At 40.8% G+C, this 124,992-nt stretch overlaps 3 protein-coding genes and 1 pseudogene across 5 annotated transcripts; 2 read left to right on the plus strand and 2 right to left on the minus strand.

Moving 5' to 3' along the window:
- The first annotated feature begins 29,701 nt into the window (after positions 1 to 29,701).
- Positions 29,702 to 30,500, plus strand: LOC120853146 (annotated as a pseudogene).
- Positions 30,501 to 52,294: 21,794 nt separating this feature from the next.
- EPB42 (erythrocyte membrane protein band 4.2) lies at positions 52,295 to 70,526 on the plus strand. Its single transcript, XM_040227610.1, has 13 exons — positions 52,295 to 52,304; positions 53,934 to 54,122; positions 55,056 to 55,286; positions 58,060 to 58,178; positions 59,101 to 59,205; positions 60,604 to 60,781; positions 61,355 to 61,493; positions 61,786 to 61,889; positions 62,436 to 62,678; positions 64,214 to 64,510; positions 67,267 to 67,421; positions 68,496 to 68,629; positions 70,364 to 70,526. Exons 1-13 carry the CDS (start codon positions 52,295 to 52,297, stop codon positions 70,524 to 70,526), a joined length of 2,067 nt encoding a protein of 688 aa, XP_040083544.1.
- Positions 70,527 to 72,061: 1,535 nt separating this feature from the next.
- CCNDBP1 (cyclin D1 binding protein 1) lies at positions 72,062 to 82,394 on the minus strand. Its single transcript, XM_040226812.1, has 11 exons — positions 82,163 to 82,394; positions 81,932 to 81,991; positions 81,570 to 81,649; positions 79,726 to 79,807; positions 78,651 to 78,747; positions 78,408 to 78,478; positions 77,751 to 77,827; positions 77,123 to 77,403; positions 75,772 to 75,832; positions 73,625 to 73,671; positions 72,062 to 73,368 (listed from the first exon to the last, which is right to left on the minus strand). The coding sequence occupies exons 1-11, from the start codon at positions 82,269 to 82,271 to the stop codon at positions 73,254 to 73,256; spliced, it is 1,080 nt and encodes a 359-aa protein (XP_040082746.1). The 5' UTR covers positions 82,272 to 82,394; the 3' UTR covers positions 72,062 to 73,253.
- A 93-nt stretch (positions 82,395 to 82,487) lies between these two features.
- On the minus strand, positions 82,488 to 120,007 carry TMEM62 (transmembrane protein 62). Of its 3 annotated transcripts, none has more exons than XM_040226809.1 (14): positions 119,696 to 120,007; positions 119,037 to 119,148; positions 117,608 to 117,745; positions 115,227 to 115,272; positions 111,105 to 111,246; positions 108,596 to 108,720; positions 108,331 to 108,453; positions 103,071 to 103,226; positions 99,264 to 99,423; positions 95,089 to 95,202; positions 92,601 to 92,685; positions 87,793 to 87,897; positions 86,244 to 86,362; positions 82,488 to 83,323 (listed from the first exon to the last, which is right to left on the minus strand). In XM_040226809.1, exons 1-14 carry the CDS (start codon positions 119,873 to 119,875, stop codon positions 82,997 to 82,999), a joined length of 1,932 nt encoding a protein of 643 aa, XP_040082743.1. In that variant the 5' UTR covers positions 119,876 to 120,007; the 3' UTR covers positions 82,488 to 82,996. The 3 variants fall into 3 exon arrangements, with proteins under 3 accessions (XP_040082743.1, XP_040082744.1, XP_040082745.1); XM_040226810.1 differs by having other exon boundaries at positions 103,071 to 103,121; positions 119,696 to 119,917; XM_040226811.1 differs by lacking the exon at positions 119,037 to 119,148 and having other exon boundaries at positions 119,696 to 119,998.
- Between the last annotated feature and the right edge of the window lie 4,985 nt (positions 120,008 to 124,992).

The raw sequence follows: 124,992 nt of genomic DNA on the forward strand, positions 1-124,992 counted from the left end.
AAGGGTGCCTTGCGCCTTTGCACTTCCTTCCCACTTGTACATTACAACTATTAGATTCATATAATGAATACATAAGGAGTACCTGATATGTGCTATACAGTTAGTCCTTTCTCACCAGGCAAATAAAATTTCAGGAATTTTCAGTTTATTTTCTTTTCAATCTTTGTCCAGTGGTTTTCAACTTTTTTAGTTTGATTACCATTTTTTTCAAAACTTATATTACTTAATATATGTTGTTGCTTAGTCACTAAGTCATGTCTGACTCTTTTGTAACCTCATGATCTATAGCCTGCCAGGCTCCTCTGTCCATGGGATTTTCCAGGCAATAATACTGGAGCGGATTGCCGTTTCTTCTCCAGAGGATCTTCCCGACCTAGGAATCGAGCCACCGGCTCCTGCATTGGCAGACGGGTCCTTTACCACCAAGTCACCAGGGACACCTACTTAATATATAACACAGATAAAAACTGAAAAGCCGGTTTAGTAGCAGGCTTAGTGGAGGGCAGCCATCCAAAACCCCAACACTCAGCCTCCAAAGCAGACACTCAAGTACCTTTGAGAATCCTGGAGCCTCATAGAGCAGCTTTAAATCCAGGAACATAGCCAATCACATATTTTGGGGGTTATAAAACGTGACTCAGAGGCACTGTATGACTCGCCCATCATCTGCCAACCAGAGGCACACCCAAAACTATCCGTGTCTCCTGATATGCTGGTTCCAGGTTCTTTCCAGGGAACTTCTTTCCACTTCTTGCTTTTAGTAATATAGACAATTTGTCAGAAATATTTCTTCTAAGGCTTGATGAATTCTTAAGATAGGTTTGATTACATTCTAGAAGTAAAAAAGATAAAGCCTTCCAAATTGCTTATCTCTGATATTAGACCTTAAAAGTAGATTTTTTAAAGCCTTATCTCTTCCATAAAGCAGATGGATGAGAAGATATTTCAACAGCCTCTCACAAAGTCAGAGCACTAACTATAGCTCAGAGGAAAGAAAAGATTTATTCACCTTTGAATCACTGTAAGAAATTCCTGCTTCTAATACCTCTCCTAGCAAGTAGCAATCCTGTATATCTCCAGGAAAATAAAAATGAAATGGTAAACACTGTTGCAAGCCCAAGGCTGCCAGCCATCTCAGCTTATTTCTCTTCCATTGTTTTGCCCTTTTGTACCATTGCCCCAGATGCTTCCTCACTTCTTCTTTCAATATTTAGAGTGAAGTTATGATGTCACAACCTTTGCCTCCATTTTCCCGGGTGATGTGTCCCACTGCTAATAATACATACCCATTATTAAGAATACAGTGGCTGCTACAGCACAGTGGTCAGAACAGGAAAAATGCCTCCTCCTACATCACAGCTCATTATTGATCACTGCTCTGAATATATCTAAACCACTCTTAAAAACTAATTTGGGCTGGCTTCATTTCTAGTTCTTAATCACAATAAAACATTTTTTCTCATTTCACCAATTAGTATATATTCATAGCCAGGAGTCTAACACTTAAAAAAAACAGTTAATTTCGATCCTTTATTTAAAATAAGATTAACTGTTCCCATGTTATGATGGTAAAACATTAAACCCAAGCTCCCAAGGTACATTGCTTTTATATTACAGGTATTGATATGTGACCCTTACCATTACAGACCGATTAAAAGTGAAATTTTATGGTATCCCAGCTTGCAGTCTGCTTTTAAAGATTAAAAAAAAATGAAGAGTGAAGAATAATGAATTATAAAGGCAGCTGAAACTATCAAAAAGTGCTTAATTTAAAAAGGCACTTCCCATAGTTGTGGTTCAGATGTTGATGCTCATAGCTAAATTAGTTTATGACTCAACTGCATTAAATCCCCTAATTATTCATTTATTACCATGTATACTGTTTAAAGAGGTGAAATACCCTAAGGACAATTGCTTTATTTTTGTTTTTAATATACACTAATTCCTTGAAACTGATGATCAAGTATACTGATAGATTTCTTCAGTAAAGAGCTTAGTTTTATGTTAGATAGCCAATATATTTTGGAAATTTTTCCAAGAATATTCAGAAGTCATGTACCTGTAACACCCTATGATTTATTATCCTCATTGCACAATTATCTGATGTAAGGAATAGTGTGTTGGTTTATATTTATATAAAATAAGTAAAAACATCATTTTATTACAAAAGTGTCTGCTATATTAATGACTTTGCTTTTTAACCACATATTTGATTTTTGATTATTTTGCTTCTCCAACTGGTTTAACCTCATATATGTACAAATTAGGTCTCTAAATGTTTTTGATATAGAAAAAGAAGATATGCAATGTCTCACATGAACAATATTAAAATAGACCCAACCTGTGTTATTATGCAAAGTAGCCTTACAATAAAATAAAAAGAGCACAGAGTCATCCAAATTTTTGAAAATACTGTAAGCCTTTTTCACACAAGGATATGTCCTGAGACCTTGATGAATCCCAAATTTGTGAATATACTAAAGCATATTATTCCCTCCATAAAATTCAATGAGGTACAACTGAAAAATGTAGGTGATTACTTCAGCCTCTTAATGATTCCATAAATAAAAGGCTGGACTCATTTGTAAAACTATTAAAATGAGTTCTGCCTCTAAAATAAACTTACCCTTACATTACATCATGTCATTACTGTAATAATGTGACAAAATTAACTGAGTCTCTATAGTCGTACAGCTTAAATTGGGCTTTGCCCAGGCATGCATAGCCAAGTGCTTGTGTGGGAGCTGAAATTCACCTGCCAGGCTGAGAATCAGAGATACAGCTGCATCAGGCCTGCATCAGCTTAGTGGAAAGGGTTGCTTTTTCAAGTTCTTGCAAAGGCTCTATAAATTTCATTGATGACTCTTCTTCTCCTAACTTTGGACAAGCCAAAGGTGAGTAATAAATCACACAGTTAAGAGACTAGAGTGTTTTTTCTAGTCTACCTGTTAGCACTACTACTTAAAAGGAAACACCAAGTATCTGGGATCCTAGCCTGAGGGAAGATGTCTGGCTTACTCCTGTACAAGGATTCAGAACACCTGAGGCAGAGAGATGCATAGATTGTTCATCCTTCATGCCCCAAGCGAGGATGGGTAAATGAGTCACTCTATATGGTACGAGGTAACACAACTCACTGCCCTGCGCTGAAGAGGATGGCAGAACTAGAACAGTGCCTAGTATATTCTCAGAGATGGAATTTCCCAAAAAGATAATGCTCAGTTTAGGCCATTTTATATTTGATCTATTTGGGATATCACCAGGAGTGAAGCAGTAGGGAGATAGGAGGTCTCAGGTCCCCGAGGGAACTTTGGGAGAGGTATCCAAATTATGAAACTAAAAGAGTTTTCCCCAGGATAGGAAAAGAAGAAAGATTCAGTATTCACGTGCCCAAAACACAAGGTTCTTCTGCAAGCTTTACCCATGGTACTAGAAAAAAAGATAAAGGCTTGGAAGGCAGAGAACCAGGAGTCCTTTGGCAAGGTTTGGTCATGGAAAGAGCCAGAAGAGCTAGAGAATAACAAGTGTAGAAAACCTGAAATGCAATGAAGCTGGGGACAGACAAACCCTGTGCACTCCTGGCCTAAACCATTTTGACAGCAGGAAAGGACAAAATGAGAAGCTTCTCGCTTCCCCTCCTATTTCTGCTCATGGGAGAGGGTGACTGTTATCACTTTGGTTGTTAAATCACTATTCCAGGGAAAATGATGTCACTCATATTAGAAGGCTAGAGAGAAATCTGAGGCAGATTATTTGAGGACTGATTCCTAGGTTCTGGGTCCCTTCCTTGATGAAAGAGGAATGGAAGAAGAGGGAGGCCAAGTAACTGTGCCCTCATACAAATAGGAGAAATGTCTGTAAGCTCTCAGAAATGCAGAGGCCCAAAGAAGCACTGAATAAATGCCAAAAGTTTCCAATGAAAGGAATATAATTAAAGCTAAGAAAAGCTGTATTTCACTGATGCTTTCTAAGCATAAATGAAGTTTCTAAGTAAATGTTTTTGTATTAAAATGCAGGCACCAAATCTTTTTCCCTGAGTCTCTGAGATTGCACTGAAAACCAATTGGTTTACATGTGTCCACAGGCTCTAAAACTTGCTTCAATAGGAATAAATGTTTCCCTTACTGAAATCAAAAACAAGTTTTTTGAAATTTCTGCTTGGAATAGAGATATGTAGTATATATGGGGCCTGACCAGATGGACTGATTAGGTATTTGGTCTAGGTATAGGGCACAGTGGAGATTTCTACATTCAATTATTTCCAGGATAGTCCACTTTCCCAGATATACTGAACTACAATGGTCTTGAGCATATTAAACTAAATTGTTGGTAAAAACGTGATTGTTTTAAATTACTAACATTTCTATTTCAGGGATAGAGTGTTTTGACTTAGGCCTGAATTACACACAAGAGAAAGAGATAAGAAAGGGTTTGACAGTAGTCTGCCCAGAACTAGGATTAGCAAAATGTTCTTCCATAAACTAAGACACCTCCACAGTCCTACTTTAATAAAGAGTGATTTGTTAATCCCTCAGTATCCCTCAGTATCAGTGAGGGATTGGCTTACAGGCCCCACCTTGTGGACACCAGAATCTCTGGACACTCAAGTATCTTATATAAAATGATGTAGTACTTGCATATAACCTTCCTACAACCTCCTGTACACTTTATATCATTTCTAGATTACTTATAATACCTAATACAATGTAAATGCTATGTAAATAGTTGTAAATGTAATGTAAATGCTATATAAATAGCTGTCTGCAAACTGGGAGGGGGATTGCAAATTCAAGTTTGGCTTTTTGAAACTTTCTGAAATTCTTTTTCTTTCCTGAATGTTTTTGATCTGTGGTTGGCTCAATCAAAGAGTCAACCAGGTTGGCAGAACTCAGAGATATAGAAGATCAACTGTACAACTGCATACAAAAATTGTTTTCTACTTGGAACTCTTTAGTATGAAAAATTTTTAATATAAATTAAGGGTAAAATATGTAATAAAAATAAAAAAGCAAAACTTTTTACTGCTGAGAATTTTTTACCCTGTGCTCCAAACTTAAAATGGAATAAAACAATAAACACTATAAATACTGTTTGCTTGACTCTTTCATCCTCTAAATATTATTTTCTTTTTTCCACTGAGTCACTATGCAATTATCACAGAATATAATGATGAAGATATGACAGTTTTAGTTAAAATTACATGCATATATGTATACTTTATATTCTGTACCATATGTTTTATAAAGAAAATAAAATAAGTAATGGAGTACAAATAGAAAAAAAGCTGGAAAAGACATTAAAGCAAAACTTGAAGGCCAGTGTTTATCTTATTTTATCTCTCGTTATTATCTTTTACTCAGTGTGCAGGGACTCTGTGAAACTAGGTGGTGAAAGACAGTTCTCCATGGTCTCCTGCTTTTCTTGTGAGCAGCGACACTGACAGCTTTTGCTCTGGACTACCTTTTAAATGATGCTTATTTAGCACACACGCTGTCCAATAAAATAGAGGTCTCCGTTTAGGACAAAGTCTGGGCATGTTTGCTTATAGCTCCTTACAAAAGATTGGGGTTTCTAAACTCACACTCCTCAGCTCTGATACAAACCACTGTCTATGCAACATCCATCTACACCCTCCTCCATGTAACCTCTGTGTGATCTGGGAGGTAAGGGGAACTGAGGCAAATATGAAGTTCATGATGACAGTTGTGCTGTAACAATGTCCTTCATATCTGACTCAGGAAACCTGTGCCTTTTGCTAGCTTTGCTAAAACTGTGCAGGCTAACCTGTGAGTTTGCAAACAAGGTAAAACCTTAAAGCCTTCACATTTCTTGGACACACTGTACTGTGGAGGTTCTCTTGTGCTCTCGTCTGGAAGGAAGTTGGCATTTTTTTTGTTATTATCATAATTTCAGAAAGCTTAAATGATGATGACAAAATGCCCTTGGAACCATTTCCAGGATGCTGGAGCCAAAAGTGAAAAAAAGAAAAGGAAATGGATATTTCAAACCTTAAAAGAGCAACACAGTAATTTAAACTTATGAGTTGAAGACCCAAGTAGTAAAATACTATATATTAAAATTAGCTGACAAAGGAAAAGGCAGTAGTTCATAAGAGGAAAGAAATAAATAATAAGCTCTTAAACTTAGTAAGAGCTGAGATAAATTGGACTCATTTATCTTCAGTTATATATGTGATCTCTTCTCTTTGAACCTCACCCTTTGTCTCACTGGGCACTAGTTTCTCTCTTTGTGATCTGACATTCTTTCTAGGCTCACAGCCTCACCTCATCTCAGGACTTGGATTGTCAGCAAGAGATTTTAAGATGCCACAGGGTCAACAGACTTTCTTTGCCTATTTAGTTTATATGTATGTCATTTGTTTTGATATGACCTTGATTTCTGAACCAGCAAAGAAAACAACAGGATGTGATGGCTAAAAAGAGATACACAGAGAGAGACAGAGAAAGACAGAATTCATCAAGTCTACAACTCTCATTGTAAAGATAAGGAAAGCAAGAGCTAGAGAAATTATATTATCCAAGCTCATGCTGCTGTATTTGAAACTCATTATGACAATCCCGGAATTTATATCATAGGGCTCTCTGAAATCAGGGAAAGAAAGACATCACTTTGATGTCTTTATTTAACAACATCACTGAAATATTTTTGCAAATTTTTTTCTTCTAATATAGTCTTTAGAATGAAGTTGCTTACATTTGAGCTATGGAAATTCTATTTAAGATCTTTGAGATTTCCAATGTTTTTGAAAGAGTTTTTGTTTATGAAATTATTTCTTTTAATGATGAACACTGCAAAATGGTAAATTTCAAATATCAATAGTGCTTAAACTGTGCTAATTTTTAAAGGTTGAGAAAATTGAGAAACTGTGAGGAATTTTTAAAGGTTGCCACTGAGTTAAGAAGGTACAGTCCTATAAAACAATGCTAGATTATTGTTTGAATCAGCCCCACAATTACTCTCACATCCCAATTTCACTGAACCTTGACAGTTTTAGGTGTTTTCTAATTCTCTTCTGGTCTACAATTTCCAGTACATCGCAGCATCTACTAATGATCTTCCAGGTCAATTTATTATCCCATTCACCATTCTACTTCCAAGATCACAAAATAAACCTATCACACATGCAGCAGTTTGCAGGACCGATACCTTGCACCAACGACCATTAACACGACCAGGTCAAATGTCTTCCCTAGCCTCTTCCTTCCATTCTTTTCCTGCCAGACTTTTGTTTGATGCTTCTGACTACATCTACTAACCATCCAACCTTAGCTCAAAATAAAACCTATTTTACTTTTATTCTGCAGTAATACCTCCACTTTAACTTGCCCAATCAGTCCTCCTGGCTCAAGACCTAGCGCTATGAACTAAGACATCAAGATACCAACAGTAATTTAATTCTTAGTCCTCTTAAGATCATTTTGGAGACTTAACTCACTTGAAAACAAGTAGGCTTCCTCTTACAATATCTTAACTTTCTTAGGCCTTTAGATTCCTCCTTCAAATATTTGTTCTGTTCTTACCAGTTATAACATTATTTTCCTCACAGAGAAGATAGAAGCAAAATTAGATTTGTTAATTCTTTCTCTTTTTCATCCATTGGCTTTTCAATCAATCCTTGGGAAAGACATGTCACTTCTTTGGCTTTATTATTCCTTAAGTTTTTAAAAAGCTTTTTTAGCTTCACAAATATTTTTACAAGACTCAACTTATTTGAAGATACAGTCCTTCAAATTCTATTCTTGAAGGTCTGAGACAGTTTCACATTTATCCTCAGTCATCTGATCTTCTATCTTTTGTTTATGTATCTGAGCTCATTAGAGAACCCTCAGTGTATCAGTTCTGATGATCTCTTTGGGTCCTTCTTCCTCATTTGTAATCATGTGGTAAAAATTGCCTTCTTAATAATATTTTAAACCTTTATTTCATTTATTTTTCAGGGATTCATGCCATGAAATTATGCCAACTATTTTCCTGTCAAATTTATAAAGTCTGACTTCCTAAAATCTAGGCTGTTTATCATGCCCCAATCTTCCTCTCACTGGTTATCATTAACTCTGCAGTCATGTAGTCACAGACAATTGGCTTAGAGAGAGAAAGATCTAGATTATAATCTCATGTTTTATTCACATCATAACTTGACCATGGAGATTGGTTCTAGAACTTGTCTGAGCCACAATTTTGTCATCTGTAAAGCTAATATTCAAATCCTGAAAGATGATGCTGTGAAAGTGCTGCACTCAACATGCCAGCAAGTTTGGAAAACTCAGCAGTGGCCACAGGACTGGAAAAGGTCAGTTTGTCTAATTTATACTCTCTCCAGAATCTCACCATGCCTCTCTGTATTTTGAAATGGAATATAAGATCCTCTCTGACTACTATATACCCATCTTTTATGAGGCTTCCAAGAGAAGAAGTTTCATATTTTAAAAAAAATCAAACATCAGAATAGTAGGTAGGAAGGGCAAAATCACGTTTAGAATCAAACCCCATACCCACCAGAGATGCTCAGAGGGCTCAAACTTTGTGCTCACCAGGACCAGGGATCCCACAGAGACTGAGCCAGAACTGTGTTTGAGTGTCTCCTATGGAGGCAGGGGCAGGGGTTCTGGGTGCAATAGACCTGGGTATGGCATAAGCCCTCTTGGAGGAGGTCGCCATTAACCCCACCATAGAGCCGCCAGAACTTACACAGGACTGGGGAATCAGACACTTGGAGGACACAAACAAAACTTTGTGTCACCAAGATGCCAGAGAAAGGAGCAGTGACCCCACAAAAGACTGATCCAGACTTGCCCATGAGTGTCTGGAGTCTTTGGTGGAGCCATGAGTCGGCAGTGGCCTGCTGCTGGCTTGGGGGCTCTGAGCGTGGCAGTGCGGGCATGAGACCTTTTGAAGGAGGTTGCCATTATCTTGCCTGGATGATAGTTTGGTCTCAGGTCAAACAACAGGCAGGGAACACAGCCCCGCCCATAAACATAAAATTGGATTAAAGATTTACTGAGCATGTTCCCCACCCATCAGAATAAGACCTAGTTACCCACTCATTCAGTCTCTCCCATCTGGCAGTTTCCATAAGCCTCTCATCCTTCTCCATCACAAGGCAGACAGAATGAAAACCACAATCACAGAAAACTAACCAATCTGATCACATGGACCACAGCCTTGTCTCACTCAGTGAAACTATGAGCCATGCCATGTAGGGCCACCCAAGACAGACAGATCATGGTGGAGAGGTCTGACAAAACATGGTCCACTGGAGAAGGGAATGGCAAACCACTTCAGTATTCTTGCCTTGAAAACCCCATGAACAGTATAAAAAGGCAAAAAAATAGGACACTAAAAGATGAATTATCAGATTGGTAGGTGCCCAGTATGCTACTGGAGATCAGTGGAGAAATAACTCCAGAAAGAATGAAATGACAGAGTCAAAGCAAAACAACACCCGGTTGTAGATGTGACTGGTGATAGAAGGAAAGTCCAATGCTATAGAGAACAATATTGCATAGGAACCTGGAATGTTAGGTCCATGAATCAAGGCAAATTGGAAGCAGTCAAACAGGAGATGGCAAAAGTGAACATCAACATTTTAGGAATCAGTGAACTAAAATGGACTGGAATGGGTGAATTTAACTCAGACAACCATTATATCTACTACTGTGGACAAGAATCCCTTAGAAGAAATGGAGTAGCCATCTTAGTCAACAAGAGTCCAAAATACAGTACTTGGATGCATCTCAAAAACGACAGAATGATCTCTGTTCATTACCATTCAATATCACACTAATCCAAGGCTATGCCCTGACCAGTAATGCTGAAGAAGCTGAATGATTCTATGAAGACCTACAAGACCTTCTAGAATGGACATCACCAGATGGTCAATACCAAAATCAAATTGATTATATTCTCTGCAGCCAAAGATGGAGAAGCTGTATACAGTCAGCAAAAAAAGAGACTGGGAGCTGACTGTGGCTCAGATTATAAACTACTTATTGGCAAATTCAGACTTAAATTGAAGAAAGTAGGGAAAACCATTAGACCATTCAGGTATGACTTACATCAAATCCCTTATGATTATACAGATTATAAGTGACAAATAGATTCAAGGGATTAGATCTGAGAGAGTGCCTGAAGAACTATGGATTAAAGTTCATGACACTGTACAGGAAGCCAGTGATTAAGACATCACCAAGGGGAAAAAAAATGCAAAAGGCAAAATGGTTGTCTGAGGAGGCCTTACAAATAGCTGAGAAAAGAAAAGACATGAAAAGCAAAGAAGAAAAGGAAAGATATACCCATTTGAATGCAGAATTCCAAAGAATAGCAAGGAGAGATAAGAAAGCCTTCCTCAGCAATCAATGCAAAGAAATAGAGGAAAACAATAGAAGGGGAAAGACTAGAGATCTCTTCAAGAAAATCAGAGATAAGAAGGGAACATTTCATGCAAAGATGGGCACATAAAGGACAGAAATGGTATGGACCTAACAGAAGCAGAAGATATTAAGAAGAGGTGGCAAGAATACACAGAAGAACTATACAAAAAAGATCTTCATGACCAAGATAATCACGATGGTATACTCACTCATCTATAGCCAGACATCCTGGAATGTGAAGTCAAGTGGGCCTTAGGAAGCATCATTATGAACAAAGCTAGAGGAGGTGATGGAATTCCAGTTGAGCTATTTCAAATCCTAAAAGATGATGCTGTGAAAGTGCTGCACTCAATATGCCAGCAAATTTGGAAAACTCAGCAGTGGCCACAGGACTGGAAAAGGTCAGTTTTCATTCCAATCCCAAAGAAAGGCAATGCCAAAGAATGCTCAAACTACTGCACAATTGCACTCATCTCACACTCTAGCAAAGTAATGCTCAGAATTCTCCAAGCCAAGTTTCAACAGTATGTGAACCGTGAACTTCCAGATGCTCAAGCTGGATTTAAAAAAGTAAGAGGAACCAGAGATCAAATTGCCAAATCTGTTGAATCATCAAAAAAGCAAAAGAGTTCCAGAAAAACATCTACTACTGCTTTATTGACCATGCCAAAGCCTTTGACTATGTGGATCACAATAAATTGTGGAAAATTCTTAAAGAGATGGGAATACCAGACCACCTGACCTGCCTCTTGAGAAATCTGCATGCAGGTAAGGAAGCAACAGTTAGAACTGGACATGGAACAACACACTGGTTCCAAATCAGGAAAGGAGTACGTCAAGGCTTTATATTGTCACCCTGCTTATTTATTTAACTTCTATGCAGGGTACATCATGAGAAATGCTAGACTGAATGAAGCACAAGCTAGAATCAAGATTGCTGGGAGAAATATTAATAACCTCAGATATGCAGATGACACCACCCTTATGGCAGAAAGTGAAGAACTAAAGAGCCTCTTGATGAAAGTGAAAGAGGAGAGTGAAAAAGTTGCCTTAAAAGTCAACAGTCAGAAAACTAAGATTATGGCATCCAGTCTTATCACTTCATGGCAAATAGATGGGGAAACAGTGGAAACAGTGACAGACTTTATTTTGGGGTGGGGGGGCTCCAAAATCACTGCAGATGGTGATTGCAGCCATGAAATTAAAAGACACATGCTCCTTGGAAGAAAAGTTATGACCAACATTCACTGGAAGGACTGATGCTGAAGCTGAAACTCCAATACTTTGGCCACCTGATGCAAAGAACTGACTTATTTGAAAAGACCCTGATACTGGGAAAGAGTGAAGGCAGGAAGAGAAGGGGACAATGGAGGATGAGATGGTTGGATGGCATCACTGACTCCATGGACATGACTTTGAGTAAGCTCTGGGAGTTGGTGTTGGACAGGGAAGTCTGACGTGCTACAGTCCATGGGGTCACAGTGAGTCAGACACAACAGAGCAACTGAACTGAACAGAACTGAAACATTCAGACAGCATATTAAAAAACAGAGATATTATTTGCCAACAAAGGTCCATCTAGTCAAAGCTATGATTTTTCCAGTAATCATGTACAGATGTGAGAGTTGGAATATAAAGAAAGCTGAGCGCCAAAGAATTGATGTTTTTGAACTGTGGTGTTGGAGAAGAGTCTTGAGAGTCCCTTGGACTGCAAGGAGATCCAACCAGTCCATCCTAAAGGAAATCAGTCCTGAACATTCACTGGAAGGACTGATGCTGAAGCTGAAACTCCAATACTTTGGCCACCTGATGCAAAGAACTGACTTATTTGAAAAGACCCTGATACTGGGAAAGAGTGAAGGCAGGAAGAGAAGGGGACAATGGAGGATGAGATGGTTGGATGGCATCACTGACTCCATGGACATGACTTTGAGTAAGCTCTGGGAGTTGGTGTTGGACAGGGAAGTCTGACGTGCTACAGTCCATGGGGTCACAGTGAGTCAGACACAACAGAGCAACTGAACTGAACAGAACTGAAACATTCAGACAGCATATTAAAAAACAGAGATATTATTTGCCAACAAAGGTCCATCTAGTCAAAGCTATGATTTTTCCAGTAATCATGTACAGATGTGAGAGTTGGAATATAAAGAAAGCTGAGCGCCAAAGAATTGATGTTTTTGAACTGTGGTGTTGGAGAAGAGTCTTGAGAGTCCCTTGGACTGCAAGGAGATCCAACCAGTCCATCCTAAAGGAAATCAGTCCTGAACATTCACTGGAAGGACTGATGCTGAAGCTGAAACTCCAATACTTTGGCCACCTGATGCAAAGAACTGACTTATTTGAAAAGACCCTGATACTGAGAAAGAGTGAAGGCAGGAAGAGAAGGGGACAACGGAGGATGAGATGGTTGGATGGCATCACTGACTCCATGGACATGACTTTGAGTAAGCTCTGGGAGTTGGTGTTGGACAGGGAAGCCTGACGTGCTACAGTCCATGGGGTCACAGTGAGTCAGACACAACAGAGCAACTGAACTGAACGGAACTGAAACATTCAGATGTGAAGATGGGGTACATTTTTATCCCTTTGTATGCATCTTCTTAAGAAGATGAAATAGCAGTGTGTTGGTTGGTCTTGTGGATCTCTCTCTTGCTTCAACAGTGTTTGGACAGAACAGACCCAAGAACGGCCCTTTGCTCCAGCCTTGGACCACCCTCCAACATTTTTTCTAGTTGCAACGTTCAGAATCAGCCACTCACATATCCTGGGTCAGGGGAACCAGCCAACATCAATTTTTGAATTTAATTCCTTATAACCAATCAACCATGAACTCCCAGATTAATCAGAATTATTCCACCAAATGGAGGCTGCTGTCAACATACATCTGCAGACTTCCTACACCTACATCTCTCCGGGCTTCTATTTCCACCTCAACGATGGGGCTCTGCAGTGAAGCGAAGTGAAAGTCACTCAGTCGTGTCTGACTCTTTGCGACCCCCCATGGACTCCGCTGTCCATGGAAGAACACTGGAGTAGGTAGCTGTTCCCTTCTCCAGGGGACTTCCCAACCCAGGGCGTGGGTCATTTTTCCAGCAAACTGGCCAAAGAAGAAGTGAAGTCGCTCAGTTGTGTCTGACTCTTTGTGACCCCATGGACACCAGGCTCCTCCGTCCATGGGATTTTTCTAGGCAAGAGTACTGGAGTGGGTTGCCTTTTCCTTCTCCAGGGAACTTCCCAACCCAGGGATCGAACCCAGGTCTCCAGACGCTTTACTGTCTGAGCCACCAGGGAAGTCTGGCCAAGGAGAGGCCCAAAAGCAAGTAGTGTCTCTTAAAATGCAAAACCAGTGTGGAAGCCACACCTTCTTCTAGGATTTGCAGAAGCTGTTTCAAGAATAGTGGATTAAAACTCATGTGGGAAAGCCACCCATCTCATGGAGAAGAACCTGCCCCAGGCCCTTTTAGATCTGGTGCCCTAGGTGCACAGACTCCCAGCTCTGACTTCCTGGAGAGTGGCTTCCTGGAGCAGCAGGTAAAATTCATCAGGAAGATATGTGACCACCTGACCAACCTCTGCAGGCTAGGCTGGGTGCATATCTTCTCAAAAGTCTCACTCTCAAGCACAACTAGGAGCTTCTGAAGTCCAGTGGCCTTTGAGGAGCCCCCCTGGTGTCAAGGATTCTGCCTGGAGCCTCTCTTTGCAGGCACTAGGGGGCTTCTCTTTTAACCACCCTGGAGCACTCTCCCAAGCCTTGGACCAAAAGGAAACAATATAGCTTTCTGCTGGAAAAAAAAAGAAAGAGATGGAATACCTGATATGTTTGAACATATTTAGAGGGAATAAATTTATAAGCACAAAGAAAACAAAGCAAAACAAGACAATTATTTACCTCAAGGAATACAAAAGTTTGTGAAATCATGTCTACTGCATGGCTCATCTTTCAATAGCATGTACAAAGTCATAACAATACCAAATTTTGAACTAATCATAATTACTATAGAGCTCTATGGAGATGATGAGGGAAAAGAGGTGCATGAAAGTATATGCACACACTAGTGAGTGTGTGTGCTAAGGGTAGGGTATATTTTAAAAAGCTAAATCCTTCATTTAAATAGCTATCATCTTTCACAAGAGGGTGTAAATAGATGATGCCTAAAACTGAAAAATGAAGTAATAATGTAAGCTTATTCGGATAAAATGATCAAAATAAAATGGTTAAATTATTTTTTGCCTATGAATGTGGTTGGGGAATAAGAAGATAGGGGAGTGTGCTCTTTTTTGATGCAAACCTTGATTCACTATTTGACTCTTTTTTTTTAATACTAGAGGGCTTTTCTTCAATTAATGTACTTGTTTTAATTGGAGAATAATTACTTTACAATATTGTGATGGTTTTTACCATACAACAACATGAATCAGCCACAGGTATACGTGTGTCCCCTCATCCTGAACCCACCTCCTTCCCCACCTTATGCCTCTGGGTTGTCCCAAAGCACTGGCATTGCGTTCCCTGCTTCATGCATCAAACTTGCCCTGGTCATCTATGACCATATGTCAATGCTACATCTGACTTTTAAACTGTGTGATTAAAGACAAAAAAGAAACTAATAGAAAGGGAAAAGAAAGGAAGGATGAAGGAAAATAGAGCAAGGGAGAAAGAAAGAGGCAGTTGCTCTCAAGGTGTCCATGATTTAATGGAGGACATGAAATAGTAATTGAAATTGAGTAGTATTAGAGAGTTGTACAAGATGTCTGGGGAGAATGTAAGTAGAGCTAATAATTCTTCTTGTGCAGAAAGAGGTGGTGAGAAGCTGCACATTTTAGATCTGCTTTGGTTAGAACCTTAAACGTTTTAATTAATCAGAGTAGGAGGGGAAAAGATATTCTAAACTAGCCAGGGAAAAATAGCATTAGCAAAGGCATTGAAACATGAAAGTATTTTCAAATCTCAGAAACTCTGTGTCATTACTATGACTAGGCTGTGCTGTAAACCAAATTAAAGTCTGTTTCTCTTCTTGACTATAAGTTCAAAGTACACAAGAATTATATCTACAAAAAATATTTATTTCATAAATTAATAAATATCATGCTTACTTAAATCTACCAGAATTTTGTTAAGGCTTTAGAGAACAAAAAATAAACACAACAACAATTTCAGGGGAACAAAAATAGCTTTCCAATGCCATGAATGCAAATTTAATGGACAAGTCATTCTGAAATAATGTCAATATAAGAACACAAGAAACTACACAAATAAACATAAGGTATAATTGGAAGTGAGCTCTGAAATAGCACACTAAAGGTTCTATGCCATCTAAGAAATGCAGCGGAGTTTTACCACACTTTAGGTGACCTACCCTTAATGCTCTCTGATTCTTGTTTTTGTTTTTTTAATATCAGCACCATGCTGAGAACAGACCCTGAGGAGGTTGATAAAAATACAAAATTTATTCAATAAGTAGTTTCCTCTTCTACTTTCTTCTGAGTAAAAAGAAGTGTCATCAACACAAAGCCGTCAGCAGGCCAGATAATCCGTTTTTTGTTTTTTTTTAATTAAACAGACTGCACATTGCTTCATTTGAATTGGACACTCTCTAATCTTTCTAAAGTTTTTCTATCCACAGAACAGCTTATCTATTAAAAGAAATTCATGAATGATAGATACCTCATTTTTTACTTTTTTACCAAAATTAGACATACTGACTTGCCAATATATTTATTTTCTTAACCCATATTCAATCAAGAAAAACAATGAATAATGTTTTAACTAACTATGGGTATTTAAGTGCTTTTTTATTTGAGCAGCAAGAACAAAGTTACAAAGTTATCGGTAGATAGCAAAAAATTCCTTTCTTTTGTAATGCTCATAGAGGAATTAATTACCCTTGTTCATTCATTTGTTTGTTCAACAAAGGTATATATTAATGTCAGGCACTCTACTTAACAACCAAAAAAAAGATGAAATAACTTCCCTGTCTTCAAGGAGTTCAAAGTCCAAGGAGAAAGAAAATGAACACAGCTTGACAGGTACCAGGGCAGATTTCAGTCATGTCAGGTGGGAAAAAATAAAGGCTGTCTTAACAAAGGAGGAGATAAGGGCAATTTAGACTGAGGAAGATGCATGAATCTTTGAAAACTAAACGGCAATAGAAACTAAAAGATGAAAGAAAAGGCTGGAAAACTAGATAAGATATATGTAGAAAACAAAAACCTTGTATGTCATGCTGGAATTTGGATTTTACCCTAAACTTGAAGGATCATAAGAAAACTTGTGACATCAAATTGCTCATTTAGAAAAAAAATATCTTTGCAGTGATATGGAAGATAAAATTGAAGGGAGAAAAACTTTCCGCACAGTCTAAAAACAGTAGCTCCTAAAACAGTAGAGAGTTTAATATTATCATTAAAGACAAAAAGGGGACTATTGCACATAAGTTCACTATCTACAGAGGTTCAAAATAATCTTCCTTGGAATACAAATAATTTGCCATATAAACTTAATAACCTCAGATCTCTAAAGATTGAAAACTTAGTCTGAAAATTATCAACAATTAAAATCTAACAGATTTTAATGTGACTAAGAAAACCCTAAAGTTCCCTTTCAGTTAGGTCAGTTCAGTTGCTCAGTCGTGTCCGACTCTTTGCAACCCCATGAATCACAGCACGCCAGGCCTCCCTGTTCATCACCAACTCCCGGAGTTCACTCAGACTCATGTCCATTGAGTCCGTGATGCCATCCAGCCATCTCATCCTCTGTTGTTCCCTTCTCTTCCTGCCCCCAGTCCCTCCCAGCATCAGAGTCTTGTCCAATGAGTTAACTCTTCGCATGAGGTGGCCAAAGTACTGGAGTTTCACCTTTAGCATCATTCCTTCCAAAGAAATCCCAGGACTGATCTCCTTCAGAATGGACTGGTTGGATCTCCTTGCAGTCCAAGGGACTCTCAAGAGTCTTCTCCAACACCACAGCTCAAAAGCATCAATTCTTTGGCCCTCAGCCTTCTTCACAGTCCAACTCTCATATCATACATGACTACTGGAGAAACCATAGCCTTGACTAGACAGATCTTAGTCGGCAAAGTAATATCTCTGTTTTTGAATATGCTATCTAGGTTGGTCATAACTTTTCTTCCAAGGAGTAAGCATCTTTTAATTTCATGGCTGCAGTCGCCATCTGCAGTGATTTTGGAGCCCCCAAAAATAAAGTCTGACACTGTTTTCACTATTTCCCCATCTATTTCCCATGAAGGGATGGGACCGGATGCCATGATCTTAGTTTTCTGAATGTTGAGCTTTAAGCCAACCCTTTCACTCTCCTCTTTCACTTTCATCAAGAGGCTTTTTAGTTCCTCTTCACTTTCTGCCATAAGGGTGCTGTCATCTGCATATCTGAGGTTATTGATATTTCTCCCAGCAATATTGATTCTAGCTTGTGTTTCTTCCAGTCCAGCGTTTCTCATGATGTACTCTGCATAGAAGTTAAATAAGCAGGGTGACAATATACAGCCTTGACGTACTCCTTTTCCTATTTGGAACCAGTCTGTTGTTCCATGTCCAGTTCAAACTGTTGCTTCCTGACCTGCATACAGATTTCTCAAGAGGCAGGTCAGGTGGTCTGGTATTCTCATCTCTCTGAGAATTTTCCACAGTTTATTGTGATCCACACAGTCAAAGGCAGCTTGATTCAAAACTTAGATTCCTTCCTGAACTTAGGCCCCTGGCCAAGTTAAATACTCTTAAGAGTACTGTAAGATACTTGAATTTTTTTTTTCTCTGCCCCTTTGAGCTATCTTCTCCCAGCCTTTTGCCAGTTTTATAACCCAGGAATGTCTTTCTCAATGATCTGAGAACCACTTGAAATACATCATTGAGAAAGATAGTACATCTATCTCCTAGACTCTAAGGGAGTGTAGCCTAATTTCAAAAAGTGCCAATTAGTAAACAAAAATGGCCTAATCATAGTGATCAACTTGTACTCAATTGTCCCCCAGGACTTTTCCACTAGTTCACCTTCAAAGCATAAAAAACTCTCCTGTTTTTTCTTTCAATGAAAATGACTCAGTATCTCTCCCGGATTGTTCTGCCGAGAACATTATTCATTTCTTTGTTTTGTTGTTCAGTCACTAAGTCATGTTTAACTCTGCAATCCCATGCACTATAGCAGGCCAACCTCCATCCTCCACTATCTCCTGTGCATACATGCTTTGCATGCTAAGTCCCTTCCATCATGTCTGACCCTTTGAAACCCCTCCAGGCTCCTCTGTCCATGGAATTTACCTGGCAACAATATTCGAGTGGGTTGCCATTTCCTTCTCCAGGGGATCTTCCTGACCCAGGGATTGAACCCGCATCTCCTACGTTGGCAGGCAGATTCTTTACCACTAGTGCCACCTGGGAAGCCCACTATCTCCTGGAGTTTGCTCAAATTCATGTCCATTGAATCAGTGATGCTATATAGCCATCTCATTCTCTGTCACCCCCTTCTCCTTTTGACTTAGATCTTTCCCAGCATCAGGGTTTTTTCCCAATGAGTCAGCTTTTCACATGAGATAGACAAAGTATTGGCGCTTCAGCATCAGTCCTTCCAATGAATTATTCAGGGTTGATTTCCTTTAGGATTGGCTGGTTTGATCTCCTTGCAGTCCAAAGGACTCTCAAAAGCCTTCTTCAGCACTACAATTCAAAAGCATCAACTCTTCAGTATTCAACTTTCTTTAGGGCCCAACTTTCACATCTGTACATGACTACTGGAAAAACCATAGCTTTGACTATATGGACCTTGGTTGGCAAAGTGATGTTTCTGCTCTTTAATATGCTCTCTAGGTTTGTCATAGTTTTTCTTTCAAGAAAAAGTGTCTTTTAATCTCATGACTGCAGTCACCACCCCCAGTAATAGTGGAGCCCCCCAAAATAAAATCTGTCACTGCTTCTACTTTTTTCCTTTCTATTTGCCATGAAGTGATGGGACTGGATGCCATGATCTTAGTTGTTTGAATATTGAGTTTTAAGCCAAGGTTTTCACTTTGTTTACCCGCCCTAAGAACCATAAACCTGCTAATTTATGGTCTATCAGCCTTACATGACATGCAGATAGTAATTAACTGGGAATAAAAATGAGAAGTGTGACACAAAGTAGCAAAATGAATGCTTCACTAATGGCAACCCAGAATCGTCCCCTTGCCCTGCATCTTGTAGGGAGGCAGAGAGATTTTTGCTGTTGTGTTTTAAAAGCTGGAACTGAATCATGCCATATTTCCCATCACTGCTGAAACCACCCGTAGAAGACCCGCTGGCTAGACGCATTGTCACGTATCTTAACGTCAGTCCTTTGCTTTACATGACATAAAATAAGTTGGTGGTTTTGTTTTAGTGTGATAGAGATTTGGGTTTTGTTTTTTTTTTTAATTGAAGGATAATTGCTTTACAAAATTTTGCTGTTTTCTGTCCAACCTCAACATGAACCAGCCATAGGTATACATATATCCCCACCCTTTTGAACCTCCCTCCCATCGCCCACCCCGTTTCCATGTTACTCTTTCCACACATCTCACCCTCTCCTCCCCTCTCCCCATGTGCATAGGTCTATTCTCTATGTCTGTTTCTTCACTGCTCCCCTGTAAATAAATTCTTCAGTACCATTTTTCTAGATTCTGTATATATGTGTTAGAATACAATATTTATCTTTCTCATTCTGACTCGCTTCACTCTGTATAGCTCTAGGTTCATCCATCTCATCAGAACCGACTCAAATGCCTTCCTTTATATGGCTGAATAATATTCCATTATGTGTATGTACCACAACTTCTTTATCCATTCATCTGTCAGTGGACATCTAGGTTGCTTCCATGTTGTAGCTATTGCAAATAGTGCTGCAATGAACAATGGGATACATGTGTCTTTTTCAATTTTGGTTTCCTCAGGATATATGCCTAGGAGTGGGATTGCTGGGTCATATGGTGGTTTTATTCCTAGTTTTTTAAGGAATCGCCATACCATCTTCCAAAGTGGCTGAATTAATTTACATTCCCACCAACAGTGCAAGAGCATTCCCTTTTCTCCACACCCTCTCCAGCATTTATTGTTTGTAGAATTTTTGATGATAGCCATTCTGACCAATGTGCGGTGATATCTCATTGTTGGTTTGATTTGCATTTCTCTAATAATGAGCGATGTTGAGCATCTTTTGTTGTGCTTGTTAGCCATCTGTATGTCTTCTTTGGAGAAATGTCTTTTTAGGTTTTTTCCCCATTATTTGATTGGGTTGTTTTTCTTTTATTGAGTTGTATGAGCTGTTTGTATATTTTGGAAATTAATCCTTTGTCAGTTGTTTCATTTGCCATTATTTTCTCCCATTCTGAGGGTTGTCTTTTCACTTGGCTTATAGTTTCCTTTGCTGTGCAAAAGCCTTTAAGTTTAATCAGGTCCCATTTGTTTATTTTTGTTTTCATTTCTGTTACTCTAGGAGGTGAGTCATAGAGGATCTTGCTTTCATTTGTGCCATCGAGTGTTCTGCCTGTGTTTTCCTCTACGAGTTTTATAGTTTCTGGTCTTACATTTAGGTCTTTAATCCATTTTGAGTTTATCTTTGTGTGTGGTGTTAGGAAGTGTTCTAATTTCGTTCTTTTACATATAGCTGACCAGTTTTCCCAGCACCATTTATTGAAGAGCCTGTCTTTGCCCCATTGTATATTCTTGCCTTCTTTGTCAAAAATAAAGTACCCATAAGTGCATGGGTTTATTTCTGGGCTTTATGTCTTGTTCCATTGGTCTATATTTCTGTTTTTGTGCCAGTACCATACTGTCTTGATGTCTGTAGCTTTGTAGTATAATCTGAAGTCAGGAAGGTTGATTCTTCCAGCTCCATTCTTCTTTCTTAAAACTGCTTTGGCTATTTGGGGTCTTTTGTGTTTCCGTATGAATTGTGAAAGTTTTTTGTAGTTCTGTGAAAATTTCCATTGGTAATTTGATAGGCATCACATTGAATCTGTAGATTGCATTTGGTAGTATAGTCATTTTCACAGTATTGATTCTTCCTACCCAGGAACATGGAATATCTCTTTATGTCATCTTTGCTTTCTTTAATTAGTGTCTTATAATTTTCTGTGTACAGTTCTTTTGTTTCCTTGGGTAAGTTTATTCCTAGATATTTAATTCTTTTTGTTGCAATGGTGAATGTGATTGATTCCTTAATTTCTCTAATATTTCATTGTTAGTATATAGAAATGCAAGTGGTTTCTGTGTATTGATTTTGTATCCTGCAATTTTGCTAAATTCACGGATTAGCTCTAGTAATTTTCTGATACTATCTGTAGGGTTTTCTATGTACAAAGAAGCTTTACTTCTTTTCTGATCTGGATTCCTTTTATTTCTTTTTCTTCTCTGATTGCTGTAGCTAGGACTTCTAGAAATATATTGAATAATAGTGGTGAAAGTGGATACCCTTGTCCTGTTCCTGATTGTAGGGGGAATGCTTTCAGTTTTTTACCATTGAGAATAATGTTTGCTGTAGGCTTATTATATATGACCTTTACTATGTTGAGGTAGGTTCCTTATATGCCCATTTTTTGAAGATTTTTAATCATAAATGGGTACTGAATTTCATCAAAGGCTTTTTCTGCACCTATTGAGATGATCATATGGTTTTCTTTTAATATAAATTTATTTTATTTGCGGGGGGCTTCTATATCTGTTTATTTTTTAACATTTGTTTTCTTTTTTTTTTTCTTTTTTTTTTTTTTTTACTTTACAATACTGTGTTGGTTTTGCCATACATCAACATGAATCTGCCACGGGTGTACATAAGTTCCCACTCCTGAACCCCCCTCCCTCCCCATACCATCCTTCTGGGTTATCCCAGTGCACCAGCCCCAAGCATCCTGTATCCTGCATCGAACCTAGACTGGCGATTCGTTTCTTATATGATATTATACATGTTTCAATGCCATTCTCCCAAATCATCCTGCCCTCTCCCTCTCCCACAGAGTCAAAAAGTCTGTTCTGTACATCTGTGTCTCTTTTGCTGTCTCGCATACAGGGTTATCATTACCATCTTTCTAAATTCCATATATATGTGTTAGTATACTCTATTGGTGTTTTTCTTTATAAATTTATTTTAGTTGACAGCTAATTACTTTACAATATTGTATTGGTTTTGCCATACATCAACATGAATCTGCCACAGGTATACACGTGTTCCCCATCCTGAACCCCTCTCCCTCCTTCCTCCCCATACCATCCCTCTGGGTCGTCTCAGTGCACCAGCCCCAAGCATCCAGTATCATGCATTGAACCTGGACTGCCAATTTGTTTCATATACGATATTATACATATTTCAATGCCATTCTCCCAAATCATCCCACCCTCTCCCTCTCCCACAGAGTCCAAAAGACTGTTCTATGTTCTACACATCTGTGTCTCTTTTGCTGTCTCACATACAGGGTTATCATTACCATCTTTATAAATTCCATATATATGTGTTAGTATACTGTATTGGTGTTTTCTTTCTGGCTTACTTCACTCTGTATAATAGGCTCCAGTTTCATTCACCTCATTAGAACTGATTCAAATGTATTCTTTTTAATGGCTGAGTAATATTCCATTGTGTATATGTATCACAGCTTTCCTATCCATTCATCTGCTGATGGACATCTAGGTTGCCTCCATGTCCTGGCTATTATAAACAGTGCTGCAATGAACATTGGGGTACATGTGTCTCTTTCAATTCTGGTTTTCTCAGTGTGTATGCCCAGCAGTGGGATTGCTGGGCCATAAGGCAGCACACAGAAATCCCTTGCATTCTTATACACTAATAATGAGAAAATAGAAAGAGAAATTAAGGAAACAATTCCATTCACCATTGCAACGAAAAGAATAAAATACTTAGGAATATATCTACCTAAAGAAAATAAAGACCTATTTATAGAAAATTATAAAACACTGGTGATCATATGGTTTTCATCTTTCAATTTTGTTAATATGTTGTATCACATTGATTGATTTGTATATATTGAAGAATCCTTGCATTCCTGGAATAAACCCAACTTGATCATGGTGTATGAGCTTTGTGATGTGTTGCTGAATTCTGTTTGCTAAAATTTTGATGAGGATTTTTGCATCTATGTTCATCAGTGATATTGGCCTGTAGTTTTCTTTTTTGTGTTGTCTTTGTCTGGTTTTGGTATCAAGGTGGTGGTGGCCTTGTAGAATGAGTTTGGAAGTGTTCCTTCCTGTGAAAATTTTTGAAAGAGATTTAGAAGGATAGGCATTAGCTTTTCTCTAAATGTTTGATAGAAATCCCCTGTGAAGCCATCTATCTGGCCCTGGGCTTTTGTTTTTTGGGGAGATTTTTGATCACAGCTTCAATTTCAGTGCTTGTAATTGGGTTGTTCATAATTTCTAATTCTTCCTGGTTCAGTCATAGAAGATGGAACTTTTCTAAGAATCTGTACAATTCCTCCAGGTTATCCATTTTATTGCCATACAGTTGTTTATAATAGACTCTTGTAATTCTTAGTATTTCTGTGTTGTCTGTTGTAATATCTCCTTTTTCATTTCCAACTTTGTTGATTTGAATCTTCTTTATTTCTTGATGAGTCTGGCTAAAGGCTCATCAATTTTGTTTATCTTCTCAAAGAACCAGCTTTTAGTTTTATTAATTTTTACTATTGTTTCTTTCATTTCTTTTTCATTTATTTCTGCTCCAATCTTTATGATTTCTTTCCTTCTAGTAATTTTGGGGGTTTTGTTGTTGTTATTGTTGTTGTTCTTCTTCTTCTTTTTTTGGTTGTCTTAGGTTTGTATTTTTGTCTTGTTTGTTGTTTAGATGAGGTGTCCTGCACAGGGTGCTACTGGTGGTTGGGTGATGCCAGGTCTTGTATTCAAGTGGTTTCCTTTGGGTGAGTATTCACTATTTGATACTCCCTAGGGTTAGTTTGGACACGACTGAGCGACTTCACTTTCACTTTTCACTTTCATGCATTGGAGAAAGAAATGGCAACCCACTCCAGTGTTCTTGCCTGGAGAATCCCAGGGACAGGGGAGCCTGGTGGGCTGCCATCTCTGGGGTCGCACACAGTTAGACACAACTGAAGCAACTTAGCAGCGCAGCAGGGTTAGTTCTCTGGTAGTCAGTGCTCCCACTCCAAAGGCTCAGGGCTTGATCTCTGGTCAGGAATGAAGATTCCACAAATGGTTTGTTATGGCATTAAGTGAGATTAAAACAAATATTCAAAAATGAGAAATCAAACATGAATCCCAGATAAATGGCAGTTACAAAATCAGGCAAATAATAAGTAAAATAATGGAATATATACATAAAAATACACCCATGATCAAAGTGAAAACAGTCCAACAGAAATCAAGTACAGTAGATTGATCCAGTGAACAAAGGAAATCAAAAATTATATTTACCAGTTAAGAACAAAACTAACTAAAGCACAAACTGGAAAACAAAACTAAAGCAAGATGCCAAGTGAAGAATAAAGCAATGAAAACAAAACTAACAAATATGTTGAGAGGAAAGGAAAGAAAGAAAAGAGAAAGAATAGATATGCAAAGTTAAGTAGAGGTAGATAAAGATTTATATACATTAAATTATACACATTTAAATTTATATACATTAAATTATATTCCTTTAAATTATATACAATTAAATTTATATACAATAAATTTATACATACAAAACTACAAGAGGAAAAGAACAGTAGGAAAGGCAGACAAAGGAATAAATGTAGAAAAAATAATAATAGGTATAAAAAATTAAAATTAAAAAAAGAAAAAGGAAAACTCCACAGAACTGCAAAAGACCAATGTAGAGGCAGAGGTTTATAACAACAATAAAAAATGTGACAGAAAAATAAAGCTCTAAAGCTTAATTAGATTTCATAGTGCCAATAAAATCAACACTACAGCAGAGGGGTGACAAGGGCAGGGGGCGAAAAAAAGTCCTAAAGAATCTACAGAACAAGTCAAAAGATAAGAATAATAAATGTTTTTCTTGAGTCACTGCTATCAGAGTCCTTTCCCTCGCTGGGACTCACAGTCCACCTCACCTCCCTAGGATGCCCTCTAACATTGTGTTGATCTCTGGACCTGCTGTGCGGGCAGCTCAGATTCTAATCTGGTCCGACTCCTATGTGATCTTGCCTTCAATGTCCACAGCTATCAGAACTAGTGTGTTTTCTTTTGTGGGAGCTCTCAATGATCTTTTATATATTCCATAGACACAGAGTCTGCCTAGTTGATCACGTGGATTTAATCTGCAGTTTGTACAGCTGGTGGGAAGGTTTTGGGTCTTCTTGCTTAGCCATACTGCCCCTGGGTTTCAACTGTGGTTTTATTTCCACCTCTGCGTGTGGGTCATCCACTGGGGTTTGCTCCTGAGGCTGCCCTGGAGGACTGGGGTTTGCCCCTGTGAGGGCCAGATGTGGAGGTGGTGCAGCTGCCTGGGTTGCAGGGATTCTGGCAGCACCAGGTACTCAGGGGAGTTGGCGGCTAGGACAGAAGGAACTGTAGTGCTGTAGAAGGGTATGGCAACCAGTATTGGTCAATATGCTCCAGCATTCTTACCTGGAGTACCACCTCCCTGACAAAGAAGCATGGTAGGCCACAGCCTACGGGGTTACAAAGAGTCAGACACTACCGAAGCAACCCTGTGTGCATAGACGCAAGACATTTTTGGCCTGTGGCAGCTCTGCCTCAGTGAGAGTTGAGTGTGAAGGTGGTGCAGCTGCTTGGCTTGTGGGGACCCTGGTGGCACCAAGTGTGCAAGGACACAGACTGCCTCCGCCGCAGGAGTTATGGTCTTTTTTCAAGTCTCTTGTAGCTGGCAATCAGAAGGGCTCTTTGGCCAGTCTCTCTCCTTAGCTCCGCCTCTTCAGGCACATAGAGGGCCCCCCCCCTGGCTGGGGTCTTACTCTGTAGATTGGTGCATCAGGCACTTAAAGGAGCACCCTGGGTGGAGTCCTGCTCTGTAGTTCAGTGCCTCAGGTGTTTGATGAGCCAGGCTCTCTGTTGCTCAGCTGCAAATGCTGGCATGTTGGGGGAAGAGAGAGGCTTTGGTGATGACTCCACCCCCTACATACGACTCAGAAGTATTGCCTTGCTTCCCTGGCTGCCCAGCTTCCCCCGACAGGCATTTCCCACCACAGTCTTCTTCCTCACCTCCCCTGATTGGCCTCTCCATAGTCGATAGCAGCCCTCACCCTGGGGTTGCTCTGCAATCCCTAAACTTCTCTGCAATCCCTAAACTTCAGCTCCCAGCCACTGTACCTTCCGGGAGACTTGAGTCCCTGTCTGGGGTATGTATGACTGCAGCAAGGACTGTCTGATTCTCATTCCTTTGGGGCTGCCACAGATCAACTATTTCACTCTCAGCCTTAAATGTTTCTCCTTTGACTCAGAGGGTTGCCCTGATGTGGAGATCAGACCCCAGTTTCAGTTCCCTCACTGGCTGAGGGCAGGTCCAGTCCTATTAACACTCCTGTTTTTACCCCTAGTTCCTTCATCCTACCAAGTTTTGCATGGCTCTATAAAGACCCTGATGCTGGGAGGGATTAGGGGCAGGAGGAGAAGGGGACGACAGAGGATGAGATGGCGGGATGGCATCAACGACTCAATGGACATGAGTTTAGGTAAAGTCTGGGAGTTGGTGATGGAGAGGGAGGCCTGGCGTGGTGTGATTCATGGGGTCACAAAGAGTAGGACACGACTGAATGACTGAACTGAACTGATACATTCTTTTCCTCTGGTCAGGTACTCCTGTCCACTCTCAGCTGACGGTCTTCATGCACTTCTGTGTCTGAAGATGTATTCCTTATGAATCTGCGGAGAGTATCTACTCCACATCCGTCTACTCCTCCACAATCTTGTTCTCATTTTTGGTTGTTTTTTAGTTTTGCTTTTACAGATGGTAAAAAGTCTGAGTGCAGTATGGGAGATTTGGGCTCAATCCCTAGCTTGGGAAAATCCCCTAGAGAAGGAAATGGCACCCCACTCCACTATTCTTGCCTGGAAAATCCTATGGACAGAGGAGCCTAGCAGTCTACAGTCCATGGGGTCGCAAAGAGTTAGACATGACTGAGCGACTTCACTTTACTTTTCACCTTCACCAACAGGCTCTTTAGTTCCTTTTCACTTTCTCCCATTAGAGTGGTATCATCTGCAGATCTGAGGTTGTTGATATTTCTTCTGACAATCTTGATTCCAGCTTGTGATTCATCCAGACTAGCATTTCCCATGATGTAATCTGCATAGAAGTTAAACAAACAGGGTGACAATATACAGTCTTCTTGTACGACTTTCCCAGTTTTGAAACAGTCCATTGTTCCATGTTGGTTTTTAATTGTTGTTTCTTGACCTGCATACAGCTTTCTCAGGAGACAGGTAAGGCAGTGTGGTATTCCCATCTCTTTAAGAATTTTTCACAGTTTGTTGTGATCCACACAGTCAAAGGCCTTAGAGTAGTGAATGAAACAAAAGTAGATGTTTTTCTGAAATTATCTTGTTTTCTCCATGATCCAGTGAATGTTGGCAATTTGATCTCTACTTCCTCTGTCTCTTTGAAACCCAGCTTGTACATCTGGAAGTTCTCAGTTCATATACTGCTGAAGCCTAGCTTGAAGGATTTTTGAGCATAACCTTGCTAGCATGTGAAACAAGTGCAATAATCTGATAGCTTGAACATTCTTTGGCATTGCCCTTCTTTGGGGCTGGAATAAAAACTGACCTTTTCCAGCTTTGTGGCCACTGCTGAGATGTCCAAGTTTGCTAACATACTGAGTGAAGCATTTTAACAGGATTATCTTTTAGGATTTTAAATAGCGAATGCATTTCTTCTAAGAGATTCTTGCCCACTGTAATAGATATAATGGTCATCTGAATTAAATTTGACCATTCCCATCCATTTTAGTTCACTGATTCCTAAGATGTCAATGTTCAAGCTTGCCATTTCCTTCTTGACCATGTCCAATTTACCTTGATTCATGGACCTAATATTCCAGATTCCTATGCAATATTGTTCTTTACAACATTGGACTTTACTTTCACCACCAGACACATCCAACTGAGCCTTGTTCATGCTTTGGCCCAGTCGCTTCATTCTTGCTGGAGCTATTAGTAATTGCCCTCTGTTCTTCCCAGTAGCATACTGGGCACTTGACCTGGTGGGCTTAGCTTCTGGTGTCATATCTTTTTGCCTTTTCATATGGTTCATAGGGTTCTCCAGGCAATAATACCAAAGTGGTTTGCCATTTACACATTTTGCTAGAACTCTTCACTATGACCCTTCCATCTTCACTATGACCCTGCACACATAGCTCATAGCTTCACTGTGTTATGCAAGCCACTTCACCACAACAAGGCTGTGATCCATGAAGGGGCCTCTTTGTTTTACTAATTCTTAATCATCCTTCATATCTCAGGTTGACTGTCACATTCTCTAGGAAGTCTTCCATACTGCCATCCCTCCAAGTCTATATCTGGTAGCTTCTTCCACTTTATCTTATATCTAGAGTATTTGTTATGAGTTGAATACTTGTGTCCTTTCAGAATGCATGTGTTGAAATCTTATTCTGTAATATAATGATATTAGGTGAGGTCATAAGAGTAGAGCCCTCATGAAAAGGATTAGTGCTCTTAAAAGAGTTATGAGAGAGCCAGCCCCCTCTCTCTGCTCTCTGACACATGAAGATATAATGAGAAGTCAGCATCCTGGAAGGGAACCCTCACCATAACTGCATTTCTCACACTTCATTGTGCTGGGCTTAGTTGCTCAGTCATGTCCGACTCTTTGAGACCCCACCAACTGTAGCCTGCCGGGCTCCTCTATCCATAGGCATTCTCCAAGAATACTAGAGTGGGTTGCCATGCCCTCACACTTCATTAATTGCCCATTTACTTGCTTCTAGCCCTTAATTTTCATCCCAATCTCAAAGAAGGGCTATTCCAAAGAATATTAAACTACCAGACAGTTGTGCTCATTTCATGTGCTAGTAAGATTATGTTCAAAACTCCTTCAAGCTAGGCTCCAGCAATATGTGAACTGAGAACTTCCAGATGTACAAACTGGGTTTTGAAGAGGCAGAGAAAGGAGAGATCAAATTGCCAGCATTCGTTGGATCACAGTGAAAGTAAGGAAATTACAGCAAAACATCTACATCTGCTTTACTGACTACACTAAAACCTTTGACTGTGTGAATCACAACAAACCGTGAAAAATTCTTAAAGAGATGGGAATACCACACTGCCTTACCTGTCTCCTGAGAAAGCTGTATGCAGGTCAAGAAGCAACAATTAAAAACCAACATGGGGGGTTGGGTCACGGGCTCTGAGCGGCCCCTGCCCGATGGCAGCAGTAGTTCTAGGGGGCGACACCATGGGTCCTGAACGTATCTTCCCCAATCAGACTGAGGAACTCGGGCCACATCAGGGCCCCACGGAAGGCACTGGGGATTAGAGCAGTGAGGAACCAGAGGAAGAACAAGAGGAAACAAGGGCAGGACCAGCTGGCTACTCTTACCAGCCCCTGAACCAAGATCCTGAACAAGAGGAGGTGGAACTGGCACCAGTGGGGGATGGAGAAGATGTAGTTGCTGATATCCAGGATCGGATCCAGGCCCTGGGGCTTCATTTGCTGGACCCCACTAGAAAGTGAGGACGAAGATGAGCAGGGAGCTACAGCATTGAACAACCACAGCTCTATTCCCATGGACCCAGAACATGTAGAGCTGGTGAAAAGGACGATGGCTGGCATAAGCCTGCCTGCACCAGGGGTTCCTGCCTGGGCTCACGAGATATCAGATGCCCAGTGGGAAGATGTGGTACAGAAGGCCCTCCAAGTCTGGCAGGCCACCCCTGCCTGGAAGTGACCACCCTGAGAGCTGCTGCAACTCCCTGCATTCCAGGCCAGAACCAGCACATGACTGAACATATTCTGGTTGTCACATCCATCTCCATCCTCCCCAGCCCTCCTCCACATCAAGGCAAATCAGACTTCTCAGAGACCCACTTTATTCAGTTCTGTACATATGGGGACATTGGCCCAAGCCCAACCCACCTTAGCATGTATCATTCTGTGGAGAATAAAGCACCCTATGTACACAGCCAAAAAAATAAATAAAAAGCAACATGGAACAATGGACTGTTTCAAAACTGGGAAAGTCATACGACAAGACTGTATATTGTCACCCTGTTTGTTTAACTTCTATGCAGATTACATCATGGGAAACGCTAGTCTGGATGAATCACAAGCTGGAATCAAGATTGTCAGAAGAAATATCAACAACCTCAGATCTGCAGATGATACCACTCTAATGGCAGGAAGTGAAAGGAAACTAAACAACCTCTGATGAAGGTGAAAGATGAGAGTGAAAAAGCTGGCTTACAACTCAATATTCAAAAAACTAAGATCATGGCATCCAGTCCCAACACTTAATGGCAAATAGAAGGGGGGAAAGTGGAAGCAGTGATAGATTTTATTTTCTTGGGCTCCAAAATCACTGTGGATGGTGACTGCAACCATGAAATTAACAGATGCTTGCTCCTTGGAAGGAAAACTATGACAAACCTAGACAGCATATTAAAAAGCATCACTTTGCCAACAAAGGTCCATATAGTCAAAGCTATGGTTTTTTCAGTAGTCATGTATGAATGTGAGAGTTGGACCCCAAAGAAGGCTGAGTACCTAAGAACTGATGCTTTTGAATTGTGGTGCTGGAGAAGACTCTTGAGAGACCCCTGGACTGCAAGGACATCAAATCAGTCAATTCTAAAGGAAATCAACCCTGAATATTCTTTGGAAAAACCGATGTTAAAGCTGAAGCTCCTATCCTTTGGCCACCTGATTGGAAGAGCTGATTCATGGAAAAGACCCTGATGCTGGGAAAAATTGAAGGCAAAAGTAGAAGGGGGCAACAATGAGATGGTTAGATAGCATCACTGACTCAATGGACATGAATTTGAGCAAACTCAGGGAGATAGTAAAGGTCAGGGTATCCTGGAGTGCTGCAGTTCATGGGCTTACAAAAATTGGACACAACTTAGCGACTGAACAACAAGCCCCTACTAAATTAACAACTCCTTGAGGATAAGGAGCATATACATTGCATTCTTTATACCATATGTAATGTTAATGAGTAAATATGTGTTGAATGAAGTAATGAATAATTATGAAAACAGTCCAGCCTTCCTTTCAACCCAGGGCACTGATGAAACTCCTGAACTTCCAAAACAGAATGTTAACTATGTCTGTCACCTTCTTATCTGTTTTCATGCTATGTGGCCCTGCCTTCAATCTTTAATAGAAAGCAAATTTAAGACAAAGAGCCCTAGGAGCAAGCAATTTACCTTTTCCTTTACATGCCCTAAACTATAAAAAATAATCTAAGAGGAAAACAGTTTCATATTACTATAAAACTGAAAAGAGGACTCAAGTTGAACCTCCAAAAGTCCACATATGTGAACCATACTGTTTTAGTCCTTCAAGGATTTGCCTGAGGCCACTCATATCTGAAGACTCCAGGAGCACTAGGCACTTAGAATTCCACAGTGTGAAAGGCACACACCCTCCCTGCACTCTCCTCCGACACAATTTATAGTTTATTTGAATAGCAACCTGTGGAGTTATATAAAGTGGTGTCCTAGAATCACTCCTATTGAGTTACTCTTTGTGTTAACCCTCTGGCTTTTATGAAAAAGCAGGAAACAAACACAAGAAATTCACTCCTGCATTTTCAGTAAACATATTGTTAAGACTATTGTCCTCTGCAATAAGCAGCATCCTCCACATGAAGTCCCACAAAGAAGTGTGTTTAATTTGGTGTATGCACAAATCCAAAGCTATCAATAGTTCACTCAAAGAAAAGTAGTAAACAGAAAATTGTAAATTCTAAAGTACTAATGAGTGCCCACTCACTATGTACCAAAAGAGGAAGAATCTTGCTCTGAATTGAATTTATATCAATAATCCAAAGTAATCTTTGGGTTATAGTAAGCACAGGTGTCTTTGAGGAGTGTCTAACTTCCCTGATGCTGGGGACATGAAATAGAGCCCAAATATTTAACTTACTTAGGAAGAAGTACTCTCCCCACCTATACCTCATTGCCTTCTTTCCACTTAGAAATCCAAGTTGGAACTGCAGTAAGCCTGAAGGAAAAGGAGCATACTCTGATCTGCATATTAGAGGAAAAAGAAGTCCTCCAGAACTAAACTAATTCATCAGCACTAGGGACACCGTTAGGTTTTTTTATTTTTTTAGGTTTTTATCTTTCTCCTTTTGTACGTTTTTTATTTTTATTTTTGACTGTGCTGAGTCCTCATTGCTGTGTGGGCTTTCTCTAGTTGTGGCAAGTGGGGGATACTCTTCACTGCAGTGTACAGGCTTCTCATTGCAGCGGCTTCTCATTGTGGAGCACAGGATCTAGGGCACCGGGGCTTCAGCGGTTGTGGTGCATGGGCTCAGTAGTTGCAGCTCAAGGGCTCTGTAGTGGGGGCTCAGTAGTTTTGGTGCACAGGCTTAGTTACATGGCACAGCAAAAAAAATAGAATCATCATAATTTGCTAGTTGTAGAGATGATGGAGGTAAAAGAGAGAGAAAAGGGTGATAATGGTCCTGACCTTTCTTAATTCACCAACTGGTAGATAATGGTGCCATGCACAGAGATTAGAAACATAATGGGCTAGAAAGTTGGAAGGAAGATCTTGAACTGTATAGTGGGACATCCCTGGTGACTCAGTGGTAAAAAACCTGCCTGCCAATGCAGGAGATGTGAGTTCTATCCCTCTGTCAGGAAGCTCCCCTGGAGAAGGAAATGGTAACCCACTGCAGTGTTCTTGCCTGGAGAATCCCATGGACAGAGGAGCACGGCAGGCTAAAGTCCACAGGGTCACAGAAGAATGGGACACAACTTAGCAACTAAACAACCACTATAGAATAAACAAATAGAGATAATGTTGTTGTTGGGTTTGAGTTAAAAGAGCATTGTAGCCTGGAAATAAAGGTTTGAGAGTCAGCAACATATAGGTAATTCTTAAAGCTATGACAGTGCTGAATAGCAACCCAGAGAATGTGTAGAATGAGAAAAGTTATAACACAAAACTTTGAGGATTATCTTAAAAAAAATGATAATAGTTGGTTAAAGGAGACAGAGAAGGAGCAAGACAGAGAACCTGGATAAAAAGTGAGAGTGGTATATCAGAGCAATGGGGAAGAGAGATTTTTCAGAAAGGAGTGAGTGTGACAATGGGTCAACAGTGTCAATTGTTACTGATAGGTCAAGTAAAAACAAAAAGAACTGAAAAGTGTCCATTGGATTCAGCAACAAGGAAGTCAGGACCTTGACAAGAGTAGTTTTATGAAATGAAAGTATGCTATCTGGCAAGAAACTGAGAAGTGAATAAAAGTATGAGAAGTGAATTCAAGTGAAGGAACAGCAGCAGGAAATGTAGACAAGAGTTTTTCAAGAGTTTCAAATATAAAGAGGAAAAACAGGAGAAAAAAGGCAAGACCAGAAGAAGTTGTACATTACAGAGAGATTTTATTGGATATGATTGTTTGGTTAGTTTTTTGTTCTTTGTTTGTGTAAACTGGGAGAAAATTGAATGTGTTTGAATGCTTATGGAAAGGTATGGTGGCCAACCACCAAGATGACCCAAATAATCCCCACCTCCTGATATTCATGTAATGTCTTACACACACACACACTGAATAGTACAGACCTGTGCAAGTAATGGCTTCCTGAAGAGTGTGGAAAAAATGGTGTGTAACTCCTGTAACTAAATGAGAAAAAACATGGTGACTTTGCCTTGCTCTCTTGAATCTCTAGCTCTGGAGTAAGCCATATATCATGTTTTGAGGACTCTCAAGCAGTCCTATGCAGAGGTCCATGTGGCAAGGAACACTCATCCTTCTTACAACTAGCAAGGAACTGACACCTCCAGCCAATAGCCATGTATGTGAGCCATCTTAGAATAGATTTTCCAGTCCATTAAACTTTCAGATGAGGCCAACTGAGGCCAACATCTTGATTGCAATCACATGAGAGATTCTGAGCCAAAAATCATAAAGTTTAGCCATTCCCAGATTCCTGACCCACAATAGTGATGTGATAATAACTGTGTGTTGTGGGATTTCCCTGGTAGTCCAGTGACTAAGACTCCACACTCCCAATGCAGGGGACCTGATCCCACATGCTGCAACTAAGAGTTCACAAGCTGCAACTAAAAAGATCCCGCATGCTGCAATGAAGACCAGGTACAACCAAATAAATAAATAAAAATAAATATTTTTTAAAAAGAAGCCATGTCCTGCTGTGTCTGCTGCACATGGTAATGAATTGCTATGACCCTGCTTCAGACATAGATCAAGCCCTGAACCTTTGGAGTGGGAGCACTGACTCCAAGACCCTGGACTACCAGAGAACTAACCCTAGGAAGTATCAAATAGTGAGAACTCACACAAAGGAAACCACTTGAATACAAGACCCGGCATCACCCAAACACTAGTTGCACCCTGTGCAAGATGCCTCATCTAAACAACAAACAAAACAAAAACACAAACCAAATCATCAGCAGACAGGATTACCACCTCACTCAGCCTTGACCATCAGAGGAAAAACAAACAAACAAAAACACAGCACAAATCTCACTCTACAGGAAGCTCACACAAACCACTGGACCAACTTTAGGAAGGCAGAAACCATAAGGAAGAAAGAATTCAACCTGCTTCAAGGAAAGAATTCAACTTTCTTTGAAGGCTGAGAAAAGGAGACCTCAAACACAATAAGTTTAAAAAAAGTAATGAAAAGGCAGAGAAATACTGCACAAATGAAGGAACAAACTAGAAACACAAAAGTCAAAATAAATGAAGAGGAAATAGGCAAACTACCTGAAAAAGAATTCAGAATAATGATAGTAAAGATGATCAAAAACCTTGAAAACAAAATGGAGAAAATGCAAGAAGCAATTAACAAAGACCTAGAAGAATTAAAAATAAATGTATATTACCGAAATTAAAAATACTCTAGAAGGAATCAATAGCAGAATATCCGAAGCAGAACAAGTCAGTGAGTTGGAAGATAAAATGGTGGAAATAACTTCTGAAGAGCAGAACAAAATAAAAAGAATGAAAAGAACGGAGGATAGTCTCAGAGACCTCTGGGACAGTATCAAATGCACCAACATTTGAATTATAGCAGTCCCAGAAGAAGAAGAGAAAAAGAAAGGGAATGAGAAAATTTGTGAAGAGATTATAGTTGAAAATTTCCCCAACATGGAAAGGAAATAATCAAATTCAAGAGGCACAAAGAGTCCCATACAGGGTAAATCCAAGGAGAAACACGCCAAGACACATACTAATGAAACTAACAAAGACTAAATACAAAGAAAGAATATTAAAAGCAGCAAGGGAGAAGCAACAAGTAACATATAAGGGAAACCCCATATACACAACAGCTGATCTTTGAGCAGAAACTCTGCAGGCCAGAAGGGAATGGCAGGATATATTTAAAGTACTGAAAGGGAATAATCTACAACCAAGATTACTTTACCCAGCAAGGATCTTGTTCAAAATTGATGGAGAAATAAAAAGCTTTTCAGACAAGCAAAAGTTAAGAGAATTCAGTACCACCAAACCAGCTTTACAATAAATGTTAAAGGGACTTACATAGTCAAGAAATACAAGAGAAGAAAAAAGATCTACAAAATCAACCCCAAACAAAGAAAATGGCAATAGGAACATATATATTAATAATTACTTCAAATGTAAATGGATTAAATGCTTCAACCAAAAGACACAGACTGGCTGAATGGATACAAAAAATAAATATTAAAAAAAAATAAAGTTCTTAAAAAATGTATGTTATTTTAAGCTGGTAAACTGTTACAACAATAGAAAACTAATATAGAACTAATACAGAAGGTTATAGTATTAAACAGGAGAGGCTTAAAATATAAAAGAGGAGAGTATTGATATGCAAGATGTCTGAAGAAGCAGAAGTGTTTCCTAAGGAAATGATCAGCTTCATATAGGAGAAAAGATGCCTCTTTCATGTCACAGGAAGGAAATAAAAGGATGGCTACATAAGATCAAGCTGTTGGTCAGTGACAGGGAATGATAAAGCATGCCTCTGATGTTCTCAGTTTTCTCTGATAAGAAAATGAGGTTATCTGTTGAGAGTGATGAAGGTGGTAGAGAAGTTTAAAGTTTGAAAAGGATAAGGAAATTTTATGTAGCTGCTGTGGAGAAGAGGAGTGAGGGGACTAGGGAAATATGAAAGGATTTCCCAATAGTATTGAGAGCCCAGTTGATGTCAAAGATCACAAATTATTTCATGTAACCAACCAGTGAATTTTCTCCAAAATAAGGTAAGCTACAGAAGTACCTGTTGGCAAAGTCTCACAAAGCAACTTTGGATCATACTTCAGATTAAGATAAAGTTGCCTGTACTATGGTCTAATCCCAGCTTGGTGATTAAAAATGGCAGGTGTAATTAAAGAGAAGCATGGTGCTTTACATCTGAAAGAGATGGGAAAACTGTGTGGCTAAGGAAATTCAGATGAATCCCCCAACCATTACTGTACAGAGATATGGATATTTAAGTTGCTTTTTTAAAAGGTCAATCAATCTGATAGTAGAGAAATTATTAGAAATATCTTCTGAACATTATCAATGATTTATTATTTCTTGCTCTTCCATATAAATACCTTTTCCTTCTCTCCAAGTATTCTTTATTCTTTTAATATGCAATTATTAATACAGTCTAAAGGATCTATCTAAAATATAAGCCAAAATTACCTCTCTTCATGCCTATATGTAATAAATTGTATTCTTCAGAATTGGCCTATCAGATACATTTTACTCCTGGAACACAAAATATATATATATAAACTTTATCTAACAAATAATTTGAGAGGTAATAGCTATGTAAATATTTGCTAAATAATTGCTATAACAAATAATTTGAGAGGTAATAGCTATGTAAATATTTGCTAAATAATTGCTATAATTACAAAGTAAACTTTTTTCCCTAAAATAAATACCCATCATTGGAATTCAAATAGCAGAGTTGTGGTACACAAACCAACTACAATCTAACTGGTTTAGCTTGCCTCTTTATATACATTTTTAAATTCCAGGATAAACCAGGCTTAGAAAGATTTCTACAATCCCACCATGCATTAGCCAAACAATAAACAATGATATCCTAAATATGAATACAGCTCTGTATTAATCATATTCATTAAAGGATAAAATATTTCATACAATAAAAGTTTTTAGGTCCCAAAGTATGAAATGCAATATTTTTCAGCAATGACTATTTTTAAAGAGGCATATTTCTGAAAATCCCTTGGGCTTTATTTCAATAAACAATAACACACACTAATGCAAACAGATACACTGCCAAGTCATTATTCCCATACTTATTAAGGCAAATAGGCAGCACCACAGACTAACTTGAAGCACTATAAATAATGAGACTGTTAAACTGAATCTAATGAATGATTCATGAAACCTAATTCTTCCAGTTTCTTTGGCAGTTCTCTCACAGCCAGCTGAAACAATGCAGAATGATTACAAAGATGTCTCATCTATACTGTTGGAGTATATGCCTTATCTATTAAGCCAGCCCATTTATTTAAAAAACCATCATCATCTCATGGCTATTTTGCTTTCTAAGTGCTTGTTTTTGTAGGATAATGTGATGTAAATGCAACTTCTGGAGTATAAAAATAAGATTATGTCCAGAGGATGTCTGCTTCACACTTGAGACCTGATTTAGGGGTGAAGTGGAGCACCCAGAGTAAAAATGGCACAGACTATGACTCTCTGAGGCATTATATTACACTCCTGGTCCAGCATGTTACCAACATGAAGGAATACAGTATCATCAAAGGGATCCTGGAGTTAAATGAGCTGAAACACTGGTTCTGTATCTGAATTTGCCATGACCTGACTTGACCTTAGTCATGTAAGAAAACTTCAGATGTCTAGAGAGAGTTGGACTATAAAGAAAGCTAAGCCCAGAAGAATTGATGCTTTTGAACTGTGGTGTTGGAGAAGCCTCTTGAGAGTCTCTTGGACTGCAAGGAGATCCAACCAGTCAATCCTAAAGGAAATCAGTCCTGAATACTCATTGGAAGGACTGATGCTGAAGCTGAACCTCCAATATTTTGGCCACCTGATGCAAAGAGCTGACTCATTTGAAAAGACCCTGATGTTGGGAAAGATTGAGGGCAGGAGGAGAAGGGGATGACAGAGGATGAGATGGTAGGATGGCATCACAGACTCAATGGACGTGGGTTTGGGTAGACTCTGGGAGTTCGTGATGGATACAGGGAAGTCTGGCATGCTGCAGTCCATGGGGTCGCAAAGAGTCAGACATGACTGAGTGACTGAACTGAACAGAATCTGGCAAAATCTGAGATTTTATTGGCAACATAGCATACTTCATAACATGGAGATCAAATAGTCTAACACAGACACAGAGAGAAGCTTTCATGAAGAACTTCTAATTCGCTACATTAGAATAACTTTATAAAGTTTTTCCCTTGTAAAGAGAAAATGACCCCTTCTTTCAATATAACACCAACATCTGTGTAACATGGAGAAGGGAGGAGGAGAAGAGGGAGTTCTGTCAGGAAAGAAAGCTTACTGCCTTTTCTCCAAGAGGTTTATAAACCTATCTGGCTCAATTGCTTTATCTTATTCTTTTATCTTCAAATGGGCTATGATGAGACCAATGAGACTCCTTGATCCCACAGGAAGTCTCAGAAATCTTAAATGTATAGATAAAGAAGGAAATCAGTCTTTGCCATTCTGACCTTTGTCTTGTTTTCAGTGGAAAACATAACTGATCATAAGAAAATGAGCCCCAAGTTCTCAGCTCACCAGTTGTCAATTAATAAAGGTTTTTAAAACTACTTTGCAACTATTGAGTGGATCATGAAAATCATTTTTAAAATTATGTTATAGAACCTCCCCAGGGGTCCAGTGATTAGAGTCTGCCTGCCCATGCAGGCTGGTTCCCTCCATTTCCTGATTTGGGGAAGATTCCACATGCCATGGGAGAAGGCAATGGCACCCCACTCCAGTACTCTTGTCTGGAAAATCCCATGGATGGAGGAGCCTGGTAGGCTGCAGTCCATGGGGTCGCTGGGAGTCGGACACGACTGAGCAACTTCACTCTCACTTTTCATTTTCATGTGTTGGAGAAGGAAATGGCAACCCACTCCAGTATTCTTGCCTATAGAATCCCAAGGACAGGGAAGCCTGGTGGGCTGCCATCTATGGGGTCGCACAGAGTTGGACACGACTGAAGCGACTTAGCAGCAGCAGCCACATGCCATGGAGCAACTAAGTCCATGTGCCAACTAACCTGGTGTGCCAACTAAGCCTGTGTGCCTCAACTATTGAACCCCGCACACCCTAAAGCCCATGCCCTGCAACAAGAGACGCCACCACAAATGAGAAGCCTGCACACTACGACTAGAAAGTAGTCCTTGCTCAATGCAACTAGGGAAAACTCATGTGCAGCAAGGAAACCTCAGTGCAGCAAAAAATAATAAAAAATTTTTAAATAAATAAAATTACATTATGTATTGGTATTTAGGCTTACATGTCTTGGGTCATGATACAAAATTCTTTCTATGAATCACAAGTCAAATATTTGAAAAATACCCTCAGTTAGTAAAGAATCCACCTGCAATGCAGGAGACCCTGGTTCGATTCCTGGGTCAGGAAGATCCACTGGAGAAGGGATAGGATACCCACCTCAGTATTCTTGGGCTTCCCTTGTGACTCAGCTGGTAAAGAGTCCGCCTACAGTGCAGGAGACCTGGGTTTAATTCCTGCGTTGGGAAGATCCCCTGGAGAAGGGAAAGGCTACCCACTCCAGTATTCTGGCCTAGAAAATTCCATGGACTTTATAATCCAGGGGTCGCAAAGAGTCAGACACAATTGAGCAACTTTCACTTTCACTATCTAATCTACAACAGGGAATGGGATGAGCAAAGAAAATCTACCATTTGACACCTAGCCACAGTGACAAAAATTTCAGCAAACAAGTAGAGGAGATCATCTGATCTTCCACACCTCTTTATAATATCAGAACACTGTCAGTTATTAATATGACAGTTCAAATTGCCTTGTCTCATAGAAGGGTCTGGAGAGAACTCCAGAATTATATGTTGGGTTCACTCTCCCTCACCATTTCCTAATGTAACGGTTGTCATTTTCCCAGGTCTGTAAATAAAGGTATATGTCTCTGAGTGTTGAAGACTTTATGTGTGTCTATGTACAAAATATGTAAACATAGAAGTTCTATATCTATGTACAGAACTTGTTGTTGTTTAGTCACTAACTCCTGTCCAACTCTTTGCAACCACATGAATTATAACCCACCAGGCTCCTCTGTCTGTGGGATTTCCCAGGTAAGAATACTGGAGTGGGTTGCCATTTCCTTCTCCACGGGCTTTTTCCGACACAGGGATCAAATCCATGTCTCCTACATTGGCAGGTGGATTGTTTACCACTGAGCCACCAGGAAAGCCCCTATGTACAGAATATGTACATATAAAACGGTATTTCTTGTTAATATGGGCAATACTGGATCTGTCCATCATAAAGTTTGTTAAGGAGGTTTTATCTGGTGGAACACATGCAGCTTAGGGATGTGGGGGAAGATACCTTAAAGCAAAAAGCTGCAAATTATGATAAGCTGTCTGCAAGCACTAGATAAAAGGCTGGCAGTCACATGCCCAATAGGATAGCTGACAAGGAACACTGACCAATCAATGTGTATGTGAAACGGCTTCCTCGTTCATTCCTGTTCTGCTGTTTCTTGCTCACACACCCTAAAAAGGCCAACCCCACCGGTGCCAAATTGCCCTGAATATTAATCCAGGAACAGGTAGAGCACTTCACTGCCATTTCTGCTCATTACTTTACCTTTTGTCTTTCTCTCCTCTTTTAGATGATGTATATTATATATGTTACATGAATATATGCTTAAACAACAAATTCATAAAATTGATCATTTGCTACATTTTCAGTCTGTATGTATAAAGTTATTCAAACAGCATCTTCATTAAAAAATTCATTTTCTCATCCGCACATTTTTCATCTACACAAACTCTAAATCTGAAGGAAATGGAAACACTAAGGGAAGCATACAGAACTTCCCACAGAGAAGAATAAATCGATTTCATTTTAGTCTCACCTTTTTATCCCCAAATATGGTCATTACACCATCTAGAACTGACATAAATAGGAGAAAGAAATGCATGAGAGAGGAGAGGCTGGGTGAAAGTACTATTAAATGTCATTTTCATAGCTCTTAGCAATTTTACAACAGCACTCACATATACATCATAACATTTAATTCAGACTACATTCTGGTACTGTAGACAATATTATTCATCTTTATTTTTCAAATAAGAAATGGAGTCTCAGAAATGTAAAAACAAAGCCAAGACTCAATCACAGTCCACCTGATCTTTCCATCTACATGACAGCTTCTCTACTGCCTCAACATATTTAGAGCTTGTTCAAAACAGATGAAGTCCTTAAAAAATAAAAATTAAAAAATATACATCCTCCCGATCCATTTGACCTCACCTATAACTCTACATAATATTACAAAGGCCTCATTAATATCCACTCTGGTCACAGGTCTCTGCTAACCAATAGTTATCATCTTCCATAACCATCCAAATCAGTGGTAATAACTGTCCAGAACAGGATCAATACTCTACTTTTGCCTGTTCTCCCATTGCAAATCTGATTTCCATATCTGAACCTAACAATTAGCTAGATATAATACTCAAAATTCAGAGTCAAAATCAGGAAACCTTTTCGTGTTTACTCTATCTGTAAAATATAAATACAAGGTAACCAAAGAAACCAAATTAGGGTTGTCTTAAGACAATCCTCCTAGTTACATGAGTTTAGTTACTGGGAAAATCAGTGTAGATGTGAAAAGAAACAAGTTTCCCCAGCAACTCAATTTTGCCCAAACTCCTATACCCAAGAATGTGATGGAAAGACATTAAGCTATTGAAAGATCACTCTGATGAATATTACATTTTACTTAAAAAGTTGTTGAACATCTCTAATGTGTGTGCAATCTGTGCCTGTCATGCCACCACAAAAATATTGATAGTGGTAGAACATCAGAGATTCTGTTATCTTGGCTCCTGGCAAATGGACAATAACTGTTCTTTGATATCTTGTCCTGATGCTCTCTTTTTTCTCACTCTCTTGCTTTCTTCCCCATAATAAAAGACTGCATATCTGAAACAAAATAAAAGTTCCTATTTAGGACCATTCATATCCACACAGTGTCACAAAAAAGAACAACTCTGAATCATCCCTTATCCTGATTTAATAGGTAACATCCCCAAAGGGTTTTTAAATTATGTTCAGTTATCCCATTTGAGGGGCATGAGAGGTTTGTTTGTGTCTTTGTTGTTGTTGTTACTGTAATTATTTGATTTGATTTTGTTTGATTGGTTTTGTTATATTTAGTTTTTTTATAATTAGAATTCTATACAAGAGTTTAGTAATAGAAACAAACTCCCAAGAATGATTTATGAGATTACTTATACACACACAAATATTGAAAGTTCAGATTCAAAATAATCAAGATCCAAAAGCAAAAAAATATAAAAGCAACACCAGGGAGTAAAATGTATTTGTCATTACAATTAACAAAGTCTTTATTTTTTCTTTCTTACTGTATTGATACTTTTTGCCATCCTGTAACGCTGTATAGTCTTTAACAAACATAAACACTACCGTTTGAAAACAGTTTTTATTGTGCATTCCAAAAACATCTTCTATTTTAATCATTTTAAATGAATTAGGAACACAATAGTTAACATACCTTGTGGTAAATATTTTTGTCAAGTTGATATTTGAAGCAATACGTAAACTTGAAATTTTATATATTGGACTTCATGTTGATTGTGTTCATAACCGACCTGGGTCATTTTGATGTTCCATATTCACAACCAATTGCTACACTACATATAGGGTTGACTGTGTGTCCACAAACATTTCATGGTAAAATGGCTAAGAATACCACATAACTGTCTTGATCTATCTCATTATTGTTCATTCAAAATAGCCCAATAATGTGAAGTAGCCCAGTAATGCATTACAGAAGCAACAAGGACTTCAACAACTCAGTATGTGCTTCTTACCAATAGTATTCCTCACAAGAAAAACATATATAACTGAGCCACTTTGCTATACACCAGAAACTAACATGACATTGTAAATCAACTATACTTCAATTTAAAAATAGGATAAAAAAATAATAAAATCCTACAAACAATGTAAAAAAAAACAACCACCACCACCACACTGAAACATTACCTCACTGGGCAGAGTCCCTGCACCCTCATGCCCAGGCTGGGGAAACCAGCTTCAGTAGAATGAATGTGGGCCTGGTTTCACCATGGATTATTCTGGAATTATTCCTGGAAGCCAGTGCTGAAGCTTGGGCTGAATCATAGTTCAGCTGCAGTTCATGCTTGGGGATCCAATCCTCCAGTCTCAAACCCAAGGCTTGAGGCTTAGAGGGCGGCATCCCAGCATGGGCCGTGCGAGTCACTCCTGGTCCCCTGTGCCCTCGATGCTTCTGGAAGGGCCACTCGGTTTTAGGGGCTGGGGTTCCCCCCCGCCCCAACCAGGGAGACTCACACATACTCTCGTTCTCAGCCCTTTGACAGGGGCCCATCCCTTCAGTCAGGATTCCAGCTCTGGTCACAGCCAGGGTGGGTAGGGGACACTGACTTGCCATGCCCAGGGCCTGAAGCAGACTGGGCGGCCTTGAGTTGCTGAGACAAGATGGCACTGGGACTGAGGTCTGTGCTCTGCTCTCGCAAGACTGGCCGGGCCAGCTGATGCCAGAGACCTTTGGTGGCAGGCCTGAGCACCGCCGCCCCCCTGCCCAGTTCCACCTCAGATTTTGGAAGTTTAGCTGCTTCAAACATGCTCTTTTTTCTGCATTAAAGTGCCCGTTGGGCACCAGACCTTCCCTAGGAGGGCTTTCAGTGACACTAGGAGGTCTGCTAGAAACCCTGCCAGAATGCGAGCCCCCCGTCAGCCGCGTGCTGGCCTGCTGGCTGGACTCCTGCAGTGCTGCTAGGACCCGGGTGTCGGTCCATAGGAAATGACTTATGGGGAAGCTGAGGGGAACAGGCCGGCTTGGTTCCAGCCCTCAACCTTCTGCATTTGGATCCCCCAACGGGTGCATCTAGGGATCGACCTGGAGAGTCTCCACCATCTTCTAGCTGAAACTCCCTAGGCCTCAGGATCCTCTTCTGCAAAATGAGGACGTCACAGCACCCGCCTCTGGGACTGCTGACCATGCCTGACAGCACCCCCTTCTGTCCTTCTCACAGGGTCTGACCCCAGAAACTGCCACTGAGAAAAGAGAAGGCCCACAGCCTGGAAATCAGGGAAGTGGGCTCCCTTCTGCTTTTGCTTCTGTTAAAACGGATTCTTCCCCTCCTTCTGGTGAAAGTCTCCCCACCCCGACCCCCACCAACATGGATGGCTGCCTTCAGACTGTCCCCCCTCACGAAGACCCACCAGCCCCTATTACTCCTCTGTCCCCGTACCCAAGGCCCTCAGACCTAGGGTCAATTCAGGGTTGCAAACACGCTATATCTGTCTGTCCTCCTGTGCACATTTCAACTCTACGATGAGAAATTGACCAGTCAGCCACACATGAAAGAAACCCTATGACAACAATGGCTTAAACTCAGGGTGGTGGGGAGGGGGAGCCTGGAGGTGTCCACCTTGGCCCACCACCTGGTCAGCAAGAAGGAGGGTCTTGAGCCTCAGGGTCCCTGAGAGGCACCCAGCCAGATCTGGGACCCTGATGCAGAGCAAAGCCCTGAAACAGCCAGAGGGGGACATGGAGCTGCCAGGATGGGGAGGAAATAAGCCTTTCTAATTTTAATAAAATGGCTTATCCATGACTACCTGGGGATAGACATCTTTAACTTAGAAGTTTTCTTTATCCCTCATCCTGAAAGAAAGCAGAGTGCAGTGTTCTGAGGCAACCCCACACATACAGGGATCACAAACTAGGAATCCTTTCCTCATGAGAGTGAACTTCTGTACGGTCAGAACCAGAAAAGTAACAGTCCCATGGTTAAGACTCCAGGCTTCCACTGCAGGGGGCAAGGTTGGATCCCTGGTTAGGGAACTAAGATCCCACATGACCCCTGGCTCAGCAAAAAAAAAAAAAAGGCAGAAGAAGAAAGAAAAGAGAAACTGTCATCTCACACCTATTAGGATGGCTAATCCAGAAAACAGAAAATAGTATTGATGGGAATGTGGAGAAGTTAGAACACCTGCATTGTTGGAGGGATTGTACAATGCAATCATTTCAGAAAACAGTCTGGTAGTCCACTAAAAAATTAAAATAGAACTACCATATGATCCAGCAATCCCACCTCTGGGTATATATTCAAAAGAATTAAAAGCAAGGTTTTGAAGGGATTTTTGCACACTTACGTTCATAGCACTATTTACAATAGCCAAGAGGTGGAGTGGACCTAAGTGTCTATACAGAAGAATGAATAATCAAAATGGGGTACATACATACAGTGGAATGCTATGCAGCCTTTAGAAAGGAAAGAGTCTCTCACATCCTGCAACATGGATGAAATTTGAGGGCATTATGCTATGTGAAATAAGCCAGTCATAAAAGGATGGATATAATATAACTTCACTTATGTGAAGATAAAATATCTAAATTAGTCAAATTAATGATACAGAAAGTAGAGTGATTGTCACCAGAGGCTGAGGGAAGGGAGCAAAGAAGAGTTGGGCTTAATGGGTATAGAGTTTCAGTTTTGCAAGATGAAAATGTTCTGGGGAACTCTTTCACAACAATGTAAATATACTAAATACTACTGAACTACATTTAAAAATGGTTAAGATGATAATTTTATGATACATGTTTTCCATCACAATAAAAATTCTTTAAACCAATCTATGCTGCTCCATCATTTAAAACTTTATTAGATAAAAAATGATAATAACAGCACCTAATACAATGTCAGCAGAAATAAAAATTTTCTTTGAATGAGAGCCTAAAAACAATCAAAATCAGGCTTCAGTCTTTGTAAAGTCTTTACCTTTACTCCTGGGGTACAGCTATTCAGGGTTCCCCACTGAAAACCTAGAGTATTCACTGGGGTCCTTCATCCTTGATGGTCCTGTTTTTATCCTTCAGCCCTGTAAGACTGCCAGAGAGCTTAACAGATCCTCAGGCTGTCGTCTGCCAATTGTGCATCAGCACACGTCCCAGAAGGAAAAGTGGTATTCTGTCAGGCTTACCTCTCTGTGCTTCTCTTCTCCCCAAGGTCCCTCAAATCTTTGCTGCCTTTGATACCTCACATAGAAATTTGAGATATTTTATTCATATTTCTAGTTATTTTCAACAGGGACAATGGTATCAAGCTATTCTGCTATATTTAGAAGTTGAAATCCTTGAGAGTTTTTTTTTTTTTTTTTAAGATTGAATACAGGGACCCTCCTTCTCGAGAAGTGGTGGTTTGGACTGCAGACTAATATGAACTCACATGTATAGGATCTGAGCTGGAAAACCCTAGTGAAATTCAATCTTTATCAAAAACTGTGAGACCTTGGGAAAGCCTCAGATGCTGGGAGGCTTCGAGATGAAGTTCTAGTGTGTGGACAGGTAGGTTTGATGTGCATTTTTAGCCTCATCTTTGTTTTGTCTCCATCTCTAACCATCTTTCATCTTTTACACTGTTTTAATATGCTCTTCATGGGAAATAGATGGGGAAACAGTGGAAACAGTGTCAGACTTTATTTTGGGGGGCTCCAAAATCACTGCACATGGTGACTGCAGCCATGAAATTAAAAGACACTCCTTGGAAGAAAAGTTATGACCAACCTAGATAGTATACTCAAAAGCAGAGATATTACTTTGCCAACAAAGGTCCATCTAGTCAAGGCTATGGTTTTTCCAGTAGTCATGTATGGATGTGAGAGTTGGACTGTGAAGAAGGCTGAGAGCCGAAGAATTGATGGTTTTGAACTGTGGTGTTGGAGAAGACTCTTGAGAGTCCCTTGGACTGCAAGGAGATCCAACCAGTCCATTCTAAAGAAGATCAGTTCTGGGTGTTCTTTGGAAGGAATGATGCTAAAGCTGAAACTCCAGTACTTTGACCACCTCATGTGAAGAGTTGACTCATTGGAAAAGACTCTGATGCTAGGAGAGATTGGGGGCAGGAGAAAAAGGGGACGACAGAGGATGAGATGGCTGGATGGCATCACCAACTCGATGGACGTGAGTTTGAGTGAACTCTGGGAGTTGGTGATGGACAGGGAGGCCTGGCATGCTAAGATTCATGGGGTCGCAAAGAGTCGGACACGACTGAGCGACTGAACTGAATATGCTCTTCTGAAACAAGATGTTAGCCATCAAAGTCTTTCCGAAAAAGGCAAATGGTAATCTATTTATCCATTAATTCATTCATAAAAATAAATATGTTTACTCCCTGAACCTGCTTTCTCACCAATAAAATTGGAATAATGATCCCCCTTACTGAGTTTTTAGACTTTCCTGGTGGCTCAGATGTTAAAGCGTCTGTCTACAATGTGGGAGACCTGGGTTCGATCCCTGGGTCGGGAAGATTCCCTGGAGAAGGAAATGGCAACCCACTCCAGTATTCTGGCCTAGAAAATCCCATGGACTGAGGAGCCTGGTGCAGGCTACTGTCCATGGGGTTGCAAAGAGTTGGACACGACTGAGCGACTTCACTTTCTTTACTGAGTTTACAAGATTGAGGTTCAGATCATATGAGGTGATATCTGTGAAAGTGCTTTGTAAAGCAATGAACCAGTATAATTTATTTGAACTTGGTTCATGTTTAATATCTTTTCTTCTTTGCCTTCTATATCCTGTCTATTAGCGTATCTTTCCAATTTAACCTCCTACACTTCTGTCAAATCTGTCCACCTCTATCCTCACCAACACTCCCCTGATCAGGCCACCATCACCTCTCCCTTGAGTCATCACGTTGTTCCTTATTGGTCCTCTCTCTTCCACCTTTGCCCACTCCCCCCACCCCAAATAATTTATTCTCTCTATTGAGCCAATGTGGAATTTTAAAAATGCAAATCTGATTGTTATGCCATTCAGTAGCTCTCCAGTGATCTGAGGATAAAATTAAAAATCTTTAACTCAATTCTGCAAGCGGAGCCCTTCCCTTACTTTTTCCCATTATAATCTGTGCTCCAGTTTCATGGCATTCCTTTAATTGCTCACTGCCTTAGGGCCTTTGCACATGCTGTTCTCCCTCCTCCCACCCTTCCCCTTGTCCCATTGCCTAGCTCACTCCTATTTATCCTTCCAATTTTGGAACTTAAGTATCACTTTCTCAGGAAGCTTTCCCTGACCTCCAAATCCAGGTCCTAGAACTCAAAACTTCTCCTTTATAGCACTTGTCACAACAGCAAATAAATAATTAGTAGTGTATGCACTTAATACTGTCTGTTTGCCCCTGCTGGAATATAAGCTCCTTGGTGGCAAGAACACGCCCAGCTAATTTATTACTGTATTCCCAGTGCCTAAGACAGTTCTGGAATCACAATAGTGCTTAATAAATAAATGTGTCACACATGAATTAATGAAACCTTCTTGGGTACACACCAGTTGAAGTTTTGTTTTTCTGCCAGAGGATGGGACGTTGAAAGGTGTGGGTGCAGGAGGAAGCAGGATGGACCTTATGATCCCTCCTCCCTCCCTCCATCCTCACATTTCCCACTCTCCTTTTCCCAGTTCCACCAAAATACAACACTATCCATCTCACCACAAGCTCCTCCAAAAGTGGCCCACCTCCACATGGTGGTCCAGTGGCTAAAACTCTGAGTTCCTAATGCCAGAGGCCTGGGTTTGATCCCTGGCCTGGGAACTAGATCCCACATGCCACAACTTTAAGAAAAAAAAAAATCCCACATGCTGCAAGGAAGATCAAAAATCCCACACGCCATGACTAAGACCCAGTGCAAATAAATTTTTAAAACATTTTTTAAGTGGCCCAACTGAAACACTGCCAGAGAGGGGTATTTGTGAAACTCCATGGGAATTGATTGATGAAAGAGAAGATTCTTTTTGCTAGTGTCAAAAGTGGAATCCCAAAAATGGAGCCCGCCCATGACTGTACTGTTGCCCTCCCAGGCAGTGGGTTCACAGTGGTGAAAGGTCTTCCCATCTGCTTGTCTTACTGTCGTAAGTTTTTGTCATTTTTTTTGAAATATTAACATATAATATTTCTGTGGGGCAAAGATACTAAAGAGTATAAAGAAAAAAGCCCTCCTTACTCCCAGGCATTGAATTTTCCTATAAAATCAATAAATTTATAGTTGTTATTAGAAGCAATAACTTTTCAGAAATATTTTATGTAAATACAAGCAAAGTCACATCTATTTGCCACACACACACACACCCTTTTCTACAAAGGTAGCCTACTGTTCACACTGTTCTATAGCTTGCTTATTTCACCTAACAGTGTAGCTTGGAGATTGTTCCATATCAGTTTATACAGCGCTGCTTCATTCTTTTTCATGCTTGTATAGTATTCTATTAAATTCATATCCCATAATCGATCTATCCAGTGCCTTATCTGTAAACATTGAGGTAGTTTCCAAAATTTTGCTGTTGTAACTTCCAATGCAACGGATATACTTCTCCAAATTTCATTTTATACTTTTGGTTATTTGCATGATAAAATATCTAGAAGTAGAATGGCTAATTCAAAAGTGTAAGCATGTAAAGTTTTGGTAGATACTACTTAATTGCCGTCTATAAATATGCACCAATTTACACTCCTACCAGCACACTGAGAAAGCAACTATTTCCCCAAACTGTCACTAACTCAGAGAGTTGTGAAACTATTTTATCTTTGCCAATTTGATAGGTGAAAAAAACATATATCCCAGGGCAATTTTAATTTGTATTTGTATTAAATGAGGGCAATTTTAATTTGTATTTGTACTTAAGAGACATTTGAACTTCCTTTTCTGTGAATTACCCATTATACCCTTCATCTATTTTTCTATTGATCTGTTGTCCTTTTATTGTTTAATTTGTGAGAACCTTTTACATCAAGGAAAGTAACCCTTTGTGATAAAAGTTTCAAAGATTTTCCCCAACTTGTTGTATATCTTTTAACTTTGTTTATAAGTTTTCCCATGTAAAAATTGTTATGGAATCAAATTTATCAATCTTTTCTTTATGGCTTCTGGAGTTTGTGTAATATCTTTAAAGGCCCTCTCCATGCTGACTCAAAAATAAGTCTCTTATCTTCTAGTACTTTTAGGATTTAATTTTTTACATTTAGAGTTTTGATCCATCTGGAATTTATTGAAGTGTATTGTGCAAAGTCACAAACAAACTTTATTTTGGGAAGCTAATTATCCCAAACCATTTACTAATGAATTCTTATCTTTCCTACTTAATTGCCACATTTAGTACATATTTAATACATACATTTTGGTCTACCTACTTTTTAAATTACAGTACTGTCATAATATATTTTAATATCTAGGAAGCCTGGCCATACTACATTTCTAATGAGAGATTTTTTTTAGATCATTAAACTTTAGATTTTTTTTAGATCATATTTTAGATCTTTTAGAAATTTACTTTTGAATATTAGAATCAGCTTTTTCAGTTTCAGTGGAAAATTTTGCTAGTATTTTTACTGGGAATGCATTAAACTTAAGATAATCTCACTAAATCATCTTGTCTCCTATAATCATTTTTCAGTAGATTCACATTATTCAGGTAAAAATTATATCATCTTCAAACAATAAGAAAAATTCCCTTTTCATTTTTCATGAAGAATCTTTTTTGGTAAGACTGAGAAGCAATAGCTTCCTTTTTTGCATAACGAGATTCTTCATGTGTAATGGTTCAAAGTTTGAAAGGTATAAACCAGTAAACAGCAGAAAAATCACATTCTTATATCCATTTCTAAGCTCCCCTCCCAATAGGCAAACAACAGTCCTTGTAGTTTCTTCTATATCCTTCTATAGACATGCCATACACGTGCAGGCCAGTCCAGCTGTGTCTGAGAGAGCTTCTAGTGACACAGTCTCAGAAGCCCAGATAAAACCCGGGAGGCCAAAGAGAACCAAGTAGGAGATCCTCTCCTGTGTTGACAAAACAAGTAGTAATAGGAAAAACAACAGAGTGCCAAACCTTCTCTGATCGAGTGTGCCAGACCCAGCAGGCTTGAAAGAGCCACAGTTCTTGCTTCTGCTCTTTGGACATTTATTTTTCACCAACAAATTCTACCCCCTAATCTTGTTCACACAGATGAATCCCAGACACACATACTCTCTCTCTTTATATTATCAGAAAGGTCCATAAACATCTAACAACTTAAAGTCCAAGACATGTTCAGGACCTGAATCTGAAGTTGGATATGGACCTCCTTCCAGAGTCTTCCAGTGTCATCGAGGTAATATCTCTGAGGGTCTCTTGAGGCCCCGGAAGCTAGAGGCTTAGACATTTATCTGGGCTTCTCCAACTGGCAGATTTCCCCCGCAATTCACTTCCCACACAAGCCTGCCAGATACACCCCTGTCTGGGCCTCCTGGTACAAGAGATAAACGAGAACGGGGAACTCCTGCAGCTGGTCCAAGAGATACCAGAGGGGAGGGAGCAGGAAAGACAAACATGTGGGGAAGCACACAGGTGGAGTAGAAGGAAATGCCACTCTTCACAGATTCTTAAGCCAACAAAAGTGCCCATCATCATTTTCTGTCTGGAAGACAGATTCAGAGAGGGAGCTCAGAGCAACAGTTCAGGACAGCATTTCCAGTAGCCAAGTGGATAAGAGCAGCCTAGTCATGGGACAAGGTGAGCCAAGCCAACTCTCCACAGGACTTACTGGGCTCTCCGTAGCTTCTCTATCATTTTGCTTTCATTAAAATAAGCAGGATGGTAGCAGGGGTGATGATGAGCAACGATGGTTGCAGGTGTTAGGGGATGCTAATAGTGGTGGTGGTTGTAGGGCTATGTTGGGGGAATAGTAAACGGATAGTGCTGATGATGGAGGAGCTAAAGTGTGCGAGCTGGTCGCTGGTGCTGGTGGTAGGAGAGGTAGTGTTTGTGTGACTCTGGTGGGGAAGGTAGTAGTTGGTGTAGGCAGCAGAGGAGATGATAGAGGTGGGTTATGGTGGGAAGTGGTGATGGGTGCAAGGGTGGTGTGGTGCTGGGGGTGTGGCTATGGAGTGACAATCGACTGGTTTGTTGGTGGTAAATTGGTCATAGTTGTGATGATGGTGGTAAAGTGGTGATGGTGGTTAAACAGATTTATACTCTTATCCCAGCATCATCCTAACATGACTATTTTTACTGGGTTGTGGTCCATCTGGTAGACAACCTGGGAAAGCATAAGGGTGTCATAGCCTCAAAGCTAAGTAGGAGAGAAGGGAGGCAGGAGGCAGGAAAACCAGGGTTTCCCTGGTAGCTCAGCTGATAAAGAATCCAACTACAATGCAGGAGACCTGGGTTCAATTCCTGGGTCAGAAGCTCCCCTGGAGAAGGGATAGACTACCCACTCCAGTATTCAAGGGCTTCCCTGGTGGCTCAGATGGTAAAGAATCCACCTAAATGCCGGAGACCTGGGTTAGATCCCTGGGTTGGGAAGATCCCCTGGAGGAAAGCATACCAACCCACTATTTTACTCTTGCCTAGAGAATCCCCATGGACCCCAGTCCACAGGGTCACAAAGAGTCAGACATGACTGAGCAACTTAGTACAGCAGAGCACAGCACAGTCAGGGAATCCAACTAAAAGGGACAGAGGCAGACACCAAGCAGGGAAACAGGCAGAAGCAGAGGATACAGAAGGCTTAGCCTCTGTTAGCATGTTTACAAATTCTTGTTATAAAGTGAGAATTGCCTGGGAGAATGTCTTAATACTCACAGGCCCCGTCCTTGTAGGGTTTTTCTGGGCTGCATGGTACTGTGGGTTTATTGAGCCTTTAGGTGAAAGCCACACACAGTCTCGAGTGAGCTGCTCTCTGCGCCTCACTCTTCTCACTTGTAAAACAAAAGAATTGGACTCAATCAGTGACTTCAAAATTAGCTCTAAAAATGATCATTGTGTTCTTAGACAAAAATGAGTAGGGGTGAGCAAAATTCTGGATTTTATTTATTGCTTTTTAATTGGGACCAGAAAAGGAGGTCAACAATGAGAACAAGCATCGTTCTTATTAATAGTAGCAACAGGGACTTACTATGTGTCTGACACTGGGCTGAGAATATTATGTACATTACCTCATTTGCTTTTTACAACCCTGCAAGGAGGATGGTCATTCTGACGAAGAGGGAACTGAGGATGAGTGGTTAAGCTACTTGCTTGAGACAGCACAGCTAGAAAGTTGAGCCAAGGATTTGAACCCTGCATCTCTGACTTTAGGGTCTCTGCTTTTACTGACGTTGTCACATTTACCTAATCGCCAGGATTTCTTTCTCTCCACAGCAGGCCTGGGGATAAAGAGCTGCGACTTCCAGGCAGCGAGAAACAACGCAGAGCACCACACCAGTGACATCAGCTCCCAGCGGCTCATCGTGAGGCGGGGGCAGCCCTTCACCATCAGCTTGCACTTTCAGGCTCCAGTCCACACATTTCTGCGTGCCCTGAAGAAGGTAGCCCTCATTGCACAAACTGGTGAGTGGGACTGACCTCAACTCCATTGGCAGTAGGACTAGGGGGTTCTTTCTCCAGCCCCACCTCAGGGAACCAAGGGGCAACTGGCTCACACTGCACCTGGGCCTCAAGAAATCCTGTGAGGATGAGATAATATGCAAGGAAGTGAAAATGAAAGTCTCTCATTCGTGTCCAACTCTTTGCGACCCTATAGACTGTAGCCTGCCAGGCTCCTCTGTCCATGGAATTCTCCAGGCCAGAATACTGGAATGGCTAGCCTATCCCTTCTAGCCATTCCCTTCTCCAGGGATCGAAACCAGGTCTCTCATATTGCAAGTGGATTCTTTACCATCTGAGCCACCCAAGAATACTGGAGTGGCTAGCCTATCCCTTTTCCAGTGGATCTTCTCGACCCAGGAATCAAATCGGAGTCTCCTGCATTGCAGGCAGATTCTTAACCAGCTGAGCTACCAGGGAAGCCTGATAATATGCATAGTAAGTAGCATTTATCATAATTCAAAAGTTGCTTGGCTGCATTATCACTAAGGAGTTTTTCTGTTACATATATAGTATCAGTTTTGTAGAAAAACCTGAATGGGATTTAATCTAGGCTAAATATAACATTTAATTTCTACTACTTGCTGAATCTGTACTACATGTCAGATTTTGAGCCAAGGGCTTTACTTGCAATATCTCATTAAGACCTCACATCGGTCCAGTGAAGGAGATATGACGACACCCATGTTATACATTATGAACCTTTTCTAGATGTCCATGGGCGCTAAGGACCTGTGCTCTCCCCTCACCCTTTTCTGACCCCCATTCCTTGATGACTGGCTTTCATTCTCCTCCAAATCTAATTTTCACTTACTCCAGTTTTGTGATACTTCCTTTTGTTACTCTGAGTTGTGGCCAAGGGGTCCAAATGACCAATTCATCTCTGTGTGACTGCAGGAAAGCAACCTTCCACGGCCAGTGGGACCCAAGTCATGTTCTCAGTTTCCAGTCTGGGGGACCGGAAGTGGTGGAGTGCAATGGTGGAGGAGAGAGATGACCAGTCCTGGACAATCTCTGTGACCACACCTGCAGATGCTATCATTGGCCACTACTCACTCCTGCTGCAGGTCTCGGGCAGGAAACAATGCCTAGGCCAGTTCACACTGCTCTTTAACCCCTGGAATCGAGGTGAGTTGGACCTGGGTCAGCCTGGGCTGCGCAAGACTCAAGGCCCTGGAGCCGGGGCCCCAGGGGACAGCTCCCTCCAGAGCAGCACAGGTACTTAGCCACTATGGAAACCACTCCCTGGATGAACAGCCTCTCAGACCCTGGGTCCTGACTTGGTGTCACCTGACCGAAGAAGCCCAGAGCTTCCCACTGAGAGCAGAGGCTAGTCTGGTCCTGGCTCAGGCTACTTAGTCACCGGAGCTGAGACTCACCGAGGTGACCCCAGAAGAACTGCCCTCTGTGGTAACAGGATAGGGGCCAAGAGCTGGAAAGCACTTCAGGATAAGAGGGGGCCTGCGGGACAGGTTTCTCTGATCCCTCCCTGGGCTCCCATAGTCTGTCTCCATGGTGAATCCAGGTTTTGCAGGACCTGAGTTTTTAATTAATTTGGGGGATCCTCTTTAAGAACATAGAATTTTGAATTGCTTAGGCCCCCCTGACTTGAAGGGGGATTCTGTGCTGGTGAGGGACCCAAAGCTTCAGTTTTAGCTTCACAGTAAATCTTCCTTCTTGCTTCTTTCTATTTGTTAGTTCTGTCCTTACTCTAGACTCTCTCTCTCCACCATGACCCATCCAAATACTTGCCTAGAGCAGCATATTAGCAACCAGTCTCCCTAGCTCAGCAGCCTCTGGATGGACTTTCCTGGGGTCAGGTGGCCTCCTGAGGCCCAGCTGGTGGCCACCTCTGGCAAAGCTCAGCCCTAGCTGTCAGGACTATTTAATCTAGAAAAGTCATTAGACATGGTTGATGTGCCCCAGACGAAAGCCAAGAGAACATCTCTTCCTTCCCATTCTGAAGACTGAGTCTGTTTCCGTTTTGAATCCGCCACACCTCACCTTAATCCTTTGGGCTACCTGCACAGTTATTGAGAGGACTGGAAAACAGTTTCTTCCTGTTTGCCCATCCTTGCTACCCCCAGACTAGCCTTTTCCTTTCACGAGTTCCCTCCTTATGAGGCAGGGCTGGGAACAAGGGGAAGTAGAAGAAATCTCCCCTGAAGCCCCTGGATCCCAGGGCTTGATGGCCTCCCTAATCAGCACCTGAGTCCCAATACCTCCCTGTCTCCACTTCACTTGCCCAGCCTGGAGTCCTCGGGTGGCCCCCTCCTTCGGATAGCCCTGTCTGTCCTCAGTCCAGGCCCTTGGTTCCTGCTCCAAGGGGGTTGGCAGGTGGAACAATGGAGAGAACTAGTGTCCACTGAGGTGCCCTTGCCGCACATGGGTGAGTATGGATTCAAGGCCCCTTCAGCTGAGCGAGGGCCCATGGCTCTCCGCATACTGCCCTCAAGCCATCTCCCTCCAAAACTGAGGCTTTACTGTACCTGTCTTGTTGACTGAGCACACAGAGCTAGGCCCTGACAACCTGAGCAAAGATGCAGAAATACAGATCTGGAACAGGCCTTGTTCAGAGGGAGCTCACGGTCTTGACTCTATGCCAGGATTCCTGCCTCCACAGCTGGCTTGTTGGGACCGGTGGGGGAAGGCCTCTCTGTAGGGGTGAGGCGTCTGTCTAGCCAGGGGTGAAGTACTGGCACTGCCCATCTGGGAGGTGAGTTAGAGATTTTCAGAAATTATCTGGGACTCACTCTCATCTTACCATACTTGAAGATGGGGCTCTTCTGGATTCAAAAGGAAATTTTACACCCTATAGTGAAAGTCAAAGTCCTATTCGTAAGCAGGGAGCTTTATAAAGAGGGGAGGGCATGCACCCAAGCTGAGAAGAAGGGTGATACCTGTGCTCTGATAATGTACTTCCCAAAGCCTGCAGAGCCTGGGGCCAAACTCCTCGCTTTGAAGCAACTTCCAAAGAGACGATGTCCAGCTGACTTCACAGATAGTACTCAGGATGAAGGGGCAGGGGCCCGGGGCTCCTTGGGCACATGATTCTGTGATTTTCTGTCCAAGGTTTTTCAGGGCTTCCTGATATCTAATATCGCAGCGTTCTGCTACTTTGAGTACCCTCATCCTAGTTGGATGCCTGGGAAGATGGTTTGGAAATCGTCTTCTCATTCTAGTCTCCAGGAACCAGTCCAACCAGCCCCTACTTCACCCCCCGGCAACAGGCAGAGAGAGACACTTGACAAGCAAAGGAGGTCTGCCAGCTGCTCCCAGCTTCCTAGAGTAGGCGATGGCCTCCTTAAAACCCCCACCCGCTTCGTGATCCCCAGGCCACCCCTCACTGAAGATAGCAGGAGAGGCAGCAGGAAGAGCCTATAGGAGTCCTAGACCCCCTGGGCACGCCGGGTGGCTCCCACTGTCCCCTCACACACACAGCCCCATTCTCCCTCCGACCCTACTTGTCTTCCCTTCTGCTCACATCTGTCAACCTGTTTGGTTTTTCTGAAACACTTTTTTTCTGGTTGAACTTGTGGGAGAGACATAGCAGCCCCCCTGAGAAGCCCCCTGGCCCATTGCCAAATGCTCTTGGTTCAGGAGCAGGTTTCTTTGGGAACCAGTAGGCCTTTTAAGGTTGGCTTATTCCTGTCTGCTGGCTGGCCATGAAAGCCACTGTGGCTGACCCAGGGACTCTCATCCCCTTCCCCACTCTCACCAGAGAGGAGGCCTGATCCCAGTATGGGATGAAAAGAGGGGTTTCCTTCACAGTCTCTACCAGGCCTGGGGCTGAAGGGAGGGCCTGCAGCAGAATCTCCCCTCATCAGGCAGGGCAAAGGCCTGGAGATGGACAGGACACCTGGCATCCCACAGTCCCTCATCCCTGCCTGCTTCTCTCCAGAGGATGCTGTGTTCCTGGGGAATGAAGCTCAGCGCAGGGAGTACTTGCTGAACCAGAATGGCCTCATCTTCCTGGGCACGGCTGACTGCATCCAGGCCGAGCCCTGGGACTTTGGCCAGGTACGGGGCCCTCCAGGGAAAGTGGGGAGACAGTGATCACCCCATAACTTTCAGTGCTCACATCAAACAGATTGGGCCAGTCCAAAGCCTCTGGTCATGAGGCCATTTCTTCATGCAAGTTCAGCCACGTGGTACCTCTGTCCCCTCAGGGTCACACTAGACCATCCTCCTCAACCACCAGAGTTATCTTCCTAAAGACCATGCAGATAAAGCCTCTGTTAAATCCTCACCATCTACAGGATAGACACCAAATCCCCTGGCTTGACACACACGACTCTTCACAGCCAGGCCCCTGCTTCCCTCTCCCCAACAGCAACACTCCCCCCCCAACTCCATGCTTCAGCTCCTGGTCATCCCTCGACTGTGCAGGCTGAATGTTCCCTCTGCCAGGAATACCTTCCCTCACTTACCACCTGGAAAATGCCTGCCCATCTTTTAAGGCCCTCTGAAAGTTTTCGCAGCCCCCAGAGGCAGAGTGACTCTCCACTGTGCTCCCTGGGTTGGCATCTCTCCTGGAACCCCAGCCACATTGCTGAGATCTGTAGCCTAAGTGCCCACGTGTCTCCCTCACCCCTCACTTCTGCTCCTCCAGAGCAGAAGCTGCCATTTTATCCACCCCCACACAGGGACAGCCCTGTTAGGAGCTGTGGGAGCAAGTTACATGAAAACCTGTAGAAATGAAAGGACTCGACAGAGCCCTGGTGCTCAAAAGCCCACACTATCAGCAGTCAGGCAACAGAAGAGGCAAAAGGCTGAGGTGCAGGGCCCTGGGGCAGAGGGAAAAGCGAGAACTTCTTCAGGAATACGGCAGGAAGGCGTGGAGCCTGAGTCAGGGAGAAGGACAAGGGGATGGGTTGACTTGTGGGAGGAGTGGCTGACCTGCACACCCTCTATCATGGGTGGCCCTGTGTGGTCCTTACAGCTCGAGGAGGATGTGATCGACCTTGGCTTGAGCTTACTGACCGTGGACAAGCAGCTGGAGAAGTGGGGCAACCCCGTGCATGTGGCCCAAGTCTTGGGCTCCTTGGTGAGTGAGGACGGAGTAGGGAGGGGGAGGAGATGAGACAGCAGTCCTCTGCCAGAGCTGCCCCCGTCTAGGGCCCCAGAAGATTTTTACTCACAAATGGTCCCCTCCTCCCAGAGTGCAGGGGACAGGCCCTGGAGAAGGGTCTGAGTGAGGAGGGGCAGACAGTAGCATCCAGCGGGGAGAAAAATGACCGAAAGGTGTCCTCCTTCAGGTCACAAGCCAGCGAGGACTAAAACTGACCTGGATTTCCTTGAGACCTCCCTCTCCCTGCCTCCCGACTCCCAGCCCTGACAGGGAGCTTAGGTCCCTGGGAAGAAGGGGGTCAGTTCCATCTTACCCGTGGGTTGGTGATAAAGCAGTCAAAGGAACTTGTTTTCATTTCTAAATTATTCCCATGAAGGTGGCTTGGTCCTTTCCTATTGTCCTTAAACAGTTCTCTCACAAGAGTAATGTGCTCTCTGTTTCCTCATGTGGCTCAGTCCTCTCCTCTGAGGAGGTGGTGAGGGACAGGGCTAGCCTGCAAGGAGGAGGAAACGTGGGCCTCAAGGTCCCAGGTGCAAACACTCGAAGAATCAGGGCCAGGCAGACCAAGGAACGGTGAAAGCCTCCAGCGAGGGGCAGCCCTCCTGCTGCTCTCGTGTCCTGAGTGTCATTTGCCACTATGGGCTTCCCTGGTGGCTCACACGGTACGGAATCCGCCCGCAATGCAGGAGACCTGGGTTCGATCCAGGTTTCAACCCCTGGGTCAGGAAGATCCCCTGGAGAAGGCAATGGCACCCCACTCCAGTACTCTTGCCTGGAGAATCCCATGGACAAAGGAGCCTGGTGGGCTACAGTGCATGGGGTCACAAGAATTGGATATGATGGAGCAACTGACACTTCCACTTCCATGGCTCATGAACCCCCGCTTCTGAAGGACTTGTTAAAAAGGAGGCTTCCCAGACACTATCCCAGTGGGTGAGGGTGGAGCCCAGGGACATGCAGGTTTAACAAGTTCCAGGTGACTCCCATACAGGTGGGCTGTTCACCACGCCTGGAGAGCTGTAATGAGCCCCCGCTACGGGCATGCTAAGTCACTTCAGTTGTGTCCGGCTCTTTGCGACCCTATGGACTGTAGCCCACCAAGCTCCTCTGTCTGTGGGATTCTCCAGGCAAGAATACTGGAGTGGGTTTCCATGCCCTCCTCCAGGGGATCTTCCCCACCCAGGAACTGAACACATGTCTCTTTAATCTCCTGCACTGGCAGGTGGGATCTTTACCACTAGCGCCACCTGGGAAAAGGAGCAGAAGCTGGTTGGGAGGAGTGGCTGGGAAAAAGCCATCTTAGCCAGATGGTGCATGGGAAACCAGAGCCCTCCCTACCCACCCCCATAAACATCCACACATTTCCCCAAACAGCTGCAGATTCTTAAGGAGAAGCTTGTCCTGCCCACTGAGAAGATCCAGACTACAGAGGAAAGGGCCTTGCTGAACAAGCGCCGGGGCAGTGCACCCATCCTGCGACAGTGGGTCACTGGTCATGGGAGGCCCGTGTACGAGGGTCAGGCCTGGGTGTTGGCAGCTGTTGTTTGCACAGGTACAGAGCAGACCCTGCCACACTCAGACAAGTCACCTTGGCTACCGCACAGAGTGTCTGCCTTGCGTCTTGGGTTGCCCAGGACCCCCTGCCCCAAAGCAGCCACTGCCTCCACTCTGCAGCATTCCCCCACCTCCACCACACCTGTGATTGCTTCCCATGCACCATCTGGCTAAGATGGCTTTTCCCCAGCCACTCCTCCCAACCAGCTTCTGCTCCTTTTCCCAGATTCAGCAAAGTTGGGCCCATCTGGTGAGCTCTGCTCCCAAACTCCCCAAAGCTCCTCCCTGCCTCTGCCCCAGAAAAGCCAGTCCCAGCGCTCTGTGGAAGCCTCGCCCTGCTGTGTGCTCCACCCGCTGTGTAACTTGTCTGTTTCTCATTACTTGGCCTTCATATAGCGTAGGTCGGGCGGGTGTCTGTTCCTGTGCCCCTTCTCTTTCCACAATGTCACCTGGCATTAAGACCATGAAACTGCCTAGTGTCCAGAGGAGACACTGAGAATGCTAGCCATAGGCCCCATCCCTGCGTCCCAGGTCTCTCTGCTACCCTGACTCTCTGCCCGCTTCCATGCAGTGCTGCGAGGCCTGGGAATCCCTGCCCGAGTTGTTACCACGTTTACCTCAGCCCAGGGCACCGGTGGGGACCTGCTGGTAGACGAGTACTACAACGAGGAGGGGCTTCAGAATGGAGAAGGCAACAGAGGCAGAGCCTGGTGAGAAGCCCAAAGGGGATGGGTGATGTCCCAGACCTGAAAGGGCTCCAAACCCGCAGCCTGTCATCCACGGGAACCCCCCAGCCCAAGTAGCCCTGCTGTGAATAGGCCTTCAGGACTCGGGAAGGCAGGATTCTGAAGGTCAGGGTGAATGTGAGATGCACACCCCTTCCTGGGAGTGTTGGAACCATTCTTACACAGCATCCTCCCATCCACCTAGTCTCAGCTCTGTCATCTCTAGACTGCTTCAGGACTTCCCCCACCCCCCCTTGCATTGTTCCCTTTGCTTCAGGATCTTCCAGACTTCCACAGAGTGCTGGATGGCCCGGCCTGCTCTGCCTGAGGGTTATGACGGATGGCAGATTCTATACCTAAGTGCTCTTAAAGGAGATGAAGGTAAAGCCTGGGGTGGGCCTAGGACCAGCAGGTTACACAGAGCTGCAAGAGTACAAGGAGTCCCTTGGAGAGGAAACAGGGGCAGCAGGTGGTCCATAGCAGGTCTGCAGCCCCTAAAACAGAAGTGGTGGCAGGACTGATAGTGAGCAGTGGGATGCTGGCCCAAGGTCCCCCAGGAACAGAACAGTCACAGAGCCAGGCACGTAGGAAGTGCTCAACAAAGGCAACCTCCTCCTGTCCTGTCTGTGGTCAAGCTGGCTTAGCAACTCCCATGTACTCTGTAACTCTGAGGTCTTGTCCAAGAGAGCGCCTGCCATAGACCCTGACCAAAAAGTTTTGTCGCTAAAAGTGAGCTTCACCCCAGCTGTGTCCTCTCAGAAACCCTGCCTAGTGCCCACCTCTGACCTTGATTCCAGTGGGGGGACAATAGGGCATTAGAGTGGGGAGACAATAGGGCATTAGAGTGGGGACAGAGGTTTTGCTGCTCTGACCAAAGCCAAGGTCTGGGTATGATTCTTTTCACTCATTGACATTTCTCTCCCTCAGCCCTGGAGGCCTGTGATCTGGTCCCAGTCAAAGCGGTCAAGGAGGGGACTGTGTGGCTGAGCCCTGCAGTATCAGACATTTTTGCCTCAATTAATGCCTCATGTGTGGTCTGGAGGTGCCGTGAGGACGGGACACTGGAGTTGACTGACTGCAACACTAAGTATTTTGGCAATAATATCAGCACCAAGAATGTGGACTGTGACCGCCGTGAGGACATCACACAGAACTACAAGTATCCTGAAGGTACCAGGCAGTGGGGGGCCTCCCAGGTGGCTCAGAGGTAAAGAATCTGCCCACCAATTCAGGAGATGCCAGTTCGATCCCTGGGTCAGGAAAATGCCCTGGAGTAGAAAATGGCAACCCACTTGTTTTCTTGCCCAGAAAATCCCATGGACAGACTGAGTGCCTACAGTCTGTGGGGTTGCAAAGAGTTGCATACGACTAAAGTAATTTAGCATGCACGCACCAGGCAGAGGAGGGCCCCAAACAGCAACAGAGGGAAAGGAATAGGCCAGACACATGCAGGCCAGGGAGACATGCAGTCTGTTCCCCATCACATAAAACAGGACTTCTCAACCCTGTTTGACATTATTCACATTTTGGACCAGATACTTTTGCTATCTGGGAGGCTGTGCAACCTGCGACATTCAGAAGCCTTCCTGGTCTGTACCCTCTAGATGCCAGCCCCTCTTCCAACCACCACCACCAGTTGTGACAACCAGAAATGTCTCCTGACATTTCCAGATGTCCCCTGGGGGCAAAATTGTCCCCAGCTGAGAACCACTGCTATAGAACAGAATACTTAATACCAAGCCCAGGTGATTTCCCTGGTGGTCCAGTGGTTAAGACTCTGCACTTCTACTGCAGGGGGTTAATCCCTGGTTGGGAAGCTAAGATCCCACATGTCACATGTGGCATGGCCAAAGACAAAACAAAAAACAAGCCCGGCTGCCAGGAAATATTCTCTCTCTCCTGCTGTCCTCCAACACTCCCCAACCTCCCTGTGTATTCCCCTCCCTGTTAGTTACTAGAGCGCACTGCTGCGCTGTCCACCCATTTGTCCAAACAAGAAGGCCTGCACTGTTCTTGAGCCTCCCAATGGTACCCTTACACCCATCTCCTCATCTCCTTCCCCACTGCCTGCAGGTCACCCAGGGCCTCATCATCTTTTTTCTACAGTATTATAGTAACCTCCTAATTGGACCTCTGCCTCCAGCTCCCCATCATTATTCCATCTCTAACTTAGTTTCCAGAATGAGCTTCCCAGGACACAAATATATTTATGTTACAGAATATTCCATGGCCTCCATTTCCCTTGGAATAAGTCCAAACGCCTTCATTTAGGAAAATACAAGTTCCTGCAACTTGTACAAAAACTAGCTCTCCCACCATTCAAGGGGCAAATTCATAGTACTTGAAGAACTTGACCCCTGAGTGACTTGGAAGAGACACACTGTGTCTGTGGTGAGTGTGTCTAACACAAACCCTTTTTTTAGCTCCATGTGGCACAAGAGGTCTGCAAGGCTCTGGCGGCCTTGGCAGATTTGAGCAGTAGTGGGTCAATGAACCTTAATCCTGAGCTTTTATTAGAAGGGTCTATACGTGCTGGGAAAGGAAATGGCAACCCACTCCAGTGTTCTTGCCTGGAGAATCCCAGGGACAGGGGAGCTTGGTGGGCTGCCGTCTGTGGGGTCGCACAGAGTCGGACACGACTGAAGCGACTTAGCAGCAGCATACCTGCTGGGTAAGAGGCCTGCTTTGTTTATTCCATTCTTCAGGATCTTCTCAAGAAAAAAAGGTGCTGGAGAAAGTCCAGAAATACAGAATGGAACACGAGAATGATGGCATCTATCCTCCTTGTTGTGAGACTGACGATCCTCTACAACTCTTTCTGAAAGCACCGAGTTCCCTAGCCCTGGGAAAGAATGTAGAGTTCTCTGTGAACCTGTTAAACCCCAGTGACCGGGAGAAGGAAGTGCAGCTGGCAATTGGGCTACAGGCAGTGTACTACAATGGCGTCCTTGCTGCCAAGCTCTGGAGGAAGAAGTTTGTCCTTACTCTCAGTGCCAACTCAGGTAACTATCTGATCCCTTCCCAACACTCTACACACCCGGCTCCCACTCTGGGCAGGCAGCAACCATACAGCAACCCCTGCAGATTTGATGACATGGTTTCTAGTTCCTGATGTGCTCACGCGCTCTCTCTCTCTCATTCAATACATATTTGCTGAGCTTCACACAGGAAAAACAAAACCCACAATTCTGATTGTAGTCATTTGAGTAAACAGACTATGGAGCCGTGTTAAGAAGTGTTTGACGAGGTAAACGCAGTACAATGGTGGGTTAGCATCTCTCCCAGGCAGGAGCAGGCTGCCCCCAGGTAAATCAGGCTGCCCTGGGTCTTGAAGGATGAGTAAGGCAGTGTCAGAGAAGTGAGTCATGGGCTTTCCAGGCAGAGGAGACATAGGCCCAGGTTCTTCCTCCTCCTTGAGATTCTTATGTAATTGATCTGGAGCCGGATCCAGGCACTGAAATTTTTTCAGAGCTCCCTGTGTTATTCTAGGGTTGAAATTCCCTGGACTAGAGCAGCTGTTCTCCAACTTTGCTGCACGTAAGAACCACCTGGGGGAAGTTTGATGCTCAGCCTGCACTGCAGACCAATTAAGTCAGAAACTCTACAGTTTGACCCAAACATCAAAAATATTGTTAAGTCCTTGGGTGACTCCAATGTGCAGGCAAGAGAATCAGTGGAATAGAGCTTGTTTACATGATTGCAGCAACCTCCTGACTGGTCCCCCTGCCTCCAGTCTTTCCACCCTGTTCCCTTTCCAAGAGTGGGAGGAGTGGAGAGGGGGAGTTGCGTGAAAGCCAGACTGGATCAGATCTTGAAGTGGCTTGTAGATGCTGCCCAAGAGTTTGGGTTTTATTCTCTGGGCAATGGGGAGCTGGTAAAAGGTAAAACCAGAGGAGCCAATGGGATTAGAAATTCGTTTTTGAAAAAGAACTTTTGGTAGAATGGAATGGAAGGGGTCATATTAGAGTCATGTATCTCAACCTTGTCTGTATGTTGAATCATCTGGAGAACTTTAAATATACTGATTCCTAGGTCTCTCGGTCAGACCCTGTTATAACTGACTTGGGGTGTGACTTGGCATTGGGAATTTTTAAAGCTTCCCATATAATTCTAATGTGTATCTAATGTGTATCCAACAACCACAGAGTAGAAGTTGGAAGGTTTTGAAAAAACTGAAGGACAAAGTAAACTAACAACTTTTCAAATGAAGTCATATTATAGAAGTGGGCTAGACTGAACTTGTGTATGTGGCTAGAGGGTGCTTCCAGTTTGGGTGAGCCTCTAAAGTAGGGCCAATGGGAAAGAACAGGTTTGGGGAGAAAGATGATGCATCCGGCTTGTTGCATGCTGGGTTTGAAATCCCAGAAGATATCTGAGCTGTGATGGCCAGTAGGCAGCTGGAAGCCTAAACCTGGTATTCTAGATAAAGTCCTGGATGGGGGCAAGGGAGAATGGGGAAGGACTGAGAGAAAATGAGAGGGCGAGGAGGAAACCCAGGCAGCACCAGCGTGTAGGCACCAGACAGGGAGACAGTAGAGAGACTACATCAAAGAGAAGAAGGGGGAGCCCGCATGGCCAGCGGACAGGCCGTGAGAGGTCAAGGCTGGAAAGCCTCTACTGACAGAGAGGTCCGATGGAGAAGCAATAGGTTCCTGGGGCTTAAACTGACTGAGAGCTGAGGAGGTGAGACAAGGTATGCAGTCCTTCCTGGAAGAATGGACAGAAAAAGAGGAGAGGCTGGGTGGCAGACAGGGATACTCCCGAGAGGAAAGGTGTTCTTTGTTTTCTTTTAAGATGATAGCAGAACCTGTTTATATGCTGAAGAAGAATTAATAGAAAAAGACGAAGCCTCAGGAGAGATGGGTTATAATCAATGGTGCAACCTTTGAGGAAATGAGACACAGCTAGAATAATTATAGCTCACATTTATTGAGCACTTATTTTCGGCAAACATGATGTTAAGTGTTCTGTATGCATTATCTCATTTATCCTCATAAGGAACCATTATCATCCCCACAAAAGATGAGGAGACCAAGACACAGAAAGTTAAATAAATTGCCCACAGTTACACAGCTAAGCAGCGATGGGGTTGGGATGGAGCACTGATTTAAAAAGCAGAGGACAGGATCTGGGCACAGAGTGGGCCTCACCCTGGAGGCAGTGGTGAGGAGGGAAAGGTGGCTTCATTTTCTCTGCAAACAGGAAAGAACAGAAGCAGAGAAGGGGAGGGGACCAAGCAAGCATATATTCAGCCATGACTGGGTGGCAGGTCTGAGGCCAACACCTAACAACTGTCTCATGAACCAGAAGCTGTCCCACCTAGGTGTTATTACTAGACAAGGAGATTGAGGCTCCACTTGTAGTTCACAGGGCCCTTTCCAGAGCCCTGTGAAGGTGGTCTACCAAAAGTGTTGTGCTCATGATGGTGATGTTGGTCTCGGGTCAGTTGTTTGTTTTTTGCTGCCCCTGGTCTTAGTTGCAGCATTCGGGCTCTTGGTTGTGGAGTGTGGGAACTGTTTTCCTGACTGGGGGTTGAACCTGGACCCACTGCCTTGAAACCATGGAGTCCTAACCACTGGACCATCAGAGAAGTCCTTTCGGGTGGGTTCTTGAGTGAGTTCATTCTGAAATTGCTCTGAGGAATCTTTCTGGCTTCAGTGAGGCCCTGACTCTTGGGAGTCATGTGTGAAACCACTGCTTGTCTCTGGAGCACATGCACTCACTCCTGGGCACTGACTCCACCTGTTACGTCTTTCAGCTGAGAAAATCTCTACCTCCCTGTTCAACTCCAATTTTGAACAAAGCCTGCCAGAGAATAGCTTCCTCAGACTCACTGCCATGGCAACGCACTCCAGCCTTCCCTGCTTCGCCCAGCAAGACATCGCCATTTGCAGACCACACCTTGCCATAGAGGTAGGCACCAGTCCTTCCCCAAATTGCTGTGTTTGCTGCTATTCGGTCGCCGTTTCAGAAAGAACAGAGCCCCTCAAGCCTCAGAGCAGGTGACCGTGCTGAGGAAACTATCAGGAAATGCTGGGTTGAGAGCTCCTTCTCTTGAAAGAGATTTCTTATATATAATACTAAATCTTTCCAATTTAAGTAGGGGTTTCTAAAATTGGGAGTCTTCTCAGTGGCTGCCTCCAAACTCACAAAGATACGGTCATTTACCACTTTATACAATACCAATGTATTTTCACGTTTTACTTCTTTTAATACAACAGCCCTGGGAGGTGAACTCTTCCCATTATTCAGATGAGGAAAGCATCATGCCTACAAATCATAAAAATGGGCTGTCTTAGAGGCTTAGGGCTCTTAGTCCAGTCCTCTTTCCACATGCGTACCCAGACCAAAATGAATGTGACCTGGTCTCTGCCCTGGAGGGGGTTACAGTTGGGCAAGGGTGACACGACGTGTGGTCGTCTATGTAAGAGCTTTCAGAGGAACAAAGTCACTCGGGCACAAGTGAAGTAAAGAGGCCTATTTCCGGCTGGGGGTTTGGGAAAACTTCATGGAGGAGGTGGCATTTGTGTCAGGCTTTGAACAATAGGTAAGCTTTCAGTGCAGAGGAGGGAGAAGGCCATTGCAGACGGAAGACTGAGTAAAGAGGCCCAAAGGAAGAGAGCCTGAGGGATGTGCAGGGGCTGGGAAATTGCCCACAGAGGTTAGGGTGTAGTCAGGGGTAGAACAGATAAGTCTGGGATAGATTGGGGTTAGATTGTGAAGGGCTCTGAAGGCCAACCAAAGCTGAATTCTAAGACAATGGGAAACCTTCCAAGGTTTCCAAGTGAAGAAAAGGCACCATCAGTGTTGTCAGTGATGGATCAAGGGTGAGAGTAAATACAGAAGACCAAGTAGTGGGGTAGGAAGTCAGCAGTTGAGTTTAGGTGAGGATGGTAGAGATAGGAGAATAACCAAGGAAGGGTTCAGGGAGGGCAGCCAGGAAGGAAAGCAGTGACTACAGCTCCATGCTCTTGGGATCCCCCACAGATGCCAGAGACAGCAGAGCAACATCAGCCCCTGATGGCCTTGGTCAGCATCCATAACCCCCTCGATGTTCCCTTGGAAGACTGTGTGATCTCCATCTTTGGAAGGGGGCTCATTCACAGAGAAAAGAGCTACAGGTAAGGCACCACAAGCTTCTCATCCCACAGAAGTATCAGCCTGTCAGAAAGGCAGGGACCTGGGCTTCCCTGGTGGCTCAATGGTAAAGAATGGCAGGAACCCAAGATGACACTCTGTTTGCTGTGTCCATGAAGACAGAGCAAATACCTGCCAGAGTTGAACTAAAAGATCAGGGCCTCTCTCACCCTGGGGCCACCAATGTTTGCAGGGGTACAGGACAGAGGGAGGCTCTGTGCCCTTTGGGCACCTGACGCTGGTTGAGGCCCTGGTCATGCAGAGAGGGCCTGGGTATTACTAACACAGGTGAGGGGGTTAGGGAACATCACAGGCGAGAGCTGCATTCCACCAGTGACAACACAATACGGAATTTTATCTGCACATTCCCTTTTTCTCCTATCCCCTACTCCCATTCCCACCACCACGCTTCATATCCTTGTCTTAATACGTGTAAAATGTGTACTGTTGCTTCATAAGCCTGTATTTTTAAACTATATAAATGTTATGTCTAATTCATTTCACTCAGAACTGTTTTTCACTCATCCACATGTCAAGCCCATTGCTTCTGCTACAAATTACTCCATCATGTATACCCCTGCTTCCTACCACACCACTCCATGGTGCCTCCAACTCTCATACCGCAAACACACATATTCCCTTATATACCTGCTTGAAAATTCATGTGTGTGGGATAAATGCACAGGAATAGAGTTGTGAGACATAGGATAAGACCTGGTTTGACCACATGCTATCAGATTGGTTTGTAGACTAGCTGCAGTTCCCTCCAGCAGTACTTGACAGCTTCTAGGCAATACCCAGTTTTCTCTTTTAATCCGGTCTAACGGGAACAAAACAATATCTCATCGTTTCAATTTGCAACTCATGTTTATTAGCCTTTTCCATTTCCTCCTCTGTATAGTTCCTTAACTTTGCCTTTTTTTTTTTTTTTTGCTATTCCTTTTTTCCTTGTTGATCTGTGGGTATATACACACACACATAAATCCTGTATAATCTAGGTTATTAGCACCTTGTTGGCTTTAGATGTTGCAAGTATCTTTGTTAATCATTGCTCCTCCTCTTGTGAGCTCCACAGCATCCTCCACTAAACACACACACACAGTTTAGAGTTCACAATGCCTACCTACAAACCCGAGGTCCCTGACAGGTTGTGTGGTTGTTGGGCCACCACCTCAGCCTCAAGAAACTCAGTCACTCTTGGCCATAAGTTGAGAGGAGGACTGCCAGCATTTAACCAGACTTCTGTGGTCACCCAGATAAACTGTAAGGCAAAGCTTCTCAAAAGAAATCCGCACCAGTTGCTCAGTTACCATAAGAAGGTCCACAGGTAGACAAGAAAGCTGCTGATAGGGCTCCAAACACCTGCTGGCATCCTGACATCTCAGTATGCCCACTACACCCACTGCAGTTAGCAATGAGGCTTCTAAAACCATAGTTTTCATAAGCCTACTATTACCAACAATGGGACCAGACTGAAGTCACAGGTGATGAAACAACAGATGCAACCTGGAAGCCCTTAGAATAGGATGTTTCTCAACCATACAGCTGCTCACCAGAGGCTCCTGCCTTCCACCCCCTTCAAACCTCCGTTTTAACAGTTGGGTACTTACATGTTTATTTCTTCAGGGTCCACCTCTGTAAGCAGGTAAGGATCAGATTCACTGGGACCAGCAAAGGAATGGCCCTGAGATAGAACTAGGACTTTTTTTCTATTTCAGAGTGAATTCGGTGCAGCCCAGAAACACTTTGCGCACTCAACTCAAGTTTGTGCCAGTGAAGGTGGGGTGCCAGAGGCTCACTGTGGAAATGGACTGCAACATGTTCCAGAACCTTACCAACTTCAGAACTGTCACGGTGGTAGCCCCTGAACCTCCAGCTTAAACTTCCAGCTCCAACATCACTTTCCCCAACTACCTCCTGAATCTACAACCTAAAACAAAGCATGCTGGGAAGAGAAACTTTGCTTTTCACACCAAATGATTCTCTGCTCAGGTTGAGCAGGAGAGGACCAAGAACAAAACTAGATTCCGCCCCCCCCCCCAAAAAAAAAACTTATATTCTCAGAAATCAACAGAAAAAAACACTCATTTCTTTCACCCCAGCTCAAGGCATCTATGAAGACTAGTTGTCTTAGAATAGAAACTATTGGGCTCGAGGAATTTTTTTTAAAAAGTCTTTATAAAGGTATTCAGATAAGTAAATTAAGATTTTTTTCAGTTCAGGGTTTTTCACAACCATTTACTATTCATTAATACATAAATTTATGGGTAAGGAAAATAACAATATTTAAAGCACTGTTATTTCTGGTGAAATGGGACAATATTAACTAAAAATATGATTTTTAGACAATCCTAAGATTATATTGATCAATGCCATCCCTGACCATTATCCTTAAAGATCCAAAGATGACTAAAGAAAGTTATAAAATACACAGCATAAGACCTCAGTGGAGAATGATCTTCAATATTCAGCTATGGATAAGTCCTTATTAGAGTTGAATATTATGAAAGATTACATAGTCCACAATTAAGTGTGATGGTAACAACATGAATTTGGTCCAGTAGAGAAATATAATTATTAAGTATAAAGAAAATAGGACCTATAAAAAAAAACTGGACTCCTTTTGTACAGAGTTAAATTTTTTTTCATTGTTTCCATTTTGTTGCTTTGATACTCTCGGTTTTAGTTCCTTTTCTTTGTAATATTTGTTAACAAGTACAGAATGGCACTTTATGAAAGTAAATTAAAACTCTTGTCTCAAAGAACTTCAGCCTCAAGTACACAGTATTCTCTCAAAAGAATGGATGCTAGACTTGCAGGCTACTATGCTAAGTGAAATAAGTTAGAGAAAGATAAACACTGTATGATATCACTTATATGTGGAATCTAAAAAATATAACAAATTAGTGAACATAACAAAAAAGAAGGGGTGGTGGGAATAAAAAGGACAGCTACTGTTGCTGATTGCACCTAAAGAGACCATGGGGATGTCAGATGGGCAGATGTGACGAAGTACATCTATACTAGCCAAAGGACGCCCAGTAGAAGTGTGGAGACCTGTAGGACATGCATAAGGCCTAGTCAGGTATAGCACTGTATACCCTGCTTTCTAAGATGTTACTTTCCAGGTTTACCTTGCTTTCCAATACGTGATCTTCCAGACTGATGTAAAAATATAATTAACTGGTGATGGTTTTGCAAAAGGATTAACTGAAGAGGCCCTTAATATTATATAAACTCTATAATCTTATACATTCAAATTTTTTTGATTTACAAAAATTTTGTACTTACATTTGGGGACAGGCAATACAAAACAGAAAACAATACAAATATGTATAAGGAAAATAAGTCTGTTCAATACAGTGAACAAACCTAACAACTGAGCTTGTTGACCTAAAAAATGAAACAGCCAGTTATTTTACCAGCAAAAGGGGTTTATTCAGGAACAACAAACAACTGCAATTAGGGTCAAGCCAGCTATAGTAAAAGCCACAGCCAAGTCCCACAAACAAAGGAGGGAAAGGGAGGAAGTTGGAAGCAGTTGTTTTGAACAAATTTTCATGGAGGAAAGCAAGAGTTCAGGGTGATGAGGGGTTTTCCTTAGCTTAGTAGCTAGTGTCAATTTCCAATTTCCTGTAGGAGATGAAATGTACACCATTCCTATCTATAATTGACAATCCTTCCTGTTATTTACCTAGAGTAATACTGTGTGAGAGCTCCTCCTTCTGGCCTCTCACTCCATTTTAAATCCGGTTTCACTTTATTAATTCTCCAGATTCCCAGGTGGCACCAGCAGTAAAGAAACTGCCTACCAATGCAGGAGATATGAGACTCAGGTTTGACCTCTGGGTCAGGAAGATCCCCTGGAGAAGGAAATGGCAAACCACTCCAGTACTCTTGCCTAGAAAATCGCTAAGACAGAGGAGCCTGGCAGGCTACAGTCTATGGGGTCGCAAAGAGTCAGACGTGACTGAGCCACTAACACACTTAGTGATTTTCACAAGCTCAATACCAACAGAACTCTCTTTTGTGTGCTCAGCTGTGAGGCTCCTCTGTCCATGGAACTTTTCAGGGAAGAATACTGGAGTGGGTTACCATTTCCTTCTCCAGTAGATCTTCCCAACCCAGGGAGTAAACCTCATCTCCTGCGTCTCCTGCATTGCAGGCAGATTCTTTACCGCTGAGCCATTGGGGAAGCCCTTCAACACCAATATAGTAATGGAACAAACTGGAATAACATTCAAAAGAACTTGCTGGTAAGAATAATTATATGCAGCAACATGCTAAAATATATCTTTGATAATGACACATTTTATTGAATAGGGAATAAGGCAGCTTCCTCAGGGATCTCTGAGAGGCAACTCAAAAAACAAAAACTCGTGTAATTGTCTTTTGTATCTAGCACAGAAAAATATATCATACTCATATGGTTTATAAATAATTGCCAGTTTGGCCTAATCACCAAACTTTGGTAATTGTGTCTCTTAGTAAGTATAGATAGGAACTCCCTTCCAATCCAGAAAGCATCCCAGCTCCATTCTAAAAGCAGACATCAGAGCTCAGCTGTGACAGTAAGAAAGAGAAGAGAATTCAAATGAGCCTGAAAATTCATGATTCGACTTCATTCTGAGTGAGTTCTTTGATTCTGTTCATGCAATGATCAACAGCATTAATAAGTAAAGGAATCCAACTATCTTCTGGCTGTGGGGTCACATGACTTGCTCTGCAAATGCAATGGGAAAAACAGAAGTTAAATTTATTATACTGTCAAGGAAAAGACCTATCCTCAAAAGAGAGCACAGGGAAAACTATAGTAAAAGAGGACGAGTTTCTCTGCAGAAACTCAGCTGCTCCATAAGCAAAGCTGAAAGAAAACACTAAACTCACCTTCTACTCTTTGAAATGGGGGTTTGGGAGTTAAGAATGGCTGTACAGGCTTATTCTCAAAAAGCTATTTGGGGATAAGTCTTCATACTCACTTTGTTATTTCGAGTGCCTTCTTTAAAACGGATACAAGTTTTGCAGACTAGATAAAAAAAGAAACGAGAAGTTACTCACCCTGAGCCCTACCACAAAAAGGAAAGGAGAGGAGACTTCCCTGGAGGTCCAGTGGCTGGGACTCTGAGCTCCCAGTGCAGGGGTCCTGGGTTCAATCCCTGGTCAGGGAAGTAGACCCCACAGGCCACAACTAAAAGACCCTGCATGCCCCAACAAAGACCGAAGATACTTTGGGGCGCAGCTAACACTCGGCACAACCGAACAAATAAAATAAATATTTAGGGGGAAAAAAAAGAAAGGAGGAAAAAAACGGAAAAGAGGAAAAAAGGGGCGGGGGGGAGAAGCGCTAAAATATTTTACTTGAATGTTAAAATATTTAATACTTTAGCTCTCTTCCCCCACTTTTTCACATTCACTTTTTAAAAACTGACTTAAGAAATAAACATCTTTAGCAATTCACTATGTCAGTTACCCTAGAAACAATTTTAAGGAATGCATGGTACATTGGTAGCATTCATACATCCTCACATTATTTTGTCACCGGTATTCTTAAAATTCGTAAGTAAAAAAAAAAAAAAAACAGTTGTTTCTGCTATACATATCCTGAACTATCAGCAGAGCCGGGACAAGAAGTCAATTTTTAAAAAGTGAAAGTGAGAAAAAAGGAAGGAGGAGAGTTAAAATATTACAGTATCTTAACACTCAAGTAATAAGAAGTCATTAAAAAAAAACCTTGGAGGAAACAATCAAAAACAAAAATGTTGATTAGGTGGCAGGATCATGGACTCTTCTATTTAGCAAAATCTTATTAATACTGCTGCTATAGCATCTTTATAAGCTTTTTTACATTTAAATTTTTTTTAAAGAAAACAAAAAAAGGAAAAATATAACCTAAATTTGTCCTAACTGCTGATAGTTCAGGATATATACAGCAGAAACAACTGGGTTTTTTTAAAAAAACTTAAAATTTTAAGAATACCAATAACAAGATAACATGAGGATGTATGTATCCTACCAATATACCATGCATTCCTTAAAACTGCTTTTAGGTAACCGACATGGCGTATTACAAAGGATGTTTATTTCTTCAGAAGTCTATTTTTTAAAAGTGAATGTGAAAAAAAAGATAATGTCCAAAAGGATCCTAATTCTACTCCAAGGTGTTTCCACATTGTAAAGATACATTTGATGACTCTATTAATAATTTCCACTATCTAATTTACCAAATATTATTAGGACTGATACGTCTGATGGTAAATATAAGCTATCTGCAATTTTACTTCTCTTTCCAATAAAATGAGACATAATAACTTAAAGTTTATAAAAAATAAGAGAAGAGAACTCTAGCACAGGACCTAGGACTTCAAAGAAAACAATAAAATCAGATTTTTATAAAGAGCTTAACCCTTCATGACCACTCATGGTTAGATCACATAATATGTTGACATTAGAATAGAGAACATATATAGAAGTAGAATAGATATTAAATATATTCTAGTATTTTGTATTATAGTATTCTCTATTAGAATAAATAGAGTATTCACCTACTTTGGCCTATACTGGAAATTAGAAACTTGTAACTTCACGTTGAAAGAATCCTAAAGCACTGTACTAATTAAGACTTTCCTCAAGGCATGGTTTTCTAAGGTCTTTGGGTGCATGCATGCTAAATCACTTCAGCTGTGTCTGACTCTGCGCACCTACAGACGGTGGCCTACCAGGCTTCTCCATCCATGGGATTCTCCAAGCAAGAATACTGGTGTGGGTTGCCATGCTCTCCTCCAGAGGATCTTCCTGACCCAGGGATCAGACCATGTCTCTTACGTCTCCCACCCTGGCAGGTGCATTCTTTACCGCGAGTGCCACCAAGGAAGCCCCTCTAAGGTCTTTGGGTTTTTCTAAACAATTACCCAAGTAGTTATAGAAGAGAGAGTACTATCAGAGCTCATTGCTATCAGAATTCAAATTCAACAAATATTTATCAAGCACAAACACATGGTGACATTACTATAGTACTTGCATCCAAGTGTAACAAATAAACATATTCCCCACAGTTTAAGGAAATACCAGTGATTACTGAAATCCTACCAATTAGGTCTGCAGCTATTCCCTCAAAGCCAGTACTTACATTGATTCGCACAGTCAAAGGGCACACAGGTGGGTAAATGCTCAAAGCCAAGTCATCCACACTAAAGGGAGAAATAAAAAATAACCATTAACCAAGAAGGAACAAAGCTCAACTAGGTGGTCTCCAGGACACAACTAAGGATGCAACGAGCGAGGAAATAATTCCCAGAAATCCATCAGTTCCTTAAACTGGGCAACCAATAAATAACCAATTCAACTGGTATTTAGGGAACACATACCTACTCTGTTTTACTAAGAAGTTGAGGGTGGGGGGGAACTCCCTGGCCAGTAGGATGGAACATTATTAATTCAGTTAAAAATGTCTGGATCTGAAACCATAAGTTTAATAACTGATATAGGCAGAAATCATCCCTGAATGCCATTAAAGTAGGCACCACTTTAATCAAGCAATCAAGTTAGTGCTGTACCACCAAAAACACGACAAACTAATACCATGTGCCTGTCTGACATGATGCAATGAAAAGCATGAAACACTCAACTAAGCGATATTCTTGCCAAAAATGTCTAACCTGAATATACTTATGAGAAAACAACCACATGAATCCAGATTGCTAGATATTTTACAATGCAACTGACTTGGATTCTTTAAAAATGTCAAGAAAATTTTTAAAAAATTTTAAATGTCAATGACAAAAAAAGCTAAAAAAGGACAGGGACTGTTTTAGTTGCAAGATACCAAAGAGAAGACAATCAAATGCAGTATGACCCCTGGACAGAACCCTGAATTTAAAAAACAAACAAAAAAGCTATAGAAGACGTTTTAGAGACAATTTGGGAAATCTGAATATTAGATAATATTATTATACTCAGTATAATCTTGATCGTCAGAGAATGGCAAACTACTCCAGTATTCTTGCCTGGAGAATTCCATGGACAGAGGAACCTGGCAGGCTACAGTCCATGGGGTTGCAAAGAGTCAAACATGACTAAGTGACTATCACAAACAAACACATATTCAATGTAAATTTCTTAAATGTAATACTAAGAGTAAAACTGTTTTTTCTTAGGAAATACATGCTGAAATATTCAGGGAAAAACGTCACTGATGTCTGCAACTTACTCACGAATGGTTCAGGGATGAACGTAGCACATCTATTTCAGTTTTTAAAAAGGTACATCTAATTACAGAGAAGTAAACCAATACAGAAAAAAAAAAGTGAACAATAGGTGAACCTAGATGGAAGTACAGGTACTCGCTACAATACTTTTTAACCCTTCCTGAAGGTTTGGAAACTTTCAAAACAAAAAGATGGACAAAAACCTTCAGGTGACGGCACAAGTTGACGTCAGAATGCTGCTGCTGGGATGTTTTGAGTGGAGGTCACGCTTACCTAGGGCTGATCTCATCAGAAATGTCCACAATGTCATCCAGCTGGGCCACCTGATCTTTCTTCCCGTTCTCTGCCACTGAGAGCCGAATTTTCTTCAGGCAGGCTTTGGATGCTTTCGCCAGTGCAAGGCATGGGATTATGAGCTCCTGGTCTCCCTCTGACCAATATGAGTCCCGATTGTTTGGACATCCCAATATATCCTCCTCATCAACATGGTTGTCAGAGGTGTCCTCCTCAAAGTCATTCAAGAGGCCACAGTAAGGGTCACATTCTTCCACAGCCTAAGATACAACAGGATATATGTGCATGCCAGAAAAAAAATGTATTAATACTTTTAGCATCATGTCGGAATTGTCCCCAGACTTCAGCCAGCTATTTCGCTAAATGGCTACAGAGCTGAATCACCTCACACATGCTGTTCTAACTCTCCTAGTACAGCAATGGAACAGAGAGGAATGGTACAGATCACACCCCGACATGGGGCGGGGGGAGATGGGAGATGGAGGATGGGAGTGAGGGGGGACCCATGTGGTCCACGCTTGACACATCTTCTCCCTTTATAACCAACCCTCATCTACTAGACACAGAGTGGCCTTCCAATGACCATCAGAGAAAGAGGTCCTCTCACCTGCTCCATCTCCTCATGTGCATCCTTCACAAGATCCACACTCTTTGTCAGCACTGAAAGGGCTGCAGCTTTGTTATCTGAGTGAAGAATGAGAAGCACTACAGTTAGTGGAGAATCCCAACAATTCTCCAGTCTGCAAAAAGCAACAGTGTTCTCATCTGAAGGGAGTGCCAAGGACAGTAAACAAGGGCAGCAGTTGAATGTAAAATTCTTCTCATATACATCCTCTGGGGGCCCAGACAGGGGGGCTAAAAAGCTTCCTGTCATTCACCACTGGAAGAAATATAATAGTCACATCATGTTTCTCAGCATGGTACCCTTGGATGACCACTGCTCTTGGCCTAGCAGGCTCTACCCCATAACTGCTTCAGTGTCCCCAAAATACTGCCCCTGGAACAGGACCAGAAGAGAAAACCACATCTGTTCAACAAGAGACAGAGCCACAGCCAGAGGGTGTTTGAATTTATAAGTTACGTGAACTAAAAAGATTGGCAAAAAGAATTAATAACTATCTTTTCATGTTGGTGATAAACTAGACCTATTTCACTAAGTTCTTTACGTAAGAAAAAATACATACTACTACAAAACTGGCAGCTAGACGTGAGGTCTGTCAGCTTTGGCCAGCAGAGTCAATGTCTACTTTCTACTCTCACCCACCTTTTGGGATCTGAGGTACATGTTGGCAAGCATCCCAGACACTGTTGTAGGGAATCAGGTTCTCAGGGCTGCTGAAAGGAATCAATAAGGATAAATCAATAACCTGGGTTCCTGTTTCCTACAAAGGTCCTTCCTGCTGGTCATTAATCTCAGTTATCAGTAACTTTGCTGTTAAAATGACTTTTTCCCCCTCCCAGAAGCAAAGAACCCCATTACCCAATAACTCCAGCGTGGCATCACTACCTCTGAGCTGGATTGATGTAAAGTGCTTCCACAAGCTGAGCCATGTCATCCACAATGTCCAGAGTAGCGCTCCGCACCAGCTTTCGCAGGGTGATGCCTATAGCCAGATCCAAAGACTAAGCAGCCTGTTCGTCTTTCCAGAAGTCTGGAAAGTCTTCCTGAGAATCTAAGCCCTACAGAATTTGAGGTAATGTGCACCCACATGCTTTAACCGGAGTGCCAACACAAAACCCAGGTCTTATGTATATCCCCATGTCATTTGCTTGCTCCTCCCACCATTCCTTAGTGGTATTTTCCAAAAGAGATCTGGAACAAAATGGTTCCATGAAAGCATGTATTCATTCATTAAAAAGTAGTTTCTTGGGACTTTCCTGATGGTCCAGTGGCTAAGACTCTACGCTGCCAATGCAGGGGCCAGGGTTCAATCTCTGGTCAGGGAACTAGATCCTACATGCCACAACTCAGAGGTCACAACTGCAGCTAAAGACCCTGCATGCCATGACAAAGACTGCAGAGCACGCCTGCCGCAACTAAGACCTGGCGCAGCCAAATAAATAAAATAACACGCATTTTTAAGAATAGTGATTTCCTGGCATTTGTGGATAAAACACTTCAAGTTTAAACCCCATGAGTAACCCTGAAGATCCATGAGACATGTATTCATTTATAATTGTAACCTGATAACAATCAAGACACGAAGATACAGGCAGAGCTGGAGGCCACTTAACTTATAAGGGAGCTCAGAAACAGCATGTGGTGAGGAGGAGAAGCCTGGGGATGGCACTGATAACCAAGCAGTATCTGTGGTGATTATAATGCATTAGAGACGGAGAAGCCAGTGAGAATTAAAAATGTTAAGAGTCAAGTAAGGCAGGGGACACGAGAACACAGTATCTGAACTTTAGCACAAAGGCTTACTTATGGAGGTCACTTATATAACCACCTTTGACTGCACTTAATGGGAGAAAGTTACATGATCAAATTGAGGAAAAGGTAAAATTCTCAGGACATAAGCTGTCACATTAGCAAAGATCTACCCCATAAACTGAACACTTATGTATATGGAGTGGCTTACCCTGATCCTTGGGAAACAAATAGTACACTGCAATAAGTGCCTTGATGGCAGCATGCACTTGTTCACAGAACCTCTGGGTTTCCTAGGAGATGATAAGCCAATTTCAGAAAGAAAAAAAGAAATGGATTAGATCGATGTGGTCAAGCCATCTACAGGGGAAAAGAACAGACATCTGTACGGCATCATCAAACATTTTCTGAAGTCCTATTATGCATCAGGCCCTGTGCTGTTCTCATCACATACCAGAGAGGAGTTAGCTGGATACCAGGTACTGAGCAGAAACTCAGTAAGACAAGAAACTGTAGGAAAAACATCCCTGATACTCTATATCCCAAGATATCTGTGATCAGCTTTGAGGTATTCACCATACCTTAGACCAGGAGTTGGCAAACTAGAGCCCAAGGGCCCAATCAGGCTCACTGCCAGTTTTTGCAAATAAAATGTTTCTAGGACACAGCCACACTCATGCGTTTACAAATTGTCTATAATAGTATTCACACTACAGAGGCAGAGTGGAGTAGCTGGACTGCAAAGCCTAAAATGTTTACTATTTGGCCTTTTACAGAAAAGTTGTCAGCTCTATCTTAGACCATTAACCAGTTGTCTATCTCTCTGCCTCTGTCTCTAATAGAATTTCAGTATACCTAAAGGAAATTAGCATGGACTCTACAATGCTCAATGCTGACTATTTTCCTTCTAGGCAGTCACTGGCTTTCCCTTATCTTCCCTGTCCTCACTGCTCTGCTAAATTCCAAGCCAGTGCTACGCAAAATGTGGTGCCAGTCCATAAATGATGTGTCACCAGTCTGAGATGGATAGGTACAAAGATTGAGAGTACTTAGAAACTTTTACACCAATGTGTCATTGTTTCAACATCCAAACATATAATTTTGTAAAAATACATTGTAAGGACTGGAATTAAAAAAAAAAACAAAAAACAAACAAACCATTCTTTGGCAGAATTAATGTGCTGAGATCCTAAGAAAGCAATTGTGATTCAAATATATATAATTCATATAAAGCCATATTTTAATTTTTCATCTACGAATGAAAAAACCACTGTCCTGAGCATGTACAGAGTAATCAAACTGACAAAAATTAAAGACAAAGATAAAATATTAAAAGCAACAAGGGAAAAGTCACAAATAACATACAAGAGAACTCCTATAAGGTTACCAGCTGATTTCTCAACAGAAACTATTATCACTTGTGTAAAAAGAAGAAGCCATATGCACTTGTGTGAATATGCATAGCATATATATGGAATAATACAAAAGGAACCAGAGAGAGAAGATATAAACTTTTTAGCACATTTAACTTTGATATCTTTTGAACCTTATACTGTCTACATTATTATATATAAATATAATAATATAATAATATATAATATATATAATAGTATAAAAATAATTCAGTACAAAAGAGTATTATGTAGTATAATAGAAAAGGTGGCGCTCAAACATCAGATAGAACCTAATTTAAGTCCTAGCTCCACTACTTATCTACCTTAAACTGAGCCTCTGGGCCTGCCTGTTCATCTGTCAGAAAAGGATCATGTATGTGAAAACACTTAGCAAACAGAAAGTACTTTTAAAAATGTCAGAAAGGAAATAACCAGGATGAACCTCAGAATGAACTAATATTTAGAAGAGCCATCTACCCCATGACAACTACGGCATTTGACAATCTGATCTTCAGAACAATCCTGTGGTGTGAGAACCTTCATCTTACTCCACAGATGAGGAAATTAAATCCCCAGATTTGAGTGTAAAAGGTGGAAAGAAAATGAGAGGCTTCCTAAGGAATACTGAGCAGCACAAGAATTCTAGAAAAGTGAAGCCCACCTGTGGAGATGGCAGTGGAAGTCGAGAGAAGGCTACGGTCAGAGTCGTGGCTTCCCTTGACACTGTCACAGCTGCCTCATCTGGGGGAGTGACAGAGCAGGTGGCAAGAGCCAATATGTTAGTGCCAAAAGGCTGCAACGGCTGCACGGACTTTGAAGATAATGCGTCCCCTCTCCACCCATGCCCGCTAAGACGTCTCAAAAACACCTCCAAAAATCAGTGTTTTATATTTCAACCTCGGAGGTACCAAGGATAGGTAAGGAGGAATATCCCCGCAGAGAGGCTGGGGCGGGGGCGATGCAGGAAGGAAAGGAGTAGGGAAGAGATGAGCGACAGCAGTCTCCAATAGGAGAGACACTCACTGAGTCTTCTCCAAAAGGCCTCCCGATCAAACTCCTTGGTGGTTTCCTGGGCTTCGCCGACTAGTGGGTGCGGGGTGTGCGCCGGGCGGCGACAAACGAAAGAGCACAGGTAAGCGGAACGACCTCCCGGCCCCACCTCCTCTGCCCGGACCCGGCGCCGCGGCCGCCAAGGCCTGGCCCCTTCCCACCCAAGCCCGCCCCTGCGGTCACCCGGCCCCTACGTCAGCTCACCCCGCACTCCAGGAAGCAGCTGCCGCAGCTCCCCGGCTAGGTGCCGAAGCTGTTCCAGAGGCGGATCCAGGGTGGGGGCTGGGGCCGCAGATACAGCTGCGCTCTCCATCCCAGTACCGCGTTTGGAGCCAGTGGACTAAGCCCCCAAAACCGCTTCCGGAGCCGCACTGCTATCGCAGCTCCGCTTCCAGGCCGCGGTTTCGCTTCCGGCAACAACCCGCCCCGCCTCGGAAGCCCAGCCACACCCCTTCCGCTCTCAAAAGCTCCGCCTCACTCCCGCTCCTAGCGACACAGGCAAGACCCAGACCGAGTTGTTTCTTATTCATTATTCATTTATTGGTATTTGATTACTTGAAAACACCCCCGACTGAGGAAGCAGAGAGCCCATAATCCTGTCGAAAAAAGGACTAGGAACTAATCAAGGGTAGTCAGGGTCAGGTCCAAGTTTGCGTGTTCCCTGTCCCTAAAGTGGCCTCCTTACAGGCTGCCAATTTCCAGACACTGTGCTAGGTACTTTACATGAGGTATCTAAAAAACACACTGAGTGGGCCTCAGATACTCCCATATCCACCAGCCCCTGCCCTGTGGACTCCTAGATAAAAGCTTTCTCTTCACAAAAGTAAATCAACCCTTTACCTTCTTGAGGAAGGGAGGAATCACGGCATTATATAATTTTCTGCAGTCCATTCTGCGAGAATCAGTAGTAGGTAATCCCCCCACCTCCCAGGTGTCCAAGGAACAGCAGCTCCCTGACGTTTGCCCATCAATACTGGCCTTTCGCCTGCTGCTGAGGCAGAGGCCTGGGCTACAGAGGTGGATTAGGAGATAGAGACTTCAGGAGCTCAAGTGGCTTTTTAACTGCACTATGAAGGTTCCAAGCTCAGCAGAGTTCACTGTCCAAACACAACGAATGAGAACAGGCGTCGCCAGTGTCAACCAGGTCCGTAAAGGGGAGAATAATAAAGCTAGAGTGCCATATGTCACATGAAGAAAGTAGCAGGAATAAATATGCCAGATGTACAGCAGTAACATAAGTAGGTGAACAGGTATAATTTTCAAGTATTTTCCTTGACAGAGATGAGACCTGAAGCTGTGACCAAAGCACCGCTGCAGCAAAATCCAACACAGGTAACCCATCAAGGGGATGTTAAAAAACACCAGCTGGAAAGAACAGAACAGAACCATTAGCTTATTAAGCCCTGGTGGGGTCAGGTCTCACTAACATATTATTGGTGGCTCCTAAAAATATGTTGCTTTCTGTCTTGGGGGTTAACTGATACTTTATGCTTTGTGTCCTTAGTTGTTTATTTGCCTGCATCCTTTTGTTCATCTTAAAGGCAAGTGTCATTTCATTTCTGTTGAAGCTCTCAAATGTTTAAGGTAGAAATGAATATATATGTCTATGTACAAACACACACACATACATATATACAGTACTTTTTTTGGAGGGGGCAGAGTGAGGGGGGAACTTGGATATCAATATTTTTTCTTTACTTTGCATTTGTAATTGAAGTAACATAATGAATACCGGAATACAAACTAGAAGATTTAAGATTTATAATTCAACCATAACTACAATATGAATTTCCATTCACCAAATAATTATTGCACACTCATTATGTGACAGGCACTGTGCAAGGCTGTAGACAAGGGACACACTGATGAACAAGTCAGAAAAGATGCTTCAGACAGCTTACATTCTAGTACAGAAAAGAGGAAACCCACCCCCCAAAAAAGAGGAGGGGGAAGATAATTACAGATGGTGATAAATTCAATGAAGAAAATAACTGGTTACAGGGCAACGGGAGATGGGCTCTCTGAGGTCTGAAGGGCAGAAATGAGTCAGTGGAAGAGCATTCCAGGCAGAAAAACAAATTAAAAGCCCAGAGATGGGCCCATCTCCCGTTACTCTCCTGTTGGCCTGGAACATGATAAGGTAGGTGGAATTTGGGGCAGTCAGCAGGACCCAGATCATGTCACTGCTCTGCTTTAAGAGTTTTAAGCTGACAATAGGGAGACAAGAGCAACAACGGGAAACCAGTTAGGGGGTTACTGCAGTAGCCCAGGCAAGAAATAATTATTGGGGACTTCCCTGGTTCACTACAAGAATCCACCATGCAATGCAGGGGATGTGGGTTTGATCCCCAGTTGGGGAAATAAGATCCCATATGCCGTGGAGCAACTAAGCCCATGCACTGCAACTACTGAGTGCATGTGCTCCAGAGCCCAAGCACCACAACCAGAGAGCCCAAGTACTGCAAGGAAAGATCCCTCATGATGCAACGAAGATCCTGCATGCTGCAATTAAGACCTGACACAGCCAAATAATTTTTTTTAATAAAGAAATATGATTAGGTAAGAATGGTGGTAACAGTGACAAAGACATGTACATTGCTACTTGCTGATGAACTAGATAAAAAGTGTGAGGGAAGGGGAAGAACTTAAGATGCATCCTAGATAATTTATTGAAACTGCAAAGAACTTGGGAGAAACAGGTTTGGGGATACAAATGAGGTCCTGTTAGAGACATATAAGATTCCTGTGAGATATCTAAGGAAGATGCAAAATACTAGTTGTATATACAGTCACCTGAGGTGCAGAGAAGAAGTCTAGGTCAGAAATATAATAGATTTATGAGCTATGGACCTAGATGATACATAAAATCAATTCTTGGTATACTATTTATTAAAATATGACTGTAAACCCACCTTTTGGTAAAGCTCAGATCTTATTTGGAATAAGGATGCTCCTGTCAAAGCTATGGTTTTTCCAGTAGTCATGTATATGTATGTTAGAGTTGGACCATAAAGAAAGCTGAGCACCAAAGAATTGATGCTTTTGAACTGTGGTGTTGGAGAAGACTCTTGAGAGTCCCTTGGACTGCAAGGAGATCAAACCAGTCAATCCTAAAAGAAATCAGTCCTGAATATTCATTGGAAGGACTGATGTGAAAGCTGAAGCTCCAACACTTCGGCCACCTGATGGCGAAGAACTGACTCACTGGAAAAGACCCTGATGCTGGGAAACATTGAAGGCAGGAGGAGAAAGGGACAATAGAGGATGAGATGGTTGGATGGCATCACCAACTCAATGTACATGACTTTGAGCAAGCTCCAGGGATTGGCGATGGACAGGGAACCCTGGCGTGCTGCAGTCCATGGGGTTGCAAAGAGTCAGACATGACTGAGGGACTGAACTGAACTGAAGGATGCTCCTGAGAGACAGCCTCCATCTATATAATAGAAAACTGAACTAGACCTGGATCTCGACACATATGAAATGCTGCTAAACAGAATATTCTGGCTTGTGGTCAGTGTTCACTAGGCAGAGATCTTCCCTCCTTGTCTGTCTCTAACCCTGCAGATCATGCTTTACTGCCCTCTTATGAGGCTGTGAACTCATTCTGAACAATGTTTTTGGATCTCATAAAACTTCAGATCATCACCTCAGATTTTGATCCATTAGCCCCATTAGGTAAGAACAATAGATAAATTGTTAGGTAAACAGTTTTCAAACCTGTTTACAGAGATTTGCTACAGGTCTGGGATTTTTGTTTGTGTTTGTTCTAAAGAAATCTCAATCCAAATGTAAACCTATTATATCAGTGTTTTCAAAAACAAGTGAACTGCTAAGACAGCTAGAAAGCTTCCAAAAGTGGGTAACTGATCCACTTTTCTTGTGTGTCTGTTTTTCCTTTCCTCCCTCTGAAATAGTTTCCTTCTTCATTATCATAACCAATTTTGGTTTACCCTGAAGTCTATCATTTATTCTACCATAAGTCTCTTCTTTCACTGTTTGTAGATGAAAAAGCACAGTGAAACAAACAACAAAAACCTCTCTCACCTCTTATAAACCCTCCTTCCAAAAATGTATTTTAGATGCTTACAAGACTGGTGGATAAAGGAGCTTGGAAAGCATTATAAAAACAAATAAAACACCAAATACTAAAGACTGCCCTGCCGGTAGGTTAGGACACATGATCTGTGGTATTTAATTTGGGATTTTGGATATAATTCATAATTGTTATGCAATTAGTCCAGCAAAACCAAGATGTTCTTAAATTGTATTTCTGAATTCTTACCTGGAGAATTCCAACTATAAACGTTACACTGCCTTGTAGGAAATGTCCATCAACAAAGATCCCAAAGGAAAAGCAGCAGCCCAATTTGCCTTTAGTGATTTCACCAACAAACCATGGGCCTGAAAGAGGCAATGGATAGGAAAGGAATTTATATAACTATGACTCTGATTACACACATCACAGGATACATTTTAGGACTAATGAAGAAATATGAAACTAGTCATCTATAAGCATTTATTTGCAAAGCTTTTCTTCTCTGTTAATCTCTGTGTTGTACCCAATATCCCAGCCAACCAATTATTTGCTCTTTTGCTCCCTATTTCTCTAGATTATAAAATTGCCTAAGTGCTATATCTGGAATAGATTCCAGAAACAGACTGGAGTACATTCACAAATTTTAGAAGATTGTATTGCAGTAATGCATTAACTTTCCTTTAAGAAGCAAAAAGGTACCATAGACATCATACTTAATCTTCCAGATAACTGAAATTTACTCCTTTAAGCAATAAGACTTTAATCATTCTAAAATGTACTTATCTTTCTTATTAATATTAGTGAATATATTTTATCCTCTTCTTGCTGACCCACAATCCTTACTTTGTACATCAACTACATACTCAAGGTTAACATGTTCATCGCTTAACTGACTTCTTTATTTTTTCATCTGCAGTGCCAGAATGACTTTTCTCTACTCCCTGCTATTATTTACTGCTCCTTCTCAATGTGCAGGCTTCTGGAACTACTATATTGTCAAGAGTGATTAAGGGACAGTCGGATTTCCCTTCTCAAAATGCAATACTATCATTTGCTGGTAAGAGTAGAGTTCAACTTTTAAAAGTCACAGGTAATTTTCTCAGATATATATTATATATACTCTATTAGATACATCTAAGTTTAAGTTTTAACCTTTAAAAATGGAACAACTTCTCCTCTTCTAATGTTTCCCTTTACAGTCAAGAAGCAAATCACATGCTTTGGTCCTAGTGGAAAACAAGTGTCTAAAACAGCCTCAACCCGTCTTCTAACAAGGAAACCAACCTCCAAAGGGGAATCTGCCATAGCTTGTTATACAAAATTGTAAAGAGTCATATTTTTATTTAACTACTTTCTGTTCTCTGGTGGGAGTAACTAATGAGGAAATAAAAGTCCAAAGATGGACTGAAAGTATAAGATATAGACTAAGGATATATTAACTCCTAAATGACTCTTAGTAAGGAACTTTCATAAATTCTGACAAAGTAATGAAAGAAATAAGTGTGGTGAAATAGAGGACAAAGCTTTAACGTGATCAAAGGCTGCTCTGAGGAGATGACATTTAAGCTGAACTTCTATCTTCTATTAAGTTTCTACACAAATACTAATTGTCATGGTCCTCTCAGCACCCTTAACTTAGCCTGGTGTTGATTAAATGTCCTTTAAGTTAGGAAAGGACTGTATTCCCCAAGATCATGCCCTGGGAAAAGAAGCTAATGTTAAATGGCTAATGTTAAAATTCTCAATACATTCTTTGGCAGAATTCTCCACAATCTCGGGTTTCCTAATGACTTACCCAGCACTGTATACAGGGTCAGCAGCAACACAGAATAGTAGGAGATATTTAGTTTGCTCAAGACATGAAGGGAAAATGACGTCAAATTTGTAAATCCTGGTGATCCTAAACAGAATAAATTTGAAAACTCCAGTAAACACATTCAAAGTTCAGGCACTTTAAAATATTTTCTAGAAGACTTCCAATGGCTATCTACTACATCTTCAGCAAATCATTTGTAATATGGATGATATTACTTTAAATCAGCAGTTGGCAGGAATTCGGGGAAGCTATTTCACTTAGAATTACAGAGGGTAGGAAGTTCAAAGCAATGGTGTAGATGCAAGACACATACACATAAATATTCTATGGTCAAAAAATGATCAAGTCTTTGTTTTCCATGAGACTTAGTATCCGAACGTACAAACTTCCAAAAGTTGTATCAAGGTATGTCACAGGTCACCCAGTGTTCTGGGTGCACTGCAGCACTATTTACAATAGCTAAGACATGGAAGCAACCTAAATGTGTGCATGAGTGCGTGCTCAGCCATGTCTGACTCTTTGCAACCCCAAAGACTATATCCCACTAGGCTCTTCCATCCGTGGAATTTTCAAGGCAAGAATACCAGACTGGGTTGCCATTTCCTATTCGAACACACTATGTTTAAGACAAATAATCAACAAGGATGTACTGTATAGCAGTTTTGGTTTCAAATTGGGAAAACAGTACATCAAGGCTATCTACTGTCACCCTGCTTATCTAACTTCTATGCAAAGTACATCATGCAAAATGCCAAGCTGGAAGAAGCACAAGTTGGAATCAAGATTGCAGGGAGAAATATCAATAATCTCAGATATGCAGATGATACCACACTTATGGCAGAAAGCAAAGAAGAACTAAAGAGCCTCTTAATGAAGGTTAAAGAGGAGAGTGAAAAAGTTAGCTTAAAACAACTAAGATCATGGCCCCTGATCACATCACTTCATGGCAAACAGATGGAGAAACAATGGAAACAGTGACAAGACTTTATTTTATTGGTCTCCAAAATCACTGTGAATAGTGACCGTAGCCATGAAATTAAAAGACGCTTGCTCCTTGGAAGAAAAGCTATGACCAACCCAGACAGCACATTAAAAAACAGAGACATTACTTTGCCAACCAATGTCTGTAGTCAAAGCTATAGTTTTTCCAGTAGTCATGTACGGATGTGAGAGCTAGACGATAAAAAACACGGAGCGCTGAAGAACTGATGCCTTCAAACTGTGGTCCTGGAGAAGACTCTTGAAAGTCCCTTGGCCAGCAAGCAGATCAAACTAGTCAATCCTGAAGAAACTCAGTCCTGAATATTCATCAGAAGGACTAATGCTGAAGATGAAGCCCCAGTACTGGAAACCTGATGTGAAGAGCCGACTCACTGGAAAAGACCCTGATACTGGGAAATATTGAAGGCAGGAGGAGAAGGGGACAACAGAGGATGAGACGGTCGGATGGCCTCACCGACTCAATGGACCTGAGTTTGAGCAAGCTCCAGGAGTTGGTGATGGAGAGGGAAGCCTGGCATGCTACAATCCATAGTGTCACAAAGAGTCGGACATGAGTGAGTGACTGAACAACAATGTATAGCACAAGGAACTTTACTCAATCTTCTGTGATAACCTACATGAGGAAAGAATCTGAGAAAGAATGGATACATGCATATGTATAACTGAATCATTTTGCTGTATACCTGAAATACATTATAAATCAAATATACTCCAATAGATTTTTTAAAAACTATATATATATATATCTCAAAGGCAAATATCAAAATTTAATCTTAAGTATGAATATCTAAAGTTAACATGAATTCTGGAAATAAAAGCAAAAATAAACAAATGCGATCTAATTAAAATTAAAAGCTTCTGTACAACAAAGGAAACTATAAGCAAGGTGAAAAGACAGCCTTCTGAATGGGAGAAAATAATAGCAAATGAAGCAACTAACAAACAACTAATTTCAAAAATATACCAGCAACTTATGCAGCTCAATTCCAGAAAAATAAACGGACCAATCAAAAAATGGGCCAAAGAACTAAATAGACATTTTTCCAAAGAAGACATACGGATGGCTAACAAACACATAAAAGATGCTCAACATCACTCATTATTAGAGAAATGCAAATCAAAACCACAATGAGGTACCACTTCACACCAGTCAGAATGGCTGCGATCCAAAAATCTGCAAGCAATAAATGCTGGAGAGGGTGTGGAGAAAAGGGAACCCTCCTACACTGTTGGTGGGAATGCAAACTAGTACAGCCACTATGGAGAACAGTGTGGAGATTCCTTAAAAAATTGCAAATAGAACTGCCTTATCACCCAGCAATCCCACTGCTGGGCATACACACTGAGGAAACCAGAATTGAAAGAGACACACGTACCCCAATGTTCATCGCAGCACTGTTTATAATAGCCAGGACATGGAAACAACCTAGATGTCCATCAGCAGATGAATGGATAAGAAAGCTGTGGTACATATACACAATGGAGTATTACTCAGCCGTTAAAAAGAATACATTTGAATCAGTTCTGATGAGATGGATGAAACTGGAGCCGATTATACAGAGTGAAGTAAGCCAGAAAGAAAAACACCAATACAGTATACTAACAAATATATATGGAATTTAGAAAGATGGCAATGATGACCCTGTATGCAAGATAGCAAAAGAGACACAGATGTGTAGAGCAGACTTTTGGACTCAGAGGGAGAGGGAGAGGGTGGGATGATTTGGGAGAATGGCATTGAAACATGTATACTATCATGTAAGAAACAAATCGCCAGTCTATGTCCGATGCAGGATACAGGATGCTTGGGGCTGGTGCATGGGGATGACCCAGAGAGATGTTATGGGGAGGGAGGTGGGAGGGGGGTTCATGTTTGGGAACGCATGTACACCCATGTTGGATTCATGTCAATGTATGGCAAAACCAATACAGTATTGTAAAGTAAAATAAAGTAAAAATTTTAAAAAAATAAATAAAGTTAACATGAGTATCTGTCCAAATACTCCTTTCCCATATGTGATGCAGCTCTTAACTCAGTTATCCTCTTACTTCAACTGAAAGGGATCCCTAAAAGATTTCCAAATTGACACCTCTTAAAATACAGTGCCAGAAAGCCAAAGCACCAGGGCTTTATTCTGCAGCCACAGACTAGAGCATCACAGATCCTCAACCCCAGCCAGCCATTTCACTCGTCTGCGGCTGATCATATACCAGTTATCAGAAGACTATGATGGGAAGCTCAGTACACACTGAGCAACACCTGAGGGGAAACAGTCCTACTTAAAGGACTAGCCTCAGTGAAAGACAGCCTGATATAAGTTAAATGGCAGGTCTTCCCTAGTAGACCAGCATCTTCATTTTATACTCATAACACTGTTCAACCCGACAGATAACTACAGACAAAGCCTGACAACACGTGACCTTTCTCACTTTGTGTGTTGCATACTTACTACTCATTCATCTCTCATTCTAGTCTGGTACTTCTCAAAGTATTGATCTATGTATCCATTCACTATCATTATTTATTTATTTTAAATATATCATTCTTTAGCCTTAGAGGCAGCTATGTTATAAATTGTAAGCAATGATTCTCTACTTTGCCCGTACATTAGAATAACCTGGGGGAACTTTTAGAAAATACTCATGCCCAACTCTCACCCTCCAGAGATTCCGATTTAGTTGGCCTGGGAAACAGGGGAGTTGAGGCAGCAACCCACGGGATTCTAGGCAGCAGGACTGAAAAATACTGCTTTGGACAGAGCTATGCTTCTCAGCCCTACCGCACACTGGAATCATCTGAGGAGCTTTAAAAAATACTTATGCTTAGGTCCTACCCGCAGACATTCTGTGTAAGCACTGAAAGGACTGTGTAGACACTGCGATTTTTAAAGTTCCCAGGGCATTCTAAGGTGTAGTCAGATTGAGAAGTGTTGTTTACAGAAAAGAACTGACCTGGATTCAGACTCTTATTAGCTATAAGATACGAGATAACCTACATTAACTCTGAGGTCCTCAGTTTTCTAGTCTTTAAATGGGAAACAATAATACCTACCTCACAGCATTGTTGTAAGATTAAGATAATGTAAGTAAAAATACACTGTAAATTTTAAATAACTCTACAAAAATACTGGTAGTCCCACATGAGACTGAGGCCTCCTTCAAATATTTATTTATTTACATTTTGTGCAATAATGCTTTTTGAACTTTTTCACAGAATTTTTAAAAATATATATAAGCAGGAAAACATTCAGTAGGATATGTATACTACCTATGCAGTTAACCATCTTATGGTTTAATCTTTACTACAATCCTCCCCTTCCCCACAATTAGTTCCTGGGATTTCATCCAAGCCAGGAAGGAATAAGGAACACTTACTTCAACAAGTGTCAATATTTATTGTTTGTAGTACACAAACTCAGTGCTGGGTGCTGTAGAAAACAGAAGTACTAAACAAGAGCTCCTATATTGAGGAACTTGAGTCTGATTGAGGAGAAAATACATGCATTTGAAGTTGTGATGTAAACAAGGTGATTGGCTGGTTAAGTACAGAATTAATCCTTACGAAGGACTCTTGGGATTCAGAGACAGAAAAGTTCATTATGACCTGGAAAGGCTGGAGAAAATGGTACGGAAAAGGGGGTTTGATGTGAGCAAGATAGTTTGAAGGATGCACCTCACAGAGTTCAGGCAAAGACAGTCTGCACTGATAATTTATTTAGTCAGGAGATTATGGGATGCACGGACGTAAGGTCTTCTAAGGATAAAAGGAACCCATGGTGACTAACCTTTATGCTCTGGATATACTTGATACCGAAAAATAATGAGAATGATGAGCTGGATCAGCACAATCATCACAAATATGACCCGGGCCTGCAGACAAAGAAATTAACATGAAACAGACATATGGATACATCTTCAGTTTTTATAAATAGCCCCATTAACACAAATAGAAATGACACCATTAGGAGAAATGACTATATAAGAAAAATATACAATCAAAGAGAATTGAAAATCTGATGCAGCAAAGAAGATAATTATAAGTTGCCTCAGCATTTGTTTTTAAGATTTGGATACCTGGACCAACATTGAAACTAAATAATTTCATACAGTTACATAAAATCAAATTAAAACAGCCCACTTTCAGTGTACTAGGTTAAGTATAATTTATACTGTTTTATTTAAAGTCTTATAAGAGTGTTACAAATTTACAGTTACAGGGGGAGGCAGAAGAGGGGAAGGGATAGTTAGGTAGTTTGGGATGGACATGTACATACTGCTATATTTAAAGTGGATAATCAACAAAGACCTACTGTATAGCACAGGGAACTCTGCTCAATATTATGTAACAACCTAAATGGAAAAAGAATTTGAAAAAGAATAGATACATGTAAATGTATAACTGAATCACTTTGCTGTACACCTGAAACTATCACAACACTGTTAATCAACTATACTCCAATATAAAATAAAAACTTTTTTTAAAAAGCATAAAAGTGGGGAAAAAAAAAACCAGTATGCAATACACTACAAGCTGAATAAACAGAGACTGCATTTCTTTATGCTTTCTCCACCAGGAAATCACTCACTTGAAGATTAATTCATAGTGAAGAGACATGTAATCTAGGTTCTTGTTCTCCAAGTATGGGCCCCAGGTCATCTCTGGAATCACCTTGAGCCTCTTAGGAACACAGAATCTCAGGCCCCATTTCAGCTCTACTAATCAGAATCAGCCTGTTACTCACATTTTCAAGTGATTCATAAGTACACCAAAGTTTTCAAAGCCTGATCTAGGTGACTATTAAAAATCCCCAAAAGAAAAATAAATGATTTGTAAAAATGAGATGCAAATACCCATTAGGCATTTTTTTTAACGTTCAATCACACAAGTGATAAGCGTAAATTAAAATAATAAGGAATGCACATTAAGTCTATGAGGATATAAGAGGAGATTAAGCTATCTTTGGGAGGTGAAATGAAGGGGGTTTAAATTTTGTTCTCAACATTTCCCTGGTGGCTCAGACAGTAAAGCGTTTGTCTACAATGCGGGAGACCTGGGTTCGATTCCTAGGTTGGGAAGATCCATTGGAGAAGGAAATGGCAATCCACTCTAGTACTATTGCCTGGAAAATCCCATGGACAGAGGAGCCTGGTAGGCTACAGTCCATGGGGTCGCAAAGAGTCGGACACGACTGAGCGACTTCACTTTCACTTTTCACTTTCTCAACATTGTAGTGCATTTTATGTTAATACCCAGGAGAGGGAGATCTGAGGAAACTAGACTGTAAATTGCCAAAGACTCTCTGAAAGACAGTTTGACTGTATATTAAAAACTAAAAAATAAAAATATTTATTCATTCATGAAATCCTTATTTGAGGGTCTACTTGTGTTAGGCATACCAAAAAGACATTCTTGCCCTCATGGGACTTATCTTTTCATGAGGGAGAACAGACCAAAAACAATGAATATAATAAATAATTTTTAAATCTGTGTAATTATATAAATTATATAATAAATAAATGAAGCATATAGAATAATGTGTCCATTCTTTAATCCAACAATTCATTTCCAGAAATTTCCAAAAAACTAATAAATGCAGAAACAAGCAATATTTTTACAGTAGAGGGAAAAATTGGAAACAAATGCTCAACAATAGGGAAATGGTCAAATAAATTAAGGTATATCTATGACAATATAATGCAGCCAATAAGCATCATTTATAAAACAAATTTGATGTAAGAAAACAATCAAAATAAATTCCTCAGTAGAAAAAATCAAATGGAAAAAGAGAATGAAAAGTATATTACCATTTTATAGTAAAAACTTATATCCAAATGTAAATAAGAGAAAAATAAACAAATAGTATTATAACAAGAAATACAATGGTTATAATGGTTATTGTGATAAAGGAATGATGTGGGGTTCATTATACTTTATTTCTAAATTTTCCAATTTTTTTATATTAAGCATGTATTATTTATGTGGGAAGAAATATCATTTTTGAAATATCCTAATTTAGCACAGTTCCTATAATTCCCTTAGTAATCCTTGTTTTATGTCATTACTTAGAACCAGGTTCCAGAACAGGTACTACACGTCCGTGTCTCCTTTCTTTTAATTCAAATCAATTTAAAGTCATTGTATTCTCCTAGACAAACAACTAAACTTTTAATTTGATAAGGTGCTGCTTTCTCATCCCATGAGTATATTATTTATGACATTAGACCTACCAAATCTAGTAAAAACATATATAATAGTAAGTTGAATTTACTCACCACAGTACAATGGTCAGTAAGGAGAATAAATGATGCTAGGGGATCAAATCTGAGCTGAATATCCTCTCGAGCTGAAAATATGTGGTGAACACTCTTAATTCTTCCAGCAGAATCCTAGGAATAAGCACAATAGGGAAGCAACCCTCATGTACAAATATGTACAATGTTCTAAGATTAAGTTTCCAATAATTTTTGTCAGTTATCACAGAATAAGTGACACCTTTTTTCATTTATTTTTGAGTCTTTCTATGAGAACTTGATTTTTTTTTTTTCAGAGTATCTTCATACTTTATTTTTTTTAAACTTTAAACTTTTTCTTTAGTACTGGGGTGTAGCTGATTAACAATGTTGTGGTAGTTTCAGGTGAACATATGAGCACTTTAAATAAAACTTCTTTTAAACTTTGTAATTCTAGATTTGAATTGGAAATATCAGTGTGTATCACAAAGTAGTCTTTAAAAAAAAAAAATCTGTATTTCCCTTTGCTTATTGAAAAGACCTAAAAACAGTAATGAGCTAGCTGGGCTAGTGTCCAGATTTTGGTCTCAAAATAAAATTCCCCACTACAAGAAACCAATGCTCTTTAGAGAAATAGCTGATTCCAATTCCTGGGTAAGAAATGCACAAGGGCTTGGAACATCTTTGTACCAGAAAGCAAGAAAACTTAACAAGGACTATTAGGATTGTATCAGAGGACTTAGTGGCCAACTTAGAGAGTCTCCCACTAGCCAAAGATGGGACAATTGAGCATCAGAAAGAATAAATGCAATGGAGTGAAACATACCAACCACGTTTTTTTAAACTGTGAATTCATAATAATACTAAAAGACTTATTTGGTTATGTTTGGCAGATGGTAGAGAACTCATTATTCTGAAAACAGGTTTAGAAGAGGGAAGGTGGAGGATGAATGAAGACTTCATCCTGCCTTTCCTTTATGAACTCTATATCTAGGTATCAAATAGGTGAGGCAAATTGCTTCTTTATGGGGCTCTTCTAATTAATACTCATATAAGTAAGAGTGGCAATTTTACTATCACCATTTTATAACTCCAATGAAATAATTTATCTAATCTCAGACTATCAATCGGTGCTAGAATTCCCACAGTGAATGGAGGATAAGCCAGCATTGTGCTGGCACTGGCTTGTCTGACAAGGGCCAATTGCACATGTTCAGGAACTTTGCACTCCAGTGTTCTTGCCTGGAGAATCCCAGGGACAGGGGAGCCTGCTGGGCTGCCGTCTATGGGGTTGCACAGAGTCGGACACGACTGAAGCGACTTAGCAGCAGCAGCAGCAGTAGCAGGAACTTTGCAGACCAGCTAATGTATTGGTAGCTTAAAACCAGCTACAGGAAGAATATTTATACTATGGAAATTGGTATAAATCAACTTCCTCCCTTCAAACATGCCCCAAGTTAGTGGTTAAACATTTACCAGCACACCACTGTATAGGGTCAACAATATCTAAGACAGTGATCAATTTTAATATTCTTAAAAGAGAGACAACCAGATATTATAAGCTTCTGATAAAAGCATAAAACACCAAAGGAAGTATTCCTGCCAAAAAACAGAGACTCAAATATGATCAAACCTTAAAATCTAACTACCAGTTATAGAAACTATAGGGGGTAGAAAATCATACTACATAATACCACATGGATACAAACAGCAAAAATCCAGAATACAGAAACACTACAGGATAAAAGGTCCAGTTTCTAAAGCAAACAAATTGCAAGGAGGAAAAAAGGAGGATGGAAAGGAAACCTATAGATTAAGAAACTGAAAAGAAAATCAGCTAAATGCAATATTTGAGCCTTGTCTGAATTCTGATTTGGAATTCTGAATTCCAAATGCAATATAAATGACAAAATGGGAAAACTGGAACATTAGCTGGATAGTTTGAAATTAAGGTATAAGTGTTAATTTTTCAGGTGTGATGTGGTATTATCATTACTTTTTAAAAATAGTTATCTTTTAGTGATACATACTGTCATATTAATATTTACACAGATGAAATAACATTGTGGTACAGGGAGAAGTGGATGGGGTATAGATGAAACAAGACTGTTCATAAGTTGATAATCTTTAAAGTTGGGCGATTCGTTAAAGTTGGGAATTCATTATAGTATTATCTCTTTCATTTATTTTAAAATTTCCCTATCATGAAAAGCTTTAAAATAGCAATAAGAACTTGCACTGGTGTTTATCAAACTTTTATTTCTCAAATGTTCTTACTCTGAATTCCATATTCTTGGGTTTTTTTTAAAGTTCTTATTTTAATGCAGAGATTCTCTTTGAGAGATAGAGATTTCTAGAGTTTACTCTTTAAATTAGCAAAGCAGGCACAATAATCTTACATTCTGGTTCTCAAACTTTCGTGCACATCAGAATCACCTGGAGGGACTGTCAATACATAGGGTTAGCTTCCATCTCCAGAGTTTCTGATCCGTAGGTTTGGGATGGGACTTCTAATGAGTTTCCAGGTGCTGTTGATGCTACTACTTCAGGAACCACACTTGAGAACTGATTGAAAGGTCTAGTTTGTACTAGGTTGCCTGGAAATGTACAGATATTCAATAAATACATGCATAGATAAAATAAAATAAATCAGTGTCTTCTCCCATGAAGTTTTCTCTTAGACTAATCTATATGTAAACTGTATTTAAAAGGACAGAATTTTCTCATTGATGAATAAGGGGACTAGGTCCCTATTTTAGTATTCAGTAGACTAATTTCTTAGAATTATATTCATATAGACAGAAAACAGATCAGTGGTTGCCTGAAATGGGGGTGGAAGGAAAGCAGTTGCAAAAGGGCATAAGAAGACTTTTGAGGGAGACAGATGGTATTGATTGTAGTAATGGTTTCAAAGATATGTAAGAAAGTCAAAACTCACCAAACTATACTCTTAAATATATGGGGTTTTAAATATAAATTACATCTCAAAAATGTTAGAAATATGAAACATATAAAAATATATGTTATTTCACTTTTTTACTAAGGATTCAACTAAGCAGGCAGAAATGTTTTGAGGAATGTGAACTATGGTTTCTTCCTTATAAAACAAGCAATCCAAAGATTCAGCAGGTCTACGGTTGCTCTCACTTCTTCCCCATGACTGTAAAGATAGGGAACAATTTATTCTACATGTACTTATATCTTCAAGTCATTTTAAAATAAGCCAACTTCTAATATGAAAGACATTAAGGAGAGCATCCCCTCCTTCCACATCCTACCCATGAGTTTCTTCTTCTTTCTAAGCAGATGAGTGGCACTGCAAAGTGCCTTCTCCTGTTTCCTCATCTATGAGATAAAACTTACATCATGGAAGACTGTTACATGAATTTAGTAAAAAAAAAAAAATCTAAGTGTCTTAGAAGACGCTCAGTAAATAGCTCCTTCCTGCTCAAAATCCTTCTTTGTGACACACATATTAAAAAGATGAGAATAATTACATGTGTTTTTTGAAGGATTACTTGGCAATCTTCAAACTAAAACTTAACATTAAAAGATTAGCTTAGAACTGTCATCAAACCAAAGTGTGGTAGAGACTGACAGGCCTTTATCTCCAGAAACTAATTTTTTAGCATAGTCTATCACCTAATGTGTTTCAGTGTATTGATAAAACTGCTCTATTTGGGTAATGATGATCACTTTCTACTCTGGCAGGTCTACTGAATTAAATGCTCCACAAGCTGAATCAGAAAAGGGATAGGCAGGCAGTCACTGCATATACTATCAATGCCCACTCCCCAAACAAAAAAATCTCTTTGATGCTTTGAAAATTCTCCTAGGCTTTCAAAATAGTAAACACAATTTTCCTATACTTGGAGACAGCAATCAAAGGTGTGGGCACATAAATACATGTCTTCTGACTTATTCTATTATCTTTAGATATATTGGGGAAATTCTGGCCAAAGTTGGAAGAAAGCAAAATTCACTGGGATTAAAAAAGAGGGAACTGCAGTCAATAGTTGCACACTTGTGTTCTCTGCCCACTTTTCAGTCTAACAGCAGAATTGCTCCTGAGTGTCTATGTTCAGAACATATTAAATCCAGTGTATTCAAAATGTTTTACTTAGCTTCATCTTAATCAACTGACTAAAAAAAAAAAAAATCAAAGTTCAATGTGGTTACTAATCATTTACATACCAAGTTGAAAATTACTAACTTACCTGAACGATTACTTCTATGTTATGTGTCTTATTACTGTAGTTTCTTGGGTTCCACTTTAGTATGAAAATAGGACCAGACAAATGACTAGCTTGCCCTAAATGAACTCCGTCAATCTTAACTGCAACTGAAGTAATGGAGGATAAGGAAAAGGCCAGGACTCTAAAATGAAAGCATAAATGCATGGTTTTAGGTATTTGCCATTGTTTCTATAAAGAAGAATAACTCTGTTATAACCTGAAAAGATATGATTACAGTAAACCTTCCATCGGTTGATCTTCAGGTTCCTGAGATGTGGAACCTGTGGATTCAACCAACCATGGGTTCAAAATATTCAGAAAAAAAAAATTTGACAAAACTTGCATTTGCCTTGCACCAGCAACTATTTACACAGAAGTTAAATTGTATTAGGTATTATTAAGTAATCTGTTGTTCAGTCACTAAGTTGTATCCAACTCTTTTGCAACCCCATGGAATATAGCCCGCCAGATCCTCTGTCCATGGGATTTCCCAGGCAAGAATACTAGAGTGGGTTGCCATTTCCTTCTCCAGGGGATCTTCCCGACCCAGGGATCAAACACGCCATCTCCAGCATTGCACGTGGATTCTTTACCACTGAGCCACTAGAAAAGCCCATAGGTAATCTAGGTAAGATTTGAAGTATAGGTTATAGGCAAATACTACACCACATTACATAAGGGACTTGAGCATCTGAAGACTCTGGTATTCGCAGGGGGTTCTGGAACCAATATCCCAGAGATAACGAACAAAGGGCAACTGTAAAATTGACCATTACACTCTGCAACTATTCATACGACACTATTTATATGATCTGATTTCTTTGTAAATGGTGGCTTCTGGAGTTGTATAACTCAGCAAACCTGAAAAGGTGAGAAATTAGAAACTATCCTAAATCTAAATCTGATATCCACCTCCTATCAAGAAACATAACTGAGAGATATATGTTCCACTTACCTAGTAATCAAAAGAAATAAAACAGCTTGGTACCCTTTTTTTCCAGAATAATGAGTAAATATTTTTAAAAGTACAGTATCCAATAATGATAAGAGTTCTGTGAAATTTGCACTCCTATTTCTTGGTAACATTATAAATTAGTACCTGTTTTAAAAAATAATCAGGTTCCTTGTACACTGCTGGTTGAGAATCTGAAATGACACAGCCACAATGGAAAACAGTATGGCAGTTTCTCAAAAAATGAAACATAGAATTACCATATGATCCAGCAATTCCACTTCTGAATATATACCCAAAAGAACTGAAAGCAGTGACTGGAACACATATATTTATACACATATTCATAGCATTATTCACAATAGTGAAACGTTGGAAGCAAAAGTGTCTATCAACAGATGAATAGGCTGGTAGGTTTAGTCACTCAGTCATGTCCAACTCTTTCGCAACCCCATGGTCTATAGCCTACCAGGCTCCTCTGTCCTTGGGACTCTCCATGCAAGAATACTAGAGTGGGTTGCTATTTCCTTCTCCAGGGAATCTTCCCGATCCAGGGATCAAACCTGGGTCTCCTGCATTGCTGGCAGGCTCTTTGCCAACTGAGCCACCTCAACAGAGGAATGGATAAACAAAATATGGTATATACATGCAATGAAACAATATTCAGCCTTAAAAAGGAAGAAGATTCTGACACTTGCTTCAAAACTGGTGAAGACAGAATTCCTTGGTGATGCAGCAGATAAGAATCTGCCTCCCAATGCAGGGGACATGGGTTCGATCCCTGGTCTGGAAACACTCCTCATGCCTCAGAGCAACTAAGCCTGTATACAACTACTAAGCCTGTGCTCTAGACCTTGCAAGTCATAACTACTGAAGCCTGTGCACCTAGAGCTTGTGCTCCTCAACAAAAGAAGCCACTGTAATGAGAAACCGGCACATCAGCAACTAGAGAGGAGCCCCAGCTCACTGCAACTAGAGAAACCCCGGGAGCAAAAATACAACCAAAAATAAATAAATAAATCTTTTTTTTTAAATGGGTGAAGACATTACACTAAATGAAAGAAGCCAGTCACCAAAGGACAGATATATGATTCTCCTATATGAGGTACCTAAAATAGTCAAGTCCATAGAGACGGAAAGTAGAATAATGGTTGCTGGGGGCTGGGGGCAGGGAGAACAGGGAGTTAAGTATTGAATGGGTACAGAGTTACAGTTTTGGAAGATAAAATAAATGGTGGTGATGGTTGTACAACAATATGAAAGTACTGTACATTAAAAATGATTAACATGGTAAATTTTATGCATATTTTACCAAAATTTTTTTAAAAGAGTAATGATTTTAGTTGCAAAAAAATAAAGTAGTTAGAAAACCTTTATCAGCAGTCACAAAGGAATTCAAACTATTTCAGCTAGAATCCCATTTCTAGAACTCTGTCTAAAGCAATTATTCAAATGAAGGAAGAATCTATATGCATCAGATGTTCATCCTCAAGATAGGAAAATAGTTACATATACTATGATCCATTCCCTCTGTTGACAGAAAAAAGGTAGGAATTAGAATACACTGTACTCTATGATTATGACTATGTAAATACATGCCTGAAAGAGAATGCCTGAGAAAGAAAACTCATGTTAACAATAGTTCTATTAGGGGGTGGGGGATAGGACAGGAATACACATATAATCCCATTACCCTATTTCCCAAAAGTTATGTCATGCTACTTTTCAAAATAAAATTTTAAAAAGTATATTAAAACAAGTGCCCTTATGTTTGCAAAAGGTTATAAGTCTCTTTCCAAAAGGAGTGGTAATGTTTCATTAAGATTCTATTTAATACTACTCAGCCATAAAAAAGAACAAAATAATGCCATTTTCAGGAACATGGATGCAACTAGAGATTATCATAGTAAGTGAAGAAGTCAGAAAGAGAAAGACAAATACACTATGTTATCACTTATATGTGGAATCTAAAACATGACACAAATGAATCTATCTATGAAACAGAATCAGGGACATAGGGACAGAATGCCAAGGGGCAGGGGAGTGGGAGAGGGTTGGACTGGTATATATAGAATAGAGAAACAATAAGGTCCTACTGTATAGCACAGGAAACTATACTCAATATCTTGTGATAAACCATAATGGAAAAGAAAATTTTTAAAATGTATATAAATGTATAACTGAATCACTTTCCTGTATAGGAGTAACTGACACAACATTATAATTCAACTATACTTCAGTAAAAAATAAGTTGGGACGTCCCTGGACATCCAGTGGTTAAGACTCCATGCTTTCACTGTAAGGGACATAGGTTCAGTCTCTGGTTGGGGAACCAGGATCCCCCATGCTGCACAGCAGAGCCAGAAAAAATTTTAAAAGAAAAAATATTCCATTGACATATACTGTCAAATTCATATGCCAAATAAATTTTCAATTCTATAAGGTTTATATAGTTTTTGCTTTTTTGAAAGGTTATGCAGCAAAATTTTAAAATATATCTTTCTGATATATGATATAAATTTGTTAAAGTAGGATACAAATGAATAGATACATTATGATTATGGCAGTGTAAAAACATGCATATACAGAAGCTGAAATAAAAGAGAAACAATAATGATAGGATTGTGGGTTTCTAAATTTTTTTAAATTTCAGCAGCTTAAAAACTATGTATTTTTTAACTGAATGGGAATGAAATAGTAGGCAATGTATATAATGTTTACATCGTTGATAAAACTAAAGTGGGGCATCTCACAGCTTTCACATGAGAATGCAATCACAATGACTTATTCTCTATCAATAACAGACTAAAAGTAAATTCTGAAAAATTGCTACATACCTGATGTGTGTTGAGTGAAGGAGTCTTTCTAGTGGTTCATGTTTAGCAGAACTATAGAGAAGTGACTTAGGATTAGTGATAAGAACCACAGGCCACTCTCCAAAGATCAAATCTGCAAAGCTAAAGAGGTCATGATCAAAAGCAAAGATCCGGTACCTAGAAACCAGAGAACAATGAGGTGATTTAGTCATTTCATATTTTAAGAGGGACTGACGGATAAAAACAGAACAAAGGTAAAAACATAAAATTATACTTTCTGAGATTACTTATTGGAATGCAGAGTAAATAATATTGTTCCTCTTTCCTTCCTTGTGCCTTTCACTTTTACATTTTGTCATACGTGACATTTGTCACAATTGTAATCTGATTGAAATAATGAATTTTCACTGTATCCTAAAATAATGCCTGGTAAATAGCATGTACTCTTAATTTTTAAATAAATGTTTATTGAATTAAATTATTTGATTTCTATGCTTTAAGGCTATTTTGAACCTAAAATATTCATCATAAGCCTAACATCTAACATTCTTCATCCTATCAACAATGCTACATAAAATATTAAAATGAGCACAATTTGAAACCTTTAATTCTTTTTTAAAACATTTATTTCTATAATTTCAAAGCAAATAGCAAAAGTTAAGTGGTTTTGATTTTCTAAATGCACATTGAAAGGTATAACTATTCATTAAAGAATAAGCAAAGTTCTGTATTTTCTAACTTTTAAAACTGAAGAGAAAAATGTTTAGCTATGGCAGAAACAATCAGTTCAGTTCAGTTCGGTTCAGTCGCTCAGTCATGTCCGGCTCTTTGAGACCCCATGAATTGCAGCATGCCGGGCCTCCCTGTCTATCACCATCTCCCAGAGTTCACTCAGACTCACGTCCATCGAGTCTGTGATGCCATCCAGCCATCTCATCCTCTGTCGTCCCCTTCTTCTCCTGCCCCCAATCCCTCCCAGCATCAAAGTCTTTTCCAATGAGTCACCAAATATTCTATGTGCTCCCCTGCATTTCCCAGTCTCCCTGGTATTAGGTTGGGACCATGTGACTAGTTCTGGCCAATGGGCTGTGAACAGAAGTGACATGTATCACACTTCTGGTCCAAAGTACTTAAGAGTGGGTATGAGTTCTCCATGCTCTCTTCCCTGCCCTGGAATTGAGGTGTTGAAATAGTCACATTGTAAGATGGAGGAAGTCTGAATCCCAGAGTGTCCCTGTGGCTGTGAATTTCCCTGGCTCATACTATGAGTCATACTCCCAGTATGAGTTTACAAAACTGAAAAAAAAAAAAAACTAAACATCTGTTGGGTTAAGCCACTGATATTTCTAGATTTATTTGCATACCCAACAAAGCCTAGTCTAACATTACTAACATACTAACTGTTTTTAAAAACTCTTCTAGGGAATTTCCTAGCAGTCTAATAGCTAGGACTCTACACTTTCCTTTGCTGAGGGCATAGATTCAGTCCCCGGTTGGGAAACTAAGATCCCACAAGCAGCACAGTGAAGCCGGAAAAAAAAAAAAAAAAACTCTTCTATTGTACTAATACATAATATTAGGGCAAGACGGTTGGATGGCATCACTGACTCAATGGACATGAATTTGAGCAAGTTCCAGGAGATGGTGAAAGACAGGGAAGCCTGGCATGCTGCAGTCTATGGGGTCACAAAGAGTCAGATACGACTGAGTGACTGAACAATATATAATAAAATTTAAATATTTATAAGGGCAGATAAAAGTTTTTTTCAGTAAGACAAACTCTAGATAAAACCCTAGAGTGGAACACAGGAGAGCAGGTGGGAAGAGAAAGAAAGGAAATGGTTTCATAATTAACATGACTTAACTTGTAACTGTAGCATATATAAGAAATCAAGAAGTTGAACAAGGTTTAGGAAGGCTATCTGGTAAAAAGCAATTCTAGTCCAGCCCACAGCCTCACCATCATGAACAGGCAGGTCTTAGTTCAAAGTAATTACAGTTGCCAAATAATTAGAGGCTTCAAGCTTAGCTCTTACACAGTTTCTAGAAAAGCCAACTGAAATGAGTAAGTACTTTCCAAGATATAAAACTGCTTTTTAATTAATGGAGGTACAGTTGACCCTTGAACAATGCAGGGGTTGGGGCACCAACACTCAAGCAGTCGAAAATCTGAGTATGACTTCCCAGTCAGGCCTCCATAATCTCAGTTCTGCATCCATGGATTCAACTAAACACCGATTGTGAGGTACTGTAGTAAGTACTTCGTGAAAAAAATCTGCGTATACATGGACCTGCACAGTTCAGACTGTGTGGTTCAAAGGTCAACAGTAGTTAAAAATAGCAAGATAACATTCAGCTTAACAAATATTTACTGAGTATCTAACATCTTCATAGCACTGGGTTTAACAAAGTTAAATAGCAATTGATATAAAACAATGAGATGGTAGTTATCTATACTCATACTTGCACTTAAATAGTTATTCTCAAGTATATACTGCATTCTTCTCAATAAACATATATTCAACTATACTGTATGCTTTTGATAAATAAGTTATGTTTTCTCTTCAAAACACTTTAACCCTAGAACTACCATATGATCCAGCACTTCCACTCCTGGGTATATATCCAATTTGAAAAGATACATGCACCCCAAAGTTCATAGCAGAATTATTTACAACTGTCAAGATATGGAAGCAAACTAAGTGTCCATCAACATAAAAATGGATAAAGATATGAAATATATACAATGGAAAAATAGCCATAAAAAAGAATGGAATTTTGCCATTTGTAACAATGATGGACTTGGAGGGTAGTATGCTAAGTGAATAAATCAGACAGAGAAAGACAAATACTGTATAAGATCACTTATATGTGTTATCTAAAAACTACAACAAACTAGGGAATATAATGAAAAAGAAACAGACTTACAGATAAAGAGAATAAACTAGTAGTTACCACTGGGGAGAGGGAAGAAAGGAGGAGCAAGACAGAAGCAAGGGGTTAGAGGTACAAACTATTATATATAAAGTGAGCTACTGGGATATTGTGCCACACAGGGAATATGGCCAATAATTTATAATAATAATTGAGTATAACTTTTAAAAACTGTGAATCACTATACTATATACCTGTAACTTATACAATATTATACATCAACTATACTACAATTTAAAAAATGCTTAATAATAATAATTTTTAAAAGACTTTAACCTTAATAAAGACCAACTGTAATCTATTTGAAGAATTTAAATCACTAATATATTGCAGCAGTAACTAGAAAAGCAAATACAAAATTTAGGGAGAGATATGACATATTTCTAGCCCTAATGTTTCTCAAGATAATCACAATGACCTAGAGCCAGACATCCTGGAATGTGAACTCATGTGGGCCTTAGAAAGCATCACTACGAACAAAGCTGGTGGAGGTGATGGAATTCCAGTTGAGCTATTTCAAATCCTGAAAGATGATGCTGTGAAAGTGCTGCACTCAATATGCCAGCACATTTGGAAAACTCAGCAGTGGCCACAAGACTGGAAAAGGTCAGTTTTCATTCCAATCCCAAAGAAAGACAATGCCAAAGAATGCTCAAACTACCGCACAGTTGCCCTCATCTCACACGCTAGTAAAGGAATGCTCAAAATTCTCCAAGCCAGGCTTCAGCAATACATGAATCGTGAACTTCCAGATGTTCAAGCTGGTTTTAGAAAAGGCAGAGGAACCAGAGATCAAGTTGCCAACATCCTCTGGATCATCGAAAAAGCAAGAGAGTTCCAGAAAAACATCTATTTCTGCTTTATTGACTATGCCAAAGCCTTTGACTGTGTGGATCACAACAAACTGTGGAAAATTCTGAAAGAGATGGGAATACCAGACCACCTGACCTGCCTCTTGAGAAACCTGTATGCAGGTCAGGAAGCAACAGTTAGAACTGGACATGGAACAGACTGGTTCCAAAGAGGAAATGGAGTACATCAAGGCTGTATATTGTCACCCTGCTTATTTAACTTCTATGCAGAGTACATCATGAGAAACGCTGGGCTGGAAGAAGCACCAGCTGGAATCAAGATTGCTGGGGAAATATCAATAACCTCAGATATGCAGATGACACCACCCTTATGGCAGAAAGTGAAGAGGAACTAAAAAGCCTCTTGATGAAAGTGAAAGTGGAGAGTGAAAAAGTTGGCTTAAAGCTCAACATTCAGAAAACAAAGATCATGGCATCTGGTCTCATCACTTCATGGGAAATAGATGGGGAAACAGTGGAAACAGTGTCAGACTTTATTTTGGGCGGCTCCAGAATCACTGCGGATGGTGACTACAGCCATAAAATTAAAAGATGCTTGCTCCTTGGAAGAAAAGTTATGACCAACCTAGACAGCATATTGAAAAGCAGAGACATTACTTTGCCAACAAAGGTCTGTCTAGTCAAGGCTATGGTTTTTCCTGTGGTCATTTATGGATGTGAGAGTTGGACTGTGAAGAAAGCTGGGCGCCAAAGAATTGATGCTTTTGAACTGTGGTATTGGAGAAGACTCTTGAGAGTCCCTTGGCTTGCAAGGAGATCCAACCAGTTCATTCTGAAGGAGATCAGTCCTGGGATTTCTTTGGAAGGACTGATGCTAAAGCTGAAACTCCAGTACTTTGGCCACCTCATGCAAAGAGTTGACTCATTGGAAAAGACTCTGATGCTGGGAGGGATTGGGGGCAGGAGGAAAAGGGGACGACAGAGGATGAGATGGCTGGATGGCATCATTGACTCGATGGACGTGAGTCTGAGTGGACTCTAGGAGTTGGTGATGGACAGGAAGGCCTGGCATGCTGCAATTCATGGGGTCTCAAAGTGTCAGACACGACTGAGCGACTGAACTGAACTGAATGTTTCTCAAAGTATAGTCTCTTGAGCACCTGGTAGACTTTTTAAGAAAAAGTAGTTTCTGTGTCCTAACCCAGACCAACACAACCAAAATCTCTAGAGTGAGGGCCTGGTAATCTTTATTTTTCATAAGCTCCTCTAAGAGCTTGTGTACACTGCAGTTTGAAAACTATTTCCTAGAGGATACATTTGAAACTTCAATGTAACATAGCAATGGCAAACATAACTGCTGCAACAAGGTTTCTGCATAAGGATAAAGACTGTCAGATACATATTTCCCTTCAAAAACAGAGAGATATCACAAGTTTTTCCTTAACTGGGATCATTCATGGTAGTGATCAGAAAGCTATTATCGCTTTAGCAAAATTTACACGTGTAAGTTGTATTTTGTGGGGTAGTTCCCTTACCTTCTGTTATTCTTCCAGTCTCCTAGCTCAAGTTCCAAAGGGCCCTGGAAGTGACGCGTGTGCAAAACAGGCATGAGTCCACCAAGGGTATGAAGATGCCCACACAAATAAGCTGTAGCCGAACTAATCAATAAAAAGCAAATGAAATAAATGAACAAAGATAGCTTATGATGCCAAGTTAATAAAAATACCTCTTTAGAAAAGCAAAATAGGTAGAAAACAGAAAAGACCTAAAAACAATCTTGATTTTGGAAGCCTGTCTCACCTCATTATTGATCGAAGTCCTGGTGATGGAGAAAGGACAGTGGATGTTGTAAAGTGTCCAAACCAAATACTGTGGTTGCTCCAACTACTTTCCTTGGCCAGTAACGAAAGCTCCTCCATCTGTTTCTGAAATCAGAGAAAAATAGGAGGAGCTTTAATTAGGGCTCGGGCTAAAATCTAATGTCAATGGATTATACAACTCTCTTGAGGTTTTATAATAAGTATATTATGTCTAAGGCTTAAACTTTACTAATCAATGACCTGTATGGGCCTCTGTAAGTTTCAAACTGTTTAAACATACATTATAATTCATTTGATCCTAAAAACAAGTCTGCGCTAACTAGGACAGGGATTATTCCCACTTGACATAAGGAAACAGAAATACTCTTTAAATTATATAAATTTCTTTCTTTACTTCTAAATTTCTTCATGGAAATGAAGAAGAACCACTAATCTTCTCAGCCCTGTATACCACAGTGTAATAAACAAAGAGGATATCAAAACTAAGTTTATAAAATAAGATGCACATATATCCAAAGGAAGCTTTGTACTAGAATGTTCACAATATTCTACTCATAATAGACAAAAACTAGAAACCATCAGAAAATTGCAATATATCCGTATGTGTACAATGGAATACTACTCAGCAGTGAAAAAGCACACACATAGTAACATGGATGAATCTTAGAGATATATTAAGCAAAAGAAGCCAGACACAAGAGTTCATACTGTATGATTTCATTCACATAAAATTCTAGAACAAGCAGCACTAATCTATACTGACAGAAAACCAATCAGTGGTTCCCCAGAACTGCAAGTGAAGATCAACAATACAACAGAATTTTCTATAGTAATGGAATGTTCTCTCTTGATCGTAGTGAGTTACATCAGTACATATACTTGTCAAAATCCTTCAAATACTCTAAATGAGTGCATTTATTCTATGTAAATCATCACTCATAAAGATAACTTCTGAAATAACTTGTACATATATAAATATACATTAATATTACCTGTGAAGTACTTATAGCAATGAATTCCTGGGTCCTACCTTCAGGTTTTCTAATTTGGTAAGTCTTGGACAAAGTATGAGAATCTGCATTTTACAAAATAGCTGTTTTTCATGCAGATTATCTAATTATACCTTAAAAAACACTAATCTACAGGGTAAGCTTTAAAATAATAAGCTAATCAACTCTAGACTGTCTAAAGACACTGGGTAGATAGTCAAAAAAATACACTTTCATTTAATAAAATAGCTAATAAACACAATGCATTTAACAATTCTGCTTTTCATTATAGTTAATTCTACACAGGTCTTAAGCTCCAACAGTAGATTAAATATTCTAAGAGGCCAGAGACTTGATCTTATCACCCTTGCATATGGGCACACATGTCTTACATACGTGCACATAATCATTGACATTTGCTGTACTAAGACATAATCAGAGGTTCTCAGATGTGACTTTCCATACAGTTTCAACCCAGCAACAATTTTCACCAAGCTTACAAAAGATACTTTAAAAGAAACGTATTTACTTCAACAGTTGCCCTTCTCTTACCAAAAAAAAAAAAAAAAAAATAGACCATTTGTTAGAAATGGCAACTGTGGGGATATAGGAATATGCCATTTGTAAACAAAGCTGTATGTTCTGCACCTTGCAAATTGCATGCTCTACTTAGTACCTATTCAATAAATGTTTACCGTTGTTGTTCAGTCATTAAGTCATGTCCAGCTCTTTGCAGCCTCATGGACTGCAGCTTGCCAGGCTTATCTACGGTCCACTGTCTCCTAGAGTTTGCTCAAATTCATGTCTATCAAGACACTGATGCTATGTAACCATCTTAACCTCTACTGCCTCCTTCTCCTCTTGCCTTCAATCATCTTGCCTTCAATCTTTCTCAGCATCAGCATCTTTTCCAGTGAGGTGGCTGTTCACATCAGGTAGCCAAAACACTGAAGTTTCAACTTTTGCATCAGTCCTTCCAATGAATATTCAGGCTTGATTTCCTTCAGGATTGACTGGTTTTATCTCCTTACAATCCAAAGGACTCTCAAGAGTCATCTCCAGCACCACAATTCAAAAGCATCAATTCTTCTGCGCTCAGCCTTCTTTATGATCCAAATCTTACGTTTGTACATGACATGACTACTGGAAAAACCATAGCTTTGACTAGATGGACCTTTGTTGGCAAAGAGATGTCTTTGCTTTTTAATATGCTGTCTAGGTTTGTCATAGTTTTCCTTCCAAGAAGCAAGCACCTTTTAATTTCATGATATAAAATGTGAGTTATTCCTTTCCCAGGTTTGGGGACAAGAATAGGGATAGCAATAATAGGGCTGAAGGGGTCAATAATTTCTTCTAGCCATACCCAAAACCACAGTAGAATTTTTCTCAAGCATTTCTAGATAAGAATTTGTTTACCTAGGATAACTTTTAAGTGAGCCACATGTATCTGAAAAAAATAAAATACATTAGCTGCAAAAGGAAGTGGGATTTTCACTGTACCTGATCTAAAATTCCAAAGAAATTAAAAGGTCTCTTAGGCCCTGGATTAAGGCTGGCATCCAAAGAGATGAAAGAATAGTTGCCAAAGGGAGTACTGTGGACATAACGAAAAGAGCCATCCCTCCGTACGGCAGAATACTTCCTAAAAAATAACAAGACAAGAAAGCTTTAGTGCAATCATAGGAAGACAAAATGAGTTTAAATTCCTGTCCTACTATCACACTATATTTTGACTCCCTTTGTAAAGGAAATTTCCATGATCTGACAGAGAAATACATAAAACTAGATACCAGACCCACAATGGATAAATCAATTAAAGTTTTTTTTTTCCTATTGTCTCCAAAGATGCAAGCAAACATATTCATCAGTAACCAAGCACAAGGTCACCAAGCAAAGCATAAGAGTAGGTGGCTAACTTAAGCAGTCCACTAAACATTTTAGAAGAGATAAATCAGAATCCAAGGAAATGGTACTTATCAATCATTAAAAATTGTAGTGCATGTGTGCTAAGTGGCTTCAGTTGTCTCTAACTCTTTGAGACCCAATAGACTTGTAGCCTGCCATGCTCCTCTCTCCATGGGATTCTCCAGGCAAAGATCCTGGAGTGGGTTGCCATTCCCTTCTCCAGGGGATCTTCCCAACCCAGGGATCAAACCCTCATTTCTTACATCTCCTGCATTGGCAGGTGAGTTCTTTACCACTAGCACCATCTGGTAAGCCAAAAAATATTGTAGTGAGGGCCTCCTAAGTACCTAGCAGAATTCTTGGTGTAGTGAGATACAAAAGTGTTGAGTTCTTAAAACAGGAGTGAAAAGGCTTAAGTCACAATAAAGCCTTGCAAAGAAGTTAGTGAGCCAGGAGGAAAATGTTCAGTCAGAACCAGTAAATCTTTTTTTCAGTTTCTAAAAATATATTAAAAACATACACAGGGTCCACATCCAGTAATGAAAGTCCTCATCACCTTAAGTATCAACAGTATTCAGGTGTCCAGTAAGTTAGAGAGTGAAGAGCAAGGAGAAAGGATGGGTAACAGAGTGTACAGGCTTGGCACTCATTGAGTATTTGTTGAATAAATGTGAAAGAAAGTAGAGATTATATTTGGAGCTGCTGCTGCTGCTGCTAAGTTGCTTCAGCCGTGCCCGACTCTGTGCAACCCCATAGACAGCAGCCCACCAGGCTCTTCTGTCCCTGAGATTCTCCAGGCAAGAATACTGGAGTGGGTTGCCATTTCCTTCTCCAATGCATGCATGCATGCTAAGTCACTTCAGTCATGTCCGACTCTTTGAGACCCTGTGGACAGCAGCCCACTAGGCTCCTCTGGCCACAGGATTCTCTAGGCAAGAATATTGGAGTGGGTTGCCATTTCCTTCTCCAATATTTGGAGCATACCTTATTCAAATGTCAGAACATTATAAGAAAATATCTGAGTGTCTTTTATGATATTTTACCTAACAGTACATGTGAAAGAAATACAAATAAACTTCTGAAATTTAATGTGCCATCAGGGAGCTATTTTTAAGCAACAACAACCATCAAATATATCATAAATTTACTGTCATAGATATTATAATTAATAGTCAATTGGTTCTATTACCTCTCTTCCTGATATTTTTAAAATTCCTATTTCAGGGTTTTTTCCTCATTAAAATTTGTATTGATATTTTTCCTGCTTTTTTTTTTCACAGTTATTCTTCAAGATCTTATAATCTCATATATATTATTTCCTTTCCTACATTTTTGACATATTAAAATCTAACTATCTAAAATAAAATTCAGGTATTTGAAAGCAGAGGTTAAAATATATAATAGTCTTTGAATTCTAGATTTTGGCATCTCTGAGGCATTCTAGAGATCACGATTTAACCCCAAGATTTTTTTCCTTCCTTTCATATGATACTTCCATAATGCCTATATCTCTAGCTAAATGTCATTTATTAAATCCAGATAAAGTTTAATGGTTAGAAACAAAAACATAAAGGTAAGAAACTTTAAAGTGATTAATAATTTGACTTTTCCCAATTACTAATCAGACCCTAAATCCTGTTAATTCTTTGAAAATGTCTCTTAAGCCCATTCCCATAATCACTATCAAAGATACAAACAGCTAATAAGAAGTGGGAGATTTTCATCTCTGTCCTTCTCTTTTCTCACTTTAACAAAAGAGGACAACCCCCTCTTCCATGTTATGGTGACTCTATCTGTTAACCAGTTATCATCCTCAAATTCATGTCACCATCCCCATATCCATGATCCTCATTCAGACAGGTCTTCCACTCATTTCCAGCCTTTTCCTTATGACGGTTAAACTACTGTAGGATTTTTCTACTTGGTCTATACAACTCCAGTCTCTCCCTTTTCCTTTTTATTATCCCTATCTCTATTTTGTTATGTATCTGCCCTTTATAAAATACTATTTTCCTATGTTGCTAATCTCCTTAGGAACCTATACTGGATTATAAACTATTATTACCCATCACATCTAAATTTCTATGCTTGTCACTTGACATTACCATGAACTGGCTCTACACTCTCTATCCAATGTGGTATCAATCCTCAAAATGAACCTTTATTCTGATTATAACAATTTCCTTACTGCACTCAAAACCTCATTCTAGTTTTTAAAGCTGTTTATACTCATCCTTTTGCCTAAAGTATACCCCTCAAAATTTCTTACTCCTCCAAAGTCTACCCATCTTTTAAGACTGGACACAATTTTCACTACTTTTACAAAGTCTTTTCTAACTTGCAACTAGTAGATAAATAGATCTAATGCACAGTGTAGTAATTATAATTTTAAAATACTGTATTATAAACTTCAAAGTTGTTAACAGACCAGATCTTAATTGTTTACTCCACAAAAAAGAAACAATAACTATGTGAAGTGATAGAAATATTAGCTAATCTTATGTGATAATCATATTGCAATATATAAATGAATCACACTAACACACTGCACACCTTAAGCTTACATAATGTTATATGTCAGTTATATCTCAATGAAAAACAAAAATGAAAAATAAAGTCTGCTATTTGTCTACCCCATGCTGACGTGTGCCTTTTCTGATTTCTCATGGTGATAATTAAGTGTAACAAATAATCTAGCATTTCATCAGCCATTCCTTCATGTTCTTTTCTAACCATTTCCTAAACAAATTTCATCTACCTTAGCTAGACTCACTTGAAAATAGAAGGCATATTTGTTTCTCTCATACTATCCAACTAATGATAGACTCTTAATACTTGCTACTTGACTAATTGACAAAGCTACAGGAACAAAAAGTGAAATTACAGCCAAAAGAAGAATTCCAATACATTGAAACTAGACAATTGGTTTTCTGATTCAAAGATCCTTTCATATTCATTGCCTTTTTCATATTTATGCACATAAATCTGCAGAAGGCAATGGCACCCCACTCCAGTACTCTTGCCTGGGAACTCCCATGGGTGGAGGAGCCTGGGAGGCTGCAGTCCATGGGGTCATGAAGAGTCGGACATGACTGAGCGACTTCACTTTCACTTTTCACTTTCATGCATTGGAGAAGGAAATGGCAACCCACTCCAGCGTTCTTGCCTGGAGAAACCCAGGGACGGAGGAGCCTGGTAGGCTGCTGTCTGTGGGATCGCACAGAGTCAGACATGACTGAAGTGACTTAGTAACAGCAGCACATAAATTAAAAAAAAATATTTGTATGACATATTGGACAAAGCACCCAGAAGTTACCAACTGGGCTCTTCAGCCACCCCAGAGACTAACAGAATCAGTAGGTTAGTATCCTTAAAGTCCACAGTACTGATTGACAAGCTCTGATCTAAATGACTTTTGCTGTATATCAACAGCAAAAAAAAAACAAAACAAAAAAGTATGTATAAAATATTAAAAGTACCATTAGCCAACAAAAAGCATTAAATTATATGAAATGAAAAGAATAAAGGGCTGTCTAAGCAAACAAACAAAAATGAATCACCAAAATAACAATGATAAACAACTAAAAGGCTTCATTTTTTAATTACCAGAGGTTCTTTTCTCTGTTAAAAAATGTTATCACCCATTAAGTGAATTGACTGTACCCTCTTTGTAACACAAACTCTGCATTGTTGTCTATCTTCTGTTCATTACAGTACCTGTAATAATTCTCAACACTCTCCCGACTTGGAATGTTGAATGCATCTAATTAAAAAGAAAAGAGCAAACATCATCTATATTAAAAAGAAAAATGCAAACATATTAGTGACTGAATAAAAATGACAATTCTTTCAATAATACTTTAGATGACAGATGCCAATTAATTAGACTAGTATTTAATTTTAATTTTTAAAATTTAGTAACTTAATAGAATTCAGATTATCTGGAAACTTATTTAAGGCATCTATTATATTGAAGAAGAATAAGTACTTTGAATTATGCATTAGTCAGAATAAATCAATTTGATGTTGTAAGACTGGATGACTGCTGCTACTATTTTAATCATGTGACTCTGGGAGTCAAGAAGGACTGGATTCATGGCTGATACACGGATCCATGTCAAGGACTTCCATACAGTAGATGACTTTGATAATAGGGCCAAAGCCCCTCTCTTCTTAAATCTTAAAAAAGACTCAGTAATAAAGAAGTTATATAATGGTAAGGAAAAAGGTTAAGGACATCATAGAAAACTTTTCTGGAAATAGAATTTCATAGAGCTTGATTGCTTGATTGCAATAGCTAAAATTGTTTATCAGTTTTGACTTCCAAGAATCCACTACATTTCTAATAAACTTAAGAGAATAAGCTGTAAATTCAATTTAGGCCAAAAGAAACATTATCACGTATATAATCCTCTTGCTTAAGAAAACCACTCTGTTATAGTTAAATTTTTTTTTTCTTGCCACATGGCATGGCCTACAGGATCTGTTTCCAAACCAGGGACTGAACTCAGTTCACAGAAGTGAAAGCACTGAGTCATAACCAGTGGTTATAATAACAAGGAACACCCTGTTACAGTTAAACGTTAATAAAGATTCATGTATGTGTATATACATATGTGTGTATACATGCATATACATACATATATATACCATTAGCATTTATGCCTATACAAGTCAAGTGATTATGAACTCCAAAAGACTATCCAAATTATTTAATCACAAAACTCCATTTGATACCTGTTACTTAAAATACATCAGTAGTTTGGCTTGAAAAACTTCTGATATACACAGATTTGCTTTTTATTGAAAAAGAATTTGACCAGTACTCCTAATTAAGATCAGGAAAAAAAAAGGGAATGTAAACATACCAGAGAAAGCTGTAAGCCAGAATCCTACCTTTAATTATAATTTCTAGCTGATTTGTAAGAACTATAGTTGACACTTGAACAACACAGATTTGAACTATGTAAATCCACTTACATGTGAATTTTGTTCTATAAATATATATTACAGTACTACAGATCCTTAGTTGGTTGAATCTGCAGATGCAGAGGGCCAACTGCAAAATTATACCCAAATTTTCAACTGCCTGGTAGTTGGTCCCCCTAACTTCCACATTATTCAAGGGTTAACTGTTTTGGTTTTTTTTAATATTTATTTGTTCATTATTTTTGGCTGTACTGGGTCTTCTTTGTTGTGTACATGGGCTTTCTCTAGTTGCAGTGAGCAAAGGATCAACTGTTTTTATAGAGAGCATTTTCTGATCTAACTAATAGCTGTGTATTTCACCAGATAGAATTTATAAATATACCTTTTGAAAACATATATAAATAGGTAGTCATCAGCAATGAATAATAAAATGAAGCAGACAAAATGAAATACTTAAATAACCAAAAAGAAAGTCAACTTTTATGAAACAAATTTACCATCAGGACCCTTGGAAAATAGTTCATTTTCTTATTAACGTAAAAATCACAATCTAAAAAATTGGGAAGGGGTTATCCATTTCTCTCTACGCATATGTGGATATACTTGTCACTTAAATTTTTAAATATATATAGCAAAATTCAATCTTTGTGATGTACTGTTCTAAAGGTATTGACAAGCACGTAGTCATGTATCTACCAGCACACTCAAGACACAGAACAGTATCTTCACTCCCCAAAATTATCTCACGATGGCTCCTTGTAGTCAGCCTCTTTATCTCCAACCCTTGGCAACCACAATCTGTTCTCTGTCTATAGTTTTGCCTTTTCTTGAATGTCATATAAATGAAATTATACAGTATATAGACTTATGGATTTTGCTTCTTTCACTTGGCAAAAGTATATCTTTTTAAACATCCTCCTCCATAGATTTTGCTATATGCTTTTCTTCCATGTAAAGAAAAAAGAAATCATACCAACTTCCCCCTCAAGGCCTAATAGTGACATCTGAAGTTTTAAAATCACATATTGCAGCTGTATTTGTTAGTTGTGGTCTTCAGTGTATGTAAACTTATGCTACAATGTTCCATTTTATAATTTTACAATTTAACTTGGAGAATCTGGGCTCCTATAAAGATCTAGTCTTAATTATAAGCGGGACTTCACTCTTACCATGATTTCCTTTGATATCGAGCCACTTGGTTTTTTCCATGACTTTTGTCTTCTTTAGAATACTATGGTAAGTTTGCCATTCTACCTCTTGCTGCATGGATCCCAAATTTTCCTTTGTTTTGGCATCTGTCAGGTCTCCTATAGGTAAATAAAGAAGGTAAAGAAGGTAATCACAATGCAAAATAAAGCTGGACTGGGTTTCAACTTTTTTTTTTAATGCACACTGAAGAACAAAGATATTCAAAGTACTCAACATGTTTAAGGACAACCACTGTGAATCCACCTGCATCCAAAGCAAGTCATCTAAATTAAGATTCTCAGAAAAAATAATAATAAGATTCTTGGGACTTCCCTGGCAGTTCAGTGGTTAAGACTCCGCACTCCCAATGGAGGGGGAACAGGTTCCATCCCTGGTTGGAGACCTAAGATCTCATATGCCACATAGTGCAGCCTAAAAAAAATAAAACAAGATTCTCAGCATGGATTTTTTTGTTTCTTATAGGTCAACAAGTGCCTTTATAACCCCCTGTTACATTAGAAATGGGTTGTGAAAACTGTACCTTTAAAGAGAGCCGTAAAAATGCATCTTGAAACTCTGACAAATTGAAAACTCTTTAATAATAAATTCCAACACTTTGGGCAGTTGCCTAGTATCTATGGCAACCTAATTTTCCAAACCCCAAATCAGGAAATGTGATCTAACAAAGTATTAATTTTACAGCAAGAAAATCTGGAAGGTGTAGCTTGGAAAATGAAATAGAAAATTTCTAGGAAATTAAGCATTAGAAACTGAAATCATCCATAAAATGAGGACTTCATCCTATCAGCAGAGATGTTTCTGTAAGGTGGGTGGAAGATGAATTTCCCAGGAGCCAGGATAGACGCTCCTTTAGCTTCTTCTTCAACACAGTTGGGAGCAAAAGGTTTGGGGTTTGAACACTCCAGGGAACCAAGCCACAGAAGTAGGAAGGGATGAAAAAAAAGGGTCCGTCAAACAACTGACGGTATAAGAACGATTAATACTGAAAGAAAATGGAAAAGTTTAATTAAAAAAAAATAAAAACAAGAATATAAGGAGAAGGATGAGAACTTTTCATTCCTGGTTAAAGGTCTTTCCTTAATTCTCTCTCAAATCTAGAAGTACAACAACAAAACAGACACAGATACAGCAGACAGGACACTAACATGAGGATCACGTGCCTTGCTTCTACCGCTAGGACGAAACCTTGCTATGGCAAGTCATTTAGACCAGATCTTGACTCAGTTATCCACGGGCAAAGAAAATTACAATATCCCATCTCCTCTACAGGAGGAGGGCTCACCTGAGGCTGCAGCTAAAGTTTTCCTAACGTCCCTTAGTTAAAAGGTTGCAGCACTGGTTGTATACTGGGACCACAGGACCACAGGACAGCACGGCAATCGTCCCTACCTGTTGCTAGGACGAGAGCTGGTTGAATGATGTCAACAGTTTCAGAACAGAACTTCTCTAAGTCTACAGCTCTGCCTGGATCGCGAAACCTGCTCAGGTGAATGTCGGATATCTGCCGAAAGCGGGTATTGAACAAGAGATCTGAGTCAGGAAGAGGCGGCACAGACCGAGACGACCCAGGGGCTCTCTCCGGCGGAAGAAAAAGGCAAAGACTCAGAGCATTCACGATCCCCCAGGGGGGACCAAGCACGAGCAGCAGCAGCAGCAGCAGCAGCAGCAGCAGCACCACCACCACCACCACCACCACCCCGCCCCCAGCCACCACCACCACCACCACAAGCACGAGCAGCAGCAGCAGCAGCAGCAGCAGCAGCAGCAGCACCACCACCACCACCACCACCACCACCCCGCCCCCAGCCACCACCACCCCCACCACCACCACCCCGCCCCCAGCCGCCGCCGCCGCCGCCACCACCGCCACCGCCACCGCCACCGCCACCACCACCCCGCCCCCAGCGCAGAGATTGGGCCGGAACAGGAGCGGGTCGCGCCCCAGTGGAAACTGCTGGCGTCTCATACCGCTTGGTGCCCGCTCTGAAACCCCATGAGCCCCACCACCACCACCACCACCTCCCCAGCCTGGGCGCCCGCTGCGTCACCTGCAGACCCCAGAAGATGTTGCTGGCTCCGGGACCCGGCGCAGGGTGCGGGCTCCGGGGAGTGCGGGGCTGAGGCAGTGGTGAAGACCAGCCGGCCAGGCCGTAGTGTTCCAAGAACATTGCAGCCAAGGCCGCGGCCGCCAGTCCCGCGACCACCCTGACGGCCAGCCCTGCGGCCATTCAGCCCGCCGGAGCGCGGCCCTTGTGTGCGTGGCCGGAGCTAGGACCAAGCGGCGCCCGCAGGGAACTGCAGTGGCTGCACTTCCGGACTCTATGGTCGCGCGGCCTAGGGCGCCGGGCTGGTCGGCCGCCACCTGCACCTGCGACTGGCAGTGCACCTGCCGGCGGACCGCGCCTTTAGGATCGGTTTGCAAATGTGATACAGGGGAAGAAAAGGAATCCGAGTCCCTCAGCGCCACTCGCGGCTGCCTAGGCGCGGCAGGGAAGGATCCTAGGTCAGGGAGGCGGAGGCAAGCGTCCCGGCTCCGCCTTAGTCAATCACGCCTGACCTAGGTGGTCGGTTTCCTCGTAAACCGAAGTTAATAATACCTCCAGAGCGTACTTTGCAGGGTTGTTGTGAAAATCAAAGTTTGTATGAGGACGCTTTTTAAATCGCTGTACAAATGTGGCAGGTCCCTTCTGGTCCCTTCTGATTATCAACAACGTCGCTGTAAGTTTTCTATAGATTTCATCCATATACTTTGTGAGAGAATTTTTTTCTTAAACCTGATTTCATGTGCACTTGGTTACATAATGCTCTAAAACAGTGGTGTGCCATTCGTTTAATACATTTAAAAATACTTCGTATGGGATAGGTATTGTTGCTTAGGCGCCAAATAGTGTCTGACTCGTTTACAACCCCATGGATTGTAGCCCACCAGGATGCTCTGTCTGTGGGATTTCCTAAGCAAGAATACTGGAGTGGGTTGCCATTTCCTTCTCCAGGGGAACTTCCAAACCCTGGGACTGAACCATCTCCGACAGTGGAGGTGGATTCTTTACTACTGAACCAACAGGGAAACTCCACACGTAGGAGGAACCGAGGTAAACCAAATATGGACTCAAACCCAGATAAAGCAAGATGATTGGCCAGAGGAAACTGGGAAGAAATGCCCCATTTAAGTGATTCAAACTACCAGGAGGGCATGACTCTCTTTGAGACCACTCGTGTGTGTCTATCCACATGTAATTTTTCCTCTCTAAACACTTTACTTGCTTCACTACTTTCCATCTCTTTGTGGAAATTCATTTCTACAAAGCCAACTGGCCAAGGCTTTGTTATTGGCCACTGGTTCTGCTGGTCTAGTGGCAAAGATTCAGGGCTCTCACTGCCATACCTGACTTTAATTCCTGGCTAAGGAACCAAAGTCCTGCTTCAAGCCACTGTGGACTGTGGCCACCCAAGTTTAAGGACACAGCAAGAAGTCAGCAGTCTGCAACCTGGAAGACTGTCTTCACCAGAACATGACCAAGCTGGCACCCTGATCTTAAAATTTCCAGCCTACAGAACAGTGAGAAATAAATTTGTTCGTTAAAAACGACTCAGTCTGTGATACTGTTATAGCAGCCTGAATGGACAAAGACAACAGTGGTGTGTGTGTGTGTGTGTACCCGCAAAGTCATGTCCAACTCTTTTTCAACTCCATGGACTGTAGATAGCCAGGTTCCTCTGTCCATTGGATTTTCCAGGCAAGAATACTGGAATGAGTTGCCATTTCCTCCTCCCGAAGATCTTCCCAAACCAGAGATGGAAGCTGTGTTTCCTGCATTGCAGGCAAATTCTTTACTGCTGAGTCACTGGAGAAGGGACCAAGACATTGAGGTAATGGGTAATTACAAAGCCCTGACGTAGAAAGAGTGGGACACTGAGATTAGAAAAGAAGGATTGTAAAGATAGAAACTACAGAATTTGACTGATTGTGAAACAAGGAAGTGGGCAGGAACAACTTTTACAAGTATTGACATAGCCCCAAGACATGACATAAACTGATTAGAAACGACTAGGTCCAAGGAGATACTAAAAGATGCTGTTAAAAGGCTGCACTCAATATGCCAGCAAGTGTGGAAAACTCAGCAGTGGCCACAGGACTGGAAAAGTTCATTTTCATTCCAATCCCAAAGAAAGGCAATGCCAAAGAATGCTCAAACTACTGCACAATTGCCCTCATCTCATATGTCAGCAAAGTAATGCTCAAAATTCTCCAAGCCAAGCTTCAATAGTACTTGAACCATGAACTTCCAAATGCTCAAACTGGATTTTCAAAAGGCAGAGGAACCATAGATAAAATTGCCAACATCCATTGGATCATTGGAAAAGCAAGAGAGTTACAGAAAAACATCCATTTCTGCTTTATTGATTATGCCAAAGCCTTTGACTGTGTGGATCACAACAAACTGTGGGAAATTCTTAAAGAGATGGGAATACCAAACCACCTGACCTGCCTCCTGAGAAATCTGTATGCAGGACAAGAAGCAACTGTTACAACTGGACATGGCTAGTTCCAAATTGGGAAAAGAGTACGTCAAAGCTGTATATTGTCACCCTGCTTATTTAATGCAGAGTACATCATGAGTAATGATGCAGAGTACATCATGAGAAATGCTGGACTGAATGAAGCACAAACTGGACTCAAGATTGCCGGGAGAAATAACAATAACTTCAGATATGCAGATGACACCACCTTTATGGCAGAAAGTGAAGAACTAAAGAGCCTCTTGATGAAAGTGAAAGAGAAGAGTGAAAAAGTTGGCTTAAAGCTCAACATTCAGAAAACTAAGATCATGGCATCTGGTCCCATCATTTCATGGGAAATAGATGGGGAAATAGTGGAAACAATGACAGACTTTATTTTGGGGGGCTCCAAAATCACTGCAGATGGTGACTGCAGCCATGAAATTAAAAGATGCTTACTCCTTGGAAGAAAAGTTATGACCAACCTAGACAGCATATTAAAAAGCAGGGACATTACTTTGCCAACAAAGGTCCATCTAGTCAAAGCTATGGTTTTTCCAGTAGGCATGTATGCACGTGAGAGTTCAGTTCAGTCCAGTTCAGTCACTCAGTCGTGTCCAGCTCTTTGCAACCCCATGGACTGCAGCACGCCAGGCCTCCCTGTCCATTACCAACTCCCAGAGTTTACTCAAACTCATGTCCATTGATTCGGTGATGCCATCCAACCATCTCCTCCCATCTTCAATCTTTCCCAGCATCAGGGTCTTTTCATGAGAATTGGACTATAAATAAAGCTGAGCACTGAAGAATTGATGCTTTTGAACTGTGGTGTTGGGAGAAGACTCTTGAGAATCCCTTGGACTGCAAGGAGATCCAACCAGTCTATCCTGAAGGAAATTAGTCCTGAATATTCATTGGAAAGACGGATGCGGAAGCTGAAACTACAATACTTTGGCCACCTGATGTGAAGAACTGACTCAATGGAAAAGACCCTGATGCTGGGAAAGATTGAAGGCACGAGGAGAAGGGGACGGACGACAGAGGATGAGATGATTGGATGGCATCACCGACTCGACGGACATGAGTTTGAGTAAACTCTGGGAGTTGGTGATGGACAGGGAGGCCTGGCCTCCCAGATTAATATCCTTACCAGTATTAATCTGTACATTTTGGTTGGCTCTTTTTTGTGCTTAAAATACATCATTTTTAACCAATCAGTTTAAAGGTCACAATGTTTAGCTTAACATCTTTATGGCTTCTCCTTATCCTCGTATTAAGTTGCCTCTCTTTTCATGCCCCCTCGCCATTGTATGGGCTTCCCTGATAACTCAATTGGTAAAGAATCTGCCTGCAATGCACGAGACCCCGGTTTGATTCCTGGGTTAGGAAGATCTGCTGGAGAAAGGATAGGCTGCCCACTCCAATATTCTTGGACTTCTCTTGTGACTCAGCTGGTAAAGAATCCACTGCAATGCAGGAGACCTGGGTTTGATCCCTGGGTTGGAAAGATCCCTTGGAGAAGGGAAAGGCTACCCACTCCAGTATTCTGGCCCGGAGAATTCCATGAACTGCATACTTGGTGCAGTCGCAAAGAGTCAGACATGACTGAGTGACTTTCACTTTCACTTTCAGCCACTTTACAATGGACCAGATGTATGGGCTAAAGATTAATGATCACTAGTTGTTTTTCCCTCAGGTATATGGGAAGTTAATTACTGAAGTTAATTACTGCCCTTCCCTGGATCTGAGCGCTGATAATTTAGCAGACCAAGGACACATTCCAGGAATTCAGGACATAGAGTATAGCTTTAGGTTAATGGAGCAAGATGTTTATTGAAAACAAGAATGAGGTCTCAGCGTCCTACACTGACTGCCTAGCAATTTCTACTTATTACTTTGTCTCTCACTGAATTATTTCTGCCATGAGACATAAAGAAGCTGAGCTTCATTAAGTCCTAAGACCAGGTGTGTAATCCCAGTCATAAGAACGTGAGTTCAAGTCCCAATCTGAGTTGCACAGTTTCAGTTGGATATTTGAAGGAAGAACACAGCTAAAGAAGACAGTTAAAAGTTAGTGCTAAAATTTGGAACTTTAGTGATGAAAAAAAACTAGGGCTATACTGTATGTATAGAGACATATATGAATAAAATTTTTGTTTTGTCTAACACTGCACTCAGTGGTAAAGAATCAACCTGCAATGCAGGAGACAGAGGAGATGCAGGTTTAATCCCTGCATCAGGAAGATTCCCTGGAGAAGGAAACAGTAATCCACTCCATTATTCTCGCTTGGAGAATCCCACTGACAGAGAAGCCTGGCAGGCTACAGTCCATGGGGTCTCAAAGAGTCGAACACAGCTGAGCACACACATACACAACATGAATGTCTTAGTCCATTCAAGCTGCTATAACAGAATATCATAGACTGTGTGACTTTTAACAGAACTTAGGGGATTCCCAAGTGGTGCAGTGGTAAAAATCTGCCTGCCAATGCAGGAGACAGGAGACATGGGTTTGATCCCTAGGTAGGGAAGATCTCCTGGAGTAGGAAATGACAACCCACTCCAATATTCTTTGCCTGGAAAACCTCATACACAGAGGAGCCTGGTGGGCTACAGTTCATGGGGTTGCAAAGAGTCAGAATGTGACTGAGCATCCACACACTCAACACTGCTCTACTGAAAAACATCTAGATGGGCATCTTTAAAGCAAATTTGGAAAACATGATTCAGATAATCTGGTTTCAAATACAGGCAATGTAGCATATTAAAAAATGCATTTGGAGAGGTTTTACAGTCCATAGGGTTGCAACAACAACAAGACCTCAAAGATATGAAAATCATTTTC

This window comes from Oryx dammah, unplaced genomic scaffold (genome assembly GCF_014754425.2).
Source record: "Oryx dammah isolate SB20612 unplaced genomic scaffold, SCBI_Odam_1.1 HiC_scaffold_26, whole genome shotgun sequence".
NCBI classification, from domain to species: domain Eukaryota; kingdom Metazoa; phylum Chordata; class Mammalia; order Artiodactyla; family Bovidae; genus Oryx; species Oryx dammah.

Bases quoted from the DNA above. Each gene is read 5' to 3' on its own strand.
- EPB42 (XM_040227610.1), top strand. The intron at 54,123-55,055 runs GTGAGTGGGACT...GTGTGACTGCAG, and splicing joins AGCCCTCATTGCACAAACTG to GAAAGCAACCTTCCACGGCC. The intron at 60,782-61,354 runs GTACAGAGCAGA...GCTTCCATGCAG, and splicing joins GGCAGCTGTTGTTTGCACAG to TGCTGCGAGGCCTGGGAATC.
- TMEM62 (XM_040226809.1), bottom strand. From the start codon at position 119,875: ATGGCCGCAGGGCTGGCCGTCAGGGTGGTCGCGGGACTGGCGGCCGCG. The intron at 103,227-108,330 runs GTAAGGGAACTA...TCTGGTTTCTAG, and splicing joins GACTGGAAGAATAACAGAAG to GTACCGGATCTTTGCTTTTG. The intron at 83,324-86,243 runs GTAAGAATTCAG...TGTTCTTTCCAG, and splicing joins TTATAGTTGGAATTCTCCAG to CTGGTGTTTTTTAACATCCC.
- CCNDBP1 (XM_040226812.1), bottom strand. From the start codon at position 82,271: ATGGAGAGCGCAGCTGTATCTGCGGCCCCAGCCCCCACCCTGGATCCG. The intron at 78,748-79,725 runs GTAAGCCACTCC...ATCTGGCTATAG, and splicing joins TTTGTTTCCCAAGGATCAGG to GCATCACCCTGCGAAAGCTG. The intron at 78,479-78,650 runs GTAGTGATGCCA...GATTCCTTTCAG, and splicing joins TACATCAATCCAGCTCAGAG to CAGCCCTGAGAACCTGATTC.